This window comes from Pipra filicauda, unplaced genomic scaffold (assembly GCF_003945595.2).
Source record: "Pipra filicauda isolate LSUMZ 115617 unplaced genomic scaffold, ASM394559v2 scaffold176_size3548034_pilon, whole genome shotgun sequence".
NCBI lineage: Eukaryota > Metazoa > Chordata > Aves > Passeriformes > Pipridae > Pipra > Pipra filicauda.
This window is the reverse complement of record NW_024104283.1, coordinates 805,637-944,623: the sequence shown is the minus strand read 5'-3', so window position 1 is coordinate 944,623 and position 138,987 is coordinate 805,637. Positions and strand designations below refer to the sequence as shown.

Sequence of the window (138,987 nt, the reverse complement as noted above, 5' to 3'; positions counted from 1 at the left end):
TTGTTATATGGAAATAAATGACTACAGCACCAGACTGTGGCTGGGGACTGCAGTTTACAGGAAGGTCCCTTTCAGCATGAGATCCTAGAAGATTACATAGCCTTTCAGCAGCCTAATGTGCTCGCCTGCTCCCGCCTCTCCTGCACCCTTTGGGCCAGTGAGGAGCCCCCCCTGCAGGGCCCATGAGCCCAGCGGCACGCAGGAGGGTGAACCCCCAGCAGCACAGCCCGAGAGAGTGAGGAAAGGGCCAAATGAATGAGATGCAACCAAGACTTGTGAGGTTTGGCTGGTGCTGCATAAACTCATCCATTTATCTATTCATCAAAATCTTCATAAACCACACCCTGCAATTATAGCAAAGGAACTCGCCTAAAATGAGTCGATTTCATGAGCTAAATTAGCCCACTGTCTAGAACAAAGACAACCAACTAGTGTGGTACCAGCTCTTCTACATTTGCGTCAATTACACTGAGCCCAGTTGAAATTCAGACTTTTGGCAACAAGGCACTGACCCACCTTTTGCTCAGAAAATAACACAGTGGCTTATATACAAGGGAGATTTGTGATTACAAATTGCATTAATGTAAGTTTATTATGTCACTTCTGAATATCAACAGTCTAAATACCTAGGTAACCTACAGTTACAAACATGCTGCAGGAAAAAGCAAATACATTTTTTTAAAGGTGGTACTACAGAGATGGAAAACTGAATTAAAATAATATATTCAGTAACATGTATAACGCAGTTAGATAAGTCAGCTTACATAATACGAGATGTTTTGCTGTTTTCAGACTTAATAATGGACTTCATAATTTCAGGTTTCAAATAATTATAACTTTTTTGCAAAAAATGTATTTTCATTGTCTGAAAAATTGCATCGGCAGAGATTTTAATAAACATTTTACTATTTTGGTTTAACAGACCGCTAACTCCTTTCATTCAAATTCCCTGCATATTTCAATGTGGAGCATCTGAGTGAAGTTTGAATGATGTCTTAAAAGATGACAATACACAATGACAACTTATGAGAGTGTTTAATGGGCCAGGTCTATGACTGTCATGTCTTAGAGCAAACAATCTTCATCTTATAGGTATATTTACAGTTATATTTATGAAAACAATTTACAAATGCTTTAACACGGACATAGTTTTAGATACAACTTTTTAAAATCTACTCTTGTATTTCGTATGGCTGTTCAAGTCACAAGTCCAGCAGAACTTCCCTGAACTAAATCAGAGAAGTCTTGAAAATTATTACACCTTTCAACAGGACAACAACAGAGAAGGTGAAATCACAACTCAAAAACATGTATCAATTTCAGTCACAGATGCACCATAAAAAGCAATTTTGTCACAAACACTAGCACAGCACCAACGTAAGAAACTATTTAATAGTACATGCCATAGTCCTACAGATTATCATCAGCACCCTTCGTTCTCACATTCCTTTAAAAGCAACTAATATAGCTACTGAAATTGTCAAAAGTTACACATCAAAATAAATACATGGATGTGGATGGATTTTCTACATACCTCCACAGAGGTTAGGCTTTCTGCCAGCTCAAACAGACATCATAACGTGGATTTACACTATGAAGTGCTTCTTTGAAGTCACACTGGCTTCCTCAGAACGACTAGCTTAACAAGTAAGTAGCAGCAGAATTCAGGATTCCTTCTCGATACAAGTTCACTGAAGGCAGCCTACCTGCATCTCTGCATCTTTACAGAGCCAGAAGATCTCAGGCTTCGCTCTCAAAGTTTGTTTTGCTTCACCTTTTGAGGAATGAGAAGTTGTCTCCTGACAGTATTTTTGCCTCTTGTCAAACCAATTTATCACTCCCCTCTTTCACCTCCTTCTCTTTCCCACAGCTACCAAAAGTGATCTTGCAGGCAGTGAGAGAAGATAAAAGAAAGGATGTAAAAAACAGAAGAGAGGGGGAAATTAAAAATGAAAATGGGAGGCTCCTGGAAAAGGAGGTGCAGACAAACTAGAGAGAATATTTTTTAACTGGGACACTGACAGCCCAGTTAATTTTGTGTAAGGCTTTGTTATTTAAAATGACGAGCATTTTGTTACAATTCAGTACACTTACTTAATGCTGCTTCCACTCTGCTCATTAAGAGGTCTCTTCTGGATTACTAATCTACAAGGCCTTCAACTATTGGTTATGAACAGCTCATTTTCCAGCCTCAATGCTTGATCATCCTAGGATGCTTAAATACCTCCTGAGCAGGAAACACCTTCATGTTAATTATATTAAATGTCTGGGATGGAGCCTGACAAGCAGTCCTGAACACAGCGAAGCAGGCAGAGACTCTTTGTGACGAGTTATAACAACGTGCCCCAATAATGGGATCATTACGTGCAAAGAAAAATCTTAAGAAAAAAACTAAGGTTTTACCTTTGAGGAATCTGATTACAACAAACCACTTCTCTCTCTTGCACTGATCAGTGGTCACACCTCTATAAAAGAAATAAGTTTATCTTGTCTCTTAGATTTAACAAACAGCCAGAGCAGAGGTGGCTAATCTCAATGCACATGCTCTTCTGAGTGAAAACAAGTTTGATTTATCCACCATAAGCGTTAACGTTCAGCCACACCTACTCTTCCGATTGGATTAAGTCTACATGTGACAAGCAAATTTTGATATCGACCTCCTTATCTTTGATTAAATATGCCATGTATAAAATTATAAGATTACTATGGTTGTGTTTGAAGCTGATTTAGGACAAAAAACTTAAGGGACTGAACTTGCTCTTACTAGCCTACAGCTATAGCATTGCATATTCTGATGTCTACCTGACCTGGTCTGTACCCAGCAGGAGTAACCTCCATGGTGTTTGCTGAAGGAAGTAATTTTCATTGCAGTAAATGTCATGCTTCAGCTCTTTGTCATCAAGAAATTAATTATTTCGGTACAGCACTAAGTGACAAACTATATTGTTCAAGTGCGCGTGCACGCTATCTCAGTGATTCTGATGCTTTACGTGCTTTCGGTGCGTAAGCTGCTGAAGGCTTCAAGTCTGAAAATGTTCATGTGACCATTTAAAAACCAACGAAGAAGCAGAAACACCACATACGAAGTTTTCTGGTGTTCCTTCAGAGCCAAAGGTGTTTGTATCATCCCAGTGTCTCAGCAGGTTATGTAGCTCAGTCTGGCTCCGGGCCTTACGCAAGACGTCTAATTGACAGCTAAGTACAAAGAGTAATTAAGTAAACACCTCGAATCACACAAAATAATTCTACCACCATTTCAATCGCATTTTAATTTTAAAATAGTTCACACATTAAACTTTATCCTAAAGCATCATGTGGCACAAATGTATTATGAGTCTTGGACTTTATACATTAAACGCAAGTCGTTCTGGAGCCTGTTCAAAGACTGACTTAAGTCATCTAGGATGTCCTATTTACAATAGCTTACTACAAAGTCATCTGCCAGCAACTCTGTAGTTACCTCCTAAACCTTCTATTTTCATTTCTGCATTTGCCTACTTTCAACCCTCTAAGGGCTAGAACCAGTTTAACAAGGCATTTATCTCATCATTTGTGACCCAGATGGGGCAACTCGTTCATAAGGGACAAGAAATTAGAATCTCCCACAGATAAATCCTCAGGATCTGGGGGTAAAACATTTCTGGTACTCAGTTTTAGACAGCAGACTATTTTGTCTTGATGATTTTTCAATGTATAATATAAACCCCTTCTTTCTTAAAAAACCTTCTCCCAGCCAAAGGAGCCACAGATTCCTTTACAATCTCCAAAAGAGAGCAATAGTAAACAACTGAAGTAATCCACACTCTCTTACCAGAATCAGTTATGCAAGGGAAAAGAAAGCAAGCAGTCATGTTTTCATTGTATTACATACACATGAAACAAGTGACAATTTTAAAATCTTTGGACCCAGTCTCCAAACCCAGACCCTCGAGCATTCTAAAAGCCACCTCCAGGCTGCTGTGTGCAGTAAATGCACATTTGAAGACACAGTTAACCTGCAGCAGACCTTCTTCCTGCAAAGACACAGACTATGAAATCTCTGTCATAGGATATTGATTATCTATAACGCAGAACTGTATTTTTTTGTATCTTCATATGCCATAATACTCACTTCAAAGAAGTTAAGGATCAGGAAGAGGTAACTAACAATAACAAATCATCTCTAAATATTTGAAGTTTATTTCTGAAATAGATAATTCTATTAGTTTAAATGTTTTAAATTGCTAAATTATAGATACAAAAATAAAACGGCATGATTTCGCCGAAGCATCATAAAGCAATGGCCTTAAAATGAAACATACCATTTTCTATTAATATTTCCATTAATTAACAGGAAAAAAACCCAGGAGGTACAGAAACAAGAGGACACTGAAGTCTTGGCTTTCATAATGAAGTTCAAGATAAATTTAATAACTCAGGTCCCACTAATTAACACACATGCAATAACATTTTTAGGAACTTCAGAACAACAAGGCTTGACCTGTAAGCAAGACCCTATATCATTCCCAGGGAATGAACTCTGAGGTAAGTCCAGCTGTACAAAATAACTTACACAAGCATCTCCAATACTCCAATCTCCTCTCCCTTAAAGATGTGTCAGGAGACTAACGAAAATGGAGGCAATGAACAAAAATCAAACTTTGAAAATTTCAGCACAAAAATCTAGAATTAACAACTTGCATTTTACACACTCATCTCACTACGCGTGTGAACCAGCTTGTTCATTAAAAGTTTATTTTCTTACCATGTAAGTCTGTACAATATGTGTTACCCCTGCCAATATTGATCAGAAGTCACAAAATAGGCTAAAATGAATTGTCAGTCTCCTAACATAAAAGTTCCAGCCAAAGTATAGCTGGTATAGCCAAACATCTCCCTATGTTAATTAGCATAATACAAATTAATAAAAGCAGTTAGGGTCAGTGATGCAAAAGAAAATATGGAAATTTTCAACAAATACAAGAAGGGGCAAAACAAACTGATTTTTTTGCTGGATTCTATGTCCTTAGTCATTCTTTTTTAATGCTCTACTAGGCAAATATTCAAGGAGTTGGCTCAAAAAGCAGTTTTGCTATAGAAACTTTGGCACGTACTTAGAAAACTATTTCTGCTAAAAGGCTTTTCTCATTCCCAGTAAAAAGGCACACAGTTTTCATTAAAGAAAAGCTTCAGTTCCCCTTTGGTTTTGTAAGCCATACGCAGTGGTGTTTCTGTACCTCACTCTGTACAAAGGTGCAAGAAAACAAAGAAGTGCCCTGTAAAGCCTAGGCAGACTGAACTGTGGACCGCAATACCAAAAGATGCAAGATGACTGAAGGGTTTTGTTTTACAGCTAACTTTTTGAACTAGAACTGCCCCTCCTCCTCAACCCTCATCTTCATTATTAAATTGTAATTTGGGCTAGATTAAAGGACAGTGGAGCAGCATAAAAGGAAGGGTGCAAAACTAACCAAAATAAACACATTTATAAAGGGACAGATTATTGAGCAGATGAAAATAATGAGACTGTTTCAGCATATGAGACATAAAGAAATCAGTGGAAGAAGTAAAACACTTTTGAAAATATGATAGATGAAGGACTGTGAGGGTTTCCTCAAGCCATTTTTTTAACAATGTATTTCTTCCTCTTGGAGGAAATGGAAATGACTTTTAGGAAAAATGAATTTGCATAAACATTAAAAAATTGTCTGTACTGATTCAAACTTTTGCAATTTGTTATTTTCTGTTGCGTATGTTATGTGTAGGCGCCACATAAAAACTCAGACCCAAATATTAAGCAATACAGTGTAATCAACACATAAACTATATTAAAGCCAAAAAAAAAAAAAGGTGTAAGAGGGAAAATCTAGTACTATTTGTACTGCAGTTATGCTGAGAATCCTTTGAGTCTCACTGTGGTAGCTCCTGTCCCAAGAAGTGGGTATGTCCAGTAAGTGGGAAGGGAGGAGACACAATTATGCTGACGTATCTGCAATTATCCTAACAGTTTCAGACCAGCAGCTCCTTCATCAGATTTATTACCACCAAGACCCAACATCTGACAGAGAAGACTTGTGGCAGGAGGCATCAACACCAAGTAACAGCTGGTGTGAACATGAAAGCCATCCGATAGGATGTGAACAAGCTCCTGGGAGTCATCCAGGATATACACAACATAGGTACCTCTATGGTCTTTCAAATCAAGATCAGGGAAAAACAGTGACAGTCACACAAATTTGAGGGCGTTTCTAGTAACCTCCACGATAACAGATGTATCAATGATATCACTTCATTATTAGCTGACTACTGATGCAGGACAGAAGGGACACATCACAGTGAGATATGTTTAGTTCTTTGCTTGGACATGAATTTGTGTTCAAATTCATGCTCACCTGTTTGTATTTGTTAATCCATGCAAGTTCAACAACAAGTATTAAAAAAAAAAGTCTAGAGAGTCTACAAGGAAGAGAGAAAAATTACACAATAAAAAGTTAAAGAGAATGAAATAATGTTAGATATGCAAACTTGTATTTTATTAAAGCATTAAAAAGACCATATCTAATTTATTTTGTAAATAAAGCAGGGCAATTTTTTATCTAACTATGCAATAAAGCACACTATTGTCTCCCCTAGGCAATCTTATTAAGCTTCAAAGTCTAGGACTTATTTTTTCTTTCTCTAAGCTTACTAACTACAAATGTTTGAATTTGTAAAAATTATCAAGGACTGTTCTAAAACTAAGCTGCTCATGTGCATCCCAGGTAGTTCATCTCAAGAGCTTTCAAAATACAATGTAATTTTTTTTCTTCCTTTCAAAATACAAAAATCAGCCTTAAATCTCCTCTAATAACTTCTATATGTATTTTAAACATATATAAAACAATATTTTTATCACTCTAAGAAGATATTATTAAGTTTTCACCTTTTTTTCGGCAACCCGGGTTATTTCGTAGTGACTTTTCTGATCTTCCAAGTCACAACTGCCTTTTTTTTGCTCAGTCTTCCAAAGTATTTATGTACAGAAAACTCATTACCCATTTAACAATCAAGGTTCTTCCACCAATCTTTCAGACCACAAGCTAATATAATAAATACTTCAGTGGAAAACAAATCATTAACTGTGGATAAGCACCTAAGAGCGTGCACTGGGTCCAGCTGCAATGGAGTTCATTTTCTTCATAGCATCCCATGTGGTGCTGTATTTTAGATCTGCGACCAAAAACTGAAAACAGACCAAAGTTTCAGCCATTGCCTAGCAGTGCTTGTACAGCACCAAGGCTTTATCAATTTCTCATACTGCCTCTCCAGCAAGTAGGCTGTGAGGGAACAGCTGACCCAAACTCATCAAAGGGATGGATATCCACATCATGCTCAGCAATACAAACTCTGGTTTTGTGATGGGGGGTGTCTTTCCAAAGTAGTTGCTGCTCAGACACTCGTTGGACACAGGTCTGCTGGTAGGAGTTGGTGAGTGAGTGACTGTGCATCACTTCGGATTTTTTTTTCTTCTCCTTTTCTTATTAATCTATCCTTATCTTGACCCATGAATTTCTTCTTGCTTTTGCTCTTATGATTCTCTCCCCCATCCCACTGACGGGGAGGAGTGAGCAAGGGGTTGGTGGGTGCTTAATTGCTGGCCAGGGTCAACCCATCACAGAGTGAAATCCTTCTCATGGGGCTGGGATTAGGATTCCTTCACAATACACTGTCATGGGGAGACTACATATCTTTAGAGGCCTATTTATGAATTCCTACCATTTTTTTCGTTATGATACAAAAATGTACATTGATCTGTTTTTACTATACTATGCCATCACGTTGCACTATTTCTTTCAGTTAAAGTAAAAAGATTGTTTTAATTCAATCCTGTGCGACTGTTCTAAACAGAAGAAAAAAGGAGGCTACCAGAGTTAGATCAGTACTGCCATATGTATACTCCAACAGAAGTATACATACTTGATAAGTTTCTCGTATCACTACTTAGCAGTACCTCTGCATTTGATGTTTTTCATACATAGCTTAATGTTCTTCTTCCATTTGTGGTTGACCACAGGCGCACACATGAATAGTAACAAAGGAATAATCAGTTAACTCGGAAGTGGAAGGGAGACTTCAAGGAGTGTTTTGCTGAATATACCATCAAATTTGGATGCCCCCAGAAAGTGTGCAGTATTTTATGAATGTGAATCTGTGAAAGTGTCCTTTGGACCTCTTAAATAAGATAAATACAGTTTCTGACCATGCTGGAGGTGCTACTTCCCCAGCAGCCTTGGTCAGTTTAGCAAATCCATCACCCAGAGGACACTTTTTTATAGGCACAGACACTGTTTGCAAGGCTTTTTGCTGTACTACCAACAATACTGACAGGCTTTTTGATGTGGTTATATGTTGCCAGTCCACCACATCTTAGACCTTGACTCTCTGAAATCTTCTGTAGAGTGCTCATCTACAACCACTTCATCTTGAAAGTATGAGCTGGAAACAAGATCTCCAACCCCTGTGAACTCAATTACTGCCTTCCAAATACTTTCTTGCTGTGGGGACTGCTCCTGGGTAGATGTGGGGCTGAACAGTCTCTAATTGGGCCACCCTGTCCACCACAAATGCCTTGTATCCTAGACTGTCTCAGAAACCATCTTTTCTTTCCAGGACCCACTCATATTGTCAAAGACTGAGAATATTTACACACGTTGCATCCTGCAAATGGTGAGGAGTCATAGAGAAAGGCAACACCCTTCATCCACAGTGGTAACCTTAGTGCTGAATGCCATCAGCAACACCATTTCAAGTCCTGCAGCGTCGGTCAGCACTATCTGCTGCTCAGATGGTCTGACATACCCTGGGTGCTCTCTCAAATATAATCTGGCGTCCTGGTTTGTGCCAGCAATGGTACTGAACACCACACTGGTAACAAGGATCAGATAACAAGATACCATAGGGAGGATCAGCACCCAAATTGTTTCCTTATTGTCATTTGATTGGGATTTGACCGTAGGAGACATGCAGAAGGCACTGGCAGGAACACAGCACCTGTTCCTCACCCAAGCACTTTGAAAGCAGCTCATCAACATCAGAAGCTGCATGAGCACCAGTGGAAAATATTCATGCTCCCAGTTTTGGGAGGTGCTCACTACTCCTCCAGATGCCCCTGATCACTGCCTTGTTTGTTCATATGTCCTTCTTCAGCTCTGTGAACAAAGGACCTAAACCAGTGAACTCCAGCTTATAAAAAGTATTGGAAAATGAAGTTAAAAGCTCCCCAAGAATAAGAAACTTGCGCTCAGGCTAAGGAATTACTGAAACACATGAAGAAGTCTAGCCCTTTGTTCCTCTAACAGGAAGCACAAGTGGCAGCAACAAATCTACGGGTACCTGTGCATATTGCTATATTAGAAAGTCCTTATGTTTGAGCACAGTAACCACACACACAAGAACACCTGAACATGAATGGGGACCACTGCTCAAAAGCAAAACAGATTATTTAGAATACATGTGCAGAGAAAAAAGTTCTGCCAAAGCCTTTTTATGAGAAGCTGTTTACAGTAATCGTTTCTCTATTTTCAACCAATTTCTAACAACTGCAAAAACCTGACCCTGAAGTTTGGAAAACGGCATAATCAAAAAATTCTCCAAACTTTCAGTGTTCATAGGCTAAAATTACAAAGAAAGGAGAGGCAAGCAAGGGCAACCTATAGAAGACATAAGAAATGCTAAATCAAGTAAGTCTGTCCACATTTCAGTATTCATTTAGAGAGTATTTATTTTCATGACTTTAACTCTCAACATCCTTTATTTCACATCTGTTTTCCCTGACACTTTTAACATGATTGGAGAGGGAAAGGCAACTGCATGTGCTCTTCACACAAACTGAGTAAGAGGCCACTTGGAAGAGGGTTCAGAACTTCTTTCAAAAGTAGAAATGACTCAACCACTAGATGGAATATTACACACACACACAGAAAAAAAAAAGCACCAAAAAGCACCAAATAACAACAGCTACCCTTGGAGAAGCACCCTGATTGCTTTTGAAAGTAAAAAAAAAGGAAGCACGTGTATCTCACACACACCGTGGCCTGCTGCTGCCAACACCTGGCTGGGTCACACCTGCTTCATTAAATGAACAGCTAATTTGTCATCAGCAGCAAAATTTATTTATAATCATCTTCATGTCTAATGAATATCCTGCTAGTAAGAAAACTCAGTCAGTAAACCCAAATGGACACGTTAGAATGAAAACAATGTTATGTCTTGTATATAAAATTAATTTATATTTATTTAAATTTATATCAAATAAAACTACTCTACACACCTATGCTACAATACAGGCTGTAAATCATTACTCTGGAAGTAAATTAAAATATGTTACAGACTTATGAGAGAAACGGATCAGATGGTGGATAGCCTGAGGAATATTATGTCCAGGAAAAGAACTGAAGGAATTGCACGTTTGTTAAAAATATGCACTATTATTGATGAGAGAGAAATCCGCCCATCTTAGTTACAGAGAGTCAGGACCAGGAAATAATTGTTAAACTTTTATCAACTCTTACGTTATGTGAAACGAAGTCAGAACTGTGGGAAGAAATGAATACATAATAGCACATTGATTTGGCAGCTGTCCCAGGAATGACTGGAGAGTCCAGCTGCAACTGGAAAAGCCTATCCAGTCCATCACTGGGGGAAAAGGAACTCCATGGACCATAACAAGGAACAGTGAGAACAGAGAAATTTCTGGACTTTGATAAACCCTAGCCCCAAAGACACAAATTGTCAAAGTGTGGAATCTTCAGAGCATGAAAGACTTGCTTTAAGGAGGATGCAGAAGAAGCACTACTTCTGCAGAAAACAGCAGGGAGGGGGGAAACACTGCTTAGCAGAATTTTCACCAAGGAAATATGCCAAAGGTTGGCAAGGAACTCAGATAGAAGAGATTACACATGTCCAAACAAGTATACAGAGCCTTCTTTTCTTTTAAAACCAAACAAAATCAAGCAAAACTAAAGTGCAAAGTGTGGCAAGTTAGTCACAATTGTGGTGATATTAAGGAATTGCTCTGATCATATTTAGCAAAATCACCAAAAAAAAAAAAAATTAAAACAATTCCAAAGAAAACAACTGCTAAATAAACCTTTGTAGACAAACTAGATAAAGAAAACAGGCATCCAACAGAGAGAAGTGATTCAGATACCTTTCTGTCAGTAATAAAACACCTCTCATGGACTTATTTTATTTTGTGGTTTTGGAAGAAACTTGACAGACTATTAATACTCATCACAAAAATCTGATTACATTAGGCAACACCATAGTATCATCAAAAATACCATTGTGCTCAATATTTGAACTTGCTAAAGCATTTGTAGACTCAGAATTTGAGAATTTAAAGCTGTGAAGTTTTTGTTGGATACTTCCTGTTCAGTTCCTCCTCAGCGTCACAGCAAGCACCCCTGTAACATCTAATCCTCACTCGAATACCTCCAGGTAAGCCCTGAACTATTATTACTGCTTCCAATGCTGCCCCACTGGTTTAGCAGCTAGTGGGACATTCTTCCAGCTCCAGCAGCCCACTGGCTCCTGCCAGGCTCATGCACAGCTTCTGAGCACTGTACTCTACAGTGGTGAGAAAAGAGATATAGCCCACTAAAACTAGGTTAATTTAGAATGCAGACAATTCATAAAAATACTCAAGACTAAATTACTACACTGTTTCACAGCATTTATAATTGACGTCACTCCATGCTCATGTTTTCATATGCAAGTCTCACTACCACACTGTGTTTAGCATTTACAGGGGAAAATAGGACTTTTCACATAACAGAACAGACTAGTTTATCATCTGACTAGATTTCTGCCAAAAATTTATATTATGACGTATATGCTGATTTTCTGATTTTTTATGTATTTATAAGATATTCTTAGCTCACTGGCACACATGTAAAAGTTGTTTGGCATAAGACTCGTATTTATTTTGAACTTAAAAACATTTTCTAAACTATCCTTTGATCCAAACATAATATGTTTTCACTAACAAATAGTTGTTGAAAGTCAAGATGAGAAGTTTGGTCTCTTAACAGAAAAGGCTGCACTTAGGCTTCAGAATTTTTTTTTCATTTTAAATTTTTTCTTCATTTTATTAACTGTAATGAGCTAGTAGACAGTACTGTTGTATTTCTAGTCATTTTTGTCCTTTCATAGTGAATTTCAGTGAAAACATGAAATCTCTCAGACACAGTTTAGCTTACCCATAAATTTATCTCATATAGAGCACTGAAAATCCCGTGTTAAAATTATTAGCTCTACCTTACCTCAAAGGCTGTATATAGTGAAGTTTTCTATTTGTCCCAAGCAAGGAAGATATCATCTAGATCTTATTAAAGAACTGGTTAGTTCAATTACCAGTCGCTCCAAGCCACAGATCCGTGGCCAAAGATAGTACTAAGAATGAGAAAGACTCACATGAGTAATAGTACAGCTCTGGCTGCCTTTGGATTTCTACTCTATCAACAGAGAGGACAGAAACCTCCATAGTTCAGATTTCTTAGAACTTTAAAGGTGACCATTTTCCTGAAAGCACCAGCAAGTTCCAACCCAAATACAGAAGAGCCTCCCTGAAGCCCTGGCTACGTTGAATTTCTGACAAACGTGACAGGAATGGGCATTGAGCTGTTCATCAGGAACCAGGCAGCCAATTTCACGTGAATACACTTATCACCTGCAGGACTGTCACCTACATTCTATTTAAAATACACCCCTGTGGAATGTTTGTAGGCCTCTCAGCCTCTTTTTTAATTCTTCGCCTCATACACACCCTTTAAATTACACAAGGACTAAAAAGTGTGATGAGTTCCGCTCTGAAATTGCAAATGATATGTACTCATTCAGAGCCTTTGAAAGATGCCAACTTTTTTTTTGGTCTTTTGTGCTGTTATTTACTATTTGCATAGTCAAAAACAGACTCCATTATTCTAGACATTTGATAAACAAGCAATTCAAGCCACCACAGCCTGGGAGAGATTACTCAGTAAACTAACAACACAGACAAAAGGTGTGAGAAAAAAATTTTCTCTAAATTGAAAACAGACAAGGTTGCCTCCCATGAATCCAGACCCAAATCAGAAGAATCCCACAAAGTTAACACAGGATATGTCTACAAGGTGGGGTGAGGCAGACATCTGTGTTCAATGTGACCAAGCTGAAATTAGACAGGTAAAAAGCAGTTCTAGTTTGCAAGCCATGTCACTAAGTTAGCTAGGTGCTGTGTCAGCATATTTGTCCTTCCAGGCTGAATATGTGAGCTTATTCTCAGTGCTGCAAAAAAACAATCAATCAGCCCAATCACTCAATCTGCTCTCTACAGAATGTGATAGTGTTAAGCTATTTGTGTCTACGCTAGCAGTATGAGCCCATCTACATTGCTTCCAAACAACTTGTGTCCAGAAAACAGCAGTACCACAGCTGTGGCACCAGTGACAGTTCAAGATACTCAGGAGACAATACAGGAGTAGCTTACAAGGATGAAAGAGCAACTACAAAAACTTGGTTAAAGAATGCACTGGAGCCCCTCTTGTCTGCCTACAGTTCTTAGAGTACTTAAGAAGTGACTTTAAACAGTACGAGGAGCACTGTAATCAACATAAGGTATCCTTACTGAGGAAAACCAGATTTTTATATTTTCTTTTGTCAAAATGTTACAAGATGTGGAATATGTAAAAATTTTCTTAAGAAAGGATGTTCTTTGATGTTTGATCTTTGCACACTTTAAAGCCTAATCAACAAGCAGATTTAATCCATGAAACAGACATCAGCTAACAAGGAAGCCCTAAGTGATGTCCGGGTGTTAGAAAAACAAATTACTTATTGGTAGAATTGCCTTGTTAAGGTTTAGGGCTTGACATGTTTCAATGATCTCAGACTTGAGGGGAGTTACCAAAGCTTGGGAAGAAGGATGTACCACTGATAGCGAACACAGAGAACGCAGAATTTATGGGCCACAAGGACATTTGGCAGAACCCCCAAGTAAATCCAATTCATCAATTGTGCTGAAATCAACTCTGAATGGGTAAAAGGTAATTCCAGCAGGGGGAGATCATGACCACCGACTCACAGACCACTGATCCCAGAAACCCACTGACTCAAAAGAAAAGAAAGACTGAGCATGCAGCCTAATTAGCATCAGAAGCAAGAGAATCATTAACCAGGAAAAGATATATATATAAATAGTTAAAAGTTTTGGTAGTCACGCTGGCTTTGTGGATTTTTCAGCCAGCACCCCTTTCTGCGTGGAACTGCAAAAAAATCAAATACCTTGACTCTGCATGTGGATTGGCCTTTTGCACACTGGGTGAAAGAACCTGTTTTGGGACAACAAAAATAGCAGTTGTGCTTCTGGTGTTGGGTTCTACTTGAAACTTGGGATTTGGGGAATTCATCAAACATGTTTGTTTTAGAAATTTTCATAGTTCAGAACATTCTTTTAAATTTGGGGTTGGTTGATTTACAGTTTTGTAAATTCTAGACGAATAAAAGATTCATGTACCAAAAGGAAACATTTTGTCCAACTAATATTTTTTTAATTTTAATTTCAGAATTTTCAAGTACAGTTCTGGAATAATATAGAAGATTATATTTTTTTTCTTTAAATACTACATGGGAGTTTTTTGGGGTTGGGTTTTTTGGGGGGGTTGTTTTGGGGGGGTTTTATGTTTGTTTGTTTGTTGTTGTTGCTGTTTCTGCAGAGGAGACCATTAACCTCTTATCTCTTAGCCTCTTATCAGTCTTTGCCTATCTTTCCCTTCTTGTCTTGAGGGAGCACCAAATGATGAAATATTTGATGACAGATTGTGTTAGCTCACAGTATGTGGCCACATGAACAAACAGATGTGAGAAGATAAAAGTGTTCAGCAGAAAGTTTGCTGGGCTTAACAACTGACTAATATAATAGTATATACAAAGATACACTATCAGATACATTACACACAAGCAAACCATTGATGACTTTTCTGTCTGTTTTGAAAGCTGAAGAAGGGATTCTTTTTCCCTTGTGCAGGAACCTCTAATTACAGAACAGGTCTTCACGTTTTTATTCTATTTTAAAATGCAAACTGCTAAAGAAAGAACTGTCTAGTGTTAACAGTTCCCCATCCTTCATAAGATTCCATTCCCAGAAGCCTTTAACTTCCCTAAATATTACCATTTTGGCTAAACTTCTGCAAATCAGACCCTGGGTCTAGTAGCCTCCTCTTCTCTTTCTCCTGCTTCCCCTGTTCTCTTGTAAACACTCAGGAAAAATTTGTTTACCACAAGTTTCCCATGACTTGCCTAGTCTTCTCTAGGAAACACAGAAGAAGGGTTCAACCCCACTTCCCTAAAGAAAATTGAAAACTCTTAACCACAATCAAATGAATAACAGAATATACTGAATAACAGAAATTCTGTGGAAAATTAGTCTCTAAAAGCAGATTGCTCAGGAACAAGGAAGATGCCTTGAAGTTGCACATTAAAAGCCAGAACAGCTCATGACTGTTTGACTTTGTACTGCAGCATCTCCAACATGGAAGTATCAGCCTGTGGACTCCCTCATTATCAGGTAACACAGATTGAATTCAGATGTGCAAATTCAGATGCTGGAGATGTCACCTTCAGGCAGCTTTTGAAGTCAATGAGGAAAAACTGGCACTTCTAAGACACGATTCATTTAGCCTGGTTTAGACACTCAGAGTGAGATGCATTGCACACCAGATGTGCCTATTTGTCCTCCTTGATTATAAAGGAAATATCTATTTCAGATGTAGATATCTGAAATTAGAGAATATGGATCCCATCTTGTATACAAAGTAAGTAAAATTAATTATACTGACCATTTCAATAACACATATTAATTTTTATCTACAAATATTGTCCTGCCTATGCCCTGAGACCATCATAGGTACAATAAGGCATCACTCTTCTGTTTGTTCTATGCAAGCAGGAACCCACTAGAGTATGAAGGATTAACTGCTTGATGTAAATCTTGAGAGGACGTAAAGGGAGCGAAAGCTGGGACAGAGTTGTAGAAACAAGGAACATTACAAGGAGAAAAGGAAGAAACAAGAGACAGCATTGTTGAGGAAGAGTAGACAGTGAAAACAGCTGTTTTCTCTTTCAAATAAATGGTACTCACTGAATTGGTATGCATTCAGTATTTAATATTGTTTTTAACACTCCATGCATTACTAAGTGCCAACTGTATGTGCCTGCATTCAGTATGAACCTTTTGTTTGTGCACCTTCCTGGGTGGTTTCTAGAGTGGTGCTTTATAATAATAAATTCTCAAAACACCATTCTGTTTTTATCTGTCACTATTTCCAAGTGTGGATCTGACACACTAAAACTAGAGGTGTCAAGACCGGCAGCTACTTTGAGTAGGCTAGAACCTGTTTTTTCCCAACAGTCCTTTTTTCAATAGACATTTAACTATTCAATACAGAACTCCTATCACCTCAATGGTACTCAGCACTACTATGGATCAGATTCACCTGAATACAGTAGGGTATACCATCTCTCCAAAATAAACATCCAACAAAGGCAGAAGCACACAAAAAATAAAGGAAAAATTCCTTGACTGTTAATGGTGTGAGTCCATTAAGTCACTTTATTTTTTATGATTTTTTTTTCTAATTCCAGGGAAAAAACACAAATAAAGAAGGTCAGCAATGCCGGTGCACCACAGCAACAAGAAATGAGATGCCACTCTTCTCTACCAGGATCTACCCTTTCCCTGACATCCAAGCAGGCTTACCAGGAAGGTAACCAGCAGTCTTACTGGTTCAGATTTTTTAGACTGTCATTTGATTTTTAAAAGGACAAATTGAAAAGGAGAGTGTTCTTTCACAGCTATCAAATCTGCAAAATCAGAAACTCAGAAACAGCAGCTGATGTTTAAAGTCATGCAGGAGAGACAGACTACTACTTTCGTGGCACAGATGTCATCACGTTTTCACAGGATAGTATTTCTTAACCTCTTAAGAATGCAATCAAATTAAGTGAATGTTTTAGCATGTGATCCCTCTTACCTTAGTATCTTTCTAGAAACATATTTTTAATAAGCACTGATGTCCTCATTACATTACAGTATCAAAAAAATGAAAAAACCATTCTGCTTTCAATTATTTGATCATGACAGTTTAAGAGAACTTCTTTCCTGTATATAAAAAAATAATAAAATAATGTATCTTTATTCCTAAGGTGTTATGCTTTCATTACAGATTACCAAGAATTATATGTTGAACTTAATTACCCTTTTCCATTTCCCCCTCCCATTAAGTAAATGCAACCAATAACACTTGCAGAAATCCATATTTCCTGCAAAGAACACAGGTGAATGTTCTCATGTTTTCATTTTTGATGCACAAATGTAAAGTTACACACATGAAGTGTAACACATGAAGTTACATTGATTCATTGATTTGAGAGTTTGTATTTTATGACACGACACAGTTGACCGTAGGACAGTTTTCTACATTTTCTTCTTGTCAATCAATTAAGCTACTAATGTTCTTTGTTATTATAACCTCTTTTTCACAAGGTGAAACATTTGTTCTTCATCTTTTTACAAAATGCAATGTTACGTGTGGGCTCTTCTAACATGGAAGTCAAAGAACAGTAACTCAAGAACATGAAAGTAGGGATGAGATATCAAGTCTTGGTCTCACCACCACTTTCTCCTCTCACAACATAAGATTTCTTCACATTCAGCATATCTCCCGAATGTGCATGTTCCTCCACAAGATAAGGTATAATTATTCCACAATCTAACTTTCCTTGGATGTAGCTTTTCCTTAATTTTATGCTATTACCAAAAACTAAATAATTTTTGTTTCCTTGCCAAACGATTGTAGAACAACAGTCACATAGGTTTCTTTGCCTTCACATATTTAGTATGATGAAGGTGAGTTAATTTAATCAGGAGAGAGGAAGGTAATAAAAACAAGGGGTGCTGTTGATGGTAGCATTCCTAACACACTCAATACCAAATTAGCAGTATTTCTCGGAACTGAGGAAGTAATAAGCAGCAAAAATGTCCTCCTTTTTCATGCTGATTACATTGATACATTTGGGCATGAATCTACCTCCTGCCACTTAAATGTTAGCCAACTCATAACTGGACTGAAGTAACTTGTCTGGTCTTGACCATCAAATACCAAAAGCTCTGGATTCATAGAGTAGCATACATTGAGAGAAACACTGCTAAACAAACACACCCCAAAGATATACAGTTTTCTTTGTCCTCCTGTAGTCAACTTCCTGCTTAAATTTCAAATCCAAGTCATCATAATTTTTTAAGTTGCCCTTGGGTGGAGATCATTCAATGTCCAAGCCGTGACAACTCGCTAAGTCATGACCTGCAAAGGAGGTTATATTGCGGTTATCTGCAGCATGGTGACAACTATAATTCTTTTTCATTCTTTTTCACTGTATCTTATTCTGTATAGAGGCTCCAGTTTGTACCTATTTTCTATGGGAAAGAGATTCTACAAGTTTTCACTGGAAAAAGCAACCAGGATCTGCCTGCCCTGATTTAACCCCTTTCCCCATGAACAGAGGCAATACTACACAAACTTCATTGAAGCAGGAGACTGCACACTTTCAGCCTCAAGTCTAAAGGAGCTGGGCTGATTGTTTGGGTTTTATGGTAACATTTTTTTATGCCAAGATTTTTACATGCCATCTGCTCTTCTAGATAAGTCACTAACAGCATGGAAAAGTACTGGCTACCTGAAAAAATAACACAAAAATAGCAAAACAGCTCATCAGGTAATTTTTAAATTGGAGTGTCATATAACTTGGTGTCTTCAAACCGACAGCCATCATGCTCATTATGTGCTAAACCATGTCTCTCATAGCAAAAGCCATGGCTATTTATTAAGCATCTTATATTTTCAAAATCATCACTGTTAAACATATACTTTATTTGGCCTATACAGGATTTTTGGAACCGCATATTATGGCCCACCATTCACATAATACAAATAAAAGACTTCAAACAATGTCTTTTGAGTAATGTTTCCATAATCTTCAACATAATTTAAAAATGCATTGAGTGGTTTGGGCTGTATACTAAAGGCTTAATTTATTCAGGTTTTTTAAAAAACAAGAGTGGTAGAAGGCTACACAAAAAAGATACGTTTGTGCTCTCTGAAGACAACTGACTGCAGTTAATGATGGTGACATACACATGTATTACCACGTGCTGAAGCAAAAACCCAACATGTTATAAATAGTAGAAGGATTGGTTCTGTCCAAAATCAAAAAACCCCAGCATTTTGTAACAGGAGTTACAACCCTATTCTTTCAAAAGCCTTGTAGTTATTAGACTTTTCTCGTAATCTAGGCACAGAACTTGATAACAAATTTATACAGTAAAAACATCCTCCTTTTTTCTAAGGTGTAAGAACTGAACTTCAAATCCCATACAGCATTTCTGGTTTGGCTTGGCAGTGTAGACACAGCAAGGTATCTGGAAGAAAAAGGAATTCATACCAAGTATAAAGACTTAGGTCAGTTATGCCACCATTCATTTGCCCACATCTAGATACTCTGCTCAGTTTTGGGCCCCTTCAATACAATGCAGACATTGATAAACTGGGATGAGTTGATCACAGGGCCCCAAGATGCCGGGGCTCATGTTCTTGCCCTGAGGAACAGCTGGAGGAATGGGACTGGTTCAGCCCAGGGAAGAGGTGACCTCAGAGAGAACCCTTCATCTGTCTGCCAGCATCCATGAGAGGGTCATCAAGAGCCATGGGGTTCTTCAGTAATGCATGGCAGGCACAGCAGAGCCTATAAATTGGAAAATGTTCCAGCTTTCTACCGGGAGACGCACACGAGACAGTAACACATCTTGCCCAGAGTTGCTGTGCACCCTCTGTTCTTGCAAGATTTTGGAACTCAAGTGAACACAGTCCTGAGCAACTGGGATCTGAACACAGAGCGGACCTCACTTCCACTCTGAGCTACACTGTGATCCCCTTCTGTCCTTCTCTGCTTTTGCAAGGCAGAAGACAGAGCTGTTACTGGTTGAGGTCACCTGCAGCATGGCCACTAAACAGCATTGTGAAATACATAATTTCCTGGTTTAATAGTTCTGAAAAAGCAGACTTTATTTTCTTTCTCCTAAAAACATGTAAGCATAAGTACTTTTTTCCCTTGTGTAACAGATGCTAGTGTTTATTAAGTCTTCAGTAATACATCGATACCAAATATAAACATCATCAGACAATACTTTAGTCAAGTTCATACTTCTTCGTGATGTCTATTTTTTTGCAAGTAGTAACATTTTTTTAGAGAACCATCTTCTGGAACTGAGATTTCTCAATCTGAACCAATCACCTGAGAGACCAACACCTTCCAACTCTTAATCCAGATATCCAGGTAGCACTGACATCTCATCACGTGGGTCGTGCTGTTCAAATCTGAGCGGTATTAACCAAACCAACTCCTGACACAGCCCCAAGTTCACCATACGCTACTGTGAATTACCTTCACGTCAGAGGGCTCTACTGCTTGACAACCCCAGTCTCACTGAGGTTCCCCATGCTGCGGCCACAGACCCTAAAGCCCCGGAGTAATGCCTGTGTTTTCAAGAACTTACAAGTCAACATGCACTAGATGGCCATTACTCACGGGAGACTTGAAACCACACTGGGGAGCAACAGCTATGGGAAGTACTGCAGGAGAGTGGTGTCAAGCCCTTCCCTCTCATCTCCCTCCTTTACTACGTCCAGGAAAAGCGAGCACAGAGCAAGCCCACTGATACAAAAGAAAAAAGCCATTTACACACATTAGCCGCCCTTAGAAGGTTGGTTTGGGCCAGGAAGCCTCCCTCTGCTTCCCTGTGCTCCGGGCACAAGGGTGACTGTTACTTATTCACACGGGCGCTGCTGTTTGTCAACACGGCTCGGGCGCCGCTCTGCCAGCAGGATGGGGCAAACGCGGGACGGGACGGCGGCTGCGGGCCACGCGCTTTCCTCCTGGGGAGACAAACCCCTGCCCTCCAGCCGTGCGCCCCCGCCGCCCGCCATCCCGCCCCGTGCGGGAAGGGGGCCCGGGTATCACGCTTACCGCGGTGCCGAGGACTCGAGGGGCGAGGCGGGCGGCGGGGTCCGGGCACGCGCGGCATCGCCGCCCCTCCGAGGATGCTGCTCCTTCTTCTTCGGGCGCCAGTGGGGGAACGCGGGGCGCCGCTTGGGCGCGGCGGCGGCGGAGGGGCGGCGGCGGGGAGCGGCGGCCGCCCCCTCGGGCTCCGAGTCCTCCGACTCGCTGCGGCCGAAGAGGCGCTGGAAGCGGCCGCGCCGCGCCATGCCGGGCTGCGCGGGGCTGTGCGCGGCCCCCGGGTCCGCCCGCCGGCAGCCGGGACAGGAGCGGCAGCGGGGGGAGCGCGGCGCTGTCGGGCTCTCCGTGGACATGGACGGGGCGGCGGTGGCAGCCGCCCGCCCCGGTGTATGCGTTTAATAAGGCGATTCCCTCCCTCCCTCGCTCCCTGCCCACCGCCGGCCGCGTCGGTCCCTCCCCGCGGAGCGATCCGCGCCGCGGCAGGCGGGTTCCCCGCCGGTGCACAGGAAGGGAGCGGCTCGCCTGTGATCCGTGCCCAGGGTGCGCATTAGGGGCCATTATCTTGTTGTTGTTTTCTGCTAACCCTTAGGGTGTGCCCCGGACAGTTGTGCAAGGCGCGGAGAAAGGCTACGCGCCCGCCCGCACCGCGCGGGGGCAGCGCCGGGGGCTCCGCATCCCCCCCGGCCCCGCCACCGCTCCCCGGCCCCACTCAGTTTAAAGGGAAAAACATGAATAAAGAACGTCAGCTGTACAGCCGAGGGGGCTCCTCAGGAGAGAGCACACCCCAAACCTTGAAGCGCTGCTTTTTGTCTCGGTGCCCGCCACATTAATTAATTAGCTGCTTATCCCTCTCCCTGGGAATAAATTAGCTCCGACCGCCCTGCTGGCTCTTTATCCCGCTGAGGAGGACGAGGAAAGGATTCCGTAGAGTGGCAGAGCCGTTCCCGCGGGATGGGTCAGGCTGAGGCACCTTGCCGCGGAAGGATCGTGTCAGGTCGTATCGTGACCGACCCTTGCCAGGACGTGGCGGTCCCATGTGTTCCTCGGTGCTTTTAGGAATCTTCTCTTAAATGACCTTGAGTCTAGCTTTCCTTAGGAGACTTACTACTGTGCACTGACAGATACTGTCTGTCCTAAATTGCACCTAACAAGCATGCGTTTGTCTCGTATAAGGAGCTTTTAGGGTGATTGTGGTTTTGGTTCTGACTTTGCTTGCTACTGATGGGACGTGGATGTTGTAATTTTCTGCTAAAATGCTAAGCTGAGATAATAAAAATGTTGGAAGTCTGCATTGTGGAAAAACTTCAAATTCACTGGTATGCAATGATCATAATCAGCCAATAATTTACAAACACTACATAAATTGATGAAAGTAAATTAATGCTTCTTTTTATGGCAGGAGGACAAGGATGTGAGCAAGGCAGGGGAACACAAAATACAGAAGGGTTGGCTGAGCAACCAAATCCTACCTATAATGGTGTTTTACCCAAAGCAATATGTACACCTGTTTGGGGGGCAAATTCAGTTCTTTTCTGAGCTGTGAGTAATTTACTTGGTTAGTGATTAACTGAGTAGAATAACCTACAAAGAAAGTGATTTTTCCCAAAATTAAACGCATGTCATGCCAAAATTGGGCAGAACTGAAAACGAAGACAGTTATACCCTCAGGAATGGCATAAGGGATTAAGAAAAAAAGTCTGTTTCACTAAAGCAATTTATATAAGCATAAAAATTGTAGAATCACAGAACCCTTGAGGTGGGAAGGGACCTCTGAAGGTTGTCTAGTGCAGCCCCCTGCTCAACCACAGTCAGCCAGAGCAGGTTATTAAGGACCATGTCAGTTTGGATTTCAGGTATCTCCAAGGACAGAAACAGCAGAACTGATGGCAGGTAGCATGCTGTTCTTGATGGATGGCTAGGAACAAAGCAGGAAATCCTGTTTCCTGTATCTGGACAGGACTTTTGGACACTAGCTAGACACTGTAAAGATTCAAATAGCTACATCTCTTCCCTTATTCTAGCCTAAAATTATTCCTTTTTTTTTTTTTTTCTTGACCAGAGAACCACAATTCTCATAACCATGGCATTTTTCTGACATTCACCATTGAAAAAGGCAGATACATATATTACTGTATATGTATACTACATTTCCGTTCAGGTGTCAGTTGTAATCAGTCTTATGTTGTGCTGGCACAAAGGTGAATTAATCGATGTTGGTGAACCACTTCACCAAAACAGCACTGGGGAGAAAGGAGCCTGTACCACTGCAGTTGTGGTGTCTCTCCTCTCTTCCACTCTACTCCCTAGGTACTCTCAGTTTCTGGCAGACCAGGCAGATGAAGGTACATTCAGCAGACCCGTGCTACTTCATTCCACACCAGAAAAAGATACGTTTGGCCTGAAAACATGCTTCAAATGACAGAAGAGAAAAAAAAAGAGGAGAACTGCAAGGCATGCATCTTTTCAAACCCTCTTAAATTGTCTTGGCAGGGTTTGGATCAGCATTAGCACCATAAAATACGTAGAAAACGTGCAGAGTTACATATCTGTCTGGAGAGACACATGTAAGGAATATGCATTCTACATCAGCCTTGAGGTACCCAATATTATGGCAGTGTCAGAACAATGTGTGATCTCAGTCAGAAGAGATTTGTGGAGACCCAGTACTTTGGTTGTACCTGGCTTATTTAGAAGGTTTGGACCTCTTCTTTCAGGAAAGGCATTTTTAAGGCCATTAGTTAAGGCCATAAGATAGACATTAACTAGAATTAGCCAGTTATTTAGGAAACTTTAAATGATGGTCATGTTTGTGTCAGCAGTCAGTTTATGTCAGTTTAAGCCAGGCACATGCAACAGAACAAGTCAGTCTAGCTTTTATCTGAACCAACACAATTTTGCAACCGTTTGTAGTACTTCATACCATAGAAGGGTATTATGCAACAAATTATCCTTCTCCTGTTTGGTATCATTCCAACATGGTGAAAAAGAAGATGATTGAGTATCTAGATTAGACTTTATCATACTCAATATCCATCTAGCTTGACTACACATTGTACGTGAGATTTAAAAAAAAACCAAACCCTGAAACATGCTAATTTTGGAGTTACAATGAAAATGCAACAAATACAGACTCAAAATCTTTAAAGTTGTTACAGAAATTAACTAACACACAGGCTGAGATATCACTATTTATTCACAGAATTGATTCTCCCTTTTTATTGTTTCAAAACAGAAACGATCACTGTTCTGATATAAAACTGTTCCAGTATATGGCACAATATCTGTGGAAAAAACCGAAACAAACAAGCAAAACTCCCAATCTAAAGCCCATAAGCAAATTACAGAAAAATGGGAATGGATTATCATCAACTTTGTCACCAAATATTTTGTCTTCTTTTCCAATGTAATAGAGGTTTGAAATTTCCTCCAGAAACAGTACATGCATGCATGCAAACATTTGAGATTCTGATAATTCACTGTCAGAATATACGAAGATTGCTTTGGATTCCCACGCTTTGGAGTTGGCGATAAAAAAGCAATAAAGTGCACAGGGGCCAAAATCCTGCCTGTGTCCCACATAAAACACGTAAGTTCCAAACTATGGTCCTGACATTCCACATTCGTCACCTAAGCCTGTGGGCACCTAAATTCCAGGGTTGCCTCCCTGTTTGTCTTGAAAGTGCTCCAGGTACTTAGGGATTCACCTCCCCACATACTCAGAGTTGCCTCAGTCTTCACAGGACTGAGTGTTGGGTGCCTGCTTCTTGCCTAAGTCTGACAAAGAGCTAAAAACCAGGTATTGCTTGGCCTAAATCTATACTGGGACTCCCTGTGGTTGCATATTTGGATCTTGTTTAACTCATGCAGTAATAGCAGGCTCTGTACAAAATGCTGTACTGGCTTCCATTTTTTCCAAGAGTTCAGGTATGGGGTAGAAATAGTGATGGAAATGGTAGCCTTAATTCAGGAATATTCTGAATATCCTACCTACAAGATATGTTCTGTCTCACAGTCATATCACCATTAATGTTTTCTTTCTGGCTCAACAAGACCAGAGGCTCCCTGGCTACACCTGAAAAGAGGAGGGAGTCCAATTCAATGCCTTGAAAAAAACCCCGTAAATTAATGTCCTCAGTAAATTATCGGACATGGCGTGATGCAGGTGATCGCTCCTGGGGGTTAAAGACAGCCTGGAAAATGCAACTAAATATTGTGACCAGGAAAAGCCACAGCTAGGAACTCCATTAGTTCAGGAGTATTCCAAACAGAATTGCATCAACAGAAATATGTGGGAAACCAGGGAAGTGAAGAGACCCCTAAAACAAATAGCAGGGCAAACCCCATAAAGGTAAGCAAGTCTATGTCACAGGGAAGGACTTTGGAAAGACAGCAAGCAGAGATTGAATGAGAATAGGACTAAGGAATCTGGAAGCAAGAGATAGTGATTTCAGCTTCAACCAAGAAGTAAATTTGGAAGTCAAGAATTTCTGGGATTGCCTTAGGTACATGGTAGGTGGGGCAAAGCTCAAAGGGCAATCTTCTCTTAGTCAACATTATTGGCACACCGGTTGCCGTGAGTTACCCTGATCTGTCTGGTGGCCGTATGGCTGGATTGCCTGGAGAGACACACAGGTGAGCACACAGGCACTGGAGCTGAAGTAAAGGGAGGCACCTCAGGCTCTGAGGGACATTTTGGAGTGGGGATGAATTTACATAACCTCATGCTGTGAATTTCTTCTTGTACACACTGCATGATTACTTCAGGCAGTAATTCAGATTTGCACATTGGATTCTTTTGGTCTCATTTCAAGCTGTCTGGTTCCCATTTGGGATCCTTGGTATTCAGTTTCATCTGTGAGCTGGTAGCTCTCTTGAAAGCATGCAATGCTAGTACTCTTAGGTACTAGTTATTGATCAGATCAAGTCAAAATGCATGTGACCCTTATCAGGGTCAAGATTTCAACTTCATTCTTCTGACAGCTTTAACTTAATTTATAATCCAGTTCTTCCAAACCCATTGATGCTCTAAGATTTTTATTCCCTAGACTGAGTATTCCATAGCACATAGGTGTGGGTAGAATTTTTAATTGGAAATTAGCATATTCAGTTCATCATCATCAATTAATCAATTCAATACTAGCATGACTTCCTATTCTTATTTTTCTGTAGAATGCCAATGATTTATCTGAGCCTTTGAGTCGCATATATATTTGATGAAAAGTGTCATATAGACCTCCTTGCTACCCACATACCTCCTGTCAGCTACTCAAAGAAGAGTCCTATAACCCATCTTTGGGCTTTTAAAGAAGATTTTGCATTAGAATCCTATAGCTCAAGGGAAGAAAACAAAACAAGTCATGTGTATAATTCATGGAGTTGTATAACTTCAGTACTTACCCATTAGAAGTGTCCCACAATGTGGCCAAGGTGTAGCATGTGGTCTTTAACTTTAACATGGAATTGTATAGTGCTATCCACAGCCATTGTAGGGTTTTTTAATGTACAAGTGAACTAGTTCCGCATCAGTTTCTAGCTCCACATAATACTCCCATTGTGATGCTAACAGTGAGAGTGCCCTGTTTCATTTTATTGCCAACTAGGTGCAGCCCATAAGTCCAGGCAGATAGCCAAACAGATTTCAGTTATGAAATGTTCAGGAGTTCCCAATGTAGAACACCGCTTTTATTCTCGCTATTACATCTGTGGCGGTAATTTTCATTCCTTCTCCAAACAGTTCACAGGAAAAAAAATCCATCTCACAGAAGACATTTCTTTCTAGGGTTTCCTTCTCTGTTACCTGCCAAGTGCTTTTCTCATTCTGTTAATGACAATCCAATGTTACTTTTCTCTTAATGATAACTACCTTTTGTTCAGCACAAAGCCAAAACAACACCTACAACTCACTTCATTCTTGCTCTGAGTATCCAAGTATTGTGTTCTTCTGCCCCCCTGTAAAAGATGAATGTTTCCTCGGTACATTTTTCAAATTATAGTTTTTTCAAAGCTTTCAATCCTTGGACTTGCCAGTTTGCATAAATAGTTTACATAAAGATTCTGTGCCTAGTCTCAAGCTGAACACTAATATCTGTAAAACGCTATATATGTACTACGTCAGCATTGGTTCTCTATGGTACTTGTTTGGTGTCTGAGTTTTTTCAATAAGTAGGTTTTTTTCTCTCCGAAGCTGTAACAGCTATGAGAAAACAGACTATATAACTACTTTGAAACAAATGCTGTGGATGCTACATGGAAAGAATGTTCCATGTTGTGGCAACTCTCCCACCTTGGTGGTTTTGTAGACTGATAGAAACTGAGTGGGAGGTGGGATATGCTGCTTCTCGTGAGAGTTGGAAGCCATTGATTGGCAGCATTGTGCTACTCTGTGCATCAGGGGCTCTAGCCTCCTCTGGAGCTTGATTAAAAGAAAAAAAATAATGTGAATTCTAGCACTCCATTTTCCTCTAGTCACAATTAAAAGTGTACTGGTGAGACCATAAACCAATTCAATTAAAATCAATTCATTTAAGTTAACAAAATAATGAGGCATTAGAAATATAATACTGACAAATTGTTAATTTACTACTTAATATCAAGATGTGCTTATGTTTTCCTGAGTAGATATAGCTTTGCTGAAATATATATTTCTAGGCTAATATTTTATGGCTTTGTTTCTCTTGCTTTCCAGTTTTGCACTAACACTGGTTAGTGTGCATAGTACTACTGCACTTTTGTGGTTGCCCAAAAGCAAAGCTATAGCTTGTGTTCTTCTCTTGCATCCTGACCTAAATTTTTGATTATTCTCTAGGTTGAAATTAATTTGGAAACCTGTCACCTTAAAGAATAATTTTTAATTTGTTTGACTAAATCAGCAATGCCATTCTGTTATATTTTCATTATATATTTTCATTATATGCTCATGGAGATCTATCAGCATGGTTTAAGTTAGGATAAGATCTTTCTTTTTTAGCTCTTAAGAAAGAAGGCAGAAACTACCAGGAAATTTAAAATTAATTATTTTATAGGGATTCTAGATATATTACTTAATCAATAGCCCTGGAAATTAAATACCTATTTACCAGTTATTTGTTATTATTTATACTGACTAGCAGATGAGCTGGGAAATGGACAAGCATGCAGGAAGGCAACTCTCTCCCTATCGTCAGCAATTTACAATCTAAAGCCAACATGCTAGAGACTAAAACAGAAGCACAGCTGATTAAATTGCTATAGGATATGAGCGTCCTATGTCAAATCCAGGAGTTATCCAGTCTTCTGTAACCTAGTTAGGTGCTAAAGAATCTGCAAGTAAATATTAAGCTGACCAGATGTGATTAAAAGCATAACTGTTCCTATAAATCTGAAGATAATACAGGAGCATTACTAGGAAATTGAAACTGCCTGTTCATAGTTATGTTTACCAGTCACTCCTTCCTCCTGTATGTTACACAGGGTCTACAATATAGATCCTGTGAAAACCATCAGCCTGCACCTCTCTGCAGCCATCAGCCCTGTCCTCTTCTCAGGGGAATCTAAACCTTGCACTGTCCCACAAAAAGTTATCCAAAGAGGAGGTGTTGAAACAGCCCGATGAAGTAAATGAGTTATCAGGAGTCCCAGGGAGTAGAAGCATGAAGTGGCAGAGCTGTTTGTCAGCATTTGCTTTTCCCATGATAATCAGTTGTGATCACAGAGAATAAGGATGTAATATTTAAAACAAGCATGGAGAATGACTGTGAGAATGCAGGTCAATGAATTTCTAGCATCAATAAACAATAATTAGGGAGTTATCTACCAGCTGTTCCACAAAACAGTAGGCGAAGGAGAATGAGTAAGCTGAAATTTATTAAGTCTTTACAAACAATCCATTCCCAATAAGTTATCAAGGAAACTATATAATTACAGGTGAAGAGAAAAAAAGACAAACAGAAAGAGTAAGAATAATCAATATGAAATGAAACAAGGAATGGACTTCCTTAAACTTCTCTAATAAGATAGTTCTTATTTAAAATACTTCTTGATTGGCTATAATATGTAGCAAGACAGTAAAATTTATATGGGATAGAAAGTGTTGTGGGATAGCTAAAATTAGAGAAGTTCATGGGGAGTTCCAGGGGTATCCAATGAAAATCCCTAATAGCTGGAACCAAAGATGAAGTAATGGGTAACAGTGGCCAAGACTGGGTCACTCTAGGGACCACAGCACCCACCTGCAGGTCAGACCTGCTGTCAGGAAGCTAATTGCTTGTCCTGGGCCCTGGTGTGGGACACCATGGAAGGACCAATGGGGCCTTTGGATTATTACTGTCTATTACTGCCTTTTCCCTGTTACTATGTACTTCTTACCCATCTGGCCACAAGTACTGCTGGCAAAAGAGAGCTTGAGCAGATCAAAGATAACTGCTCTGCTCTAAGCTGTGCTAAAGGGCCAAGGTGATATTCCTTTTTGACCCTACCAATTAAGGAAATGGGCTCAATAGGAGAAGATGTGTTATGCAGATCAAAGCCTGGTGTCATGGACAGAGCCTTTGGCATCTATGCCCGTGGATCATCTTCTGGGAGCAAGGATTGGTGGGAAGTAATGGCATCAGAAGAAAGGCCAGAGCATCTTTCCCATCTTTCATAGTCTTGCTAATCTATTGAGAAAGGCTTCTGAGCAGGTTCATAAGAGTATAAAGATCAAAGCCTAAAAAGAAGTGGAGAAACAGGTTGAATTTAAGATGCTAAAGGAAGCAAAGACCTGGACTTCATGAGAGTGGACTTCAGATTGGCTAGGGAATGGGTAGGCAAGAATCCCTGGGGAGCCAAGAAGGAAAAAAAACCGAATTGATCTTCAAATAAAACCTCCTTGAAGCACTAGAACAGTCCATTGTGATTGCACAAAGAAGATGGGGAGATATGGCAGGAAGCAAGATTGGCTGAAGAGGGAGGTTCTAGCTGAGCTCAGATATAGAAAGGAAATATGCAGAAAAGTGGAAACAAGGTCAGGCTACCAGGAAATCTAAGCACGCAAGAGTTGAATTAGGAAAGTCACGCAGCTGGGATCGAAACCACCAAGAAACATAGAGGGCAACAAGAAGGGCTTCTATGGATAAGCAGCCTTGAAAAAAAGGTGAAGAAAAATGTAAGCTTGTGGCTAAATAGCGCAGGCAAGATAGAAAGGACGTAGTGACATATTTGTAGAAAAGACTGAAGTACTTAATGCCTTCTTTGCACTGGTTGCTTACTGCAAAAGTCAGGTCTCTGAGCCTAGTAATAAAATATGGGCCCTGAGGCACTACCCACCATACAGGAAGATAAAGTTAGGAAAAATTTAAGTATTTCAGGACATAGGACCAGACAAGATGCATCCACAGGAGTTGAGGCAGCTGATGTCTTTGTGAGGCTCCTCTTTGTCATCTTTGAAAGGCTGTAGCAACGGGGAGAATTTCCCAGTTTTTGGTATTACATCAATATTTTAGAAAGCCAATAAGGGAGATCTACAACATGGTCATCTCCTGGGAAGATGAAGGAGCAAGTCCTCCATGTTTCAGACACATGAAGGACTGGAATCAGGCAGCAGAGATTTATCAGGGTTAAATCATCCTTGGCCAACCTGATAGTCTTCTATGATGAAATGGTTAGCTTTGTGGATGAAAGGAGAGTTACAGATGTAGCTTATCTGAAGCAAGACTTTCAACACAGTCTTTCATAGTGTACTGGTAGCTAAACTGAGGAGATGTGGACTGGATGAGTAGAGTGCAAGATGAGTGAAAAACTGGCTGGACTGCTGAGATTAGAGAGTAGTGGTTAATAGTTCAACATGGTATTGGATTTGTGTGTCAAGGTTTTGGTAGTGGGAGTGCTACAGGGTTCTTCTATGAGAAGCTGTTAGAAGCTGCCCCTGTGTCTGAGAGAGCCAACGCCAGCTGGCTTTGAGGTGGACCTGCTGCTGGCCAAGCCCATCATGAATGGTGGTAGTGCTTCTGGGATAACAGATTTAAGAAGGGGGAAAAGTGCTGCAGAAACAGTGGTGGAGAAAGGAGTGTGAATATGTGATTTTTTCCTCCCCACTCAGCACTGGTGAGGTTACTGGTAATTATACTTCCTATGGAATAAAATGGACTTGAAGATTTTTACTTTTTTTTCACCATCAACTCTAACACCCATCTTGCTATTTTATGTGCATTATATGCTTACTTTTTTCCCTAAGAAATCAGAGCGATTTAACAACTAGCTCATATAACAAATGTACAAATACAGCCAAGAGAAAAGAAACCAGAAAAAACTCTCATCCAATATTGATTTTAAAGTCACTAAAAACTCTTTGTAAATTTAAATCTCCACAGTACACTTCATTGATGGAGAAACACAAGATATATCAGAATATATATATATATATTCAGAGCTGGAGTTACCAACACTTTAGTACTACAAAATAATCAAAGTGAATTTGGAATCACTGAGAAATATTATTTCCCTGGGTAAAAGTACTGAACATGGCCTAGTCCCACCAAAAAACCCAATTTTGTCTGGAATAGAGAAATCCTGTGTTTTATTACAAATCATTACTATTTCTTTCAGAAATCTAAGAAAGAAACTGTGCCCTATGTCAGATGTAACAGACACATAGGTTTACTGAGAATATAAAATTCCTTTTTGAAGCCATGGTGACTTGGATGGGCAGGGAATCTAGCCTGCTGTCCCTGCCTCACACTTGGCACCGTGTTTATCCATCAGCTCCTGTGATATTTGGTACTTTATTGCCATATTGTCAGGTTTCATAATTTAGCCAGTAGACCAAGTTGTAACGAGTAGCTGTGGATGACTATGTCTAACTCAGATGCTTGGACTTATGCAATGTAACACAGAAAAGGAATTAAATTCTTATTTGAAATTATTTCAATATAGAGTTGTACAGTAAGAAGTGTTCTTACCAAGGTATAAAAGATTACTTGTGGACAAACAGCAGTTAATTCTGGTTTCAGTTCTGGGAGTTCCCAAGTGCCAGGTGACACACAGGTGCTCAGTGTCTTCTTGTACTGAGGACTGGACTGCTCATGTCTCAGAGCTGACATTTCAATGGTATTAATAGCTCAGATTAATGGTGAACTATATTCTTGCCTAAAGATAAACAACCTCAGGGCTGTACCAATAGCCAAAGACCACAGGATTGTTGTATTATCTTCCTTCTGCTTTTGTTTTACTTTCTGGCTGCGCTATGATTCACCATTAAGTTAATGGTGATCCTTGGTCATAAATGGCTAAATTTGTATATCAAACATAGGTGGAGCCAGTACTGAGATAGTACTGACAAAGTCATTAACTTTTCTGTCAGTATTCTCAACAGAAAGAACAGAAACATCAGGAATCATCATCCTACTATCTTTTGAACTCCAGACACTCTTCTTGGATAATACCTGATGGAATAAGTATTACTTAGTATTAATATGCAGAGGAGTAAAAATGTACCTAAGTGAACCATCGGTTGTTGGCATTGTCAGTATATTAAAAAAGAAAGCTTACGGTCTGGTTTATGTTCTTAAGAAATTTCCATATGTACATGTGAAATTTTAAAAAATGGTATTTCCCCTCCTCCTCACTCAGACCAAGATGTCTTAATGAGTCTACAACAAAGTAGCAAAAACAAGAAATTTTGTTCAAGGAAGTAAGAAGCAGCAGATCTACAACTAGGATTTCTATGTCCAGTCACTTGTTATAGCAATAAAAGATTTTTTTTGATAGTCTGAAATATGACTTAGAAATTTTAAGTTAGAACTAAAATAGGAAATGAAGATTGGAACTAGATGATCTTCAAGGTCCCCTTCCAACCCAAACTGTGAGGGAAAACTAAGACAGCTGTCAGCACACCTCGCTTATTTAGACAAGAAAGAGTTTAAAAACAGCCTAGGATATTTCCAAATACATTTGCTGTTACAGAAGATAAATATCAATAGATGAAGAGAGCACAAAAGGAAAATTATATCCAGATAAGAGTGATTTTTTTTACTTCCACAAACTTATAAATTAGAAGTGCATCTGGAAAACATTAAGTGCCATCAGACATGGTACTTGAATCTTGTAATATTTACAGGAAGTTCTCAGATGAATGAATCAGCTTCTCGTGTAATTAATCAAATTAATTCTTCACTGGGAGTACGCAACACTGAACTATTTAGCTAGATATAAATAGCAGCCTTATGAGTTTCATTTGACTCTTACTCACTGTTGCATGTTAAAAGGTGTACATTAATGATTCTCACAATCTGGTTTTGTTTACACACTCAAAAGACAATAGCTAGGAAATTAAAACAAAATACATTTTGCCTTCTATTGAAAACTGTTAGGGAAGTGAAGGGAAAACATCAGTAGTGATTGCTGATCGGTTTCTAGTAAAACAAGGCTGGAACGAGTTAAGTTTCACATATCTGTGTGTTTTGCCAGTGATGTAGTGGAGTCAAGGTTTTACACAAAGAGGAGCCAGGGCTCTTTCTTATGTGTATGTATAACTTACATAAGTAAGTATATACATTATATACTTAAAAAGTATCCTTATTTTGTGGTATGTGTGGGTGACACATGTAGGTGGCTTTCTATGAAAGCAGCATTAAATTCATTCCATGCGATCAAAGCAATGAATATGTTATCCCAGTTCTAGCAAAATACAGAGGAAAACACTATGTCATATCTCAGGTAACTTTTCAGCAACCAAATGTTGGCATGATTTGCCTTTACCAACATGTTCTAACTTTGTAGCTACTCCTGCTTTGAGAAGGGGTGTTGGCCTAGGGTTCAGGAAAGGAGTCCAGGGGTCCCTTCCAACCTAAATTATACACTGATTCTGTTTACAAATCTTCATCTGCACTATCATTACACCAAAACATAACTGCCCACAAATATGTAAACCATCTGTTCCATTTCTCTGATTTCTGTTAGAATTAGTGCATCTTTAATTATAATCTTGTTCGTTACAAGCGTCTTTAGATTGCATATGTACTCAATAACAGGTGTTTTGATTCAGGTGCCATTAGGCAATGACTAACTGTTGTCTAATGATGACGTTTAAAATGGGGGAATACTGCTTGAGGATCTTTGGAATTGGAAATATGTTTGTTGAGCTCCCCTTCCAATTTAGACTGGTCCATTCTGCCAAGTGATGGTGCAACTTAAAGGATTAGATAACAATGTGGAAAACAATATGCCAAAGGAGGTAAATCCTTTTTTATTGTATCTATTTTGACATTACATCCTAGCAATTACTTTTAATGTTTGGATTTGGATTCATTATTTGTACTCATAATAATAGCTAAGTTGGCATTCACTAGGTTTACTTTACTTGTTCGGTAGTCACATTATATTTTGTGTGTTTACCTACAACCAGCTTTGTCTCAGTAGCAGAGCCTCATTTGCCTATTGAACTATTGTCTTTATAATCTCAAACGGATTTTTACAATGTATCTTGCTGCATCTGTGTCTAGTAACTACATCAGGAGTTTGCTAGGATGTTTAAATAGGAAGATACTCTACATAGCAAGTTATTTCACTTTATAACTTAACTGTGTTTTATTCTCTACTTGGTGTCCTGTATCTAGATCCAGCAAAAGACTTGAACACTCAATGGTGTTTAATTTTCAGCCTATGAAGTGGAATCCATACACCTGAGTCAGATGCTTATGTTCCTTATACTATACATGAGAGAATAACGCAAAAATATGTGTTTCATCTGTTTGGTAGTTGTCATTAGTAATCAGGAGAATGCTGATTGCACAGTCTAGCTAGCCAGTGCCATGCTTCAAGAGCTACAGACCTTAGGAAGTGAACACAGGCAGTGTCAAGAAGGGGTCACACACATTCTCAGTACAGTCACACTAACAGTACTACTGATAATAGCAGGGGTGGCAGACTCCTTCCTGCCTGTGAGAAAAAATGAGCTGGCATCATCTCTGTGATGCTGCTACAACGATCAGTCAAACCCTTCAGCCTACAAACCCTACCGAAACAACCCTTTTCTATAGAACTCTGAGGAGCTCATAGGAGGAAAGGCAAAGACTAAACCTGTGGTTCTCCTTTGTTTCCTGTAGGGAAATCCATACGTGCAAAGCTTTCTGAAAGTTTGTAAATCCTGTAACCGGGAAAAATCTTTGTAAAAATCTTGGGATTTGGTTTAGGTTTTTTGTTTTCTTCCAGTGGTGCTGGCATCCCACAGCAGCTCCTACCGGTCAGTGCATCCTCATGTGACAGGTTTCAGCAGAGCTGTGACAGCATCAGGGGATTCCTTGCAGAAACACACGGAGAAGTCTCTAGCAGTATGCAGTGCTTGTGGGCTGGATGCCTCTATAATTGTGGGATCAGCTCTGTGCAGGTCTCCTGCCATTCCAGTCGTTTCCACACCATCCACACTAGTTAAAACTGTGGTGAGTGCACAGGCAATACTTCTGGAGGAGCCTCTCCCCTTCCACTATCGTGCCCAATATGTGTACCCAAGGTGAGTGTCGGTTGCTTATATTTAGGAGCGTAAGGGAACTGGCCCCTTCAGAGCCTAAAGCCCTTGCAGTGTCACATGTGCTGTGTCTTCTTTCCCTGTGCTTTGGGTAGACCATACCTAATATTACATTTACTCCCTGTTTACAGCAGTTTATCTCCTTCTTTAATTAATGTTACAAAACCCTCGGAGAAAAGGTAAGGAAAGCTTCACTGTGTATGCCCCCAGGCACAAAATTGACACACCTTAACTTTTTGCTTATAGAGCACTAAAAAAAAGGATCATTTTATATTAGGGCTCATGTTCAGAATATTATGTTTTATAAAAAATAGGTCATCATGACAAACTTATTTAAACTGAGGGGAAAAAACCCCCAAGCTCTTCAGACTTTTCTAATCTTTCAGATGACTGAAAAAAAATACTAGAGTTACACAAGTCATACTGTTGGGTCAGCAACGCACAAATTTAATAAAATGCGAGTCTTTATGTGAACCCCACGAAAAGTCAGTAATAACTGCAGTCAGTTTCCGAATTCCTTAACACTCCTTCAGCAGCAGTGGCCGCTGCGTGACATCTGGTGGCCATAAGGCGGCATGGCCAGAACACGGCACTACTGAAACTGCAGCGTGTGCCACCCTACCAGGTAAACCCACAGCGTATCAGCTCTCCTCCAAGTGGGCCAAACGCCCGCTGTAATAACTGTTGCTGCGGTTGTGCGTTTTGCCACGGAACAGCCCAGCTTCGACTACTGCTAGTGTGTGGCACACTAGGATCCACATCTTCCTTGGATTTACGATGTTCCCTCCCACCTGAAAAGTTCTGTCCTTCCTGTGCACTCCTACAACTGTAGGACATGGAGATGGGGATTTGCTGAGTGACAGAATTGTGGGAGATATTCTTTAAAATGCAGAGGTGGAATTCACTGTGAACTTGGCCCTACTGTGGCAATAAAAACCATTCCAGAATGATGCTTTGGTATGTAACAGATGTCACTGGTGGCAGCAGGTACTCCTCATCCTCCAGTGACTGTGCTATAAAATCACAGAATCACAGAACATTAAGGGTTGGAAAGGACCTTTAAGATCACCTAGTCCCAACCTCCCTGCCACAGGCAGGGACACCTCCTACCGGACCAGGTTGCTCAAGGCCTTATCCAACCTGGCCTTGAACACCTCCAGGGTTAGGGCATCCACAAGCTCCCTGGGCAACCTGTTCCAATGTCTCACCATCCTCGCAGTAAAGCATTTCTTTCTAATATCTAACCTAAATTTCCCCTCTTCCAGTTTGTACCCATTACTCCTTGTTCTATCACTAAAGTTGCTGCTGAAGAGTCCCTCTCCGGCTTCCCTGCAGGCCCCCTTCAGATACTGGAAAGTTGCTATGGGGTCTCCACACAACCTTCTCCAGGCTGAACAGCCCCAACTTTCTCAACCTGTCTTCATAGGGTAGGTGCTCCAGTCCTCTCAACTTCATGGCCCTCCTCTGGACTTGCTCCATCTATCAGGGTGGATAAGATCTATTACACAAAGAATAACACAATATCCCGAGTTGGAAGGGACCCACAAGGATCGTGGAGTCCAGCTCCTGGCCCTGCACAGCACAGCTTCAAGGATCACAACCTGCGCCTGAGGGCCTTGTCCAAACGCTTCATAAACTCTGTCAGGCTTGGTGCTGTGACCACTTCCCTGGAGAAACAGGAGAAGATAACAATTGGGTAAGAGAGAGCAGAGAGATCAAGTGCTCAAAATCCTCAAGTGCTCAAAATCCTCAGACGCGCGGCTTATCGACTGAGCGACCCCGTCGCCGCCGCCTCAGGACCGGGACCGGCACAGCTGCAGCCCGGAGACCTCCCGTCTTCGGCGCTGCCGCTGCAGCATCACCAGCACACTGGGGGCGGCGGGAGACCGACTCCCAGACCGACTCCAGGATGGACTCCGGGACGTACCTTCCCGCCGGGCCCTCCCTCCCCACCCCGCCGCTTCCGGCTTCTGGCGCTGGCGGGGGCGGGGCCGCGAGCCGGGCGGAAGCCGCGCGGCGGACGGCGCGTGCGCGTGGGGGCGTGGCCGCGGCGGGGGCGTGGCAGCAGATCGGTTCCTGCCCCGCGCGCGGGCGAGCGGGTGTCGCCGGTCGCGACAGAGGTAACGGCCGCGCCCACGCCCACGCACGGCGCCCCCCGGCCTCGCCCGCGACCGCCCCTGGGCCCTGCCGCTGCCCGGGGACAGCACGCCCGGCGCTGTCGCCGCGGCGCTCCCGCACGGCGGGAGCACCGCTGATTCACCTCGGGCGGCCGCCGGCAGGGAGGGAGGGAGGCAGGCGGACAGACAGACCGACAGACCCTGCGGGGCCCGGCCGGACCGTCCCCCGAGTTGCTGTCGGGGCGGCCCCGGGGCTTGGGCGGCGCTGGGCGATGCTGGGGCCCGTCTTGCGGCCTCGGTGACCCCCGGGCCGGTCCCGGTCCCGGCCCCGGCGGCGGGAGGCCGGGCTCGTGTCGGTGTTCCCGCCCTGTCTGCGGATACGGGCTCTGCCGGCTGCCGGGGCACCGGGGCCTCGGCGGGTGCGGGAGCTGCGGGGTCACTACGGGGCGGTGACGGGAAAGGTCCCTTTGGCTCTGCGGCTGGCGTGTGATGCAGCCTTAGGAAGTGCTAATTTACTCCTTATCCACCATGTGTTTGTAGTTGGGAACTTAATTCATCCCGTTCTTTTTACCAAGTGATGCGTTTAATGCCCCGGTGACAGCGTTGATCACGTCTGCAGGAGCGTAGTTATGGAGGAGCCTTAAATAAGATTGCTTTTTATTCACAGTCGTGCTGACTTGTTTTTTTTTGGGGGGGGAAATGGGTTACAGTTTTAGCTGAAGAAACAAACTGGTCTACATGTGCTTCACTGTCCATTGGAAGAATGACAGATGACAAAGATGTACTTAGAGATGTGTGGTTTGGGCGAATACCGACCTGTTTCACTTTGTATCAGGATGAGATAACTGAGAGGGAAGCTGAACCTTACTATGTGAGTATGACAAAGGTAGTCACAAATAGTCCAATGCCATGGTTATGTTTGTTTCCTTCATTCTCATTGTGTGTTATGAAAAAACACAATTTTTTTTTCCTATTCCTGGTACCTTCTGAAAGTAAACATATAACCATGCTGTGTGATTTGTTTCTCTTCACAGCAGATTGAAAACTTCAATCTTGTTTCACTAGTGAGGGAAACTTACCACAGGTCATTAAGATCTTTTAAAAAAATTATGTAAAAGTCAAATATTAAGGTAAAAGGAGGCTCTACATGAGTTTGTGTGTTCTTGGATAGTGACCAGAAGGGAGAGAACTTTTATGTTATCTTAATATGAAAATACTCAGTCAGAGCGTTATGAAATCCTAAACACTAAGATTGGTCACCTGTGTAACACAAACTCAAAATGACCACTGGCTCCAGTATTTCTGCTCATGGATGACTTCTGCTTATTTTCTTTTATTTAAATGCCAGCAGCCATGAGAGATCTACCTCAACAGTAAGAAAAGCAAGTAGAATGATTTAACAGAACAGTGCCTGAACTGGATTGCTAGCTGATGATAAAAATGAGGATGATGGATATATTTGAGTTGTAAGCTGGAAGTGCCTTCTATAGTCACGTGGTATTTATTTATACTGTACTCATCAGTTTTCATTCTTTCAGCACCTAATAGACATTTGATTCATAGAGAATGTTAGCTGATTCAGTGAAACTTAAATTTGAAATGTAACAAGTGCATGGAAGGAATATCCTGAATTACAAGTTTTTATGTGATTCTGAATTTCTTAAGTCTTATAATATCCCATTATACACTGAGTAGAACTTTTTTTCTGTGTTCAATAGCATCTTTGTGTCATCAGTTTCTGATTTACTGAGTCAGAAATGTGTATTTATTTGTGTTTTGAAATGTAATAAACCATAATTGCTTTTTGTTCCGTGATAATAGTGCTCATCTTTCTATATTTTAGTTTTACCGCTGGTAAAAGATAAACACTTTTACATCATAACTAGCTACTTTACTTCTGAGCTACCTCGAAGTCTCCCACTTTAAATTATATATATGTGAGTTAAAGTATATGTGCCTGCATTGTGTAGGAGCTACTTGAAAGGTATGAGTTTAAATATAGAGATGCACAATCTCAATCTGTTTAACATCAGCATGGAAACTCTGAAACCATGTTATCTTCATGGTGTGGCCATGAAGATAGGCCAAGGAGATAGTTTTAAGCTGGTAGGGTTTCTTTTATTTACTCCGCTTAAACTGTGCACAAAAATTCTCAATGCTTAATTCTTTATTTCTGCAAAATATGATTATTCTCACATAACGATTCTAGAATTTTAGTTTCTTCATTTTTCAGGTCATGTTGGAGCTAATAGTATAGCTTTGCTTCTTGAAAGGACCAAGGAGTGATGCATATATGCATCACCTTATGACACTGCATGGGGGTTGGAGAAGTAATTTAAAAATAACTTGTCTATCTTTTGGAAAGAGTAATCACATAAAGACTAGGCAGCTCTGGTAAAACACTGTCCTGTTGCTATAGTCAAATCAGGTAGGTTTCTGCAGAGTTACACTGGAAATGGATATTTTGATTTTCTTTGGAGTGTTTCCTACAGATGCTTGTTTTGAGTGGAAGTGTATTTAGGAATAGTTAGGTTGAACTACTTTTTACTGCTGATCTATCTGATTTTTCCCTTGTCCTAAAGTTGTTATGAATTTTATTTTAAAATTATATACTATTTGCCTCTTTGTGCAAACAACAAGAAGAAAGAAAATGTATACAGGAAGCATAGCATTTATTGGCTGAGAATTGTCCAGTGTATAAGGAACAAAATTACAGCAGAAGACAGTCTTAAAATGATGTTCTGCTGAAGGGTCTAGTCTTTAACAGGGCCACTCTTTTAGCTTCCTCGATGTCAAAAGTGTTGTTTTGTTAAGGTGTCTGTAAGAGTGAGCAACGTGAAGCCATTCTGTGTTAGAATGCTTTGTTTCATCTTCCTGGACACTTCGCTGATCAGACCAGTCCAGTTCCTGTTAAGTCTGTGATTTTTCTGTTTTACAGGGTTTTGCACGTAAAATACTGTTTTGCTTTACAATAAAACCTGTGGAGATATCTGGAGAGGTGCTCTTTTTACACAATGATATACTGCAAACATTTACTTAGGCATTAGGAGTTCTTTGTATGTCATTTATCCTCCCGGTTCATAAGAAAACATTTCTGGTTATTGTGACTAAATACTGTAGCAATATACAATATGCAAAAGGAAGGTGGTGTTGCCGTTTGTGGAATTCTAGGGATGGCATGTTCTAGCCTACTAGGATTTATTATGCCTGCTAATGTATTTGGAGATTTACTTTTGGTTTTTTAATTTAATAAGGAGAACTTCTAATCTTATTTGTTATCTTTCTGCTGGTGGAGAAGGGATATTAAAAGGTAACAAAATGAACATGTTTTTAAACTATGCTTTTAAAGATCTCAACGGATTTAGTATACTTGTAAATCTCTAAGATAATTAAAGCTAGAAAAGTGATAGAATTGGATCCTTCCATTTTTCCCATGGAAGGGGAAGACTGTAAGAAGGTAAAAGAGGTGGGAAGACCAAAAAAAGAGTTCAGTGGGTTCTGCAAATGCTCAGTCCCTGTTAATCTGATCAACTCTTGGGTTTTGTACTTCAGAGAGGCCTTTGAGGAGTGCTGGCCACATTCTAAGTTCAGCTAAATGCTGAATGGGTTGTCTGTGATCTCTAATTGTGTTGAAATCAAAACTGCATTGTTCTTTCACACTACAAACTAAAGTAAACTATTTTACAGAGGAAGTTACACAGTTTAGATGGTTATGTCAAACACTGTTGCAATAAATAATGCTTTAATATATTTATCTATTCCAGCATGGCTGTGCCACATGCAGCATGCTGAAAATTGGCTTTTGTAACAGTCCAAATAAGTCTCATCAGAATACACCAGCATTGATTTAATTGTAAATATCACACAGAAATAATACAAAATGGCTACCAAAAATATGATTGGGATAACCTGGACTTTATTCTCTCAGGAACAATCAGTGGATATGTGGAATAGGTTAATAAAGGATAAGATTATATTGTTGTTCAAGTCATTGAAGTACCAAACAATTCTCACTTGAGTGTGTACATGACTCTGTTGAATTTATTGAGTTTATTTACCTTTTAAAAATGAAGTCTGTGTTTTGATTACCTTGCTGAATTAGACTCCTATGAAACAAGGGAGAAACAATACGATGATGGTATTAAAAGCGAAGCTGGATAAAGAAAACCTTCTACTACGTAGAAGATTGAGTGTTAACTGACATGATGACTGTGATGGTGGTGAGGCTTGATCTTATGTAGTTTTATATAATCGTAAAATTTAGGTGTATCACAGATGTAACCTAATGTAGCATTATGTAAAAAAACCAATCAGTTCTCTTCTTATAAGAACTTGATTGACTCTCCATACTTCTTTACGAATCTGATATTTATAAATTATAATATCATGGCCAAAATATTATCTAATTTATATATTAAAGTGTGGTCTAACTTGGAGAAATTCTGGAAGAATGTTGCAGCAGAGATCAAATTTTCCATCAGGCAAATATATCCTTATATGGTTTGGGATGTGTGTACCACAGACGTTCACTTAGGTCTAGCATTATTCATATACTATAAAGAAAATACTTTAGGAAGCAACACTGGTTATGAGGAACACTGGAAAACAAATGTTTCTCTAAATATGCAAGATATAATTTACGTGTTCCTTAGGTCTATCTATTTTTATTAATAATTATGAAGCAAAACTTTACAGGATGAATACTGTTAATTTAAAATGTCTGTTCTACAGCTAATGGTGATTTTACAGGGAGGTTAATCTTTTCTCATTGGGACACTGAAATGCATTGTTTGTTAGTGCTTACAGACTGAATTATCTGAAGTAAATGTGCCACACAGTTGTCAGTTAGAGCACTGATTGATGCAGTCTGCTTAACCACTCTTATTAGGCACGAGATTTTTAAAAAACAGAGAGGGGAGGAGGTTGCAAATAAAATAGCACAGCATTCTGATTTGAATAGTGTATAATGGTACACTTGAGAAAAAAAGGTAGTATATGAGAATGCTGTAAGAAGGTATCTTGTTTCAACCGATAAAATATTTACAGTTATCTTTCTGATTTTAGTTGCAGGGCGAAGGTTAAATAGTGGAAGAGTCATAGTAGCCTTGACTAATATGTCAAATTGGCAAACCCAGTGCAAAGAAAATGGAAATTGCCAGCTATTGAAGTATAAAACACTGGAAAATCAAACCCTTAAGCAGCTAGTTTTCAATCTTTTTTTTCTTCCTTGTATTTGAATTTCCATTTTGAAGTAATAGCAGATACACAGTTGCTCATTGTATACAGTATAACTTCTATATTCTAAGAAGTTAGAATCTCTTCTTATGTGTTCATATGAAAAAGGTTTAAGACTTCATTATTTAGCCTGCTTAAATACAGAAAAGTGGAAATGGAATTCCACTGTTCTCCCTCCCACTCCATTGAAAGAATCAAGAACCTAATTTTATACTATTTTTTGCTATTAATTTTTTTTACAATTTTTTGTGTTAGTGTGTTGGATACTGATATTCTTCATCTTCTGAGTACATAATTTTATAGCCTTTCATTACCATTAATAAGTAAACTAAAGATGTTTAAATGTCTAAAAGACATTTTACCTTGAAAAAGGGAAAAAGAGAATGCTGACTGAATTTTTGTTATGAAAATGCGTACTTGTTACAGATTTTTATTAATTTAGTATATTTTATATATACTCAAAGCCTCTATAATTTTTTTTCAGTTGCTTTTGCCAAGGATAAGCTACTTGACATTGGTAACAGACAAAGTGAAGAAACACTTTCAGAAAGTTATGAGACAAGAGGAAGTTAGTGAAATATGGTTTGAATATGAAGGTACACCACTGAAATGGTGAGTTTATTTAACTTTGTACCTTTATGCAGTTTGTCATGTCATGAGTTCCCAGGTTCAGCACAGTATCAGTACTTCTCCTGAACTAATCACTCCCTTGGGTTTCAAAGATGGCAAAAGAGGAGGAGGGTAAGAAAAGCATGTTGTTTGGGAAAAAAACAAAAGAAGATTTAATTTTATACATATAGTAAAATACGGGCAGAATAAAAACCAGTATGTTCAAGGCAGAGGTTGTTCTGTGCTTACCATTTTTGTTCTAGTTGTTAGTGTGACATGAAATGCCTGTGGTTTTGGCTTTGCTGTTTCTTGCAGGAGAATCACCAAATAAGTCTTGCTTTAACTTGTTCCACCTTCTTAAAATATGCCTAATGACACAGATAGGAAGTAGTTTATTTCTGGAATCTGAGTGCAAATAGGTTACATGCTTAAAGATAATAAAACATGTAACAGTTTTCACTGGTGTGATATGTGTTTGCGCTGTAAAACAGTCTAATACTGATCTGCAAGCTTTTGTTGAATTCAATTAGTTCAACTTTATTTTTGTTCTGTCATATAGTCTATTCAAACTGTCTTCTGTTGGGGTTTTGGGATTATGGGGGTTTTTTTGTGAGAGGTTAGGGAATCAGACTGACATTGTTTCATTTAATTAATTTGGTAAACACTGTTCATCAGATATTGTTTCTTCCTCTGTTGGGAAAGAGTTTTAAAGAAAATACTTTAAGAGCTGCAGTGTTTGCTAACTCTATATAGATAGCATCAGCTCTCCAGAAGGTATTTAGTATTTTGAATGCTGAAGAGATTTTTATCTCTTTTTATTTCCTGTATCATAACAGGAAAGAAAACTACCAGTGATGTTTTTTATCTTCTTGAACCTAGAGTGTCTTATGACAAGCATTACATTGTGGAGTCCCTGTAGACTTGGTGATATAGTAGATCTTTTCTAGTCTCTTTTTTCTTTGAGAGCAACCTTAGTGCCTTAAAAATATGTAAATAGAAAAAAGTATAAAAACTGCCTTTTTTACCTTTTTCATAACTGTCTGGCAAAACCAGTTTTAGACATCTATTTAAATTTTATAGGATTTAACAAGAATTTCTTGTGTGCCACAGTGACTTTGAGTTGTGGATACTGTCTAAATAAACAGCAAGGTACCAAGTTTTCCCTGGTTTGTTCATAATCTCAGATAGAAAATGGGAGGAAACTGTAAGCTTTCACTGAAATTGTAAAAAGAAATGAAAGAGAGGCTTTTTATATCAGTCAAAAATACAACTGTATTTTCTATAAGTTTTCAAATACCATGATGATTAAACTAGAATTAAAAAAATAATTGTAGAATAAAGAGTAAAATATAAATTATAATTCTAAAATTAAGTGATGAGTTAGTCAATTCATTGAACATTGAGATGGAAACGAATAGTGTAATGATGATCTGCTAATTAAGGCTCTGATCTTTGAGAAAAGCTCAGCGTATTCTGCATTTCTAAGGAAAATGCTACCTGTAAACCATTATTTTAGGAGAATGGTAATTCCATATATAACCAAAGCTTCTTCCAGGGAAGACCCAAATACCAGAACTGAGAATTAGATTGAGCTAGTAGTTTGTAGAGAAGGAATAGTGAGCATTAATGTTTAATATTTTTAGCTATGACTTCTGCATTCAGAATCAAATAGAACTTGTTAATAATCTTGCTTATTTTAATTATTTGCTTTTTATTGTGAGGTCATGTTGCTTACAGTCAGTGCAGTTTCACACCTGGTTGGGATGAAGTGTATCTCTGTTCAGCTGCAGCTCTTCTCTTTTCCAGTGAGATTTTTGGTGGAAGTCTGAAACATAGTTTCAACTTCATGGGCTGCAGCACATGGGCCAAGTTCCTGAAGGAGGAGGAAGCTCTCCAGGTCTGGAGTTACAGGGGCCTGGGGCTTCCCACTGAGATTGTTGGGACAGGGAAGATGGTCTCTTTGCCTGCAGAAGGTGTGTGTACTGGGGGGGAGGCTCTGTGTCACCAGGGTAAAGGGCTGCAGGGAGAGGTTACCAGACTGCAGCATTAGTGACTACAAAAGGAAATAGATCAAATCTCAGAGACCCTGCACCTACAGGAGCCTAAACCTACAATTACACTGAAAGAAATACAGGCAAAATCTGTGGTTATTGGATTAAAAGCGGTCTCCGAAGACATGGAAGAGCAGGAAGCTTATGAGTTCTGGCAACAGGAGGAAGGTTCCAGCGTAGATTCAGTTCTGGCTGCAGGTGAAGGACTGAAAGCCTTGTCCAGTGATGCATCTGATGTTGCTGAGCCTGAACTGTGGAGGGGCACCAGGAGGAAATGACAAAAATAAGTCCAAAGCCTGTATTCTGCTTATTGTCATTTCTCCAGGATTTTTAACTCTGCCATTTCATGGTCACTACAGCTAAAGCTGCCACTGATTATCATATCCAAAACTCTTTTGTCTTGTTAATAAGTAACAGATTCAGCTGTGGGTCATGTCTGGTCCATCCATCTTGACTACTTGTGTCTCACTGTCTAGATGTCGGAGATTAACATGAAAACAGTGTCTGTGATGCAGAACTTCTTGAGTTTTTTAAAGAAGACTTCTATCTATTTCCTTACCTGGATTGCATGATCTGTTGCCCTGACTAGTACCTCCTCTGATCCTGAACCACAAGAACTCAACCAACCTGTTGTCTGTCCCATTAAGTTTCATCCATCTAAGCTGCTCCCTCACATGGATGACAGCCCTCTGTCCTCATCTGCCCTGCATGTCTTTACTGAGCAGTTTACGTCAGTCCTTTCACAACAGTATTCCAGTTGTGCAAGCTGTCTCACTCCATCTCAGGCAGACCAGCACTATCACAGTTATGTTGCTGCATGTGGAACTCTAGTTTCTCCTGCTTGTTTCCCAAGCTGTGTGCACTTATGTAGACACAATTGTGGTAGGCTCTCTTCTACCTGCTTTTATCGCTTTGACATCTCCCTCGTAGCTGTCACTTTTCGTCACTTACTTTCAACACATGTCCATTAATTTCTGTTTATCTGTGGGGTTTTATTCACATTCCTGTTTTTTATGATCTAAAACTCTCCTTACCAGGCTGCCCAACCTGAAGGCAAAGATACTTGTGTCCCACTTAGGTGGATTCCATCTCTCCCCAGCATTCCTTTATCCCCAAAGAATGTCCTGTGTATGTAAAAGCCAAGTCCAGTTACTCACACCTCTGAGCCAGTGTCCTTTTATGGCAGAATTGTGGAGATGCCACCTAGCCTCTAGAGCTGTATAGTCACTTTTGATACACTCAGGAGTTCCCTTGCAGCACTTAAGATTTGTGCCCATGTGGGTGAACAGCAAGGACTAATAATCCAAACACAGGACAAACTTTGCTAGTCTGCAACTTCTTAACAAGCGACAGACCTCTGCAGGTTAACAAGTGAGGTTGGCAGATGGGGGAGAGCTCCCTCCTGTGTAGGATAGTCTCCTAGTACTATCACTGCTTCCTCTTGCTGTGGATGTGCTGTTCAGACAGCTTCCTCAGAACTTCCAGCTGCTTGTCTGCCATTGAGGCACTGATAGCAGATAGAGAAGGAGCCTGCCCTCTTGCCAGAGGTTAAGGAAACTTTTCTGTCTGACCATCCAGGATGGTGTGGCAGTCACATACTCGCACCACCTGAGCTGGGACCGAGGTCCCTTTGCAGCTGGCGTCTCCAGGGACCTGATGGGTGTCCTGTGTGACACACCCCACGTGCTCGCAGTCAGACGAGGTTTCCTTACTGGCTTGACCCTTGGCTTCCCAAAGCAGTCCCAGACGTCTGGATCCTGAAAATAGTTTCATCGTGGTGCCAACAACAGAATAACAGTTTGAGCTGGGTGCCTCTGAAAAGGTACCCCAAACAAAGGAAACCCTGGGCTTTTATACCCTCTTGGTGTATGTGTGCGATAGTCTGGGGTTTTCCTGCTGGGTCGTTGATTCCCGCTGCATCTCCAAGTGTCTGGTCCCCTGGCCACAGCCACAGGTCCCCGTGCCCTTTGCCATGCAAGGGCTTGGTGCCAGTTCCCGGCCTTTTGCTTTGGGCTCCCTTCACCCAGAGCTCAACCTGCAGCTGGCACTGCAGCTGTGCACCAAACTACCTGCACCAAATGTATTCCTCAATACTAGAGGTCACAAGACTCTGGTCTTCCCCATCTTTTGAGTCTCCGTTGACCACTCCAGTGACTGCCAACTCTCCTCCTCACCAAGTTCTCACCTCTGCAAGGTCTCAGTGAAGATGCCATCCATCTCTTTATTTTTCCTGGTGGTGTGCAGCCCACTGACCTCCTGCAGCTCTGTAATTTGGTGACATAGCTCCTTCACTAACAAGCACCTCCTCTAGGCAATGACATTTCCTCTGCTTACCTCAGCCCTCAGGAAAGGTCCCAAGCTCTTGTGGCAGCTTGAGACCTGGAGAGCTGCATCCTTTCTCAGGAGCTGTGCCTGAGCCACATGCTATTCTGATGTGCTGGAGTGGTTGCTTCAGCAGATGCTAGAGGTTGACACCCTACAGCTTGTTTCCATCCTATTTGAGCACTTGGACATGGCCTTCAGTGGAGCTTTTGTCCCCTTTCTGTGGATTGTATTCTAGCCCTGGATGCATAGGTGTCTCTCTTGTACCAACTGGGTGGATGACTGACCCTTCCTATTCTTGAATCAGTGGAAGACAGAAGGTCAAAGCACCATTTGATCAGGCATCTATCAGCTGTGCAAAGCACAGGGATTTTACTGAAAACATCTTGATTACATGAACTTCATTATGTAATCTATACTGGGTAGAAGATACAGAGGTAGACCAAGACCTGATGCAGGCATTTTTGTGTGGGCGTGGGGTTTTATTTTGTTTTTGTAGTTATCTATTCTATTGTATAGATGGAAAGTAACTGGAAGTAATTGTTCATGTTTGTGAAAGTTTGTGTTCATCTTATTATCAAAAGAAATCTGACTTTTGTTAGTTAACTTGTCTGAAAAACACTCTTTCATGGAACTCTTGCTGAATCCCTATTAAGGGACATGATTAGCAGTTAGTAGTAAAAAGTCTTGTGGTAAGAACTTGAACGTTAACAGTGAATCAGGATAAATCTGGATATGTGCTCTATTGTTTGTTCTCGTGTAAGTTCAGGAATTGTAGTAGTTTTTTGGGTTTTATTTTGCTGTTGTGGTGAATTTGTCTTAGCTTTAGGGTAGCTCACCTGCAGAGGGTGCTAAAGCACTGCTGTGTAAGAATTTAACTGGTCAGGAAGCTGGCTTGGCACAGGTGCTTTTAGAGCAACACTCTTGGTTATTACTCTCCAGAGTTTAAAACTTATGTATGTGCTTGGTTCTGCGCCCTGTGCTCAGTCCCATTCAATTCAGTGAAGCTACTGAGTTTACACTTAAGCGTGTGTTTATCTCTTTGTGGGATGAAAAGCTAGTAAGGCTCTTTTAGTTATGATTTTTGAAAGATAACAGAATGGAACTTGATGTGCTAAAAGAAAAAAAAATTATCAAAAATCTTGCCCTTGTCTGCATGTGAGAAAACTGAAGGAAGAGCTTTTTAACCAGTGCCTGTAGAAGTTTTGTGTGTGTGAGATTTATTCCTTATACCTCTGGGGGCTGTATCTTCCAATGAATTTAAAGGAGAGAAAGCTATAAACCAGAAGTGAATACTTGGAGGAAGCAAGCTTCTTTATGTAGCTCCTTTAATCTAGAATACCACTGAAATACAAAATTCCAATTTATTTTTTTTCTTCCCCTTTCATTCTTTTTAATTTGATAATAAAGATATAGAGTTCATATTGATCTAACCTCTTTCAGCCCTTTACAGATATGTCATTTTTTCACTTTGTTGCTTATTCTCTACAATGACATCAGGCATGTGAGAGGGGGAGAGGATGTTAAGGGACTGTGTGGTGTAAACCCAGGGCACTGAAATATCTGAAAGCATGTAGGCTTTTCTGTCAGACCAACTATTCCTGCCACTGTTACACTTTTTAACTAGAAGTTCTGTTTTGAAGGGTTCCACAGAGCAGCTGTAGGCCATGTAATGCTGTTGCAAAAGTAGCAGTGTTTTGTGTCTACAGCTTGGAGACCATGGGTTTAGATATTGAACATGTAAATTCCAGGCTCAATTCTGCCAGAAACTGTTGGTCATTTATACTTGCCTGTATAATTTTTCTGAATAAGCAATAAGTAATGCTAAGTGTGGGATTCAAACGGCTAGTTTTTTTTTGTGTAAATGCAAGTATGTTAACTGTTATATGTAGAATTAAATTCACAGTGTCTATATTAAATTAATATCTCGTCATTTTTAGGCATTATCCAATTGGTTTGCTGTTTGATCTTCATGCATCAAATACAGCCCTTCCTTGGAGCATCACAGTACATTTCAAGGTAAAACTGAAATACACTCTTAGTTAAGAATAAGTGAGCATAAGATTGCATGAAGTTTGGAAGCTAGGAAAAGGTTTCATAATTATTTTATAAAATAAGTGAATGTTCATTCTTCAGGAAGTGCATAAAGCTTTCTGTAAATCTGCAGTTGTTTTCCATGAGACTGTGTGTGCTTTCATGACTTTCCTTACAAAATTATCCCGTTTTTTGAAAATCCAAAAGTGTTTTTCACGATAAGTTATGAGACAATGTCAGTGCAATTAAGTAGATAAAAGAGAACTTTCCATAATGTTTTTTATTCTATCATCTGGAGTTGACTGAAGATTGGGAAGATTGAGAAGTGCTCATCCTTTTAGGCATATATGAGCATGGATATGAGATACTGTAGAAAACCTTAAAGTCAGGGAATGCTGCTGTACTTCATGTTGGTCCCTTTTAGAGAACTGAGTGAAATTACTTTCTTCTTGTGGCAGCTTAGTCACAAGAGAGACAGTATTTTGATTGTACATTGTAAAACCATTAGGTATGACTTAATTGCACTACTGATCTTTGTTCCGAAAGGTACTTGAGCAGGGCGAGCTTTGGTGCAGGATTCTTGCATACCCTGAAATGCATTGAGACAATAATTCTAGGTATGTTTTGAATTCAAAAGCACAACTAAAAGTCATGGATATTTAATTTTGAAATGTTAATTTCTCCCTTGTAAAAGAAACAATACAGTAGGAAAACTGATCTGAAGGAAAGTGCTAGGTTAATAGGCTTGACTTCAATGTGTGAGAGATTTGAGTGAAATTAAAAATGTACTGGGAAGTAGTTGTTTTGAACGTTTTCGTTCAAACAATTATTCTCTTCAAGGTGTGTTAGAAAAGTTTTTTTTAGCTGTAGTCGTATTCTTTTTGGAAGTGTACACTAAAATCATACATTCTTATTATATGTATTTCTACATGTTGAAATTTTTAAACTGACTAAATAAATCTGAAGTTAGGGGTGTTTTTGAAACCACTGTAATTGCTGCACTTCTGTGTGGTAAATGTCAGAAACCTGGGATGAAGTAACTTCCAGAGTGTTCTGAAGAAAATGTAGGGCATCTAGTTTCATAAATCATGATTTATTGTTATGTTCTGAGAGCTCTGGCCTATTAACAGTGGCATTGTGTGGATGTTGCCATTGCAAAGTAGAGGCATCTAGAGAATTAAGTTGCAGCACCACAGCTTCTCAATTTCATCCAGTAATGTAAATTGATTTTAATGTCCTTATATTGCTGCTTACCAAAAGATCAGCTACTTTAAGTTTTTCTCAAAGGTGTACATTAAAGATCAACAGAAATAATTTACTGCTAAGGCAGTGTTATTTTAAAAGCTGATGTATTTTAGTGATATAATACCTTGAAGTTAGCACCTGCATAATTGCTCTTCCCATTTTGATGTAATCTGAAAGTTTATTTAAATAACCCCCTCTTAATCCCTAAAGTCAAAACATAACTGAAATATATCAAAATATGTCAAAATATTGACAAGGTTTACATGTGTTACAATTTCTTACAGCTGAATAGTTTAGCTGTGGGATTTCTACCTAGATTATTCTTTTAATTTCTGTGTAGTTGTTCTTCAAAGAGTCATAATTTTCATTTGGCTTAATTGAACAGTGTTAAATTTTTCTGAAGTTTGCTTTTGTTGTCATGGTTGTCTCCTTTCTTCTACCAAAGCATGCAGTCAACAACAGATAACTCAAACATCTGTAAAGAGTGTTTTTCAGCTTTAAAAAAAAAGTCAAACTCCCCCTATCAGGTTTCTTTGTTTAAAGTTCAAAACATGAAAAAGGTTTATTTCTATTCAGCAGAAGTTTGGAAGTTGACGGATGCTTGTAATTGTCCTCCTGTGTTATGTATGCAGACCAAATAATAAACACACTTAGTCTTTGCATTGAAGAATCAGTTTATTATTTTGTTCTTCAAGTATGCAATAAAATAACATGCATTTATATCTTGTAAAGTTGAAAAACAGTTGCATTAAGTAGTTGCATAAGGATGAGCTTGAACAGCATACAGTCTGAGAATCATGAGAGGCTATAGACTGGGAAGTTGCTTTTTTTACCCAGGTGTGGCTTTAGGGGAGGAGGGAAACTCTGTCCCTTCCTGTTAAAATCATCTCATGTTACTCTGCAGCATGCTGAGCACTATTCATGTTCTCAGTGTGGCAATCAACTCTCCAGATTTTGGGCAGTAGATAAGAAGTGGTGAACTGTTCTGGAAATAGTAGTACTACTGGAGAAGAGGAAACTGGGTGTGCCAGGGGAAAGGCTGATGTTCTCCTGCTGCTGAAGCCCTTATCTGCTGGTGCCTGTCTCTCCACCCATGACCTGATGTAGAGGAGGAGAGACTGCATCTGTCCTTACATAACAGCTATCATCTTGGTTTTTTTAGGTGAAAATTGGGTTGGGTGGAGTGAAGAGGAAGTACTTTTCCATGTAGCATATGGATAAATTGTGGAGCTGCTAGGAGATATTGCGGAAGCTAGAAGTATAAATGTATAAATTTTGAAAGAAAAGACCACAGATGGTAACTAAACACAGATACATGGATGCTCTCCCTGCCACTGGATACATTCCTTGTGGTTTTTCATGCCCTGTTTTCTGTAAATGTAGTCTAATGCAACTAGACTGTCACAGTATAAACAGATGTTTTGTTAACTAGAACTGATAGATAAATATGGGTGGAATGGAGTTGTGAAACCAGACTGTTGAAATTGCCTGTGAGGTTGTTCAACCATTTTATATGAGAGGTCATTTAGTGCTCCTGTCTGTACAAATGATACCTATTTCTTTACGACCAGTTCATGCTGCAAGTGTCTGCTTGTATGTGAAAATAAAAACCCGTGCTCATTGAGATTTTGAAGAAAATTGAAGTCAACCCTTGGTAACTTTTCTTTCAAAGATACAGAACGTGGAGGGAGTAAGACATAACCAATAAGAGTACTTGAATTAAAGCTGCTTATGTCATCTCTTAAAACTTTTTGCAAATCTCCTAGTTGTAGAGCCAGGGGTGGCTATCAGCTTGTTTACGATTGACCCTTTCTTCAGGGAACAATTGATCACTGTTTCCTCAAGTAGAAAGAAGGCAAGGAGAATTTAGAAAAAAATAAAATACAAGCACACGTGATCTGTATATAAGTATAAAACTTATTATTCTATGCCCTGAATTATAAATCAGTGGGGATGCTGTATTTTCTGTTGATAGTCTCACGTAGATGAAACTGTTTCATATGCTTCTTGTAGACGCAGCAGGGTTTTTTTTCTAAGTTATCACTTTCATATTTAGGTTTTTCAGCTTCTGCTTACAGTACTGCACAGAAATGTGTCACTGCTTTCCTACTAAAGAAAAGAGTAGACAGCACTGAGATTCTTTCTAGGAGTGTTTTTGAGCCTTTCACAGTGTTACTCCTTAGAAACTAGGAAAATTAATCATGCCACACCTAGTTTTACGCCTGTGGCTAGATTCTTTACACTAGCTTAGCTAGCTCTGACCAGTTTTAAATATATCCTTGTTATTCTGCAGACTACACTGTGTATGATTTCTGGAACCCACCCCCAGAGACTGAGATTTCCTGCAATTTGAAATTCATTGGAAGAAAGTCACCAGGAAGATATCTACTTGTAGAAAGAGAGAAATGTCCAAAATAAGACCCTGCAGTTCAATATTTAGACATCTGTGCAGCAAAACAGTCCTTGTAACAAAACTGTTGTTTTCATAAACTTAGCTTAACTGTCAGCTTTTAACTATGAAAGTAATTTTCTAGGTTCCTACATTTCTTGGCATTAGGTATATTAGATTTCTTCCATTTTTTTTGAAAGATGCCAGTGTCTCATTTTGAATTCTTGCATGTAAAGAACTTTTTTGATCTTTTAAGTATGCTATTTCTGTCTGTTCGTTTCTTGTAGATTGGTTACCAGACATTACATTTTTTATTTGAGCAAGTAAAGTGAACTTCTGAAAGTATTTTACAGGCCTATGCAGATGTCAATTGGAAAATAACAATCCCAGTAATGTTTTTCTAGTAATCTTGGGCCCAATTATGCTGAGACATTCAGCTTTATAGGATAAAATGGGAGTGAGGTCTGCCCTAGAAGAACTTTCCTTATTGTTCTGTCCTGTTTAATGTCTTTATACTTGGCCATTCTCATATGAGAAACCAGATTTACCTCTGTCCTTAGATTTCTAGTCAGCTTAACATACATTGGTCCTAAGTAACAACAGCGCTCCCTTTGCTACTTCAACACCAGACCACATAAACTTTAGTGGAAAAGAGACTAACAGTCTTCTCTTTGCTTTATGGCCCTGTTTTTGGAGAATAACCTTTTGATCCGCAGTTTCCCGAGTTTGGGTTCATAAGGAGAAATCCCTATGTAAAATTCAATTATTTAATTTCCAACTCTTTTCAATAACCTAATCAGGAGGGAACTATCACTGTTGTCCTCAGAACTTCCTTCAGGAAAGGCAGTCCTCAGCTCCCTTTCACATTGCCTACTGGTAGTGAGTTTTTCATATTTCGGGTTCCTCTATTTTGAAGCATTTTTCACTATTTTTTCCTGGGTTTATGTGGAGGAGTGAAGGTATGGGGTTTTTTGCAGTGTTACATTGCTCCTACTGCAATGTGTTAAATATGTTGTAAAGGCTTTTGAAAAATATCCCATTATATGTACTTATATTCCAAAATGGTTTTGACAGTCCCTCACAAAAGCTTTTTGAAGTGCTAATTTGTAGTGGATTAAGAGGAAAGGGCCTCTGGTGGAATAGGATGAGAATTAAAGTATAAAAATGTGGCAAGCCCTTGTTATGGAAGGGAGTACTGATGATGCCACCGCTCTGTTTTGGCTCTGAGGTTTGCTCAGTTCAGTATGATCATAAGCAACTGTGAAAATAAGATGAATAAGAAGGGAATAAAATAGACTGGGTTTTAAAACTTGTAATAACTAAAGGTAATGGATTTGTGGTAATGAGTATTTATGTTATTATAAAAACGCAAGTGATAGTAAGTGATGATAAAAGAAAAGTTAGAGGAAGAACAACCACAACTGTATGCCTTTACAGTGCAGGACTTCTGATCAGTTAATTTCCAAAGAAATATTTTTAGTACCTGAACAAGATTTACTACTATAATTCCTTAATAAATTAATTAGGAGAGGTAGTTGTCATTTACTGAGGGGATAAGAGTTACGTGAGGAATGGTAGCTGTGCATTTGTGATGCTGAATGCAGTGTACCAGCCCTAACTAAATAAAAGGGGTATAGAATCAAGTCACAAGAGCTAGCAATAGTCACATGGATTAGGTAAAGTTGGAGCTGACAAGGATTTCCAGTATCTCTCAGGAAAAATGTTTGTAAGTGGAAATATGCTGTAGTTCATATATGTGGATGATACTACTTGGAGGAAACATTTTTCAAGGGCCTACATAGAAAGGGGTGATAAACTACCACTGAGAGTCAGTATGAATTAGATGCTTGTCATTTACTTCCCCCCATTTTCTCCTGTTTGTTGCCTGAGAATTGAACATCTGCTTGAAAATATGTTAAAATTCTGTTTTTACAGAAAATTGTTCAGCTTTTATTTTTCCTGAAACATTTTCACTGCGAACTGTTTCTTTTCAGCAGAGTGGATGGTTGTTACATTCTTCCAATAAAGTAGAAGATTCCAGTATGCTTCTTTTGCATAAATATATGCCTGTTTTAAATTATCATTTATTCTTCATCATCCAAGATATGTGATGCAGTTATTTCTCTTGATCTATCATTTCTCTTTGTAGAATTTTCCAGAAAAGGATCTTCTACACTGCCATTCTAAGGATGTGATTGAAGCTCATTTTATGGCTTGTATAAAAGAAGCAGATGCTTTAAAGCACAAAAGTCAAGTCATCAATGAGATGCAAAAAAAGGATCATAAGCAACTGTGGATGGGGTTACAGAATGGTAAATACAACACATCAAGTATTAATTATATTTAAGTCTAGCAAGCTAATAAATATTTTTTCAAATTGGAGTTGTGCTGGGGGATATAAAATGTCATTGTTCTGCAGAATTTTTATCTAATGTCATGGAAAGCATTGATAGTTTTGGTGGTTTTTGTTTGTTTGTTTGTGTTTGTTTGTTTTTTGTTTGTTTGTTTTTTTAACTAAAGTCGTCATTTTGGTGATAATTCAAATGTGGCTTGAGTTATTCGAGGAACTAGATTGGGTTGTGACTGTTTTAACAAACCAGAATTAGGAAAAATCAAAATAGATAAATGTTGTTTAACATACTTTTTGGGAGACACTTGGTGTGTTACGTGCTCAGTATTAGCGATCTTGGACCATAAAGAAGAGATTGTCTCCTAGAGGATTTTATAAAAGTGTTCTTATTTTGCACAGATGGCATGAATCTGTATTGCAGTGCAAAATAAAACTTCTTTTGTTTGTAGTGTCTTCCCTTGTTATGATTCTTAGAGTCCTTTAAATTGAAAAGCTTTTGTAAGTATTTCAGAAACTGCTCTGTAGAATGGGTGCTAATGCCACTTTCATTGCATTTTTCTCATCCCCTGAAGCTGTCATTTGTTATCACTAGTAAATTTATTTAATGGTAACATTTTACTGTAAACATGAAGGTGTTTATTCTGTGTTCTGATACAAAATACTAAATGCTTAGAATTAACATATTCCCATGTGTGTATAAGAAAGATTAAATGAAACAGAAGAACCTTTGAATGCAAGAAGACTTGAATCATGCATTTGCTTTAGACAAGGAGACTCTAAGGTAGTTTGGGTTTAATGTGTGTATTTAGTGAGTGGGGGGGTTTCTTTTTTTTTTTTATTGTTGTTTAGTGGCATTGCCTTTCATATGGAAGTTGAAATTATCACTTCTGTGATAATTTTGGAGATGAATGCTTATTAGAAACTCTGATTTCTATTTTCTTATTTAATTGAGTAAGAGTTAGAAATTGTGGGATTATCTTAATTTGCCATTTGAGTGGTAAGATCTTGAGGGAGGCCATACATACCTGCAAAAACTTAGCAAGTAAGAAATTACACTTTATCTAGTTCAATTCCAAGTACTTCTTGAGAGATTCTGTATTGTATAAGTACTAGTCAGCAAACTGACTGATAATATGTTCACTTTTGTGAATTAACAGTAAATAAGAGTTTTGGTCCAATGAAAGGCAGAATCAGTATAAAAATAGATATTTCCCTAAAGCTTATGTCATTACAAGTCAATTTAAAATGCAATTTTAATAATGCTGTAGAAAAGAAGTATTTTGTTATAATAGTATTTGTCTTGCAAGCAGTTTAGTTTGAGGTGCAAAATGCTATGTAAGCATAATTTTGTTTTCTATTTAAAAAATTATTAGCTTTATTGCAAAAAGAAATTCTGTCACTTTGTCCCAGTACTCAGGTGTTCCAGGCAGTGCGTTTTATGTGCTCTTTTTATTAATACTTTTTAAAATGAAGGCTAAAAGACCTCTAACATGAGTTACACTGTGAGTATAATGAGTTACAAGATGAGTATAATAATGACTGACATGATGAAACAGTACGAGTTAAGATTCTTTTCTTAACCAGAAGTTATAGAACCTTGATACTCTCAATATGTAAGGTAAAATGACAGATACACAGCATGGTTTTTTCCATGCTCATCTTAGGCTATATCTTTTAGTTGATTATTTGTCTAAGAATATCTTCAGTTGTACGGAAACCAGAATTTTTCTGTTTTGCTCTATCACGTTAGGAACAGAGGTTGCCCAGCAAGGTTAATTTCAAGAAGGTTTCACTGTACTTAGTAAGAAATTGCACCTGTGGAATCTGACACGTAAATGAGAAGTTTAAGCAATGTTTTGAATACTTTCAAATGCTAATTTTAATTTCTCAACTCTTCATAAAAGAGAAACAAGAAAAGCTTGTGAAACCAAGAAAACTCTTTTTAAGTATGTTGTATCTTTCAATATGTTCTTATAGGCTTTTGTTTGAGATGTTATAATTTTAAACTCCTTTGTGAAACAGAATGAATGACCACAAAAAAGAAAAGAAAGTAGCATTTGTGATACCTGCTTTGTAAGTAAAGATACATCTGCAGGTTGTTTTTTCTGTGAAACTTCAAACAATTTTCTTCAGTTCTTAAATATAGGAACTGTTATTTGTTTAACAAGTGATAGCAATACTTACAGCATCTGTTAAACTTAAATTTTTGGGGAAAAAAATCCAATTTTGCTTATTTGGAGAAATGTAACTATCAATTAATGTATAATTTGGTATAAATGTTTCTGCTGAGAAGCAAGTACTTGAACAGGGTAGCATGTGAAACTTAACAGTTTGCCTCTAGATGGCTTTTAAGGGAAGAGCTGTAGTAGTGAATTTGTGGGAAAATCTTGTGCTGGTAACAGCTGGTAGTTATTCATAACAACCTTTACATCCCTCCTGCTGCCATTTCTGGTTTTGTGTTATCTGCTACCAAATTAGAAAAGTAAACATACTCTTCTATCTTGTGCTGTGTTTTTTCTTGTTCTTCAGACTTCAGTTAGCCTATTTTTGTCCATAAACCTGATATTTCTTCACTGCAACAATTCTTTGGGACAGGTACTTTTTGACCAGTGTCATGGATGTGTGACTGTGGTAGGGAAGTGATAAAAGCAGACTATATATCTGTACTGACCTTTGTTCCTGTGTAAGAATTGTTAAAATTCTTTGGTCAGAATTCATGGAAAATGTTTCTGCTGTTTTTTCTTTAATAGAGTTATGGCCATTTTTATCGTGGATAAAGAGGATTTTCAAGTGAGTGTTTTCTTTTCTTCTTGCCTTTTGAGTGGAAAAATAAAGGCTTTCAGCTTTGAAACAGTAAGACTCTGTGGGTCTACTGATGACTCAGGATCAAACAACTGAATTCTCCACTGTTTTTAGGGGGAGAACTGTATTATTTTGCACAGTTCAAAGAATTAGTATCTGTAACTTCAGTATATAATGGTTCTGATAAATGAGGGAATTTAGATTGAACACATCTGCTTTTTATCAGTTGTGGAGCGACATAAGCAACCATAGTCTGAAATTTTCACAGGCATCCTTTATGACCAGTGAAGACTAGACTTGGTATTTCTGATACATGAGTGGGGGAAATAGTAAAAATTCATAACAACTTTAAGTCTTCTTTTATATATTATAAAATATAATTGAGTCATTACTGAAAATACTATGGAAAAAGAATGTAATGCTCATTCATGCTGTAGGGCTTACCAAAAGTTAAGTGGCCATATTGAATTGTTCTTGCTAAAGAAGAAAAATCCTGCAAGCATTCAGAATGTAGAGTATTTTATCTTTTAATGCATGAGATCTCTTTCTTGTCAGGCAGAATCAGTCCTGTGTCTTGATTTTAGTTCTAAATTTTATCTAAACTATTCTTGGGTTTTTGAGAGGCAGAAATCGTCTTTCTTCTGGATTGTCACGTTCCTGTTTAGAAATGTTTGAACTGAGAAAAAGGAAGTGTCTTACAATACCAGCATCTCTAGTGCTATGTACACATGGCTCACTCAAGTTTGAACTCGCTGTTCTTTACCTCATGATAAACATGCTTTGGTAGCTGAACAATCTCAACTGATCATTTGAAAATTGATTTAAGCACTATATGCTTAGAAAATCCTCAGAAGTTTATCAGAAGAATGAACGAACAAGCCATTAGTTTTTAAATCACAAAGCCATCTTTTTTTCTTCTTCCTGTATTGCTACCAAAATGAGAATTTCTTTCTGTGTTCCATCTGTGGAGGTTTGGTTAACTGTGAAGAAAGATTAAACAATTCTTTTGAGCTTTGAAAATGGTTGTATTGATTAAAAGAGGTTTTTAAAAAAGATCATTGCCTTCTTGGGCTGGTAGTTAAAAATTTCTCAAAATGCATCATATCACCTTATAATTAGCCTCAGTGCCTGCTTTTCCTGGAGTTAAAATATTATGGCATACACACAGCATCGGTTTGCTGATGTTATGGAACTGAGGAGGTGCAATGTAGACACATTCAGATAGCTCTGCACAAAGTCAGCCTGGTGCTGATTTGGTGCTGAAGAGGGGCTGGATTTGGGCAGGCTGGACCTGCAGAATGAACAGCTGTGTCAGAACAGGCCTTCACATGGATGTTTTTGTTTTTTTCTTTTCCATGGCAGTGGGTTTTGTTTAGGGTTTGGTTGGTTGTGGTGGTTTTTCTGGTAATGGATTGTGACCTAAACTTAACTGTTAGTTCATCAGTGTTTACTGGCTTGTTATCCTTTCTGCACAAATGACTAAGCCAGTGCTCCACCGGTATGGGTGCAGTATCAAGAGTCTGAACTACCATCCCCCCAAAACTGATTTTTGTCTTATTACCCTGCTGTGCTGGCTTGGTGCCTACTTGCATAGCTGCCCTTTGTTGCAGTGCAAAGGTGGGGAATTGATGTCAGCCTGCATTCCCCCCTCAGCTTTCTCTTCTCTGCTCTCAAGCGAGGGCAGAGCAGGGCTGCTCTCTTCGAGGGTATTGAGAAGCAGTAGGTGTCAAAGGAGGACGAGAAGTGCATGAAGGCAGAGAAGGGAGGAAAGCAAAAGATAACACAGCATTCACAATCCTCCTTTATACTGAAGTCTCTAACATGAGCAGGTTGCCTAGACATAGGTAGACAGAGCTAGATGCTTTCTAGTGTTTTCACCATCTTACGTTAGATGTCCATGCGTCTAATGAAAACCATTACACTCGGAGGGAGCAAACTTGGAGGTTTCTTTTTATTGCCTCCTGTTTTCTTTCCTCCTCTTAGCCTCAAAATAAGTCATTTCCTGCAAGATATGTTAAGGTCTAACTAAAATTCAAAGTTAAATATCTGTAAAAAACAGACTTTACTTTTAAAATTGACATTCTTTAGTTATTGAGGGGCTTTTGTTTTGCAGTTTAAAATGCTTCTAAGTTACTTTCTACTAGTACACTCCTGAATTTGACAGATACATTAATGTAAAGGTTCCTGTCAAGAAAAGCTTTATTTTAGAAAAAGCATAGTACAGAGTAAGTAAAGTAGGTTAGCAAGTCATATGGTGTTGTGCTGCTCTGTTTTCTTGTATATAAAGAGAGCATAATTAGGAGACGAAGAAATCAAAATATTAAGGCTGTCTAGACTTGGAGTAGAGAGCTGGAGGATGAGTAAAATTGTCAGAAGTCCTTTTCCTTTTGACTTACTCAGGGAAGTCTGTAACAAGCCCTGCTGCTTTATTCCTACACAACCTGTGGGTTATGTGTTTCAAAAATGGATTACACTTGTTTGTCATCAGAGCTTTCTTTTTAGAGTGACAATACTTACTGAGATCACCTGCTTTTTGAGTACACAGAAAGCTTAGATTTTGTAGGATATATACATTTTCATATTTGAATAAAGGAAGTAGTTCAGCTTGATGATTTTTTTCTCCCCTAAACCTTTTTCAGGTAAACTGGTAACCTAGAAATGAAGGGAGGTGGTGTTAAGGAAACAATGTATTTAAAGTAAAACTTCTGTTTTGTAAGTACCTGTAGGAAGTGAAAAGAATGTTGTTAAGATATAGATCCCTTGTGTATGTTAGAAGAAAGCAGGGGGAAAAGGCATTTCTGGATCTGATAAATAATCTGAAGAGTGGTTTCTCATACAATTTTCAAGATGTCCTTTTAACCTGCAAAACTTAAGCAATGTGCTCTTATTTCTTTATCTTCAGAACACTACTTTGCTATAAAAACTACTGGATAAATTACAGCATAAATGTATTAAATATACTGATCTCAAACCTAGTCATATAGTATTAGGAGGGGGATACCCCCTTTTTTTCTCAGGTTGCATCTGTAACTCAATTTATAGTGCAGCTTATAAATTAATATTTTTTTAAACTATAGTTTACAGCTAACTAGACATAAAGAAGTTTGTCCTAATTGTTCTCTGGTTGTAGACGCTGCCGTTGGAAGTTATAGCGCGTATAGGCAAGCAGAGTTGAATTGACTTGATTTATTTACGTGATAATAGTACTAAAAAGGGAGTGGCAGACTTAGGTAGCCAACCTTGAAGCCCATACCACTGTACTTGACAATTACTATACCTGAGGTCGTTATCACGACATTTACTTTTGCGGAGAATCCGTGTCTGATTTAGCATGGATGCGTCAAAGAAAGCCTATTTGTTTTTTACGTTCAAATTTTGCAACTGCTGCTGCTTTCCTGCCAGCTGAACATGAATTTGGAGTGTATGTGAGATTAATGGGCACATGGTGTGGTGCAGATATTTCCCATAATGACTGTTACATAATTGCAAGGCAAGATTATGACTACCTCAGATATGTACATTCATGTTGAATTTTGTAACTTTACTATCTGCAATGTGAAGAATATTTTCACATATTTCTGTAGCTTCTGCCACATAAAGTCAAAACAGTTCTAAGGTCCTGTCTCTGCATATCTGATAGTTACTCATGTGTGAAGATAGTCTAAAAAGTTTAGTAAACTTGCGTTTCCTCTTCGGTGGTGGATTTGTGTTACATACTGTGATTTTTCAAAATACCCAAGTAACCTAAGTGTTTAATATCAAGAATGTTTTAACTGTGCCAATGTGTAAAATGGAAAATAAAAAAAAAATCTTAGTGATGCCATATCAGTATTTCAAACTGTGTTCTTATAAAGGCTGTCACTGAACTGTAGTAGTCAGCAAGAGTCAAATACGTATGTGAGTCTTCATGAAGTCCTTGATAGTTCTAATTATCCGTGTTTTTATTGTACAAGAAGAAGAACGGTGAGTTTAGGTGGACTTAGTAATTTAGAGACAGGTCTTTAAATAGCTAAGAAATTATAGCAATCAGCTGTAAGTAGTGTTTCTGAATAGCACAGTAATTACTTTAAAGTGTTTAAAATATTTATCTTTCATGAACAAAGCTCCTTCATGCTTGAGGCATACCACACAAAATTTACTTTTTATAAAATTTGTTACAAATACTCACCAGTGAGAACAATTACATATGTGTGCAGAGTCTGAGTCTTCTTGGAAACAATGTGGAAGTAGAATTTATACTGCATTTTGAGAAGATTCTTTTTTGGCTGTACCAGTTAAAAGCAATGCTTGTTAGAGCATGAGTTGGTAGAAAATATACTTGTTTTAACGTTAAGGAAATACACTTTGTATCCCTGACTTGCAGCTGTAGCTCTCTGTACTCTACACTTTATTGGGTAATGTGTGTGATGGGTTAAACCATTAGTGAGTTTGTCAGTGACTGAAAGAAAATGTTCGTGGGAACACTTGGTAGACTGGAGAGCAGATCTGCCGTTTAGAGGGACTGTGATGAGCTGGAGCAGTAGGCCAGCTGGAGCCTCCTGGAGCTGACAGACAAGTCCTGCACCAGAGACAGGAAAAATCCCCTTAGTCGGGGCAGGCTAGGGACTGACTGGGAAGCGGCTTTGTGGAAGTGGGTAATGGTGAACAAGAAGCTGAATGGAAAGTCTGTTGTGTGGTGTTGCATAAATGAAGATTAACTATAGAGTTGCTCTAGTGCTTGTGTCCCGCCCTTGGCTCAGGACTTCTAAAGCTGCCCTGGGAGTGTCATGTCCTCTTTGGGACCCCAGGACAAAAGAAATGTGGGCAAACAGAAAAGAATTCAGCAGAGTGCTGGTAGGATTATTATGAGCTGGAGAATATGCTCTATTAGAGACTGGGGGGAACTGCCCTGTTCAGACTGAAGATGAAGAGGCTGAAGGTAGATCTAATAGCTGCTTTCCACTACTTGAAAGAAAGGCTTGTAGAGCAGATGAAGGCAGACACATCTCAGACATGTCTCTGTTGGCATTGGAGGCAGTTACTAAGAACAAACAGTTAAAAGGTGCAACAGGAGGAAGTCTGATGAGACACTGGGGAAGGGGGCCAGGGGTGAGCCAGGCAGGGGAATGAAAGTGCTTGAGTGGAAGCCCATGAGAACAGTCAAAACTTGACTGGGCAAGGCCTTAATTAAATTCATTTAACTTTGTGGAAGCAGGTCTTTTGGGGCAGTGGGAGGAGCTATTATTCCAAAGCTTGACCTCCAAAGGCACTTCCAAACTAAAGTTTTTCTGTGGTTCTTATACATCAGTTAGAGAGTCTTTGGTCTCTTAGTTAATGCTATGGTTGGTTCTTCCCAAGTACTTCAGTGGTTGTTAGACGTGGTGAACCACTGAAAACAGACAAGTGTTGTGATTTTTTAACTTAAGGATTGGACACATTTTTATGCAAGCTGCAGATTGGTATTGCTTGTATAGAGCTAGAGATACAATTTAATTCCAAGCAGCTTTTTTTTTTTTTAATTTATATCACTAAATTGTTTTAAGAAGAAACCTTGAATAGTCCAGACAAAATTGTGCATATGTGCTATCCTGAGAGCTACACCATTTTGTTCACTTTTTTGGCTTTTTAAAAAGATACTGGAATATAAAAACCATGAATTACAATTTCCTTTCTAAATTTAAGCACTCTTTACCTTGTTTTTACATTAATTCTTTCTGTTATTTAAACCCTCTCAACAGCCTTCTTGAAGTATATCCAATTCTAGAGTGAGTACTCTGATAGCAGTTGCATCTCTGTCAAATATAGAAACAAAGTAATTCCTTACTATTAAGGTATTTCTGTTGATAAGTTTAAAGTGGGGGGGGAATTTCTTTTGCCCAATATATTGCAGTAGGATCTCGATTTTAACTGTCTGTATGCTGTTACCAGAGTGTCTCATTGCAAATTGTTTGTAGATGTAATTTTCCATGCTGTCCATACACATAATTGTGTATGCAGATTTAAAGCTATGCTGCAGTGCAATGCATATGTTGATGGCAAGCACTTGAGCAGTGCCCTTTACCCTCTCAGTGATCCATCCTGTTGTGGAGTCAGACGGGTGAAAGAGATGTGTCTAATATCAAGATCCACATGAAATTTCAAGTTGTTTGAAGCACAACAGCACTCAAGTTTCAGAAAATGACTGTAAGAGGTTAGCATGAGTGAAATTAATTTTTCTGGTTTTCTGAAGAATGTTTCAGGTGGAGACTCAGGGGCAAAAGAGACCCAGCTTTCAGCCTATACTAATCCTTTGTTAACGCTGCTCAATAGTAAAAGGTTCAGCAGTTACTCTCTATTAACACTAAACTATGATGGAACTACCAAGAACTTTTTAATGTAACTGGTATAAATTTGGATTAATTTCAGTGACTGCTAAAGGATCTCCAGTCTTGCCTAATGGAGGAAACAGCAATTCTCAAAATGTTTTCCTGTAACAGTAATTTTTTTAACTGCTTTACTGGGCACTTTAAAGACATGAATCATGTCACTGATAGGTCTCTGAACCCTACATGCATAATGTGGCATACTGTATTTGTAAATTTATATTTGAGGTTTAATTTGTTGCTTAATGAATTTGTGTGCTGAATGAATGAATCTATTTTCATGGATTAGACATTGTAGTTTTGCCAACTCATACTTGTTCTAAATATGTAAATATTGTTTTCAAAGCTTTCAGATTCTGTGCATCTCTGTACTAATGAAAGCTAATGTCTGTCTGGCATTTGGACATTCAGTGCCTGCATTTCTCATAATGAATATTTATAAATATAAGTTACTTGGTTAATACATTTTTCAACTGCATCTCTCCTCAGTTATTTGATTATTAACTTTCTGATCTTTGACATAAAATACAGAGAGAAAATTTTTATATTTCATTTTAGGCAAAGTTATATAGCAGCCATCATCTCTTGTTTAAGAAATATTAGTGGAGTCATATGAAACTTTTATACTGTCACTAATCTCACTTTTGTTTGAATCTTATTGTTGTTACTTTAAATATTGTAGTCCAAGACTCAGCTATTCGGTCCATCACACAACAACCGGTGAAGTATGAATTGGATACTGCCCCCACTTTAGGAGAAACCCTCAAGGCCATACAGCAGGTGAAAATTGGCAAGGCAGCCGGGGTTGATGAAATTCCACCTGAAGTCTGGAAACATGGGGGCCTTGCACTCCATGCTAAATGTCACGAGTTTGTGGTGCGCTGTTGGGAACTCGGCAAACTACCATCAGACCTTTGAGATGTAGTCATCATCACTTATCACTTTATATAAGAAGAAAGGAGTTAAAGCAGACTGTTCAAATTACCGTGGCATTACTCTGCTCTCCATTGCCGGCAAAATCCTGGCTAGAATACTCTTGAACAGACTAATACTTGCTATAGCAGAAGAAATTCTACCTGAAAGCCAATGTGGTTTCAGAGCCAACAGGAGTACCACAGACGTGGTATTTGTTCTCAGACAACTGCAAGAGAAGTGTAGGGAACAGAATAAAGATCTCTATGTAACCTTTGTTGATCTCACCAAGGCTTCTGATACTGTGAGCAGAAAAGGTCTATGGCAGATTTTGGAATGTTTAGGATGTCCCCCCAAGTTCCTTAAAATGATCATCTCACTCCATGAGGATCAGCATGGCCAAGTCAGTTATGGCAATGCACTTTCTGAGCCCTTTCTAATAACTATAATGGTGTGAAACAAGGCTGCGTTCTCGCACCAATCCTATTCACAATCTTTTTCAGCATGATGCTCCAAAGGGCCACGGCAGACCTCGATGATCAGGACGGTATCTACATTCGATATCGTACTGATGGAAGCCTTTTCAACCTAAGGCGACTGAAGGCCCATGCTAAGACTTTAAACCATTTTGTCCGGGAGCTGGTTTGTGCTGATGATGCCGCCCTCGTCGCTCACACAGAAGCAGCTCTGCAGCGTTTAACATCCTGCTTTGCAGACGCTGCTGAGCTCTTTGGGCTGGAAGTCAGCTTAAAGAAGACAGAAGTTCTCTATCAACCTGCACCTCAGGAAGTCTTCCATCATCCCCATGTCACCATTGGCGAATCAGAGCTCAAATCAGTCCAGCAGTTTAATTACCTAGGTAACCTCATCTCCTCAGATGGTAAGATTGATGGAGAGATAGACAACAGGTTAGCAAAGGCATATAGTGCCTTCGGAAAACTTCATAAAAGAATTTGGCGAAATAAACACTTGAAGAAAAGTACCAAGATCAGTGTTTACAGAGCCATTGTGCTGTCTACTCTCTTATATGGATCTGAATCATGGGTCATCTACCGCCACCACCTGCGACTCCTAGAACGCTTCCATCAACGCTGCCTCTGTACAATCCTAAACATCCACTGGTCAGATAATGCGACTGATATGTCTGTTCTAGAACAAGCAGCAGTCACAAGTATTGAGGCTGTGCTGCTGAGAACACAGCTGCGTTGGGAAGGGCACGTCTCCAGGATGAAGGACCACCGCCTCCCTAAGATCTTGCTTTATGGTGAACTTGCCACTGGCTACCACATGAGAGGAGCCCCGAAGAGAAGATACAAGGACTCCCTGAAACAACATCTCAGCCTTGGCCACATTGATCAACATAAATGGTCTACTCTGGCCTCCAGTCGGGAGGTCTGGAGACACACCATCTATAATGCTGCTGTCTCCTTTGAGAACGCACGCAGGATCACTCTCGAGGAGAAAAGAACGCAGAAAGAACCGTGTCTTGCAGAATTTACTACCTAAGGAGTCTTTCTGCTGTGCCTTTTGCAACCAGACGTGCCTATCTTGTATTGGCCTTTTTAGCCACCAACGCGCTTGCAACAAACGTGGGTAGAGCCCTTCCCAAATCTTCGTTCGCGAAACCTAGCCACGAAATATTGTTATTCAGATATGAACATCTGTCTTTTGCAAGTACTGTTTTTTGCTAATATAGAAACTCACTAATGCTTCAATCAAACACTTTCTTAAAAACAGATGGATTGTGGCAAACAAAAAGTAATTGGTTTTGACTGTTATGGTAGTTTAAATATCATGCAGACTGCATAAGCTTGTCAGGAGCGAGCAGGAGGGAGGGAGACAAGTGTGTAAAATGCTTTTGCTGATAGTTTGAGAACTCTTCCTTGTTTACTGGCTTGATGAAAACTCAGTTTTGTTTTGATTGTCAAAGTTCCGGCCAGCACGTTCTGTCTTTGTCGTTTCTAGCCAATGAACTGATTAGTTCTTGTAGCTCATCATAGCATTAATAGCTTCCTGAAGTCTGTTTTGCGTAAACAGGGGGTACTGTGACATGAAAATTGGAGAATGATGACTCCTTTCACTTATATTTTCAAGGGGGGTTGGGGGATTTTATGTGTTTGTGTTAGGGCAGATTTATTGCTGTTATATTTGGAAACTACAGAAACTATTAGAAATTTAAACAATACATTGTCGTAAACATTGTCTGAGCGTTCAGAGAATAATCTGAGAAATACAACTTTGTAAATTTACCTACCTTAAATAAAATTACCTGCATACTTTCTGGGAGGTAAGGAAGCTGGAATGAGGAACAGAAGTGAGTTAACTGCACATTACCATTGTTTAACGTTTTTTGTCTTTCAGAGGCTCACTTGTTTACCGTATATGCCACAAGGGTCAATATACTTTGTCTTATAAGTCTGTTATTTATTCAGAATTTCTAGTTCTGATCCATAAGATGTGTCGCTTATCTCTGTTGAATTTTGAGGACAGTAAGCTGTTCACCCAACTTTCCTAATTACTGTAATATGAGTGTTAAACAAGTAAATGTAGTTAATGTTTATTTTTTTAAAGTAGGATATATCCAAATATGTAGATTCCTTATTTAGGTTTGCTGAAGCTCACGAGCTTAAGTAGGTCTCAGTTGTTTTGTTTTGTGTATCACGATAACAGTTTTATCAACTGAGTTATAGTCAGAAGTAGTAATTGAAGTATAAATCGATTGATGCCTACTGTAGGATGCCTATCCATACATTTATAGTGAAAGCTGTAAGCTGTTCTCAGTGCTGTCTCCATGGATGAAGGAATTATGCTAAATCTTCACTTTCCCACTGACAGAGTTCCTGAGGAGGAGACAGTCATTCTTTGTGCCAGACATTGTAAAGCTAAACCTCTGACTGTGTAGGCTGGGGTTCCTAAATGCAGGATTGCTTGAGTACATTCTGCTCCAGGGTTGTCACTGTCACTGCCACTTCCTAAACTTCCCAGCCCAGTGAGCTATGGGGTAACACCCTGTGTCCAGGCAGCTTGTCATCTAGGGCAGGTGTCTGCATGGTGGTGCTGACTGCAGCTCAGGTAAGTGCCTGTCAAGAGGCACTTGCTGCTAATGAGGAAACAAGGGTGTGGAAGTACTTTCTGAGATAAGTATTGGGAAATGCTCCTACAGAATACCTGGCAGGAGTTTGTTTACAGTTTCTTGGAAATTCTTGCCTTGTGTTACATTCAGTCAGGAAAAGCAATGTGTTAAACCCCGCAATATATATTAAACTATGCCTTTTAGTGCACTGACAGGCATCTGTGCAGTATGCTGGAGTGAAGCAAATCTCAAACTCCTTTTGTTTTGTCCAGTTGCTTCAATTTTTATCAGCAGTTTCGGAAGCAGGCAGAACCTTTGTCCAGTGAATAGATTTCTGAATTTCACCTTGCTTCAGGGGGGCTGAATTCTCTCATGGGTATATGACCCAGCTTCTTGAGACTTGTGCCAAAGAGGGAAAATTGGAGACTCTGTGTTTCTTCTGAAGAAGCACCCACTTTGGTGTCTTGGAGAGTTAGGGCCTATAAGGAAATTGATCTTTTGCTTTTCCCCATTTATAAAGCTGCCTTCTCCAGTAAGACTAGCAACAGCTCTATTCATCTTAGCTCTTTGTGTTCCTTTCTATCATTTCTGATATTAGTTGTTTGCTTGATTTGAATAATTGATTTGCATGTATAAAAGCCTTTATTAGTCTTAGACCTATGCTGTTCTCAATACATTTGAAACATAATAAACTATTCAGTTCTTGTAATATCTGAACAGGATGAAATGGTGTGCTGCCTCAGGCTATTTTACTAAAACTAGTTACTTGGATAATGACAAAATTGTGTTTCAAGCATAAACTTTTACTTTTGGGTTGTGTCATGAATCTGGCAGTATATTTTCTGATTATATCATACATTGTTGCAGATTATTTTAAGATTTACATATCCAAATGTAAATGCCTCAAAGTTTTTCTCTTGCTTTGGTTTCTCTATACTTTACACCTATTGTTTATCTGTAGTTAAAAACAATTAGATATTTTTAGCAAATTGTGAGAGAGTGTAGACCAGTAGCAGCAGGAAGTGGAGAAGCAGGCACTTAATTGAGGTAATGAAATCCATAATTTATGGCCCAATATTTCCTTAACAGTGGGAGATAAGATATGAATTCAGGTTGCTTTCTCTTTCAGTTTGATAAGTTGCCACATCACTGTTTTCATAGGAGAATGCAGATGACCTACCTTTGGCTTAAGGCAAAATAGGGAAGAGAAATGTGGGGAAAATAAATTCAAAGATAGGTCAAACTTCTGTAAGAAAAGTTTTCATGTTGTTCCAATCATGTGTCATTTACCTTTTTTAGCTGAAAAAGAATATATTAATATTTTTTTTGTTACTAATATTAACAAAGTCTAATTTTACTTTCACAGATAAATTTGAGCAGTTTTGGGCAATAAATCGAAAACTCATGGAGTATCCTCCAGAAGATAATGGATTTCGATACATCCCCTTTAGAATTTATCAGGTAGGAGACAATGAAATAAAGACACTTTTTCAAAATGCTTCCACTGAGGTGTCATATATCATAATTTGTTTGTAGAATTACGTGTTCTCTTTTCTAACGTTATGGTAAAACTTTGTATGTTCATATTTGCTGGACCCTTATGTTGCATGAATTAACAAACAAAGTAGACTATGTTTATTGTAATAGGTAATAACCATTCATCATGTTGTCATGTGTAATATTTGAGAATGTGCTAAGGCTGGTATAGATGATGTTTGTCTGTTTTAAAAAAAAAATAAAATACCCCAAAAATCTAATTCTGTTATTAAAAATAACTGCTAACTGTGAAGACTGCTTTAGATGCAAAATGCCATCTGAAAGGTCACAGTCAAACACTTCAGGAGCAACACTTTTCCCTCAACCACTATATAGGCCTCTTTTCTTGTTGGCATTTTAAGGTGAAAGTAATGGCATAGGTCTGGCATCTAGTTCTTACCTTTGTCTTCTAATTGTATACCTTACAATCCAATCCATAGCTTCGAATGTTGGTTTTTTTCTGTTTTAATACACCAGCACCCAATTTTTCTCAGCAGTTTATTTGGAGATGTTCCTTGGAATCCTTACAATTTTTTTTCCATCCTCTTAGTTTTTATAACATTAAAGTCACAATAAAGTTCAGAATTATGTGTGGTTAAAAGCTTATACAGAACTCATGTAGCCTCTCTAAATTAAACAGTTGTGCTCTGTTGGAATGTTTTAATCTATTTCTCCTTAGGTTTTACACCTGTAGCTATCAAAAGAAGGTCCTTTATTCAGGGTACTGAATAGTCTGATACTACTTTATAACAGGTTATAATGACCATAGATACCTATACAGTCTTGCAGTGGGATAGAAGTAACTTTTAACGTTACATGTAAGACATTTACTGTCATAATGAAACTTCAGATTGAGAACGGAAGTCAGTTATTTTGTCAGAGATCATAGCAGATGGCAAGGTTTGTATAAGTATCAAAAAGTATGTATCAAGAAAAGTAGTACAGCATTTTGTTTGGCTGATGACTAAGTTGTTTGCTTGTTCTCTGATAGGTGTGGGGTTTTTGTACATCTTTTCATAGAAATCACATAAATGGGTTTGCAAAATGGAGGTTTTGCTGTCAATGGGTTGCAGACCTTTAAGGCATGAGGGAGGCTTTCATTGATATCAAATGATTTCATGCTAGTAAAGCTTTAAAAAAAAAGAAGAAAAAAAATCTAATTTGGTAAAATCTGTCCCTTTATCCAGTAATACTTGTCTTGATTCTCATTATCTTTTCGACTGGAAACTCTTAGTTGCTGTAGTTCAAACCCAAAATATCTAAGAATAGAACACCAAAGACAAATAAAAATGATGCTGAGACAGTTTTTGGGAAGGTTGGTTTATATTATTTTCAGTAATGCTGCTCTTAGTATTTGTAAATATTTTTAGTCATGTTCCTCTTTTTAAAAAAGTGGATGCAGGTGTTTCTAGCTTTTTTTGTTTGGTTTGTTGGTTTGTGTACTGGTTACTGCTTTATGTATTTAAAGGAATTTTCAAAAAGTCTTAGAAAGGGTGAGATTATAATTTAATTCCAAACAGGGAGTTAATTCCTATAGTTTTAATGGAATTTTACAGTACTTAGTGACAGACTTTCATATGTAGAAGTAACTGATTCTAAAATGTTCTTAAGATGTATTTAACCCCTACCCCGAATGCATTTAATTTCCAATAGTGCTGGTAGAAGTCAGCTTTGCATTCTAATCAGTTGCTTTTATATCCCTACATAAATACCTGATTTAACCTGGGTTTCTATTGCAGTGGATGTTTATTCCCTGTGTGTTGTCACATGGTATTCTTGTAGATACTTAAGAATATACAGGTGGATGGCAGGAAATGACTAGGCATTGCCTTCAGTAGGGAGACTTCCTCCTCTTAGTCTCCATACCTTCCATTACTCCAAATTATTAGAAGAAAATTCTGTGAAGGGAGCTGTCTAGATTGTTTTTTGTCAGCATGAGATGGATGAACTTGTTTTCCTCCAAAGAAATGTATTAAATTATGACATCAACTAGGAAAATTAGTCTTAGTAGCAGTTAAATGTGACAGCAAAGTTGCTGCAGAAAAAAATGCATTCAGTAAAGTGATCTGATGTGTTTTTCAGTGGATTGATTATTTTAAAAACTCAAAAGCTCTTTCAATTGTAAAGCTTGTCTATTAAAATACATTTCTAAAGAGTAATATGAATCATGCCTCCTGTGGTGACCAAATCTGATGGTGTGTGTGGGAGAAAGAGATGGCAAAAATACGAGCATCGTACTTGGGTAAGTCAAAACTAAACTAACCACAGGTAATTTTAAAAACCCTTGTCCAGCACCTGTTCTAAGTATAGCAGCTTAGATTGGACCAGAATCCTGGTATCTACTGTAGATGGTGAAGAAAAAGGCTGAGTATCACTAAGGATCAAATAGTTTGCAATTTTAAGTTAACTTAGATATCTTGGAAATTGTATTGCCAGCTGTCAAATTCTGTTAACTGTGTAATATGGAACTTGCACCAGAAGAAACTTTGACTTAAGTGGAAACTTCTTCTACCAGAGACAGTTTAAAAATAGTGATTATATTTATGTGACACTTACTTTGTGTAAAAAAAAAAAAGTTCCCCGCTTCATCCCTTCAGAGGTGTAAGCTGCTTTGTTTTCACTTGACAGGTGCACAAAATCTTTTTTGCCTTTTTGTCTGATAGTACTGTTGAATGCTTTTTACGCTTGTTCTTTAATAGCAAGAGAGAAGATAATAGTAATGTTTTGAGTATATTCTGAATTTAAGTGTTGTTTTTCATGTCCAGTACTAGAGCTATTTTGACTTGTAGAATTTTCTCCCATGTTTTTAAGACCAGCTGATGTTGTACAGTCTAATTGAACAAACTATATGACTGATAGATGGCAGGAAGTTTACATCAGTCTTTGTCTCCGGGCACTGTGATAGGGCATATTAGTCAGGCACTGGAAAGGAGTCTCTACGTGCTGATAGTGACTGCTCTGATGAACCTCTGCCTGCTGTCCGACGCTGCAGATGAGAGCACCCTGAGTCTCAGTTATTGTACACTTAGTTTGCACTCATCCCCCAGTTTTGGTGTCTTGCTCTCTGCCCATGTCATGCTCGCCCTCTCCCTGTCAATCTTCCACCTTTCCTCTGGAGTCTGCCCTACGAGTATATCAGATTTAAAGTTGTATATAGCATTTCATTCTTGGGAATAAAATGACAAAAGTATGTGCAAGAAAATGCGTGAAAACTCTTGATGACAAGTTCTGAGTTCAGATTTCTAGAGTTGCAATTGGCCTGGGGCAGGTTGGCTGTTGTATGTTTGCCAGCCCAAAGGGGGATGATCTGGGATTGTTTTTTCACTTGTTCCTTTATTTGGGTACTGGGAAATGCCATGGTACTGGAATGAGCATTTCCTTTGCTTCTATTTTTGGAGGATTTTGAGTAGTTTCTTAATTTTATTGCCTAATTACATAGTAGGCCTGAATTTTCAACAGTTTTTCCTATCCTGAGTCCCTTAAGATGTTATGATTAAGTCGTACAGTCACAAATTCTTATGATGTTTGTCTTCCTGAGTAACATGAGTGAAATTCTCCATACTTATATATCTATCAGTTGAATGCAACACTTAGCTCTTTCTGTCAAAGCTGCAATATGGAGATGTCTAAACAGACTTAATTGTTTACTATTACCTAAAAATACCTAAAAATTACCTCTAAAAAGAGCAAAGTGGGAGTGGGAAATGAAATATTTTAAGACATTGTTAATATCTGTCTCAATAAATGAATCAGAATCTCAAGCACGGCCATTTCCAAGCAATTGAAGGTTGTTTCATTCATATTCCCACATTAATTGGCAGAGCTCGGGTAATCAATTGCAAAACCCATTAGAAGTATGCAAATCAGCAGCACAGTTTGGCCCATGTTATGACAACTATTCAAAAACTGATCAGAACAGATTGCATTGGAAAGATATTGGGTCCACCTATAAAGTTTTCAAGTAATAGTGAATCTCCCCTTTTATGTTAGTAGGTTGTTAAATTTTTCTTTTGTTAAAAGTCTCCATTGCATTTCAAGTCTGAATTTGTCTCACTTGAATTTCTAGATTCTGTTTTGACTTACACGAGTTAAAAGTCACCTGACTTTCTGACCTCCCAAGTTCACTTACAGAATGATTTCAGGAGCTTCAGTTTTCTTTGCTAAGCGGAGTCAACTGAGCTCTTTAAGCCTCTTGCTTACCACTGCTGAAGTTGGATTTTTAGTCATCTTTTCAAACTCTAGCTAATATTTTGATAATTCTCAAGATTAGTATTGAAGTTAGGGAGACATAGAGGCAAAAAGTATAGTTTATAGGATATTAGACCAAAAATATTTCAAGCACTGGTGGAATACAGGTGAAGTTAGCTGCTACTTGAAACTTCAAATCTGAAAACTTTTATGAAAGAAGTTGAAATGTAATGACTATTCAAGCAAAAGAACTAGAAAATCTAGTTGACCTGTCAGCCTGAAGAGGGCAACACAACACAGCAAGTTTCAGCTTTTTGTTGTCTAGCGTAAAATGCTCTTGAACAGACCTGTGTGCAATACCTTATTTGACTTTTTTCTTATTTATTCAAAATTATTTTTTATAAAGGACCTGCTGAAAATAGATCAATTTATTTATTAAAAATTTCCTTTTACAAGGAGGAAGTTTGAGCAAATAGGAGAATTGCGTGAAATGGTGATTGATTTTGTGTAACAGCTGGGCTCAGATGAATTTCTGTGCTGAAGAGAAACAAATGGACTCTGGTTCATCATCATTTGAGTACACAGAATGATTTATTCTAATAACTGATGGTTCAGCACTAAAGAAACAGTAACACACTTTCACCAGTTTTAAATTACTTCAAAACTCTATGAATGAGAAAGTTTAAAAGCTTTGTTAGGTAAATCTATTTTCCTAGTGCCTAATAATTGGGGGAAAAAAAAAAAAACAGAAACCCGTCTATCAGATATTGCATGATCTGTAAATTCTTGTTTTCTGAACTAGATTGTTTTGTTCTGTGTTGAAAGTAATAGCAATTTGACTAGTTGTCACCTTCAGTTGAAGGTCACTGTGACCACAGTTGAGGTTCCAGAATTGCATAAGCTTTTCTTATCCATCTAAGTGCACAGTGAAATGGCTAGCTCAAACCAGCTCTGTTAAAGATGACTTTTTTTACATGTTCTAGGTTAAGGAATGCCCATGCTGATCTCTTAAGAGACTTAAGGAACCTGTGTGGAAGATCAGCCTTGTGCCTTTAACTATCTTGGTATAGGATGGGAGCTGGAGCCGTCAGAGTTTAAAAGAAAAATTCTGAGGTTATAAACTGTATTTGGTGTCAGCAATGTGACTAAAGTTTCCATAAATATGCTCAAGTTGTCTGTAAAACTGTCAATCTGCCTAGTTCAAAGCTATAGTACAAGTTGCACAGTGCTCGGGGAGGGAGATGCAGAAGAGATGGGACTGTAAAACCTCGATTTGGGTCACTTCTCTGAGCCGTGGTTGAGCTGTTACCAAGCTGGATAGTTTTAAGCTAACTCGGGCTTGTCAATAGGAGCTGCAGTGAGCCTTCGGAGTCCAGTGTAGGTGGAGCTTGTATACAATGAATAAAGTAGTTTTGCTTGTGTGAAAAATAGTCTGTTGAGGTTCTGAATTACATTGTAACTACTTTAAAGCAATTTAGGGGTATACTGTATTCTGCACATTGGGAAAAGCTGAGTAGTATTTTTTTTAAAATCCTTTTTTATCTTACCATACATAGCATACTCTTAAGTCTCAGAAGAACCTAGCTGTGTAAAAAAACAAGTAGAATCCTAGTAGTTACTAAATTAATTTGTGTAAACACTTTTATAGATTTTTATTTTTAAGTCAAAGTGCATTTTGACTTGCAATGAAATAATGAACACTTCTGGTGAAAAAAAAATTGTCTGTTCCTAATTTGCAAATGCCTTAATCTTACCAAATGTCATATGCACTCCCTAATTGCACATTGGTAGTTACTTTTTTAGCAAATTGGTTTTGTATAAAACTCTTCATTAGTTGTCTTTTCTTTGAACTGTCTTATGATAATGAAGTTTGATATAAATAAGTTTATGTAAAGTTTGAATTTAAACTGTGAGATTTGAATTCTTGTGGCTGTATTTCCTGAACCTGTTTTATTAAGATAGTAGTCTTGTAGATTTATATATCATCCTAAATTTGTTAGGGAAAAAAAAATTGCACTTTTTTTTACCTCAGCTTTGAATGTTAATTCTTAAGAGTATGAAAAAATTGCGAGGCTGTGATGAAAACAATGAATGAAGCAGTAATTCAGTTGAGTTAGGACTGTGTATAATTACTATTAGATCTTGTAATTTAAAAGCAGTGCTCTTTATTATATTGCTACCTTTCTTCTGATCATTAAAGCTGATCATTTGACTTCTCCATTTCACTTGGTATAGTCAACACAAACTGCTTTGCCACTTTCACCACATGCTTCGTAATGTGGTCAGGTTCTTATTTTGTAGCAAAAGGACTTTGCCTACCTTACAACTACAACCTGGAACTGTATTTCTCTGAGACTGGCTCTCTGTTATAATAGCAAAATCAAAAAAAAAAAAACCAAAACACTAACACCCAAGTTGGTGAACTGCTTTGCTTGCAGAAAAAGGGGAAAAGCAGATATGGAATTTTTTTCTTCAGAGAGATGAGGATTGTCATCTCTTAAAGGTTATTTCTGTGGCTGTACAGCATAAGCAGTGCCAATTGCTTAGTAATAAAGGTAGAACAAAGCCTGGCCTATGATGATGATGCAAAACTCTGCACAGATGAAAGTCACAGAAGTATCTGATTTGTCAATAACAGTATTCCATCTTGTTTATCCTTTGCTTATTTTTAATTAAAATAGGTAAATAAAGCAGGTTAAATTGAGGGTTGCACAAAATTGAGGGTTAGAAAATACAGGAAGTGTTCAGGATTTTGGAAAGTGCCAAGACTTCTATTTGCACTTTTTAGAAGACTGAAAGCGAATTCTATACAGGTAAGTGTGGAATGGAACCAACCTATAAGGAATTGGGATATGACACCATGTTCTAGGAATACAATACAAATTAACAAAGAAATATTGGAAATTTAGCTGTCCTTGAATATAGGAGTTCCTTCTAGTTAATCATTACTGTTGAAAACTAAGGATAATTATTGAATTTAGTAGTTTGAAGTAGATTGAAAGTGGTGTATGAAGTATTGTACTCTTCACTGCTCCTAAGCAAGCAATATAGTGTTTGCTTATGTGGATGTAAATCCATTTCTAAAGTTGTTTGCTTCATAAGTAGTCAGTACTCCATTTCTTACTTTTATGTGAGGTTTAAGTTTGCATGTGCACATAAGACATTGCAGCTGTGAAGAGCACTATTGATTTGTTGTCCCTGACACTTCAGATACCTTGATATTTTACCAATTGCAAATATGAATCCTTTTTTGGGAAGGAAATGTAATACTTTAAGGCCATGCTTTCATTGTCGCTGTCTTTGTCTTTTCAGTGCTCAAAACTGCCTCTGGAAGCTGTTTCTTCTGTTTAGTGTCTGTTATTTCTTGCTGTATGACAGTTGCCTTCAGTCTGCTCTGTGTGTCTAGAGTGTTGACTTTCTTCTGTCTCTAGGATCTGTACAATTCACCTGAGATTAAATATTGCAAATTCAGTTGTTCCGAGAATATAGTGCTACTTCACCTGCACAAGAAAATTTAATTGATTTAATGTCACCAGGTGACAGCCAGACTGTGGTTCAGCCATGCCTGTTAGATATTTTGAGTGTTATTTCTGCAACTTTTTGTATGGAATTGGTAACAGAACTTTTGGCAATACATACTCTTGCTAAAAATGACCCACCAGGTATAACAAGACATTTACAGTGAGACCTATGATAAGGAAAGCAAGGTGATATCCTGGGCTGCTGTAGGATGAGAGTTGCTGGCATGCTGAGGGAACTGATCCTTCCAGTCTACTCAGTGCTGGTGAGGTCACACCAGAAGTCCAGTTTTGGGCTCCCCAGCGCAAGAGAGACATGGAACTACAGGAAGAGAGTCCAACAAAGGGCCTCTAGGGTGATTAAGGGACTGGTGCATCTAATAAGAGAGAACAAAAAGGCTGAGAGACTTGGGACTGTTCAGCTTAGAGAAGAAAAGGTTCAGGGGGATTTCATCAATGTCTATAAATATCTGTCTGAACATCAGGACAGATATTTAACACAGAATTGGTGTGGACAGCGTCTTTAGAAACAGTTACAGAAACTGAAGCAGTGTCTTCTGAAGTGTTGCAATGTACTCATCCCATTAAATTTTAAATCACGAATGTGTTAATGGTTGCTTTTTAACTAGACATATTTTTTCAGGTTAGTAGAACATGTAGGACTTCAACTTTCAAAACTTTTACATGGTTCTGATTATTCATTGCTCTTACATAAAGGTTTTTCTAAAGGATTGTAAGAAAGCATTCTCTGCCAGTTTACATAATATGGAAAAGGTGATATTTTGAATGGTTCTTTAATATTTTTAAAGATGAGCAAGTAATGGCCCTCAACAATGTATGGGAGAATTAACTGAAATAGTTGCTGTGTTTCTCTGTAGGTTTATAATAACACTAAACTATTCTTAGTTGTGTAGAAAGTTAGGATAGAACTGCAGTTGCTTTATACAGTGTGCTCTGTTCTAAGAAAGGCTTCAAGGAAGACATGATCAAAAATGGTTCAGTATTATTGTCTAGACTTGACTGTAATAAGCTCTACAATGTAAAATTTTAACCTTATTCCAGATGTGTTTATAATTCTAGTTGTGTCTTTCATTTGACTGCAGTCTTGCCTAAGATACTAGATAATTTTGGCATTATTACTTGCATCAGTTCTTGTCATGATATTTGCCACATGTTATGGTGGCTGTTGTTATGGACTGTTAAAGTTTTCACTGAGAGAACACATCATGTAATTGTCCTTGCTTTTAGAACAGTAATCAATGTTCAAAACCCAAAGAATTTCCAGTTCGTGTAATACTGTTAGGAGGGCTTTCAAGAATAACATAATTTTCACTTGATAGTGTGATTCCTTGATATCTGTGATTGATATGATGATTGCCTCCTCATCTAAGAAGTTTTAAAGATGTATCCAAGTACACATTTGTCATGACCATTCATATGCATATGTGCATGTATTTGTAGAATTATCTTAAGCTTCCATATACTTCTGCACTACTAATTTAGGTGACTGCTGTTAGTGTAATTAAATGTATAAAGTGTAGCCTGTTTGTTTAATCTTCTTTTGCTGTTGTTGTGTCAAGCCTCTTAAAAATACTAGAGAGTACAAAGTTCCTGTCCATCACCATAAACACTTTTAATTTCATGAGGAAATCAAAACTTCCTTCTTATAACATAAATGCAGAAATTCTAAAATTAATTTTAGTATGAACTCAAAAAGTGAAAGAATTCATTTTTTTCCATAGGTTACAATCAAGTATCTATTGTAATTTTTGCAACCACTGAACTAGATAATTTATTAGAGGAATTTAATAATATGGGAAAACCAAGTAATTTGATTTATTATATATGTTGATTTTACAACTTGTTCTGCAACCCAGAGCACATGCTGTCAGTGATTTGATTTTGTGGTAATTCTAGATAGATGTGTTGGGCGTGTTTATACTCCTTTTTGTCTTACGATTTTTAGTTACATGTTGGACATATAAAACATTACTTAGTTCTTTTATTAAAAAAAATTAATTGATTTTATTTTATTATGAAATGTACTTTTTTCTCTGAAGAGTGATATTGCAGACAAGCAGTTCAAAATTTTGGATGATGGCAAAAGCAGTGCTTATTCAAAGCACACAAAATTATAACTAGAGCATCTACTTGGAGGTTGCAGAGGCTAATTAAAGAAATACTAGAAACAGTCTTTTTTTTTTTTTTTTTTTTGGAATGTTGTTCCAGTCCTAACATTTTGAAGAGTAAAGTGAAATAGAAAATTTATCAAAGGTATAGAAAAAAGCAGTGGAGTGTCTGGGAGAAGTCCTCTATTGCTTGGAAGATTTGAAGAAGAGGAGAAGAGCCAATGATTACAGGATAAAGGAATACCACATTGTTATGTTTTATGCCTCTTGTAATAGAAGCTCAAAAAATACTGATAAAATTTGAAAGGTGACATTTCAAATAGATAAAACGAGATCATTTTTATGTGTGTACTTGTTGGAATCCGAAACTCGGCTATCAGCAGAAAAGGATCAGATAGGATTATGCAGCAGGCCATGGACAGCAGGAGCTGGGAGAAACTCCTTACTCTGAGGAGCTTCATCACAAGACCCATTAATATTTAGCTATGTTTGATTGTCCTGTCTCTTTCAGCAAGATATGGAAAGACTTTGTGATGATGATGTCAGATGATGTAGAAGCCCTTTTGTTCTCTTCCCCCCATGTGGTCCTCGCTATGGGAAAATATTAACCACTTGCATAACTGTAGCAGAGAATCGTGTAATCATCTAGTTAGCATAATCCATACCCTGATTAGCATAACCTGTCCTCTTCATTAACATGTCCTGCCTCCAAGACTTTATATTGTGAAGCGTGTATTCAATAAATATTCCAGTTTCTACCCCCGACCTGGGATTGCATAGTTTTATTGACCACTTACATGTACTTTAGCTCGTTCAGCTGAAAATCACCGTTATGGAAGAGACAGAGTTTATTTAAAAAAAACCCATAACCCAAAACCAACCAACCAAAACAACAACAACAAAAACCAAGAACAGCTCCCACCCAGAAACATTGCTTGTGCCTTCTCTACAATTAAGTACTTGGTGATTCTGGTCCAATATTAAGCAAAAAGGAGTCAAAGGTACCCACCCAGAAACGCCAGCAGAAAAACAGCATTTCAGCACCAGTGGAAGAGCAGTATTTCAGATGGGGATTTGCAGTATCTTGTTTTTGGACAGGCATGGTATTCCGATGGTTCTGTGACTACAGCAATTCATCGTCTTTTCAGCTAGTCGCTTTTACATTGTGCATTGAGATTTTTAATTGAAAACATTTCTACAAAGTAGAAGGCATCTTCTAAAAATATGAAAATATGTTTTTGAGCAAATATTTAATAAAAATGTATTTTCAAGGAGTAGTTAATTGTCCTGTTTTTTCTTTTTTTTTTTTTATGAAATAACTTGCATCGTTATGCAAACTTTTATTATTACTTCTAAAGCTTCTTGGTTGAGTTTAAATTGGTTTAAACAAAATGGTTCTATGAAATTAAGAGGGCTTTTTTTAGTGTAAAGTGGTTCATTACAAAATGGCACAGACTATGAACTTGACAAGTTACTGAAAATATGATGGAGTATGTAGGGAAGTCTCAAGTTTTACAGTTTTAGGCTGCCAGCTTATGCACATGTGGGAATTGTAAGAAATTATTTTTTTACTTTGTGTGTTCAATATGTATGTTGACTTTTATTTGTTTGAATACTGAATAGCAGCTGAGTGTTTAGGCAGAAAATGCAAATCCCTTCCTCTAGAAGAAAATACTGGTAACTGTGATTTTTCCAGATTAAAACCTAGCTGTTCATGAGTTATGTTTTTCATTTTAAGATGCATCCTGTATAAAATATCTGACTAATTAAATTGTGGATTTCATGCAGTGTTTGATGTTCTTTTGATTCTGAAAAGGACCAGGCAGACTGACAACTTTTTTTTTTTTTTCTTCCCCCTTCTCTTGTCAGGATGATAGGGAGAAAAAAAGTTAAAATTGTTAGCACAGTATGTAACTGGGTAGCTTGTCTCTAAGACACTTAAAGGGTGTCTTAAAACTTGCCCTCACCTATATCTCTTGTCAATGCTGCTATACCTATGCTGAATAGGTAATTTTAGCCTGTTTTTTTCTCACTGTGGTGTAATTTGTTTTCACTGTCACTTTCCTATCACTGTTATGGTTTAAACTTGGTAAAAAAAGAGTGAAGTTTTCATTTGTTCTGCAAAGCATGTGATTTGTGGTGCTATGTAATAATGTAGAAAAATGAGAAATTGCAGTTAAGTCCAAGTTTCTAGAAAATATGTTAATTTAGAGATGAATATTTGCTTTCATATAAATTTAATGAATTGATACTAAATTGTGGATATGATCAGTGTAAAATGCACTGCAATTTTTGGGTCAGGTGATTGTCTTCATATGCTCATATATTTGAAGCCATTTCCTTTGTAGATGTCAGCAGTTACTGATTGACTTTCACCTGTTGTGTCCTGCAGATGTGTCCACAATCTTTTGAACAGCTCACAGTTACGTGGAGGCTGGATTGTAAAATAAAATCATTTAAAAAGTGCTATGTTCTGTTGAAGCTATGATAATTTTAGTAGGAAAAACTATGGATACTGTATGAATACATGCTTTAGGTCTGATGCAATTATCAGCAGTTATGCAGTAACGTCTTTGTGGGTTAGATTATAGGTAGTACTTTTTTGCATGATTGGTTAAGCAAATATTGTACAAAACACAACACTATGTAAGCAGTTATTCATGGTGGCATTCCTTCATGTGTTGTAGTAAATAGAATCATAGGCAGTTTGAGTTGGGAGGGACCTTTCAAAGGTCATCTAGTTAAATCCCCCTGCCGTGGTCAGGAACATCTTCCACGAAACCAGGTTGCTCAAAACCGTACCCAGGCTGGCCAGGAACACTTCCAGGGATAGGAATACTAGAGTAGAAAGCTGTAGTCCAGTTAGGCTTATATTCCTACACTTGAAAATGGGTGATGGTAAGATTTTTCTGAAATTTTTTATGCTCCTGTATGACTAAGCTACTTTGGAAAGTTATCCTATAAATATTGTGGATTGTAGGATTGGACTTTTCTTTTGACTCTTTTAATACAGAAGACATCTGCTGCATGTGAGGGAAGAAGTGTAAGAATGTTGGGGTAATACTGTGCCTGTAGGATTAGATTTGTGAACCACAGTCTTTGTATAAACAACATCTAGTTACTTTTATCATTTTAACATTGATGAAGACCAGTGATTTTTATTTACATTACCACATCTGTGTTACTTAACACTTAAAATACAAAATTGAATTCATTTTCTGTAATGTTTCATGATAGCAGCTAAGGATATTGTTTTGCAGCAGTCAGCAACTATGTGGGAGACCTGAGAAAATACATCTTTGGCTTTTTTTGGCTTTTCCCTCATATTTTTTCCCTCCCTACTATAACTAGGGAAAAAACTGATCATAATTTATTAATAAGAAATGAGAAACTGCAGTACACACTTGGGAAATTTTTATCTTAAAAGTCTGATGACGATAACAACCTTTGCCTGCATACTTCTGGTGTTTATTTCCACTTCTGCTTCTTCAGATGATAGGCACTTGGGAGCTATGACTAGACTTCTGTGAATACCTCATTATTTTTAAAAATTAAACTTGATACCAAATTGTTTTGGCTATAACAGTGTTTTAAGGGAGTTGCCTTTTTTCGTTTGGTTGGTTTGGGGGTGTTTGATTTTTGATTTTGGGGGGTTTTTTTTAATGTTTTGGAAGTACATTTCTTCAGTATAATGTGCTAGAGTTCACTTCTCAAGTGTGGATCTGTCTGAGGTGGATCCTGCTTGGCTATGTGCATGCCATCATTTTTCAAATCTTCAGACATTTCATTAGCACTGTTTGTATCCAGATTTTGCTACCCTGAGGACACAGAGAAGCATCATCCCAATTTTAAAAAGGGAAACAAGGACGACCCAGGGAACTGCAGCGCCCAGCAAGATCATGGAGCAGATCCTTCTGGAAACTATGCTAAAGCATATGAGGAATAAAGCATTCAGGTTGTTTAGCCTGGAGAAGGCTCTGGAGAGACCTCACAGCAGCCTTCTAGTACCTAAAGGGACCTACAAGAGAGCTGGAGAATGACCTTTTACAAGGACATGTGGTGACTGGACAAGGGGGAATGGCTTTAAACTGAAGGATCCATAGGTGAAATCATTCTGAATTCCTTTGCATATCTGCAGCAGAAGTGGGGCATATATGTTCTATACATATGACTAGTTCTTTAAATAGGCAGGTTGTCTGTCAAAGCACAATACTTTTTTTCTTTTGTTTCTTAAATTGTCCTATTTCTTGCAGCTGAAATAGTTTGAAATTTTTGACATAAAATCTTCTGGAAAAAAGTTCACCTGTCTTGTTGTCTTAAGGGTACTTGTTTGCCATTGAAAATGCCTAATGTTCTTCTAAAAGGAGGAAGATAGACTGTTGCAGAAGATATTGGATACCTGTTACAGTATTGCTTTGACTTAGCAAAACATAGATGTATGTTGAATTCCTAAGTTTGTGCTTACTGCTTGTTTTAATTAAATAAAGAATTTATTAAAATGTTTTGTTCAAACAGATCATATTTCCATAACAGAAGGTTTGGTGGTTTTCTAATGTAAAAAAATAATAATTAACACTTTTATCTCTGACAATGTCTATAAATCATCTTCACACTTTTTTCTGAGGTGACAGCTTACTTGCAATTGTTAATAAACAAAAGCTCCCCTGCATTTCATGATATGAATGAAATGCAAGGTGGGGGGGCGGAATGGGGAAATTCCAGATGTTTATTTTCCTGCAGTCTTTCGTTCTGTCCTATCTTCTACCTGTCTCAAATGGTAATACTACATATTTGCACGGTCCTTAAATTGTTGTTTTTGTTAATTTCGTTATTAAAACAGGCAACAACAGAGAGACCTTTTATACAGAAGCTGTTTCGACCAATTGCTTCAGGAGGGCAGTTGCATACTTTGGGAGACCTGCTAAAAGATGTGTGTCCTAGTGCTGTCACCCCTGAAGGTACTGCAGAAATAACTTTTGTCCACTAAGATATTTTTGTGTGTTGATTTATTGTTTCTTTTGGTGTGGTTTTATTTTTTAATAGGGGTATTTTGAAGGTAGAACTAATCCTCAGTACTAGAGTTTCAGATTTCACTCCTTCCTGGCTCTTTATTGTACCCTGCATCACCTGCACTGTTTTGACTGAGTCCTTAGCCACTCCTGAAAAATTAATCTCTAGGAGTTTCATTTTAAAATTCATCTACTTCTTTGCCCTCATGCTGTTTTTAATAAAAGCACTCATATGTTATTTTCTGCACTTTAAAAAAAATTTCTTAAGCATCAGCAGAAATTTTGTTACCTTTAATTTTATATTGCAAAAACTTTTCATATGTAAAACTCCAAAATTGATAGAAATTGAAGATGTTTTCAGAATGCCTTTTTCCCTGTTGAAGTCCAGCCTTCTAAAATGTACCAGAAAGAAATTGTTACAAGTATATAATACTGTATGTATGATTACTAAGTAGTATTGTGTGACAAGATAACAATTAGTTCATGTAGCATTATATAATTTCATACAGTAGGATTTGTTGATCAGCACTTATTCAGAAAACAAGCATTTCTGAATGTTATTTTAGCCTCAAGGATTACAACTACTGGAACTCTGATACAATTTTTAGGTGGGATAAATGTAAAAGTAATGTAGTCTGCAAATTAAGATCAAAGTTTTTTAATGTGAAAGGTTTTTCATCTGGTTCTTGCTATTGTCTTACAAGTACCTGTAAATTAGTACCTTCTTTTTTCTTTCAGTCAATAAATCACAGTTTCTTTTGAGAAATGTATGAAATTCTTGGCACAGAATTTACTGTTGTAGTATCAGTGTCTTTTGAGTGAAACACTGAATTTGAAACCAGAGTAAAAATCTGCAAGATTTTGTTGCACAGAGAAGTCGTGTAATTCAAAATCAAACAGTTGTCATGGATTTCTCTAAGTATCCCAATCTTAGAAAGTGACTGAAATCTCAAACTGTGATTTTACCCTGTTTAATACTTGTTAACACGTGGGAATAATTTCCAAAAATAACAAGTTAAGAAAAATATGAAATGTTGCTAACCATGTGTCCATTTTTCATAAAGCTACTATAAATTTTGGTGCATCGTTTTAGATAGTGCTTTTAGCTAACTGTCCAAAAGGTAAAGGAAGATACAAATAGATACTTGAATATTAGCACAGTCAAGTTTAACCATCTTCAAGTACTTAACTGTCAGTGTCCTACAGACAGTAATGAAAAGGTACAGAGTGAGTTTAAAAAAAAATGAATGAGAAGGATGGATGCATTTTAACTTGGAAAGCAGTAAAAAGAACAAATTAAATGAAAGAAACTCAAAAAGCATTTATACAAAAGTTATTCCAGTATATAGTGGTTGATAATTTTTACAAAAAGGATTTACCAAAGCTGCAGGTGTCAAATGTGCTAGGTACTGCCTTTATTAAAAGTCTGAATGTAATGCAGTTCTATCTGAGTAGCAGTGATTGTGCTTCCCATCAGCAGGCCTTCTCTTCAGAAGTTGACAAAACTGCCAACCTTTAATAGCAGAACAGAAATATGCTGTGCTAATTGCTTGTTTCATCTTTGTTAAAGACTAGAAAAACTTAGAAGGAGCGATTAGAAATTTGGAGGGTTTCCTTGTATGGAAATATGCTTGTCTGCTCCTGTATGCATCTGCCCAGTTTCTACTGAAAAACTTACAAACTTAAGAATTTAATAAATTTGATCCCTCACATGGGTGTGAGCTATCTAGAATTCCACAGATTTTCTCCTGTAATACAGCTTTGTATTGTAGCATTGTTCGGTTGTTCCTCTTGTACTCTGAGTGTTCTCCTCTTCTGGTATGTAACAGAAGGAAATCTAGCTGAGCTAAATACAGAAACCCTTGAGGAGTTATGGGGGTAGACTGATACGTAGAGGCAGCGGATCGGTGGAGCAAACTGACTGAACAAGTAATTTGGAAGAAAATGACAGATCTGGGAGTCATTAAATGTGGTGGGGAGAGCGACTATAAACAATGTGACAGGATGAAAGAGATTGGGGCAAAAGCCAAAACCTGACGTAATAAATGCAAACACCTGGACAGAGTAAGGGGGATAGGAGATGATAAAAGGATGAGGGAGAAACAGAAACAATGCTTGTGGAACATAACATAGATTGTGCAAGGCATCTGTGAAAGAACAGGGAGTAGAAATCCTGCTGGACAAGTGATTTGGAGAAGGGATTTGGAGGAACAAGTTGAATCAGAAGTTAAAAAGAAAGACAGTTTGTGCTGGCAGAACGACAAACTGCAGGTGAATGGGTGGTCAGGTGGAGCTGGAGATGGTAAGATAAAGGACTGAGCAAAACCTGTTCAGGATTTCTGTATTCCTGTACCCCAGACAGGAATACAAAGTAGAAAGTTAGGCATGGCAACATGGAAAAAAAACAAACATGAAAAGCAAAAAGAGAAGCAGAACTAGAACAAAATGATGGGGATGATGTGGAAAGGTTCAGACTTAGTGGAAAGTGACCTGAAAAGATAGATGTCCATGACAGCAGTGATTCTTACTGCTGAGGACCATGCACACAAAGACAGTCCAAAGAGGTGTGAAGGGCAGTGCTGGTTTAGACTTGACTGCTTGAATTCATCATACTCTGTTCACTGATTATTCAGCTTAGCCAGTAAGTGAATTTGATTATTCTCTTGCTTGGCTTAATCCACTCATTCATTATTCAGATGTAATATGTACCATATTAAGTGTTCATGCTCTAATATAGCTTTGAGCTATTAAAAAACCAACTAACCCACCAGACTACATAGTGCCACTTTTGAGTTTTGCCTGTAGAAACGTTAGCAGCCATAATGAGGGCATTCGTCTCCCTTTTCCAGCAAGTAAACTAAACTGGGACTACTGAACCACAGCATGTCTGTGCTACTTAAGTCTCCATTCAATCAACTCATTTTCTCTCTGATGCTGAATCACAGAGTTTAACAACCTTCATCTGTCAATAGATGTTCCATCAGTTCAAAATACAGAGGAGATATGGCTGTAGGAGGGTTTAATTTGCAAGCACTTTTTCAAACCTAAGATACTATGCATAAATGTTTTTTTTCTAAAGTAGTTGTCTACATTTGAAGTTGAATACTTGAAATTTAGAAGGTGTTAGAGCTATAGACTTCCTGGACAGTCTTAATTTCTTTACACATGCACACTGATCATTATTCAGCTTATAATCACTCTCTACCTCTCATCTCCCTTTGTCTTCTGTGAGACTTTTGTCTTCCTGTCCAGGCTGGGCATGTTTTAATGTCAGGTCTGTGTAGTAAAAAATCACAGTCTTGATGCTTGAAAGGATGAATGGAGAATAAATGTGCTTCAGGAAGTATTGTAGTTTCGGCAACTGAATACTACACCTTTGGGAGTTGAATTCAGTTCTTTTTGCCACGGGGAATTAATTAATATGTGATATTAGGCAAGCTGAGTGTTACAAAATCACCCATTTTATAGAGCAGCATCAGAAAAATCCAGTGATGAACATGAGTGTTCTGTCCCAACCTATAAAAAATTAATACATCTCACTATAATATCTCTTTGACTTGAATGTGTGATCTATGATAATACAGTCTCTTTCTACAGAAAACTTGTTAAAATGGTTTCAGAAAGAAAAATAGTTTGTGTTCAGACATTAAAAATAGTCCTCTTGGGACCTTTTTTGCTGTCTTCTAATTTTTGTTCTTGTAAACTTCAATGTTTTATCTTAATCTTCACTTTATTCTGACCAAGGCATTAAAATACTGTAACAAAACAGAATACATTATGAAAAGTATATTAGAAAATTATGGAAAACTTTTTTACATCTGAATTTTCAGACTTGATTCAGTGTTATCAAAGTTTAGAACTACTCAATTTTTCTGAACAAAGGGGAAGAAAAGTAGTCTCTTATCAAAGATATGCTTAAAGACATAATAGGTACTGGAAAAGCAAGTTGTTTTCTGTCTTTCTACTCTTCAAAGTAATTTAGATTTTTTTTCAAACTGTTTATAACCTTCCTCTTTAGTGAATTAAATAATGATGACATCAGCTGCATCTTTTTGTCAGTGCAATGCAATCAGTATGAGCTTCTTTCTTTCTGTTTTTCTCCATCTGTTGAATTATTTTTTTTCCTTTTTCCTCTATGGTTTTCTCTTTTCCGATGACTTTTCATTCAACTGGAAGCTTCATGGTAATTGTGGTGGTCGCTTGTCTATGGTGACATCCGTAACTGAGCTTTGTGCCGTGGGAACACAGAGGATATATGGTTTTCAGACTCAGCATTTGTAGCCATATATGTAAGCTGTTCCTGCTGCCAGATTCTTAAGGACCACCACAAGAAGAGGGAGGAAAGGGTTTCAAGAACCACCCACAGTGTCTATATGCCTTTGCTTTAGGAAACATGGATATAATTAAGTCTCCCTTTTAGCTGTGCTGAGAAAAATATTTCAATGAAAAAAATGTATTTATATATATGTGGATTGAATATATGCATTGATTACCAACTATTGAAAACACGGTATGAAGAGCATTTTCAGAAGGAGAACAGGTGGAATAGTGACACTAAAAGATTGATCATGAAAATGGTCTTTGTAAAATACTGTGTCAATATTATTTTGGACTGTTACACACTGTGGGTAACTGTTTAGAGTACTGTGTTTTATTTAAATTAGCTTATGAAACTATTTATTCAAGTCTTTTATTGTTTGTTGAAGTGCTGTAAAAAATAAAAACTTGAGCATCCCGTGCTTCCCTGTCTCTCCCCAAAATGATCCTTTATTCGGTTTTTTTTTTTTTTTCTGGTTAACTCATGCTGTACAGTGTTCACCATTCTGGGTTGCTAAATAGTTTCATCTTCTTAAGCTGTTAATCAGAGCAACATTGATGGATAGAAGTTTAAGGCTTTTTGTCATGGGCATTGTTATACCAAAGGAAAGAGTGGCTTCTACTTAGAGTAGACTGGAAGGAGTGTTAGCTTTACCTTCTCTTGTCCTTAATCACTGCAGTGGAGTTGGAGCAGAGAGTATAGCAGTTTGGAACCCAGTTGTCAAAATGTGTATCAAGCATTTTATACGTTAGTAGTAGTGCTCAGAAAGTGTGAAGAAAAGCAGTACTTGGAATAGAACAAGCACTGAGAGGCCAGTATAGTTCTTACAACTTTTGTCAGTTACGTTAATTAACTGTAAAGGATACTCTGTTTTTTCTAAAGCCGCAAGGAGAATGTGTCTACCTTTGTTAGTAGCAAACACAGAGAAATGGCTTGGGTTGGAAGGGACCTTAGAGATCATCTAGTTCAACCTCCCTGTGTTGGGCAGCGACACCTTCCATTAGACCAGGTTGTTCAAGGCCCCATCCAACCTGGCTTTGAACACTTCCAGGAATGGGGCATCCACAGCTTCTCTGGGCAACCTGTGCCGCTGTCTCACCACCTACTGAGTAAAGAATTTACTCCTAATATTGGATCTAAACCTGCCCTCTTTCAGTTTAAAGTGACTCCCCTTTGTCCTATCACTTGACATGCCCTTGTATAAAGTCCCTCTTCAGCTCTCCTGTAGGCCTGCTTTAGGTACTGGAAACATCTTTAAGAATAATACAATGTTCAGAGAACCTTCAGAGAAGATGCTATTTTTTTCACCTTACAGTACTACTACTGCAGTACTGTACAGTACTTCCCCCTGGAAGACTAGGTTACAGCTGATCTAATATAACACTCTAATTTTCTGTCTAAGTGAGTATTTAGACAGCAAATGTGTTAAATCAGATGTTTTCTCTTTAGCTGAATAGTTTTTCTTTGGTACCTGTGGTACCAAATGGTATCTATTTAGCTGCTTCACAGGCGACACGATTATGTGCCAACACAAATAGTAAGACCAGGTCATCACAGAAAGGATATCACCTTGCATTTAATATTGATACATTGCTTCAGTTTTTTTCTTTGTTCTTATCCTCCTGTGTTGACATGAAGTTTGGGAAGCAGTAAAGTCCTTTTTGTCGTGTTCAATAAATACTAAAATAATTTTGAAACACATACTAATCTAGTAATCACTGTCTCTATATTGTAGCCTGCTGTAATCAATCTTTAAGGCATGTTTTTTTTTGTTTTAGTTACTGCATTAATAAATTGTATTTTATCAGTTACACAGCAGTTCATAAATTAAAGACCCCTCAGCCCAAAATATTACTATAGGTAAACCTATGCTGTATATTAGTACATTTTTTATTTACTGTATTTCCATAATTATTGTTTACTTCAGTTCGTCTAAAGGCTGCATAAAATTGAAATGAAATTTGGGAGTTCTGTGGTTGTATAGATATACTTAGCTTGCTATTCATGGACTATTATTCCTGACCTAGAGTTGCAGGAAACTCTTACTGGAAGATGTGCGATTTCATTTCAGTTTTCAGTCTTTTAAGGTAAAACTTTGCAAGTTCTGTACTTTGAACATAGTAAACTGTGTTTACTTCTTAGATGTGATGATATTCTCTTGAGGGAGTGGGAGAGTGCTGTGTACTTGTTTTTTATGCTTGCTTTTGCCTAGTTGTTCATACTTAAATCCCTGGCAAAGTGGTCATTTAGGTTCCGGGCAATGTTTCATTATTTCTGATCCTGATCACAGTATTAGGGAAGAGGGGCACGTATTTTTTAGTTCTCTTTTCAACTTGTGTTGACCCATCTTGTTTTCTTTCATGTCAGTGTCTCTTTTCCTGCTCATGTTCGTTCAATATGTATTCTAGGAATAGCTAACTCTTACTGTCCTTTGTCACTCTTTTAGTATCTGCTTTTACATCCTTTAAAATTGGCTATTCTCCTTCTTTGACTGAGCTCACCCTAATTTATATAACTAATTTTGTAGTTTTTGAGACCTTAGCTGATTTCCTAACAGGAATAGATCTAGTTCTTCGGGGAAGTAATGAGTCGTTGTCATTTCTGCTTTAGTTTTTTCTTCTTGTTTTCCAGCTTTTTGTCCTGTGGTGTTGTATTATCTATACTTCTACTTCAGTTTCCTTGAGTTTTCCAACATTGTTTTGTACCACTGGATATGAAAATCTAAAATATGTCAACACCTAGAGATTTTCCATTTCTCAATTTCTTTTGGTATTCAGTTGTCCTCCAAGATGCCCAGTGTCCTGGTTACTCAGGGAAGTCCAAAATAAAATTGTCCAGTGTCCCCCTTTTCATTCACCATTTTACACTCTTGAAATTGTACAGAGATCCTTTCCAGCCAACAGTCCAAAGTCCTATAGTTTTACTTCTCATAGACTGTGCATCATGTAGTTTTGAATCTAAGCTCATGACAAATGTCTTTTTTTATTTTAATATGAAACACCCATTCATGAGGACTCCAGGGTTAGAATCAGATTATTCTGATTATTCATGCTACAGCTTGTCAACTCATTGTCTGATCTTTTTTCCTATGCTTGTGGATGCCACTTGCACAGACAAAAGTTGGTTCTTTAATTGGACAGTTCTTGTGTGGTAAAGTGGAATTGTCTGCAGTAGTTCTAGTTCCAGAAAATTAGGCAGTCGTTTAAATAACTTCAGAGCTATTGCTATTTGTGGGAAGATTTAGTGCATTATGCAGGAATAGGCTAAGATGAAGCTTGATCTTGCCCATGGTTTCTTAGACTGCCTAGTTATAGTTTCTATGCAGTTAAGGAAGAAAAGATATTAAGACTATGTTGTTGCCTGTAAGTATAGCATAAGGCTACATACCTGATATTGCAGAACATGTTAATTATGGGTATTCTTCCCAAAACTGCTAAATAATAAAATTATCTGTACCTGAAGGAGATAGCACCTATTTTCCCCTACTGTCTTCGGTAGATTAGGCCACCTGCTTACTGCAAGACTGTCATTTATGGCAGATAATAAAATTGTTATCTATCTGTTGCTTCAGGGAAGTCGTGCTGCATTTCCCCATGGTTTTCTGCATCTGATGATAGTGTTCCTGTTGCCAATTAAGGGACCTTTGTTTCCAGAAGTAACACCAGTTCCGAAGTTCAGGGTTTCTCAAATTTGAAAAAAAAAGTGAATAATTCACAACAATTGAAAAAAAAATGTTTAGCAGACATTTATGAAGTTCTTGTAAAAGAACATCCTAATATGTAAACTGTTCATTTAGAAATAGTGACTCATCTTACTAGGAGAAGGGGAGAAATACAGTATGATCTTGTATAACTATAGAATAACAGCTGCAAGAGGAAACAGTGTTGAGTTCAACAGGATGCTTTTGAGATACAAAGGGTTAAAATGATAGAAAACAGAATTGTTCTGGGGGAGGGAAAGACCTCTTTCCTCTTCCACACCAGAAATGTAAGAAAGACATTGGGCATAATGCAAAGATAAAAAACTGTACAGTGCAGAAGGAAGCAGTTTTCTTCCACTGCTATCATGTCTAAACAATTCTGGATACAATTTTAATTTGCTAGTGTTGTTGAAGTCTTCGCAAAACTTGTTTTGATTTTTGTCTCATGCTTCCTTGAAGACTCAAATGGTAAACATTTGGACATAATGACGCAAACAGTAGGCTATCAATCAATCCCAGTTTTCACAGCATTGTTGTTCATTCAGAAAAGCTGTGTGAACTGACCTCTTTCTACAGCAGTGTCATTAGTTCTTTCAGAAATAAAACAAGGATCAAAAAGACTTCCAGGATTTTTCTCTTAAGACTTGCTGTACTGAATGATTTTGTAAAATTAGGATCAACTGTTTTCAATTAGCTCTCAGCTTTTTTTAATGTATATTGTAAGAGAGACTACATATTAATTGTGTTTGTTCTTCCTTAGTTTTCTAAGCACTGACTTCCAGTAAATTAGTCAAACAGAAAATTGAATTTAGATTAGATTTGCCGTGTAGGCACCTAATTTTGATGCAAATGACAAATAGAGCAACAGAAAGAGGTAAATGTATGCAGTGTGAATGTCTCTGGATAGACATGAAATATGATAGGGCTTGCTCTGCGTGAGGCTAGAATTAACTTGATGTAGGGCTTACTGTGGGAGCTGGAGCAACACAGCACCATCCCAATCCTTGCTGCTCCCATGGCGAGCAAACTTAGGGAGCCTTTGCTCCCCATGTCTAGCTAGTAAGTCTGACTGCTTGTGCTCTCTGCTTTTCAGTGCTGTGGAGGTACAGTATTGAAATACTTTCCTAGGCCACCTAAATTTAGAAATAGAACAAGCCTTGGTCAGTTCAAGACAGTTTATTAGCCACACTTTCATCCTACATGGGTACGAGAGTATTGTGAAGGCTTAAAGGTCTTGTAGAGTGTAAGTGTACTAAAAGATGTTTAAAAGCTCACCAGTGATATGAATTCTAGTCTGCTGTCTCCTCTACTGTGAGAGTCATCTTGCAGGCCACAACTGAACTTCAGACCACTACTTAAGCTATTCCACCCTTCGTGTGTCCTTGACTCAGTGGTGCTTTCCGCCTTGGAGGAGGTCATCATGTACGTCTCCTTTCTGGTATGAGTCATTATTTGTGCCTGTTATCCTTTTTCTAACTAGGCCATCTGCTTGGGTTATCCTTCTGCATCTGACTTTCATCTGACTGATTGCTGACTTTGATTTCTTTTTTTTTTTTTATACCCACAAACACCTGCTTGCCTCAGTTGCCTTTTTTTTTTTAAGTTGGAGTAGAAAGGGGGTTTTTTTCTGTGTTAAAATTGCATACCTTTTGATTTAGTAGTTCTTTTTGATCAAAAGGGGTGCAAGTCCAGAGGTTGGCTTGAGATTATAGAATTAATAGTCATTACTACAGAATTAATTACTATAGAATTCATTTGTCATGACCACATGGAAAGGTGCAAATAATCTGAGAGTTAATGCCAATTAACAGCTGTGATGTTTATATGGCTTCTTGTTAGCCATCTTGATTTCTAAACAAGTTCTTTGCAAAGTCAGAGAGGGCTTCTGTGTGTGCAGAATTTTCTGACTCGCTTGCTCTTGAAAGAAAAGAGAAAACATAATGGGGATCTGGGGCTGGTTGTGATCTTTCTGCTTAGAATTTCTCAGGAAACAGCAAACATAGCTTGGTTTTAAGGATTTCTCCAACATTACCTCAGGGGACTCTACAAGGATTATCCATTTGTTAGTTTATGAGACCTTTGCCCCTTTCCTAGTGGCAAATGGGGTGAAATTTAGTAAGTCCAAATGCCAGACTCTGCACCTAGGACAGAGTAATGCAGAGCACAGGTATAAACTGAGAGAGGAGCAGCCTGAGACCAGCCCTGCAGAAAGGTGCCTGGGGGTGCTGGCTGGCAGCAGGCCTGGCAATGTGTCCTGGCAAGCCACATCCTGGGGTGCATCAAACACAGCACAGCCAGACAGTCAGAAGAGGTGATTATCTCACTGTATTCAGTATTGGTGCAGCCTCATCTGGAGTGCTCTGTGTAGTTCTGGGCCCCACAATTTAAGGATGTTAAGGTAGTCAAGTGCATCCAGAGGAGAGCAACAAAACTGGTGACAGGGCTGGAAGGTGTGTGCTATGAAGAGCAGCTGAGGACTGGGGTCTGTCTTATTTGGAGAAAAGGAGACTGGGGAGTTGACCTTATTGCTCTCTACAGCTTTGTGAGGAGGGAAGTACAACAGGAGGTACTGAACTCTTCCCCCTGGTATCCAGTGATAGGACATCTAGGAGTGGCTCAAAGCTGCCCCAAGGAGGTTTAAACTGGACCTTAGGAAGTATTTCTTTACTGAGAAGATGGTCAAACACTGGAACAGGTTTCCTAGAGGGTTGGTCAATTCCCAAGCCTGTCAGTGTTTGAGGCGTTTGTACAATGCCCTTAATAACATGCTTTAACTTTTGGTCAGCCCTGGATTGCTCAGGCAGTTGGATGAGATTATTATTATAGGTCCCTTCCAATAGTCTGCAATAGTCTATTTTAGTCTAGTCTTTCCTCTTGTATCCAACAACTTTCCTAACATCATAAGAGTAATGTGCTTTTTCTTTGTAACTTAGAAGTGGTTTCTGGGAGTGCACAAGCATGCACATTCAAAAGGATAGACTGTAGGAAGAGGTACAGCAAATAGGGAAATAATCCTGTTTTCTTGAACAAGCCTTTGGAAATGTGTTCAGCTTCAGCTACAGTTGTTCTGCCGGCCACCCAATAAGTTTTATTAGTATCAGACACCAGACTATTCTCTTTAAATTTTTCAAAAGGCCAATGAATTTATTCAGGCACAACAAAGTTTTTTAAGTCTATCATTAGCTGTAGTAGTATGAAATAGAGAAAGTAAAATCCTCCACAGAGCAAAATAGCTTTTTTGAAATTTAACTTACTCTGTTTGAAAATTGCAAGCCAGCTCTTCTAAAATTCTCTGGAGAAGAGAGGTGGGTTTTTCATCCTAGAGTAGTCTTCTCTTCCTGGGAACATCAGCGTCCTACCACCAATTTCCTGATGGAATGCTATAGATCTGAAAATCTAGGCAGTTAACAAAAGATTGTGGAAAATTACTGACAGAAACCCTGCTCGATTTCTAGTAATCTACCATGTATGCGAGTTCTAGAACTGTTGGGATCAAAGCATCTTGACAAAATATTTTGCTTGTGTTGAATTTTCAGTTTTAAAATGAGTATTTTTTGTTTTAGCAGGAGACCTCAGGTTCTTTATGCACTGTACACGTTGCAATGTGTTCCCACAGAATTTATCACTTAGACAAAGGACAAGTGAAGAGAGTCAAAAAGGAAGGAGAAATTAAGAGCCACAGAGGGGTGATGTGGCTTGTACCTGGTCACACTGAGGTCAGTAGCAGAGTTAAGAGTTGGATTTTTTTGAATCATGATCTAAATCAGTCTGTCTTACTACAAAGGGGCCACAGAGGTCATTCAGTGTGACTGACCCATCAAAAACTTCACAGAAAAGAAATGCAAAACAAACCTTTCTTCTAGTTTCTCATATATCCTTGTTGACAGCAACAAGCATGTCAGCAACAACTAAAGTACACAAAATAGACTTACAGGATATTTTTTATGGTTAGTTTCGTAGAAAATGTGACAATGCCTTTAGTGTTGTAATTGGTGGAAGAAGTAACTGGAGATATGGGTCTACCAAAACTTTCAGGAGACAGTAATAACCTTCTGAAGACCCACAATGTGAAGTTCTCAACCAGGACACTGCAGCACACAACCAGATTTGGATGCTGTGGTCTTAGTGTTTTTATTTACACTAGTAAACGGAAGAGGGCTAGAACATATGTGATTTGTGCTATATGACTGTTAGCAGTTCTCTGGCATAATTTTGGTCACGGGCAATTAATACTCTCCCAGAAAACTTGAGCAGTGTTCATGGATTAACAGTCTGGGGACTATTCTCAATATGCAGTAATGGAGAGGGAGATAGTTTGGCTGAATAGGCATGAGTTATTTTCTGACACTTGCCCTGAGGTTCAGAGAGTGAGTTCTGATCCATTTTATGAGTTGCATCTATACCTTTAAATTAGGTATGTTTTGTGTGTCTTTGGTGGTTGGCTGAGTAAAATCATTCCCATCTTCCTTGCACCTCTCTTGCAGTCTGGTTCTATTCTGCCTTGATGCATATAGGTATAACCTGATTTTTCCAGGAGATAAACCTCTTACAGGGCTGGAAATAACAACCTGCAAAACTAAAGGACTTATAGAAAATAATTAGGAGAAAAGTAGTCGTCTTATCAATAATGTATAGCAGAGTAATCCACTAATAATACTATGTACTATGTCCTACTCTCTTCTCTAAGGATTCAGCAGCACTTGCTAATAGTAGTTGTGCCCTGTTCGAATACCTCATTTTAATCAGAGATTTTGGTAACTTCACATTCAGTGGATAAACAGTGGATAACTTTATATCTTATTTTGCACCTGTAGCCATTTGGAGAATATCTGTAAGAAAACTGAGGTTAAACTTATGTCAAAGCCAAAGTCTTACGCACTGGCTTGACATGTGCACAGAGATGCTACAGTTAGTGAAGATTTGAAGGCTCTTGTGCTCCTCGTCCTTTTTCCTGATGGTACCATCACCACATTTACAATGACAAAATGCAGGGGGTGTCTGCACTTTGGGAAACTTCCCTAAGTCTAGTATCTTTGTGCAAGCTGTTACTAAAAATTAAAGCCAAGAAACCAGATGTATGGACCAGATACACAAACAGATGCCATTCTGCCACTTGTGATGTTTGGCATCAGTATCCTCAGATGAAAGGGGGGTTGCAAAGCAAATTCTCTTTAATGAACTAATGCAGCCAAATTAGGTGTAACTCATTTCAGAGCTATGTACACACAGTGTTTTGTCCACATAGCTAATGATTTCTAGTAATGTTGCTAACTAATTAGTGATACTAACTTAGCAAACTTTGTTTGCAAATGCTGTATGTCTGTGTCCTTTTATGGATCTGTTTTTTTACTATAAAATGGAAAAATATGTTCTGAACTCCAATATAAAAATACTTAAGTAATGAGTCAAATTCTCATTAAAAATAGAGATTATATGATTATGAGTTTTGCAGCTAACTTTCTTGATATTTTGGAATGGAAAAACTAAGATGAACTTCTGATGAAAATTCACTTCCAGTTTTAACTCTGGCCAGGTAGCTGTTTTGGGGAGGGTTGGTTAGTTTGTTGGTTTGTTTTAAACTTCACGTTCAGTGTAAAGAGCCCTGCAGGTATTCCTTTATTCCTTTAGCCACTCTTTCCTGAATCTTTCAATACTAAATTTTTTAATTTTACTGTGATAGAGATCTCTAAATACTTTAGTCTGATAGCTGTTCAAAAGAACTTAAAGTACATGTATAGAAAAAAAGATATTTCATGTGTGCAAACTCTACTGCCTACTCATTACAGAATTTATTTTTCAATGAGTAAGGGCCCGGAAGAAGCTAATGTAAGTATTTTAGCAAGGGTTTGTATTTCTCTGATAAACAGCACTCCCCTTCTGTTTGTGATCACAGGATGAAAGCTCTCTAAGCTTGTATATGTACATTTTTACTGCTACATCATGTAGTGTGCTCTTAAGATTGAGATCTCATTCCCCAGGAAGCATTTCTGTCTAAGATTAATTGCCCTTTTAAAATCAGTGTTTGATGTATTCCTTTGGCTATATCCTGACTTGCTTTAACCCTCTTTGACCTGACCCCACTCACTATTACCGCCATGGCTGAAGCAGAAATCCTTCAGCTTGATGTATGCAGTACAGACTTGAGCCTGTGGTTTTTCACATCGATGGATTCAATTAGTTGAGTTTTTACTGATCAGCTTAGCAGAGGTCGAAGAATTTGTCAGACATGGAACAAAACTGTCCATAGTTTGGACATAATTAAATAGCTCATCTCCATTTTCACAGCAATTGTTTGCTTGTGAAGTTGTTTACTTTGTTAAATAACATAATAATATTCCTGGAAGTAGCATTTTTTAAAAGGAAAAACCCAGTTTATTTTTCTCTAGTTAAATGGGAGAAGGCACAAAACATGAAATAAGAGCAATTAAGCTTTCGATCTGTATACGTTGCTTATCACTCTTCTGCCAAATGTTTTTAAACTGTAATTATGTCCAAATGTCAACTTTTGAATTTGATTTATTAAACTGAGCAGATAAACTAACAATTAGCATTATGGCTTGAAAAAAGCAAATATGCTGCTCTCTTCTGTATTGACAGTGATTTTTCAGAAACAGTAATCCTTCTTTGCCTTGCTAGGAGTAGGTCATCATTTGGTTAGCTGAAAAGTTCTTTATAAGAGATGGACAGCTGTTAGAATCACAGAATATTTGCAGGCATGATGTGAATTATAGTAACTTGAAAATGAAATAAACTAGAGGTTGAAAGTTCAAGAATGCCATTAAAACCCTCAAAAGTGTATGAATGTGCATATGCTTAGGGAATGTATAGTATGATTGCATAGAGAATTTATTTAATTGATTGGCATAATAGTATTTTGAAAACAATGACATTATAAAAGTTCTCACAAGCTGTTAGCAGCAAGGTCTTTTAAAGTAAATTGATTTGCTTTAGGCCAAACTTCATAGACAAAAATATTTATCAAATGGGGTTTGTTTTTGTTTTGTTTTGTTTTCTAGAACAACATTGATCACATTTAGCTCCCTAGCTGTATACAGAGATAGCCCTAATTTCTGAAGGTCAGCTCTACACAGTTTAGAGAGAAGGGCAACCTCAAGTCTAATTAAGGGCATAGTGCATGAAAGGGTTAACTTATTTTAAGTCAAGATGCCTGCTGTTCAGAAAAGCTACAAAACTCCTAAAAGTGATTTATCTCTCCCTCAGCAATGGAAAACATATCATGGATGAGTTGGCCTCAGTTTGTCACACATTCAACTGTTTATCTTTTAATGCACACCCTGCCTGTTCCTCGTAGGTATAAATGTATTGTGTGCTTGCTTGTTACATGGGGCAGCAGGACGATTTGCACTGAACTTTGTCACTTTGTCCACATGTGCATGGCCAAACTTAACGCATTGCAGAAAATTGTTTTATAAACCTCAGTCGCTAACCCCAGTCTTTTCTAAATTAGCATAGGTTTATTGCCAGTTCAAGGCTGAGGCTAAGGCACCGATGCTAAGGAAGAAGGGTTATAAGAATATTTCCTGGGAGTTTAATCTTTGGGGTTTTTTTTATTCTGCTTGAAGCTAGATGTTTGATGGGAAGCATCTTGGGCTCAGTCTTGTAAGGTCTTCTAAAACCTTTTAAATACTATAATGTCAGATGTTTAAGAAAAGTATTTTAGTGTTCTGTCATCAAGCCCATTAAAAAACTTCTATGAAATATACAAGAATCAAAATGATAATAAAAAAGCAACAACAGCAATGTTTAGTTAAGTGAAGCTTTCATTTCCATCCTCTATCTGCTTTTCTATTGAGCTGCATGAACTCTTTTATGGACAGAAAAATTCCCTCGGTTGTCTTAGACAGCATTACTGTCAGTAACTGTTTTGGGGAACTGTTAAAAATAGTCTGCTCGAGCTTAGTCTGCTTAGCAGTGTTTGAGGCCAAATTCTCTTTCTCTAAAAACTTTTTCAATTGACTTTTTCAATAGAAAAAGTTTTCTAGTTCATTTACATGCTTTCTGGCTCCTATGAGATTAGAAGTGTAAGCCAAGTTCTCGTGAGCTGCTCCAAAGTGTAATAAACTTGGTAATAAACTTGCCTGTGGTGACTATTTTAATCCACTTTTTTTTGTTATGTTTCAGAAATGTGGCTATCTAACCTGAGGATAGACTTGAGGTAGAAGATGACAGGAAATGACAAGAGAGGAAAAATTGGATGGAGAAGAAAATTGTGAATCAAATATTTGATTCCATCTCAGTATTTAATTATATTTGATGTCAATGATAATATTGCATATTCATCTACTTCCATTTTGGGGATAGAGAAGGCTAGGCATTTGCTGGAATATAATCCACAGGATATAATCATACTAAGAACTTTATAATCATGACAAAGAAGCTTTTTTCCTCTCCTTTAAGTTACAGGTTGAGATGTTTATGCCACAAGAAGGTCATGTAGAGATCAGCCAACTGGCCTGTGTCAAAACCATGCAAAGAAATAGAGCAGTAATTAAAGCTAAATCAGTGAATATGGACTTAATGGCAGTCCATATTCGTATCTTGCCTGGAGTTGGGCTTTTGTAGTCCAGTACTCTGCAAAAACAGAGTTCACTGAGGTTGATACAGGTCTAGTTCTATCGCAGCGTTTTGGACAAGAAGCAGTAGTTCTTGTGAGGGGCTCTGGTACAATGACATCAAGATGCTGAAAGGGTTATATTGAGATATGTAATATGAATGACAAAACACTCCAGGATGGAGAGACTGATATGTCTAACTGTTTATTTTGGAGAAGAATTTAAAAAAAAAAGAAGAAATTATTTGGAAAAGATAGCTTAAGCACTTTTGCTCTGTTTTCTGTGAGTTGTTCAGTAAACGTATTAAAAATTAACATTCCTTTTAAAAGAAATTTTTAAACAAAATATAAAGTTGTAGATTTTATTTGTCATTAGTTGTCTTTGAGGACGGGAACTTGCCATAGTTGACAGCTCTCTGGGATATCTGAGCAAATATCAAGAATATCCTGAGCTGAAAACATCCATTTAGGAAAACGGTGACCTTCAGCTTGAGCAATTGAACTCACATTACTACCAATGATTAAAATAAGTGATATTGTCTTGTTGCTGATAGTTAACCAGGTCTGTGTGATTGTTTATTTGTATTGATGTTGGGCAGTTAGATTATATCCAGGAACTGAAATTCTTACTCTCCAAACTTTGTCTTGTGTTTGGAGCAATGTTTATTCCAGATACAGAATCATTTTAAGAAGGAGACTTGTTCTGAACAATGCGTTGACCATATATTTCTGTGTTTGAGTTCTTCACCTGAAATCAGCTTCAGTGGCTTTTACCAGGGCTGTTGAGATATATAGGCAGGAAGGAAAAGTCAGTCCTGTGCTTTTATGTCACATATTCTAAAATTTTTGAGGTCAGAGGAACCTTTTGTTGTGGCTAGGCTATTTTAGAGTTGGCTTTGCAGAATTTTTTGTGTGTTCTTGCTCTTGGTCAGAGGATACTGAACAGTGTATCTGCTGATTCGATCCAAGGTATCATCTCTATGTCTCTTTAAACTGATAGTTACTCAAAATTAGAGGAGAGGAAGGAAATAAGGATTTTGGTAGTTTATGTGTGGTCAAAGTGAGGTTAAAAGTATGTTAAGATTGCTAAGGAAAATGAGTCACTTCTAGCAATAAAGCCTACTACCGCGACAAGCAGGGTCATTTTTTCATAGGATGGAATTCACAAAAAAGTAAGGAAAGCCTGGGGGCTACTGCGAAGCTTCTGAAAACTCCTACTGAGATTTTATTCCAATTTAAAGAATTTTAACTAAAAGGACCGCTGCTCAGTAGAATCTGTAGTGAACTTAGACCTTGAAGCTATCACTTCTTAAATGTGAAATATATCAGTAAAGAGAGTGTAAGTGTTCTCTGTCTGAAGTACTTGTACTGAGTTCATTCAAAGAGCAGGTGATCATTTTGCTATGAAATTTAACCAAAATCAATTTTTTTATGCAGTTCCCATGCGTAGATATTGAGCTCCTCTTAGTACTCAGCTAAATGCGTAAGATTTGTTCAGAATACAGGTTTGTTTTGCTATTTGAGACCTTTATATTGAGGTTGTCATTACTGTGGAGTCAGAACATCTCACCATATTTCTGTACTTTGGTCACTTTTACACCTACACATGCCAGAAACAGATTGGAGATATTCCAGTTAGATTAGAGTTTATGAATGAAAAAGACTGAAATAATAGGTTTTAACTTCTAATATTTTTTAAAGATACTGAAGAAAAGCAAAGCTTTAGTACTTGATTTATAGATAGTTTAATTCATTCAAGCTTGCTTACTAAGGAAAGAAATATTTTGCCATAAATTAAAAAATATGTGGTATCTGGCTATAGTAAATATTACAAAAGTGATGTGGAAATGTTCACAAATACCCCTTAGCCTGGGGGGGGGGGTTGTATTTTATGAGCACATGAGATTTTTTTGTAGCACACACACAATCAAAATAATCATGAAGCTTGTTTTGTTGTAAATGGTACCCACTCATTGTCAATTTTAATATTGGACATTAAAGCTGCTTTCAGTTTTGGATAGGTTATTATTAAAGAGGTGGATGGTATTCATCAGTTTTAGGGCTAGCAGGTGAAAGATCCCTGTATCAAATGGAACCATTGCTGACAATACTGAGGTTTGAGGGTTTTTAGAGATGCTACGTACTTAAAATTGCAAAAAATGAAGTATGTTTATCAAGTGCTTGTTTGTTTCTCTTCTACTACCAGTGCAGAAGTCACTGGAGGAGTACTTCTTTAGACTATGAGGCTTGTTTGGGACTGTCTCCTCTCTGTATGTCCTAGAATATCCAACCTGAGGTGCCCACAGAGGGGAAAGATAACTCCAGCTGCTGTTCAGTGCTTTCTTACCACCTGTGGTTACAGGTTAGAACACAGTCTTTGAATTTACTTGCTAATATAGAGTAGTCTTTTGTAAAGAATTGCACATATGTATGTATGTGTCACATATGTGATCCTCTGTGCTAGACCAGAAGCCTTGCTTCCAAGAAGAAGATTTTCACTTTTGCTTGCCAGAGACTTATCTCTGCCCAGCTTTGGCTTTAGGCTTTTAAAATTGGGTCAGCCATATCTGTCAGTAACAGACTTAGTGGTTGCACATTACGTTACTCACACGAAGCACATTACTGAAAGCTATGTGTCTGTAAGTAATTTCCTAGGAGATCCTAAAGAGCTAGATTAAAATCTTCCCAGTGAAGATGTTGGTGTGTGTCTTCAGATTCAGAGATGTCCCAGGCACCAGGTGCTGAGCATATGCTGTCAAGGAGTGCTCTGGCGTTTCAAGATACTTATGCCTAAGGGCCTGTTCTGCCTGGTAATCTGAGGAGCAGGAGAAGTGGGAAGGAAAGCAGCCACACCACAGGCACAAAAGGAGAACTCTGCTTCTTATAATGCTGACCCAAAAGGAGTTTTCCTACAGTATCATATAGCTATTGCTATATGTAATACGTTTAGTATCATCTAATCCAGAAAATACGATGTATTCTGAAGATAAGCAAGCAAGTATCTCTGGCTCACTTCACAACTGAGAAGGCTGGAATCTAGTTATGTTACATTATTAAAATGCTGCTACTGCATGACGCTTGGTTGTATTTACTCCTTACACATTTAAGTATCCTTGTCCAATATAGTTCCATGGCCTTGTATCATGCAAGAAGTTTGCTTGTAGTTTGAAGCACAGAGTTCTACTTCCCTATTTAGGGCTGTAAAGTGGTGCTGCCCCTGACTAGGGGTAGGTTCTGGGACTTGCTATGCAGAACACTTGCATACAGAGGATTCCAACTGAGTACTCCAGGGACACTTTTGCTAAATCCTGAATATCTTGTATTGTCTATCAGTGAAGGGATTTAAACCTGCTAGATTGTCCTGACAGGTGATTGCTTGAGGCCACAAATTGGAAGGGAGGTATTTCATCCCACTAAAGAATTTTGTGGTACGTCACAGATGTAGTCTCTCTGGAGGAGCTGATCTTGTGTAAGTGAAAGGGAGAATGTCGCTGCGGCATTGGTGAGCATTGAGGTGCTAATCTGTGTGAAAAACTGCTGAAATAAGTACCTTTGGCAGAAGTAGTACCTTCTCACTATGCTGCTCTTAGGCACTTGACTGTGTCTCAGAACTAAACTAACCTTTTCCCTCTATCTTCAATTCTTTCTTTTTAAATAATAAGTTAATTAATAATAAGGTGTAAAAAATGTATTTAAAATGCAGTAATCTGAATTGATGCTGAATAAGCTCATTTTCCTAATATTGAGTGGTGTACTTTGCAAACCATAACTTATATAGCTAAAGGAAATGGAAAAACTTACTGTGTGATACCGTGACATTGCACATCTTCCCACCTTCTCTGAAGACTACAGATTTTCTTTTTTGTTCTTTTGCCGTATCTCACTGATCCCTGAACATTGAGGGTTTTTTAAGGAAGCTGAGGATTCACAACAGCAAATATTGTAGTAGTTAGGGCATTCCCCTTAAAGAAGGGAGAGTGGACTCAAGCTGCCTCAGGTTGAGGAGGGCTTTGAGCCACTGCCTCAAGGACTCTGTTGAGATGCAACAGGCCACTCTCTCTTGTTTCCTTCCAGCGGATGCCTATCTGCAAAAGAGACACCTTTGCCAGTACTTTCTTCGGGTTTGCCAGTACTTTCTTCGGCTGGATCAGGGTGGTTTCCTGATCAGGAACACTGAGACACCTTTTAGATGACTGAGAAGCAGATCTCTTCTTAAGCCCTTTGCTTTAGAGGTGCCTGTTTCTCTCCATTTTCTGTACAGAGCTGGAAAACTCTTCTGACTTTACATGGTATGATCCATTAGCCTGGGTCAGGTACCTACTTAAAGTGTTGCAGCCTTGACTTAATGTCTAAATTAAGTGGTCTGAAATGTCTCAAAAATGTCTTAGTACATAATGTGTAAGCATAATTACCTGCGTTCTGGAGATGGAATATTTTTAGATTTTACCAAAAAGCTTTGCCATCTGTGCTTCTCGCTTGCCACTAGTGACTTTTGGGGGCTATACTAGCTTCTTTTATTGATGGAGTTCCACAAGGAAAGAAAAGAAAAATCATTTAATCCCGGGACAACAACTCTGATATTATGACTTAATTGATTTTCAGCCTTTTTTTTTTTTTTGCAAATGCCAAAACAGTGTTTGTTATTTGTCCATCACTTCAGTAATGGAGTGATTCTGCTTTTAAATAAATAGTCATTATGTACATAAGCAATAAAAACTTCTTACAAAACATATATTGCTATGCTTTTATTTTTCTTGTATTTCCACTTCATCTTATTTCTGATATTAATTTGCAACAAAGTAAAAGAAACCATCTTAGGTCATGTGATACGTAACACGTAACTCAATTCTGACATGATTCTAAGAGGAAATAAAAAGTCAATGATATTACTGGAAAACTTGAACGTATTAGTTTTGAGGAAATCATGGGGATTTTAAACTACATTACTGAATATTGTAAAATGGGTATTGACAGCAATGATATCATCAGGTCTGGACCCTGTGTACTATGATGAGCAGAGCTATTTGCCCTAATTTTCATGGGCCTGGTCCAATGACACAGAGTGGCATTAATCTTTGTAATCAGGTCATTTAAATCTTGCACCACTCATTTAAATACATGTTGTGTTTAGCAACTTGTACGCTTTGTAGATGCATTTTGTCAGTTTAAAAAGACTTTTTGTTATCAAAAAGAATAGAATGTGGGGTGGGGAAGAAGAGGACAGCAGTTGGTGTGTGTTTTGTAATTCTATTATATCTGTAAAATGGGTGGATGAAGCTTTCATGATAGCTAGCAAATCATCCAGAACCCAGATGACAGTGGAAATGGATAAGAATTAGACAGCTGTTGAGAAAACAAGCATACTTATCAGTAACATTATTAGTGTATTTGCTGTTGACAACTTTTTGCTACAAAAAGTCTAGAAGATACCTGTAGGAGAGAGACTCTGTATATGATTTAAAATCGGGTGTGTGACTGAAAGCATGAACGTTGAGGAAAGTTTGGGTAAATGTGACTTAAGTGAGAGTTTATGGCCCCTAGTAACAAAAGGAGGGAAGAATGTTAAAGTAAAAACAATGGATTTTTTGAAAGAAGGCTATAGTAAATACAGAATTGGTAGATAAGATCTTTTTAGTCAAGCCTCAAGGGGAAAAGGAATTAAGGAGAAGTGATGCTTTGTCAGAGATAATACTACAGCACAAACAATGCTAATGCAGAGATTTAGACTTTAATTAAACTGTAAATTCTTCATTGACCTCTGAGACTTTCTCAGTTTGCTGAGGAACAGAATAAAAGACTTGTATGAGAAAGGGATAAAGCTGGGTAAGGAGCGGGGAATGGGACACCCCGATTAACTGTATTTCATTTCTAAGCAAGAGGCATCGAGTACGCGCACATAAAAAAACACTGTGTCATGCGGTAAAAGAAGAGCCAAAGAAAATATTTATCACATATAAGCCTTTCCTCCAATGACAAGAAGGTGATACTGAGGTTCTAAAGCATTTAATCTATTTTTTACAAGTTCTTGCTAAGAAGAGTCAGATATTCATAGGGTGCTAGCACAGTGCTAATGCCAAACCAGCGTTTTGTCATCTATTTTTATGAAAATTAGTTTTTTCTGAAAATTAAATAATACTATAAAATGTAAAAAAAAAAAGGTCACTAACTCTGACCAATTTAAGGAATACCATAGGTAGGTTTTCATTTGGAAGTGTTAAGTACATATATTTGGAGGTTACTTAGATATTAGGAATATTTAGGTATTCCCCAACTTCTGAATGGGAAAACTGGGTTTCCAAGATCTTTTCTTTTGGAGTTATACTCTTGACAATCTGAGTGGTAGTGTTTCAGCCCAATAAATACCTGTTTTGGCTGGAAATACCAGAAGTTTGTTTTTAAATTACATGCTTCATTCTTCAGATTTGTCTGCAACAAAACCAGAAACCAGCAATTGTTTATGCTTAATTTAGTGCGATAATGCATATGTTATGCCATTCAGGGAATCAAGAATTTGTACAGAATATACTGTATGTAAGTAACAAGTAACAGAAGTATAATGCTTCAATTTAAGCAAACTTAACTGTCTGCTCTCACAGGAAGAATTATTACTAGCATGAAGTCAACTGCATGTTTAAGGATGATTCTTCCCAGTGTAATTTAGTGCACTGGCATAGGTACCTGATTATACTACAAACTTCTTCAGACAGCTGTCAAATCATTTTGATTACCAAACAAATAGGATTTTGTCTAGTTATAAAATAGAAATTATGCTGCAACTGGGGTGGTTGAATGAAAGAGCAGTAATGGTACCTTCACTTCTAGATTCTGCTCTCTTCCATGCAGCTCTGGGGGAGGATGGTGATTTGTTCTGTAATATAGACAGTGAAGGGGGGCATAAAATGCCAATTACAAAAGGCAGTGATATTTTTGACCACCGAATGTAGATTTCACTGTGGTAGGTCCATGTGAGAATGCCGTAGTATAGTATAAAATCAGTAAAAGGTCACTGCCTACTTTCTCCCCCTCAACCATTATTTGGAGCATATTTCGTATGCTCTTCTCATCTCAAGATTCTGAAATAAATTTTCATTTTTTGTTGTTTTAGTTCACGTCATGACAGTTATGTCAGTTGCTTTAGCTGGTTCCCATAATTTGAATCAAAGGATCAAAGTACTTGCATCCTCCGGGACAAGTATAAATAAAAAGAATTGAAATATTCTTAGAAAATATTCTTGTCATACTGGGAATCATTTGCTAATTTAGCTTTTCCAAGAGATGAAACTAAGTGAGAAAGAGCTGGTACCATTTCAGCCCTTGGAGTAACTTTGAAATTTTGCTAGTGATCTACATAAATTATTCTTAGCAAAACAAAATTACTTCAGGAATATTACAGGTATTATATTCTTATGCCTTACAGCCAGGTGAGGTGGATATGCCTTAACTGGATTGGCACCAATCTGTGATCACTGTAGGGAAAGAAAAAAAACAACCTTACAACTAGTAAGGAAGAATGGCATTTTCATTAAGTTTCATTTTAAACCAGTTTTTTCTTGGAATTAATTTTAACTCAAAGTTTCTGGTTTAGATGATAGAAATCTCAGCTTTCTCCACATTGATAGTTCCTACTTTTTGTTCTGTTAAATGTTAAATTCTGTTAACACCAGTTAAATTTACCATAAATGAAGTTTGAGTAAATGTTTTAATCTTTCTCTGAACTTTGAGTGATATACTAGTAGTTTCTCTTTTTTTTTTTTTTTAATTAGATGGAGAGCAGAAGACTCAAGTGATGATTCATGGAATTGAGCCAATGCTGGAAACACCCATTCAATGGCTAAGCGAACATATGAGCTATCCAGATAATTTTCTCCACATTAGTATCATTCCCCGACCTACTGATTGAAACTCAGCTATATTCGTATAAGGATCGTTCTCAAGCTGGAATTAAAAGGGCATGTCAACTTCTTGCTTCTGTTAGTCTTGACAGAGGCAGCCTGACCAGAAAAAAAGAAACCAACAAAAAGCCGAAACAAAACAAGAAGTCCTCACTGCTGTAAGCCAAACAGGAAGAGAGATCCTGTCATCAGATAAGGGCAATTGGGCTGATCTTATTTTGCATCACTGCTGCGTTTGTTCACTGCTATAATTAAATCAGTTGCGATATGAAAGAATTTACAGGACTTCTGCAAGTCTGCTGTTTTCTTGTAAAATATAATGAAGCTGAAAACTGTCAACCGAAAAGCAAATGGAAATATGTCACTTGATTGTATTTCTGATTAACAAATAAACAGGGCTGTTTCGTAAAGTGGTAGTGTTTCAGCTTTGAGGGTGGAAACACTGGTTCGATTTTCTAGAAAGTTAGACAGTGAGAGATTCGGTTACCAGTAGCTTTTTGTAAAAGATCAAATTACTGTAAATCCATCTTTCCTTAATGAGAAGTTCATGTTTACAGTATATATATTGGTATGCAAATGATCTTTTAACTTTGATAACAAGCAGTGAGAGATTTTAAAGTAAGCCCATGAGCATGTTTTGTCAGTTAAAAACATGCGCAACTTAATAATTTACAAATACTTTTGATTTGTATGCTGTCACTGAATACTCTAGTGTGTTTATTATTCAAACCGGTTTTCATGAACTAGCAATGATGTAGGATAATCTGTCTCAGGATCCGTCATGGCGTTTCTTTGAGTTCATCTATTTTTTTTTCCTCCAAGAATATTTTATTAATTTACTTTAAAAAGTTTTTTTTAAAAAAAAAAAAAAAAAGAAAACTGAATGGATGTTGCAAACAGGATTGTATCCTGCTGTTTATTTCCATAGACTAGGAAACAGTTAAATCATAGAATGATGAACAGATTTCTTTTTAATGATTTTGAATTTTGGAAAGCTGAGACTTTTCCAAGCTAATACTTCCTCACATCTGTGGTCCCTGAGCAATCAGTCCGAAATGTGGAAGCTTCTAATCTCATTGCACAGATTTTTCCTTAGTTTAGCAGATGTATTTTTAGGTTATTGGATCATTTTGGTTTCTAAATGTTTGTTACCATTGCAGATGCTACTAGAACTCTACCAATTTTTTTGTTACAGTGAATTCATCAAACTGTGCTCTATTGCTTTGTCTGCAGTTTGTGGCTGTTTGTGGCACAAAACAATGTTTATAGTAGACATATTATCAAATATGTCAAATATTACCAAATATAAAGAAAGCATGACATTCTTCTTTCAAAAATAGTGGCTGTTGAAGTTCCTCCTCACAGTCCTGGCTTGTAAATGTCCTGGTAACTCCCAGTGCTGTTCCCATTCGTTTCCATGCTCCCTTTATGGTAGGATACTTACCTGTATCTGAAAAAGGAAGAAAATGAAAAATCAATCAAATGAATAACAACCTCTTTATGAAGCAAGAGGGGAAGGATCTCCATGGGTGAGGATAGAGTTGAAGCTAAGAAGAGCCCTAAGGGCAGAAAAAGTCAGTAGACAGGTTAGATAGTGTTTTAAATGTTAACAAGGAAATAGCTTGAAGGGAGTGGAATAGGTCCTAATGAAACAAACCTATGCTATATTCTGCAGGACATGAAGAATTTTTAAAATAAAACAAACCATGCTGATCTCTGTTTATGCAGAATTGAAATATAATATTCTTACAGAGGGATGATTTGGTTGAGTTATTCTAATTTCCAGTTCTGTTTGGAATTTTTGTTATGTTGTTGAATTGGCATTTTTAAACTTCCTTAGGCAGACATATCTAAATATTTTGGGCAATTTCAAAGTCCTGCCAGTCGATAAAGCAACTATTTTGTAGAGTCTTCATATTTAACAAAAGTGTCTTTTGTAGGCATAATTTTTCCATTAATCAGGATAAGAGGCAATACATTTAAAAAACTGTAGAGATTATGTTTCCTTTGTTTTAAGGTAAACTGGAGGGAGTCACTGGCTATTTTAATATGTTCTACACCAGCACTTTAAGTATACAACTCTTCTCGTGGCCCATATTTGCCAGTAAATCCAACTTTAAGGCCTAGCATGGAACAAAAAAAATATTGGCTTTAAAACATATTCTTTCCTCTTACTTTAACTATTTAAACTTTATTAAAAAATAAAACAAAGTTTGAGTCTGTCTTTATTTCCAACTAAATAAAGATCTTTCTCATGGAGTGACAAGAATATTTAATAATACTTAATAAGTAGAAACTTCTTAAAGAGCTGGTTGGGTGAGGTATCTAAACAAAAGCACGTCATCACAAAAATGAAGTGGCATCTTTGCTTTACCTGAGTTAAATCACATTTTTGTAGTTTCTTTTACTTAGTGTGCCAATAACAATAAAAGGTGTGTGTACTTCACTTTGAAATTCTGTAACTTCTGGGAAAAGATCTGGTCTGAACTGGTCAGAATCTAAAATAGTGCTCACTAAATTAATTTCACTAATAAGGAAAAGTGCCAAATACATCCATGCACACTCCTCAATATTTAGAATTTAAGTGTAACTGGTGAGCAAGTTAAATCATAGTGTAAAATGCACCAAAATACAGAGCTTGTTGCCGTCTTCATTGTATTTCATGTTTGGCAGTGGCTACTTTTGATTTTTGAATGTTCAGTGAAGAAAGAGTGAATTTTCTAATTATTTTTTTGATACCACTGGTTGTCAGTCAGCATACATGGTGATACCTTTTCTTCAAGTGGTTACTTAGTTTTAGATTAATTTCCATTAATTTTTGTGTGGGGCTGGGGGAGAAGAGTGGAATGTAGTGAAGGAGCATCCTCAATAAAACAAATTTGTACTGGTAAAAAGTCAGATAACATTACTACTACTAGGAAGAATGTGAACATGACATCTGATGGCCTAGTAACCCTGAAAAATGGAGAATAGGAAGACTGTTGAAATTAATTTAAAGAGGAGCTTAGAAAGATTTCTGCTGGGAAATGAGTAGAGCTTGTGCAATGGTGCGTTATTCTGCTAGAACACTTGTAATCCTGGGTTCCCATTAGGTACAGAAAATTCAGAAAAGGAGGGGGCGAGGGGTTGTTTGTCTGCAGGGACAGTAGTTCTCACGTGGAATTTTGAGGGGGAGGGGTCTGAACATCCAGGGAAAGGAGAGATTCGAGCTGGTGTAGGGACTGTGCTGCTTTAGTGGTAGAAATGCCGGATATGTGTATTGCTGTGAACCAGAACTCTTGCAGGAATGTGAAGAAATATTAAATCTCAGGACAGATCAAGCACAGGAACATGCAGTATGAACTACCATTAAACTGTTGAGCTATTTCAAACCTGGTTACTTCTCCACTAAAAGTTTTGGGAGATGTGGAGCAGGTCAAGACAAAGGTTAAGTTATAAAAAGCGTAAGAGTTGTTTGCCTAAAATTGCAGTCGTTGGAATCAGTGACTGGGAAAGTCGTTTCAGTTCTGTATTCCTTTATGTTTTGCTCTGACAGCCAGATACCTATCAGCTGATGAAGACTTGATCATCACTTCCAGTATTATTTATATCCTGCATAATAATTACGACTTTTTTTTTAATTACATTGTATGATGAATGAAGTCTGAGTGACAGCCTTGTGTTTGTGGTACTGAAAATAGCTGGAGTTTTTTCAGTTTTGATATTTAGAAAAGTCTGCATCCTGGCTGTACAAGTGTATTAGCACACTCTTAGAAAATTACTAGGGCTGAAAAAATGATGACTGACTTGAGAGAATGCTTTAAGCAAGTTTCATAGCTTGCCAGTGATAATTTATCAAATTGAGGGACTGGACAAGAAAAGGATAGGTTAATCCCTTTCATGGATACTTTCCAAAATTAACATTTTTATGTGTAGTGATTTTAAACTCTCTGAAGAACCTAGATTTTAGTTTGCTTGCAAATTAAGCAGTAATTTACAGAATTTATTCATATGCTACCATATGTAGATATTAAAACTGATTACATACTTTATTAGTCTAATATTAATATTGATGATTATCAAAGTGTGTCAGGAAGAGAACCGTGGTAGTAATCATGAGGGCTCCTGTAGGTGGCATGGTTCTGGTGCTGCAGTTGATGAAATGTAAAGATTGAGTGCATCTCTGGCAAGTACTACCACTTTTTCCAACTTCAGCCTTCCAGCAAAACCGAATGTCTTTACTGAGAAAATAACGTTATTTTCCTGACATAGTGAAAGTGTATTTCAGCAGAAAAAATATTTTCCATTCAACATTTGTGGCTGTATCAGAATAATAAGGCTTTTGTAAAGTGATTCCAGCCATTGATTTTAGCAGTCGCTGTTTATTTGGACAGGAAGGAGATTCCTGAAGTGATTTTTTTTTCTCTCCTTAGAATGAGAAAGGTTATGCACAGAGGTTCTTAGAATGTCACCACATGTAGAATGGGTTCTGAATTAAAGCAGGTAGGTATCTGTTCTGTGTTAAAACTTCTGATTTTGAGACAGGGCTTGGTGACATTTCAAAATGTCACACTTAACCTGAGTAATATCTCTTGAGAGAGATGTTAAGTTTCAAATGCTCAGAAACTAGATTTCAGATTTCTGTACTTCCAAGTTACACTATCAAATTAGCTGGTGGAAGATGATTTAGAGTGAGAGAGATATTTTCTTTCCTTCCCTTGCCTTTCATGTCTCTACGATTCAAGTAATTAAATTCTTTTAAGTGTGAAATGAAACACCAGTTTTTCTAAACAATAAATTGAAGAACACAAAGGAATACAAAACAGCTATGCAAACAGCTACATGAAGAAGAGTTTGGTGTATGTCAAGTTTTTATACGTATAACTAGCATTATATGGAGTTTAAAGGTGTGGATTTCATAGTGTTTATATGTATAAAAACCACTTAAGGTAGAAAGAGAGGCAGTCAAACACTGTGTTAGGATTGGAGGATCTCGACTGCACTTGAAACTGCCAAAATGTGTCTCATTTTAAAATAGCACTTTCCACTGAAGATGTTTAAAGTCTTAATACTTGCATCATTTCACTAATCTAGGTCAACAGATAAAATGAATATGTTGTGGAAACAAATCTGTGGTCTAGTTACTGATACACATTACATTCTCAGCACTTGCAGTAATTGTGAGTATAACATGGTGAAAAGGGTGAAGCCAGTGTGTGGAGTTTGTCTGCATCTGCCAGAATTTGGAGGATCATTTGCTAGACTTTTGTCAAGTGTGTTTTGCAAGTTCACATGCACATCTTAAAAACCTCTAGAAGTTAGGTTCTCTTTCAAAGCAAATTGGGCTTTAGTGGGGCAGGGCGGGGGCTGGAAATCAGTAGAGTTGCTCATTAAACCTGTCCCTTCAGTCACTGCCTTACAGTGAAAGGCATGTGGAGAGAGTCACGAGAGAAGGCTGGTTATGTCTTATTTTGCAAATAAGACATACGTATATAATTCCCCCTTGTCTATATTGTTGCTTAGTGTCCCAACTAACATAAAACCCAGGCACTTTGTAATTCTTTCAGCTAGACAGGGACACTCAAGTATTTTTACTACTACAGAATTAAAGATCGGAATGGAAACGATCTAGCTGGAACTTGTACCTTACATGCTTTTATGGCTATAATTAAAATAATCTGCACTTCAGAGGTTTGATTTCCATCAGTCATATGTATGCACGCCCTCACTGTAGTTTTTCCACACTTCAAAATTAGCAAAATAGGCTGGTCTTCCTTCATTTTAAAGTTTATCCAAATCTGTACAAGGAAAACATTATCAGGAGATCAGGCTGTGGGGGTGACCCTGAAGTGCTGGCATGACCCTGGAAGTCATACGTCTTTTTCACTATTTCCGTGGCAACCATTTTATCATAAGAATCCTGGCCCCTACTAGCAGGTTCTTTAATTTGCAGCTTCTCTTAAGCTGATTCTTGACCTCAGCTGACTAGCACTGAGGCTGTGCCTGCCCCTTGCTCCACAGCTCCCTTGCAGGATTGCTATCGGTCACTGTGCCCTGCATGGGACTAAAACCCCTGTGTCTGGAGCCCTCCCTGGCACTGCTTGCACAGCTCCTCCTTTACCACTGGAGGTATGAGTTCATTTCTGCTGGTGGTTACCACGAACTGGGTGGCCCTGTAGGAAAACGGTGAGAGAAGGGTGCAGAGGAGGAGAGAGGGAAATGAGAGGAATTAAAAAACAGTGAAGGTGGGGCTTGAGAGAAAATACTTTGTGGGGAGTGAAATGACAGAGCCAGATTCTTGATCTCAACCAGGTTTCTCATTCAGTCATCATCTTACAGCTCCCACCACGCGCTTTCCTCTCCATCCTCTCATGAATACAGTGCAATGGCCTTCACCTGCAGAGCGAAGTGTCTGGCACCTCTGGTGTCACCACCTGCTACAGCTGCTCCTCCTTGGAGCAAGCAGTGCACTGCGAGGGTGTATTGAACTTTGATGTTTCAGCACATTGCTGAAGGTGGCCTTTATTTACAAGAATTGTTTCAGAGGTTTCTCCTCTGCAGCAGGTCCTGGGCCTCCTTCAGCTGTGAGGAGTCGGAACTGGGAGGTCCCAGTGCACAAAATGGTGACCCAGCTCGCACAGCACTGTGGGTTACTGTTCTAATACACTGTGTTCTGGGAAACTGAATCATTGCCATTAGTTTTTTATTCAGGGGCTGGCTGGCTGGCTGGATGGCTGGCTGGATGGATGGATGGATGGTGGAGTTGCTCAAGGACCTTTGTGTACAAAAATCAGTTTCATGGCTCTGAAGTTTTACTTTGTGCAGTTCCGAATATTTCATACTGAACAGCAGAATACATTTTCAACATGTGTAATAAATACCAAAAACCAGTTTTGGTCACAAGCCTTTTCTGTTTCATTTTCCAGTCAGAATAAAATTGCATTATATGGGGTTCAGTTGTACAACGATGTCAATATCCATAACAGGGCTATATAGGCAGAATAAAGAGGACGCGTCATTTTTAATCATTAGCATTTCTCCTGTACATCTCAACACCTTTCAATATGAAGACACACAAGGACTTCTGCCTTTCTGCTGAGGCGTGGTTTTGCTGAACCACACAGGCAATTTCTCTGCCAATTTAGGGGGTCTGCTCCCCTACAGAAGCTATCCAGTTTATTGTATATAAATTTATACTTGATGGCTGTTGAGGAAATAACTGGAAGAATAGCCATAATGGCAATTAAAAAATAAAAAAAAAAGCTTAATTTATTGCTCGAGTGTCCTTCACTAAGAAATCATAATGTGAGTTTTCAGTGAAATTAGTGATGTCCTGCTTCTGAGTGTGCACTCAATTATTTCAGTGGCAAGAGGGCACAGTCCTCATGGGTCAGCTTCCAAATGCCTTGAAATATATTGTATATTATTAGTTAATATGTCAATAACAGGAACTACATGATCTTTATTTTACTCTTACTGAAATTTGAATGCATCAAGGGTTCTGCTGCAATTGGCTTCCTCGGGGAGATGCAGCAGGAGTTGTGTGCCCTCTGGCCTCCCTAAATCCCACTGGGTTCAGTGTATGTTGTGGGTACGAGGGAAAGTATTTCAGTTCTCTGCAGCCTACCTGCTTGCACTCTTCCCTCCCTCCTTCCTCTAACTAGATGCCACAATTTTCCATAATGCAGCCCTTCACGTTTTTTTTTGTTCCATGCTTTGAACAACAAAGCAGGCGAACTGTAGCTACTGAACATAACAATTAATTCTCCAGCAATCATTTTAGAGAACTCTGAAATTTAGGTCTTTCAAGTTTCTGAGCCGCACCTCTAACAGAGACTTGTTCTTGGGTAACCACACAAGCTTCCAACAAGACAACAGAAGGTGGAAATTAAATTCTCTTTAAATATTGGCACTCAAGTAAATGGAAGTATCCACAACCTTCGTTCACGCTTGTTTTGCTGTCTTTATGTAATCAGCTTTCTGTGTACTTTCAAAAAACAAACCTAACAGAGATCGTGCAAAGGCAAATGGAAGATGCCTATTGCAAAGCTCCCCTCCCCCTGCCTGCACCCAGGTCAGCCTTTGTTTATGTCACTGCAGGCAATTAACAGTGCTCAAAACCACATGCGGCTCCTATTCCAAAATGCCATTTGATGCTATCGGGAGGCTTGAGTGTTCAAGAAAAAAAAAGTTTATTTTTTAAAGGGAGTTTATTCTTCAGCATTAGAAAATGCTGAAGTAATAAAAGGCATTGAGTGTGCAGCATCAACAAGTAGATCTTTGCTGCAAGTTATGATCTGGATGGGATAAAAATGCTTCATCTTTAGTATAATATATGCTTGAAATGAACTGCAATATACTTATGTGTTCTACTTTGATCCTAATGTGTTGTGAGGCACTATGCTGAAATGAAGGTGGATACCATCAGTAGAGGAGAAGATCCTTAACACGTTAATATATGGGCATGTGCCACCATCGCCACATAATAAACAAGGGCGTAAGCTTTTCAGAGCTGCCCCAAGAGAGGGAACTTCTACCTCCTGTTGTTCCAGGGTAAGTGTCTCTGAGAGCAGTAGAGTGCTTTCTCTGGCATTGGCCAGGGAGGGAGAACATGTGGATGAATAATTATGGTGGATTTACCAGATGCGCTGTAACCACACGTGTGCATCTTGACCTGATAGTAATGAATATGAGTGTTCATCTTTACCTTCAGAATTTCTTCTGAGTGATTTTGTTATTTATATCAAAGAGGGTTTCAGAGATTTGAAGTAACCTTAGGACAGGGACAATTTCATTGACGGGCCTTGGTGCTAATTATTTGAAGCCAATCAGTCACTGACATTTTTATTAAATTTCACTGTGGAGTGAGGTGAGATAAGATTAAGTGTGAATGGTGTGACTGGAAATTTCTTGAGCAATATTTGAGTTTATTTTGCAGTGGCAAATACGATCACAGGAACAAGAGAAGACTCCTGCTATTACTGTCTTTCTGCTGAATGTTTTGGTGGATCACTGTTTGCCTGGAGCTGAAGTATCCCTCTGCCATTCAGATCATGTAGTAAGGGTGCTGTCCTGGTGGAAAAACCTCCCTCCTCAAGATAAGGGCTGACCTGAACCTGATTCTGGTTCTTCTGAATTCTGATACTAATACACTCACTATGCACAAGCCACATTGATGCCTGCTTAGCACAGTCTGCAGCTTTTTCTGGATTTATTGCCTTGCAAAGATCAAGTGTGCTATTTAGTCTTAAAAAATCCTACCTCAACAAATGAAGAACATCTTAAAAGTTTTTGAAACTAGAGGGAGAAGCCAAGAGCTAGGAGGAGCTAGCAGCAACTCCCATGATGTACCAGAAAGAGAGAAAACCTCAAATGTGGCACTTTTCATCACTTCACAAGCTTGATGCAGCACAAGAGAAAGATTTCTAAAGAAGTTGTCTGATGTTCAGATAGGGAAGATAAATGGGATGTTACTGCTGCTTATGTTGATGTGAGTACCTTCTACCTTCCAAGCAGAGTTTATCAGCTTGTGCCATGAATTTGTTGTCCTTTCTCTCCACGGATGGGGAAATTCATCTTCCAGGATCACTGTCATTTCAATTTTACTGGGGGAATGAATTGGTAGAAGTTTGGAAATATAAGACGATGTCAAAAAGGTTGCTTATGGCAGAAGATCCTTCTCAAAGCCATGTTTAATCCTACTATAGAGCAGGCACTGGTCACAGCTGGGGTTATGTTGAAGCATCTGCCAGTATGTCAAGCAAGCCTGTCAATAATATCTGGGTGATGGTTTGGAACTCAGAAGGGACAGATGTTATAATGCTTTGCAGTGCAAAGTTTAAAGAGTGTGTGATACTGAATTCATGAGATGGTACAGTTTGGTAAATGTTGCACAGCCTGTATAGTTTCGTTATGGAATGACTTTTTCATGGCATGGCACTCTATTAATATGAGAAGCATTGTTTTAATTATCTCAGCTGTTGTTCCTCTGAAACTGCTTTGTGGGTAATTTTAACGGATGCATGTCATGGTTTAGGAGTGGTATTCTCCAATTTAATGTTCCCACTGAAACCACTCCAAACCACACTCTGCTCACTCACTTCCCCCTCCCACTCCCCCTCTCCTTGCAGTGGGCTGGAGAGGAGAATTGGAGGCACAAAAGGTAAAGATCACGGCTTGAGGAAAGAACAATTTGCTGGAAAAAACGAGATAAGAAAACGAAAAGTAACAGCAACAATACTAATAACAGAGGGTGCAAGAAAGAGGTGAATGATTCATGCACAGAAACCCCCCCCCCCCCCCCCCCCCCCCCAACAATACCTGACCACTCCCTTTGCCACACTACACTGTCCCGGAAGGGAGCCCTTCCTCCGTCCCCCGGAAAATGACATGAGATGGTGTAGAATAACCTTTGGGTCCTGGCCATGCTTCCTCCTGGCTACTGCAAAAATTAACTCTGTCTTGGCCAGAACCAGGGCAATGGGGAATGGAAATCACTGCACTGGCAGGTACAATAGCCAGTCATCTTATTTGCTTACAAATGTTCCAAGCAATCATGTATGACACCTTCCTGCAAATGAGGCAAATCCTGCTTGGCGCTCAAGCCTCTGAGGAAGAAAACTTTTATATTGTAACATTAAAGGCAGACAGTTTGTTTTAATCACTTGCCAAAACAGCTGAAAACAATTATTAATTAATAGGAAACATTGACTTTTAACTTTGTAAGCTCTCCAAAGAAGTGACTGTGACAACTTGCATCTGGATTTATGGATAATTTGGATATAGTGAAAATGGGCATCGTACTGCAAAGGTTGACTGCTTTAAATTCATTTTAAGTGTACACATAGTGCTCTTAAAATTAATGTGTTTATAAATCTAAATTGATTCAGTTGGATGCCTTTTGTTCTCTTTGTGGATTCATTTGAAGCAACAACAAAAAGCTGTGCTTGTTTGTGTGTTTAACCAAAATGTTAAATGCAATTAATCCACCAAAAGCATACAAATATTTTTTGAATAATAGAGGCGCCCCTTTCACAGTGTCTGTGGTATTTAGCACTATGGTTTGGAGAGTCGAAGGCAACTTTTTCACATCTCATAAATAAAATTTAAAAAATCTTTTGCTTGGCTTGTTTAATTTGAACCAACACAATGCAGCACCCTCAGTTTTTCTTGTCTGCTTTGATAAGGCTGAGGTTAGTACGTATAGTTAGGGGGAGGTGGTATTCTTAGTATTTTAGATTCTAGATCTTACTTTCCCTTCTGAAAAAATACTGCATCTGACAAATACAGCTCCCAGTAAATAAGAAGGAGGTGATGAATATTGCAGTCTGAGACAGAGCTCCTGTTTGATCTGACTAGGGTGGTGATTATTGGGGGTTTCATCATGCAGATCAGCGTGCCTGTAATAAATGTAATAAATGTGGATAGAGCCTTCCTTAATCTTCGTTTGCGAAGCCTAGCCATGATTCATGCAGATCTGTTACTTTTGCCTCTTTTGTCCAAAAAAAGAAAAAATTCCTTGGATTTGGTCAGAAACAGAGAATATCTAAAATACTTCAACAAGATCAGACCACAAGAGTTTGTTATCTTAACTGAGAATCTTGAGACATCCCAATTATTTTAACAATGGGAGAGTGGCTCCTTAGCCTGTCTGCTTCCAGCCTGTCCACTTCTCAGTTATTGAGAAATTCATGAGGAATCCTGTGACAACTTTAGTAACTGCAGACTCAGTTAAAATCTCTTTTCTAGCAAACATGAGAACTTTGCTTTATGCTTTTTTTCCTAAAACTCTTCTCTTAAAAAAGGTGTGTGTTCTCATCTTTTATTTAAAATTCTACTAGTTCTGCTAAACCAGCAACTCGTTCTTTGCCAGGTAACTCAATCTGAACTCATCTTGTATGCATGGGACTGAGTCTTGACTGTTGAGGGCTGTCTGGTCATACTGTGTACCTTGGATGACTGACAGTTGTGTGTGTCCAGGGTCTAAACCTGGGTATAGGGAACCAGGTACCAGAATTCATCCATGTCATTTGAAGAAATGTCATCTATTTCCCTCTTCAGCATGATTACTTCTCAATAGTTTATAATGACTGGGAATATGCTTAGTTGTCCTGTCCTTTTGATCAAGGCACAACATACCTAGCTATTCACCAATCTGTGGAAGGCAGATGGGTCTGGTCTATGTAGTTCTATATTTATGGTTAAGAAGAAAACTGTTATGCTGTTCAAAGGTTGTGTCTGCAGATAATAATGCTTTGCTTCTCCTGGAATGTTTTGCACAAGTTTCATGAAGAAATTGAACTTATCCTTGTTTTATCAAATCATTCAGACTTAAATGGCTACTGAAATGACGACTTCAGCTAGTTTCCCTTTTTCTCCTCCTCCCCGCCCACCACAGTGCTCCTGTTGGGAAGGGAGAGTTGGAATGTGGAGACACATGGATGCTGCAGCTTAAAAGTGAGATGTATAGGAATGAAGGACAGTGCTGGTGCATTGATGGAGTGACACCTCTGCTCTCATTGATAGGGGTCAATAATTTCAATAACAATGATCATATAAATATCTGGGGATTTTATGGGCTGAGCTATGGTAACTGCTCTACTTCAATTTATATTTGTAACTACTGAAGTCTTACACATTTATCCTGAAATTGCTTTTTATTACAAACAGTGGCTCTTTGCACAAAGAACTTCATAATCTCAAAGCAGTTATCTTTCTGCAAGTAGATGATTGGGTCATTACCAGCTTTTTCTCAAAAGAAGGGGAAAACTTAATTAGTCTAATACTTTTCAAATGCAGACTGAAAGTTAAAATAATGTAATTTCTGCAATGGGTTGGGCATTTTCTGCACTTTTGTTCTCTACCATTTTGTTGCTTGATGGTCAGTCAGGAGACCTTGACTAGACATTCTTCCTACCAGGCATTGCAGAACAGTGAACTGCATTTATGGCATCTCCAGAGCATTGTGACACATCACAAAAGAAAGCAGTAGGTTGCTTCTGGTTACTCATTGGTGCATTAGATTTCTACTAGCAGAATCATTTTCAGGTTTCCAGATTGTATGTGGCAGATGGAAATAATTACTTTCAATAGGCCCTGGGGTATTGCTCCCTGAACAAGAAAGACAGCATGGCTTCCCTCTCCCACCACCCAGGGTTTAGGATATGCCTAGTTGGAGTGCAAAGAGGATCTCGATTGATTCCTGAGCTTCATTTTGGTGTTCTTTATTATTTCCACAGAAGCAGTTGAGGGATAAATGAAAATTTCAAATGTCAACCTCCGGGGAAGGTGCGAATCTGATCTGCGACGGCACTTGTTGACAATGAATTCAGAGTAGTCTTGCTTTTAATGCTTGGTTTTCACATGGCTTGTGATGATTTGGGGTTTGTTGAGACCAGTGAGGCTCCTTTATGCATTTGTGCCTTTTAAGCAGTGTCCTTTCTGAAGGCATCAGTGCCTAATCTCAGACACAACTCCTGTGCAGCAGAAACCTTCCCTGTCTCTTGAATTTCCTAAACACAATCTGGGATTGCAGCATCCTCTGATGCTTCTGCACGTAAAACATTTTTCGAATTTGGTCTGTTCCTCTCCAGCTCTTTGGATCTGCCACCTGTGTGAAAATAATGGGATGTTAAAATTTTAAAATCAAAAAATAAAATATGATTCCATACACCAACTTCAGAGGACAGCTGCTGATTACAGTACATTTTCTGTGCTATCTTCTTTTTGACTGCTGTTTTCTGTTACTGTAGTAGAAAGCAATTTGTGTTATCCTATGCTTACGGGACATAGGAACCAGCAGATACCTAGGTATAGAAATTCAGCATTAAACAAGTGATTTGTTAATTTTCTGAAGTTGTCCAAAAAGTAAAATGCATTGTGCTACCACAGAGCAGTCCTCAGAGTGCTCCTTTAAATAACAAGCTACTTCTTTTGACTTGACCGTCTTGCTTAAGATACAAAGTGCTCGCCAAGTCTCTCTCACAGCTTTCATCTGTATTTGTGGAGCATTTTGCAAATGAAAGTTGGGAGGTTTGCTGTCCTTGTAAACAATATTGCAAACCCCAATTCCAGAACTGGGAAATGCCTTCCTGTCTAAACAGGCAAAATTCAACAGATGCTGAATTTTGCAGTTGTTTTATGTCTCACAGCATAAAAGCCACGGTATGAACATTGAGGAAAGGCCTTTTTCCCACCAAAACTCTCAAGCAATCGTACCAGTGAAGCAAAGCTACTTCACTTGTCCTGAAGAGAACATCAGTTGGAGGAAGGGATGTGCAGCAATGGATGAGAAGGTTTAGTCTAACTGGTCTTTTTCCTCACATGAGATCAGCAGAATACTATTTGTCACAGTGTGTTGTTGAAGTACCAACATTTGGGGGGGTTTTTTAAAGATAAAAAGATTGATTTGATGAAAATCAATAGAAAAGTGCAGGAAGCTGCTGATGTGGAAAATTTTCACATCATGCCAAAACAACATTTTTTATCAAACTTTTTTTCTTTAAGGTGTCACTTTGCAAGGTTGCATGCTGATGATAATGTTTTGCTGCTAAAGCTGAAGGAAATGAGACTGATGAAAATTTTCTGTGTGAAAACCTGTAGAAGTTGACTTCAAACAATGAAATATTCATAAAACAGGAATGCGGCAGAGATGTTCCACAGGAATGTTTCAGCTATCAGGAATATGAACTGTTATGAGCATTTCCCCTCGCAGATTTGCATAGATGGAGATACATTGATTCAAAACAGAAGGATTTTGATAAACAGATATTAGCTTCAGTCATAGCTGAGTAAAGAGGAAAAAAGGTAGGTCACATTCAAAACAACGGAAACTCAACAGCTTAATTATACACTATGAATGGTCCTACCTCTTCAGTCAGTAAAGATGGAAAAGTCCTTCGTTAAATGTTATTGGTACATGTGAAACTGTGGTCTTTAAGCCTATGCCAGCTGCTTCTGAAATCACAACAGCGTATGCTGCAAGCTGTGCTGCAATTTCTTTTCCCAAAGTCATGTGATTTAGCCTACAAGTGAAACTTAATTGGGTCAAATGGAAAGGTTTGGATTTGATAAATGAATTGGTATATGTTTTGTGAACTTCTGTTGCTGAAGTATTTTCAGCTGAGAAATACTAAAAACTTTGGACAAGATGAGTTAGTGAAAGTAATGCAACAGCTTAGATAATGTAACTTTCATGATGGCTGGAGGATGGCTCAACATCAATTACGCATGATCAGCAATAAGAGTAAGCTAAAATTATAGCTTGACAGCGCTTAGGAGGGGACTTGGAGGATGTGTGTAATACGTTTGCTTCCTTCCAAAACTTGTTGGACTAGCAACCTGACTACAGGAAAATCACTGTAATTTGGCTTTTGCTGGCAGTATCAGCACTGGAATCTAGGGCATATATACATTGCTTTGTATATATCTTAGCCCAGATCTAACAGGGGAGCAAGTGAAAATGGGAAAGTTTGCCCTGTTGTTGCTTCTCCTATTTTTAAACAGGAATAGGGACAGCTCAGGTTTGGTCATGCTGGAAAGCAGACATGCACTTAAAAACATTAACTTTATTTCATCCCAAATATCTTATTGAATGGAGATACAAGCTCATATTTTATCCAGTCTAACACAATGGCGCTCAGGCAGGCAGTGGGGCTGCTCTCAGGCTGCCACAGAGGAGGCAGATGTGGAAGCTCATGGTTCAAATCTTCAGGCAATGGGAAGGCAACTCCCATTGCACTCAGTCCCCATGTGAGATAAAAGCAGTAATCACTGCAAATCTGGACTGTCCTCATGCCTCACATGTGAGGGAAACATTCATAGTTCCTTTAGTCCAGTTGCTCAGATGCATCTGACACAGCTCATGAGCTTTGATTTGTAGTGTGTCTGGGGCAGAATTTGTTTCTTATGATAGGTGGAGACTAAAGACAAAGAGAACTGTGGGTCTTGGTTTTAAACGTCGGAGAAGTACGGTAGCCAAGCTTTATACTGGATGCATTCAGTTCCTGTTCCTGTGAGCTAAAGAAGCACTAGTGGTGACATGTTTTGCCAAATAAATTAGGATAAGCAGAATGAGCCATCCCCAAATGTGTCACTGGCCACTTTGGTGACTCCTTTTGCCACACTTGTGAGAAACCTGGAAATTGCTGCAATCTGGAGAGACAAACTTTTGGGTTTGTGCCAGCATGCACCTGTCAGCAGGGCTTCGTTGAGGTCTCTGACCTCCAAACATAGATAAGCTGCTCTTGTGGGTTAGGAGATTTGAGGCTGCTGGGCTGAAATCCAGCACATTACAACCCAAGCTCTTTACCTTTTCCTTGGTTAATAGGTGCTTGAACTATTTGGCAGGGAGCCAATGAGGTCTGCTAGGTCTGCAATGGGGCAAGGACTTATGTTTAAAGACCCAGTTTCTAATTAATCCAGGGCCTTTGTAACTCTCTGAGTGGCTTGCTCAAAGTAACATTGGTGCAGGGTCACCCTTGTCTTCTGAGTGTGAGACAGAGTAGATGAGGCCTCCAGTTCTGCTAAGCACTGAACTACAGTATAGATCATTAACATTTTTAAATTATCCTTAGAAAAGTGCTAGAAAATTATCTGTGATTATATCTTGAGGTGCAGAAGGTAGAACAAAGTTAATTGACTGATGTTTCTCTCTTGGGCTGGAGTTCAGCGTTGCCCCATGCTCTCTGCTGAGGCTGTTTTTTGAATAAAATAGAACTCTACATGGAGCTGTTCTTGGTGTGGCTTCTGTTTAGAGAAGATAAGAATGAGGGAGAACCCATAACCAAAGATCAGCCTAATTTTTTTCTTCTTTCTGCATTTCTGATGGTAAGTACTGGTTGTGGGGAAATTGCATTGCTGCACCAGTCTGGAAGCGTCACTGTAGCTTTGAGCAAGGTTGTAGGAGATGGTCCTTGCTGCAGATGTGCCTTGGCTTTACTAACCCACATGATTGTTTTTGATATGCTCTTAGTTCATAGCAAGTATCTCTCAAAGGTAATCTGTACTCTCTGTCACTGAAGTACATCACGTGAAAATATGATGATGTGGTAATCCTATGACAGAGCTTCTTGGTGTACTAGTGTCATGGTGAATATCCCTTTTCAGTAACTGATAGCAAAAGGCCTGATTAACATGATACTTCTATGGTCAACTGATCAAAACTATGATTAAAAGCACAGTGCTGGCAGTGCCAATTCCTCTGTCACTGGTTGCAACTGAAACGGAGATCATCTGTAATAAATGGCGATTCAGTCCAGATCCTGGATATACCTGCCCATTGCTTTAACAATTTGCCCTCACAGGGGATTTCAGATCCCTCAAATTTTACTTGCTCAAAGAGAATTCAATTGAAAAATCAGGCCAACAACAAGACTCAAACAGGAAGTTTATTCTGTTCATTAATATAGTCTCTGTAAATATAGCGTGTTTGTTAATATGGTATAAATTTAGTTGAGACAAAAGATCTAAGAAACAGAACTTGGGTTGCCTGAGTTCTGTGTGGTGTGTATTTAATGAATTTTCACTTAATCATCCATTAATATGTATTAATAAAATATACATGGCAATTGAACAACACAGTACTAAATACTGTTCTGAAAGAAAAACACACTGAATAAACTAAAATAACTGCATTTCTTACTGATCTACACAATGCATTTCATTTAAAAGGAGAAATTATAGTATTTGAAATCTCCTACCACATACTGAAACTTTTAGTGTAAACTGCCACTTTCTGACTATCACATATTGAAATACTTGTGGCGCATAGTGAAATTTATGTTACATTGTGTAAAATATATAGTGAAACTGAACTGATGTATAATGAGACACACATGTGCCTGCAATGACTTATCAGTTCCATTATTTTCTAACTAACATTACTTTTGCGATCAAGTTTTTCTGGGTCAGAGGAAGATGATGGTGAAGACCAGGACTAGTACTACAATGGAAAGTGTAGACCCAAACTTGCACAAAAACCCAATCAAGCTGAGTTATCCTTTGTCCTTTTCTGATATAAATTCTAAATGTGAAGTCTGCTGATGGCTACAACATGTCTCTCTTTCTCTGCCAAAGCTTCATGACGAACATCAACATGACCCCAGCCAGGGAAATACCACCAACCGCAAGTGGAGAGGCTGAGTGCCCAATTCTCAGCAGTTTTCACCAGAACAGGGCTACCGCATGAGAGACTCTGGTGAGGTATGTGGGGCCTCGCAGGAGCACCCAAGCACAGGTTTGGTCACTGAGACCCATTCAGGTCTTATGGGACACGGACATCTCAGACCTGACTTCCTTCGTCCGCCAATGCTCTGGACCTCCGGTGAAGACCCAGAGTGGATAGACACCAATGGTGATGGCTGTGACCTGCAAAACATCCTTCTCTGCTACTTAGATTTGGGTTTTTTCTTACTTAAGTTAGGTCCTGACTCTGCATCCAAGCATTCCTGCTGGGCAGGGCAGGCAGGCTGGCCGCTAGCTGTGCCCTGCTGCTGGCGGAGGGGGACTGTGGTAGCTGGTCCAGCAGTTCCTGGCCTCCTGGTGACCTGGGGTGCTCCTCTGCAGGGCAGTTGTTTGCAATTCACATTTGCTTTCCAACCTCAGCAGTGGTTTGAGCTGAGGATGTCAGCTCCTGGGCTGGCTGGCATGGGAGGTAGTTTTATCCCTGTCCTGGTTGACTGTGATCTTTGCAGGTCCCACCTGGCATAAGGCTGCAAGATTTCTCCAGCCCTGTCCACTCCTGCCCAGAGCTTACTGCTTGGACCACAGAGTGCTGTCTCTGAGAACTGGCCAAAAAAGAAACTGAGGTCTCAATGCTGCTCAACCAAAAGAGTGGGAAATAAACCACAAATCTCACACCTCCTTGATCAGTTCTATTCCAAGCTCCATCAGAGGGGTTTCTTTTATAGGTTATCTTTTATCTGGTTTTGCACCCATGCCAGTATGACCAAAGCATTTAACACTCAGAAAGTGATGACTGCAATGAAGTTCCCTCCTTCTGATCTGCCTCAATAACACTCAAGTCAAGGTGTGTTTATGCAATCCTTGTGTTGGACTATTGGCCTTTTGCTAAACCAAAATAATCTAGGCCATACTGAAATTGAAAGAAGACCTTCCTACTTCATGTCTGTTGTGCAATCAATGCTCATCAAGAATGGTTTTAACACACCCTGCATTTGAGGGTAAGGTATATTAACCTTTCCACTTGGAATGCCTAATTGCTCAAATATTGCCAACGTTGTTCAAACTGCCAGATATGTTAGAGAACAGGCAGAACTGGAGGAACAACTCTATATAAGGGGTATGACAAATTTATTGGGTAAATTGTATGTGAGTGCTTAACCCTTCTCTCTGTTCTGTTTTTTGTAAGGATAGCTGCCAAGTAGAGTTGATCATGACTAATTCATGTGAGGAAACAGCACAGAGAAGTTAAACAGCAACAACCAGTTTAATTTCACTTGTCACCAATAAGGCCTAACTTAAGTTTCAAAAGGAGATGAAAGGTAAATTTACCATTTGCTCTCTATGTTTGAAATGCTGCAAGAGAGCTTGAAGAACAATATGCTCTGCATTATTAATGCTACCTCTGTCCTCAGAGCAGGAGGAGGACACAGACACAATTTAATTTCTGTGTATACCAGGACAAAAAATTCTCTGAAGCACCAAATTTGTGTTGTACCCCATGGCTTTTAAAAATCATTCTAGAGGTACATTATTCATCCCTGAAGCAGGGCAGAGCATACACAGGCTCCTACATATGTCAGTGCTAGAACTGACCAAGATGATATAGAAACATTAAAGAAGAAATTGTCATGAGAGAGAAGTAGTAAGCAGGAAACATATCCAAAGTATCTGAGCATCAGCTCTAGTAAACAACCTATTCATCAGGCATGAATATTTCACCCATTACCTCTTTTTTGACCTGTCTTCTTATATGCCCTGAATCAAAGGGTGCAACAATGGTAATAGCGAGTGGATGTATTTAGACAACATCATGGAAGATGATTTGTCAACAGGGAAACAGAAACATTTCATAATGCTTGGAGGGAAATTCATAGACTAATCCCAGAATAATAGATTTTTAATCCTTGATTGTTTCCTTGTATGATATAAGCTACTGAGTATCACCCACTTCTTTGAACCCTTCTGCAACTTCATTGAGGTAGACCATTTCCTTTTGAAAGATATTCTGTCCAGACCAGAACATTTACCAATTCTTCATCTCTGTGGCTAGAGAATAAAACAGAATAGAACAAAACAAGAATCTTTTCAAAGTATATAGAATTATTATCCCTTTGGGCTAACTTCAGGAAGAAGGCACACGGCTGAGCTTTTGTAAGATCAGGCTTAAACTCGGTTCTCTTCATCTAAAATGCTTCTGCAGAAGCCAGTCTTGATTTAAACGTCCACTACATGAACTGTAGATGAAGACCATTCAAAATCAGGCTGCCAAGCTGAATCTGCCCTCTACTGAGCTGGGTGAATCTCTGTGAAGAGTCTGAAGGCAAATGGCTCTTGCATACGTTAGCATCTTAGCAATTTTCTCAGCGTCTACAGAAAAGCTGGAGGTGATCACTTGCCAGTAAAGGGGCAACTTTGCTAATGTGGGCCCAGTTATTTTCTTCCCTGGCTGCCCATATCCAATCATGGAGATGTCAGTGTGCTAAGAAGAGCAGCATCTCCCTGTCACTGGATTTTCAGCTCTAGGGAGAAGTATTAGCAAAGTAATATGTGTCAAAATAGGTAAAATCCCCCCAAAATTGAGTAATTTGGTAATATCAACCCAGCAAAATAATGAAGGTGAGCTTTGGCAGGGTGGCAGCAGGCTTCTGAGGAGCCACAAAGCCTTGTGGATGTTATAGTTTGCCAAGTCATGGGTGAAATTTCATGCCTCAGAATAAAGTTAGAGATGAGAAACTCTGGGCCTTTCACTTTGCATCTGCAGACTGTGAAAAGATGTTCTTCCTTTTTTTTTTTTTTTGTCTCTCTCTTAGTATTTCCTCTCACCGTTGCCCTTAGTTGTGTGAGTCCCCTCACTCAGGAGGCACCATGTTTTCCAAAGAAAGGTGGTGTTTCACCACTTCCCTCCACCAGAAATTCTCCTTCTGGGGAGACTGAAGAAGCTGGTGGCCACGTACCCCTGTGACTGGTGTGCTTGCAGATCCAGCAGCACCAGCAGGGATCCAGGAACCCCAGGAATGCTCACAGAGGAGGCAAAAGGACAGGACTGGGCACAGGGAAGGGGAGGATGAGAAAGGTAACAGGGATGGAGAGAAAGAGTGCAAGGTCCACCACCCTTTCATGCTGATCTGCATAATGGGTGACAAGCTTCTCCTGGCAGCAGTACCATTGCTTGATTCATGGAAAACACCAATCCTGCTGTGTTGTGCTGACATACCGTAGGACAGCCACAGAGTGGGACAAATCCTGCTAGTGCATGTGCTTTCCAAACCCTGAGAGCTCGCCCAGGCAGCCAGTGAGAACAGCACCAAAGCAACAAGTTTGGGCACTCAGAGGTTGAGAAAAGCCAGAATAAAGGCTCAGTCAGGCCCATATGGATGTATGTAATGACTTGGTCTTTACAGGATGCATGTTACCTTTCCCCTTGGCTTGTGGAATCAGGAACCAAACAAGGCTCTAATGTGTAAACCCCACACCTTGGAGGTGGTCTCTGTTGAGAGGGGAAGGGTAGATGGAGAGGCTGTCTTGGCCAGAGAGTGGAGTGCTGCCTAGGGGAAATGTTTTCCACTGGCTGTTACCCAAGGAGTTGTGCATGGCAATGGAGCAAGTCACTCCACCTGAGTTTTCACAGGCTGTGTTGTATAGTAATCTCTGGTTATGTCCTTGGTTTGAAGGTGTTGAGGATTCCCAGTGACCCCTGAAGGTAGGACAAACTATACTGCAGTCAAATAACACTTGGAATAAATTGTCCTGGAAAGTCTGGGCACCCAGAGAGAATATTTGACTTGAAACTCACGTATTTTGTTTCTTTTTCAGTTGTGTATACGGATACCACCTTCCTCTCCCATATGGACACTGACTGACACAGGTGAAACCTTCAGCATCTTCCCAGTGGGTCCACTGAAAGCACTGAGGAGCAACTGGCCCCAGATGGAAGCAGGGCAGGAGGACAAAGGCCAGAGCTGTGTGGCAGTGACCAAGATAGGATGAGAAGGAGGGTATCCCTGCCCTGTCCTATGCAAGACAGGCATTTCCCACCTTGTGTGCTGAGCAAGGTGTAAGTCCTGTGGGAAAACCAGTGTGTGATCCTGTGAGCAAGGGCTGTTCCTGAAGCTGTATGCAGACAAACTTAGTTAATTCTGTCTCTTTATAACTTTTTTTGGTGCTTGACATTTCAACCTTGCTTGCAAGGAGAGAGGTGTATGTATGCAACTGAGTGAAAGTAGCATCAGCATTTTGATTAGAACAAGGCTTCCATTAGATACAGACACATGTCCAACCTGATACCTGTTTGTTTCCAGGCGATGCAAAGTGAAGGCCCACTCAGTTCAGCACACTTCTGGGGGCCCAGGCTTTTAAAAGCATGTAATATTAATTTCTGGCAACAGATGAGAGTTAATACATTGTGTTTAAATCTGGGATGAGTTGTTGACCAGCTGTGGTCTATGTGCAGAGATACCAAATGCTTTTCTTTAGATAATGTCAGTTCCAGCCTGCAAACCACATGTGGGTCAGAGGCAGGACCAAAGACCAGCAAAAATAACCCATTTAATCTCACGAAGCCATGTCTCTCCTGTGAGCATTTGGTGCAGTTCTCCTCTAATGATTTAAGCATTTCAGAAAGTTCTGGGTGAGCTGGCTCCTTTTCAGTGCAGCATGTCAGTCAGCGCTGGTGGGAGGTTTCTGCCCTTCTGTCTGCACCGGAGAGGTAGATTAGTTAAGCAGAGGCATGAATTATTTGCATGCAGCTGAGGTGGTAAATGTGTTATCTCAACAGCAGAAAAGGAAATGGTTCTCTATAGATTATTAATTACTGAAAAAGCAAAGGCATGTCTTTTGTTGCCACCACACCACTGGTCTGACTGTTGAGCAGATACGGATCAATATCCCCCCTTCCTCCTCACCCCCCTTGCTCTTCACGTTTTCACTTAGGCCGAGGTGAAGAGGTTTCACTTTAATTTATGTCATTCCTGTATTGCCAAATGGCATGCCAGAGCAACCGAACCGGGCGTGATCTGACTCTCTGTTGTGTGCTCTCCCATGCGATCCCCTCGTGGGAAAATGCTGAGAGAAAATGGAAATTTAAGCTGTGCACCTAGTCACTGTGGTTTCTTGGTTTTTTTAATAGTGCTTCGTTTGTAAGGTCCTTGGGGCAGAGAGAGTTTGTGTTGAGTTCAGGGTAGTCATAACCTGTGAGGGTTTCTAAATATTACAATATTGTAGATAGTACTGTAAGCAACCTGTTCTCTCCACGAACAACAAAATACATGCTGTTACAGATCAGAGGAGCTCAAAACAAGGTACAAATATTGCACAAGTCTTGTACCTATTCTACAAATGAGTCGGGCCCTGTATGGGAAGGTCAACTGACTTGTTCCAGACCTCACTACTAGTTAGTGCAGGTACCAAAACCAGAACCCAGCCATCTTGGCTCCAGGGTCCTTGTCTTTACTGCAAAACTTAGCTCTGGCCTTGAGGTATTGAAGTTTTTAGGTTAAAAATAAAAAGTTTGTATTTAAATCTCTATTGTTAGATAAGTTTAATAATGGATATATCCCCCTGTGTAGATACTCATCACTGCTTTAGCGTTTATTTTTGATCTAAATAATTACACTGAAAATTAATTTTAAAAAAAATAGTATGAATGGCATCAACTGGTATTCCCAGACTTAAGTATCTCAAATCTGGGAGAAATGAGAACTTGTAGCTGAACTCTGTGCCTGGGTCCATCCCTGTATGTGTTTTTGGAGTCAGATTCACATGGGGTTGAGGTGTTCCTTTGTGGCTAATGGGTGCAGAGGGAGATGACTGGCAGGAGACCAGTAGCAAAGAACTGAGATTTAGCATTTTCATGTCTAACAAGACACTTAAAATGTTTTGCAGGGATTTCTGCTGCTTCAGTAAATGAGTTTGATGGTCAGGGAGGGGCCCTTGTTTTCTGGCCTCCTCAATTTGGATGAGTAGCTGAGAGTTTGAAGGAAGTTGGAGAGCACTGTGCCTCTATTAAGGTCTGCACCCTTCACTTCTCAGCCCACCTCTCTGTCAGGTGCTCACTAGCACGATGAGGATAATCGTGCCCTAGACAGCAGAAAGGCCTGTGCTGCATTGCCTCTGCTCCAGAGGAGCTTGAACCACTTGCACCTACAGCCATCTCCTGGGCTCCTTTTTGAGGTCAAGCAAGACAAGTGACAGTGCAGCAAACAACACAGTCATTCCTAAATGTTGTATCTGGAGAGTATTACAAGCTCAAGCAGATATGAGGGAGGAAGGAAATCTGCACATCCTTCTTAGCTGCTATGTAGGTCAGAACTTCATCTGAGTATTTTATGAACGAGGGTCCCAGTGATTTGTGGCATGTGGCACCCAAAAAGGATGAGAGGAACCAAGGTATCCCAGGGGAGCTGCACTGAACTCCTGAATGGCTCCAGATTTATGGTGCCATTTTCCTTCATATTTCAGCAGCAACTGCTGAGGCTGCTGTGGGATCCCTCTCTGCAGGGAACAGGCTTTTCTCAAGGGTGATGTAATACGGGGCCATGGGACTGGTGGTAACACAGGACCCCCAGGCTGCAGAAGCAAGGATGGAGGATGTGAGGCACCTCTCAGTCACAACCCATGTGAGGACAGTGGGACAGTCAGTATGGACCTTGGTGTGCAGTCTAAAAGATAGGCATTTTTAGCAAACAGATGTAAAGATAAAAATGCTCATCTGGAAATCAACTGCATGACTGGGCACAGGGATTACTTTTGAGACCACAAGCCTCTGTAGCCAAACTAGAGCCATGCTTCCCAAGGGCCATGGGCGTACCTGCCCTGCCCTTCCCTTGCTGCAAATGACCAAAATGGGCACAATTTTGGTCAGTGGCTTGCAGCCGGACTTGCTCAGGGCCAGCCCAGGGAGGGATGGAGATGGGCAAGCACTTCCTGAAGCTGCCCAGTTTGCAGTGGCCAGGCTGGGCCCCCAGTGGTGTGGCATCAATGCAAGAGGATGGAGGTGGTGCAGGGTTTTAGGGAGGTGGGGATGTAGGAAAAGAATCCCAGCCCTGGGATCCTGGTTTTGCTCCCTGGGGTCCCAGCCAGGGCCTCTCAGGGTGGCACCAAGGTTGTGGCTTTCGAGGTGGTTTATTGCCCTTCTGATCGTGTTGTGAGGGTTTTGGCAGATTGGGATGCTCTGCTGAGAAAAAGCCCTATGGTTGTCACCTCTCTTGCTTCTCTGTGCTTAAAGCATATTTTCTCAGTTTGCAGTGTCAGGGGGCTGGTTGCACCATAACACAATTTGGATTCTGTGTTGATAAGGCAAGTGCAAACTGTCCCCACAGCTCTCGAGAGCAGAATCAAACTGAAACTTACCACTCAGAGTAGAAAGCACGTAACACCCACAGCTACAGACATGCACAAATTGCTGCAATATAGGTTAGAAAAAGAGCCCCATTCTGCACCCTCTGGTCTCATTAAAAACACGCACACAGAATCTTCACTGAATGACTATAAGCACCAGCGCATGTTCCCTCTTAAACACCTAACTAACTTGTAACGGCTTATTAAAAAGGCAAATTTTCACTTTTTATGTATCCTTGCTCCCTTTTGCACCTGGTTGCAGTTTCTACAACATTTTTAACTTCTGTTTTTTTCACGACTGGTTGCGAGTCAAGTGAGACCTCTCCAGAACACCACTCAGCCTAGTTAACTTTGTCCCCATGTAGGGACATGGCTCCAGCTTGACCAGAAGAAACCAAACTTTCCCCTCTTAGTAAAGAATTTCTGCATGGGGCTGTGAGGCTGACAAGAAGAGCAGATCTTGTCTGTAAAGATGCACGGAACCTGTCCTTTAAAAACAAAAGGCCATCTGAATGCACAGGGTAGACTAAGGAAAGTGGCAGGGAAAAAAATGTCTCCTGTGGTTCACAGAGGGACAGTCCTCACACAGAAAGTTTTGCCATAGGAAAGCTGTAGGGAAGCTGGGCACTATAATATCCAAGAAATCATGTATATAATTATGTCTGCCACACTCCTCTTCCTGCACAAAAGCTGCTCTCCACTTTGCTCGTCGAAGCTAGGATTTACTGTGTAAAACTCAACTGGTAAAGCCAGGAACACTGGGATCTCCCTAACCTGAAGACCAGTTATCACATTGTGACGCCCAAGTCCTCAGCACAGGTGAACTGGGGAAGAGGTTTTCAGCTTCTGATTTTGCTGTGCGTGGTTTCAATATTGCAGGAATCACTTCTCTTCCCAGTACAGTGTGGCCACACTGGGACAGGAATGCTGTAAGGAATCTCACTTAGTCCTTGGATAAGGAAATGATCAAGGACTTGCTTATTCACAATTAATGGAGAAAAAGAGCTGAAAGCCTTTATTAATCATTGCACAATAAGGAAGTCATACTGGTTTTGCTCCCTTCAATAAGGCTATTTGGTCACACCTACCTGAGTGGTTTGGCATCCCAACCATCTCTCTGCGTGCAGCTGGGGAGGAGGAAGGAAGGGCCACTGTGCCTGAATGTCACCAAGGTGCCTGGCTGCTAGCTCATGGGGCAGAGAGAGCCCTGAGTGACCATCTCCCTTTTCTGGAGGGCTGGGAATCTCTTTTCAGAGATGTCTGACCAATGCCCACACCAGTGGTGCCTGATCCCATGCTTCAGGCACAGGTGTCTGCCCCAAAGCCCTGGTGTCAAAAAGGAGCAGAACTCTGTGCCAGTTGCAGAGGTCCCTGCCAGGGAGGGTCAGGTCCCAGGGGTGTGTGTCACCCGCCCAGTGACTGCAGCTCCTTGCCAGGGCTTCTACTCCCTGGTTTACCTATTGTGACAGCCAGTCTGCTTGGCCCCCAGCTCCAGAAAGCAGTTTTTGGCTAAATCTGATGGCTGGCAGGTGCTTCTAAAGTGCTCCAGACGTTCAGGCTCCAGACTTTGTCTGGCACAGGGGGCTGCATTGCCCTGCTCTAGAAGAGGGTACTGAAGGTAATTTTATATTGAGTGGTGGGGCGACATTAGCATAGGATAAGACATTTCAGGAGCCCAGGCTGTGTCTCAGGGGCCTTTCCTAGGTGAGCTTGTGCGGGCTGAAGTTTGCAAAACTGAATGGCCTGAGCCGGTAGAGCTTATGCTGCCTGGAGGTGGAAAAGCATCTCATCTTTCCTTGGCTAGGTTTTCCTGCACAGAGCACCATTCGACTCATGCCAAGTTGCAAGCTGTCACGGTGGAGGTAAGGAGACTTTGGCTTTGAAGCAGAAGGCAGTGTCTGCTTGTATGCATCTTCAAGCAGACATCTGACCCCTCTATCATGGGACAAGAATACCACTTTGCATCAGAAGTAGGTACCAAGGCAGCAGGGGCTTGGCAAGGCCAAGGCTTAGTAGCTCCTCTCCCCTTTGGCCACCACTATGAATGGCTGGGAAAAGTTCCCCAGCCTCTTAAAAATGATCGAAAGTTCATGCAGGGTGTTGAAAACTCTCGAGCCTTCTGTCATTGATGACAGCGCAAAGGTGGTCTCGATCGGCGTGCCAGTGTGCTCTTTACCAGCTCTTCCATGTGCTGCTCATGAGAACGGGAAGGGCAGCAACCGTACTGGTTGCAGGATGGGCATGTTTTAGCATCTAATGAAAAATTAAATCCTTTTGGTTTTGGGAAGTGTCACATCTTTGACAAGAAGTCTTGTTTTTCTGCTGTTCCAGCAGGCCTGGTCTGTGCTGAACTTGCCAAAATGTCAATCTGTGCCCTCCACTTCCCAGGCTAGGCAGATGCCCTTTCTCTGCTGGTCTACTCCCACACCATGCAGAGGATGGAGAGACCTCCATCTCAGTGCCAGGGTGGCTACTATGGTGTTGTCAGTGAGTTTTCCTTAAGCCACCATGTCAGCCAGTGTTTTGCAGATACCTGCCCCATGACAGGCACATTCCTTAGCTGTACAGCATCCACTCAGCTCCAGCTCATGCAGTAATTAGCCAAGTGTTTCCTGGCTGCCTTTAATTACAGCCACAACTATTTCCCTCAGTCAAACATAACACCTCTGAATGACAGCAAAGCTTTTGGGCCGCATCCCACGCGCACGTGTTGAGACGCAGCCGTGCACTGGCAGCCACTGACTTGAACCCAAAGGGTCATACCCCCTCAGTGAGTCACGTTTTTCATTTTCGACCTCAAGGCCATAATTGCCCGCACTGGGAATTTGCGGTGTCTCTCCCAATACCCAACTGAGAGACACTGGGCTTTATAAACCAGCCAGAAGGACAAGATCCTCCTTACCTCTGTGTTTTAGTCTGTCTCAGCTGTAATTCATCCTATCCTGTGGCAAAGCAGCTCAGCTGGCAAGGCCACATTGCCCAACATGCTTGATCCCCCAACATTTTCACACTGATGGCAGCAGGATGGGCTTCAATCCTGCCTGCCCACAGGCTGCCAATGCCTCTGTTCTGGGGGCACATGGTCTCCCAGGACTGCATTTTGTAGCAGCACCCAAGTCAATGAGCTTTTCCCCCCTGCACCTTGCTAACGCTGTTGCGGTTCGCCGACCTGGTGGTGGTGGTGTTGCCGTGGCTGAAACCCGCTGTATTGCTGGTTGGAGCACACGCCTTCAGCAGCTTCCAAGCAGCTTGGGGGCTGCCAGAAACCAAGACAGCAGCTGCCGGGCTCGGCCTTGCGAGGCTGTGATCTATAACGTGCATTGTCTTTTTATGTAATGTGTTTTATTAAACATCTTCTAAAGCTTACAAGTGTCCCCAGGACATAACTCTCCAGTGCAACGTAATTCTTTGCCAAGTAATGAAGTATGATTTATGGCGGTAATGGTTATCCTATGGTTTTTTTTTTTTTAAATTATTACAGCAATAGCTCTGTTGAATATGGGAATATAACATGCTGCATTTGGCACGTTTATGACAATAGTGCTCTGGTTTTCTTAACTCCACAGTTCAGTGCTGGCAGTATTTCAAATTCTTGAGACAGATGTT

At 38.9% G+C, this 138,987-nt stretch overlaps 1 protein-coding gene across 4 annotated transcripts; it reads left to right on the top strand.

Annotated features, from left to right (window-relative positions):
- The first annotated feature begins 37,744 nt into the window (after positions 1-37,744).
- On the top strand, positions 37,745-112,330 carry ATG5 (autophagy related 5). 4 transcript variants are annotated; one of them, XR_005562971.1, is made up of 9 exons: positions 37,745-38,530; positions 43,379-43,506; positions 49,817-49,895; positions 55,694-55,856; positions 70,389-70,483; positions 85,234-85,351; positions 101,563-101,596; positions 104,199-104,354; positions 109,756-109,809. XR_005562971.1 is itself a non-coding variant. In XM_027731708.2 (8 exons), exons 1-8 carry the CDS (start codon positions 38,423-38,425, stop codon positions 109,793-109,795), a joined length of 765 nt encoding a protein of 254 aa, XP_027587509.1. In that variant the 5' UTR covers positions 37,745-38,422; the 3' UTR covers positions 109,796-112,330. The 4 variants fall into 4 exon arrangements, 3 of the variants coding, with proteins under 3 accessions (XP_027587509.1, XP_027587499.2, XP_027587473.1); XM_027731708.2 differs by lacking the exon at positions 104,199-104,354 and having other exon boundaries at positions 109,756-112,330; XM_027731698.2 differs by lacking the exons at positions 101,563-101,596; positions 104,199-104,354 and adding an exon at positions 96,987-97,136 and having other exon boundaries at positions 109,756-109,839.
- The last annotated feature ends 26,657 nt before the right edge of the window (positions 112,331-138,987 follow it).

Excerpts from the sequence above, each read along its gene's own strand:
- ATG5 (XM_027731672.2), top strand. The coding sequence starts at position 38,423 with ATGACAGATGACAAAGATGTACTTAGAGATGTGTGGTTTGGGCGAATA. Across the intron at positions 49,896-55,693 it reads GCATCACAGTACATTTCAAG|AATTTTCCAGAAAAGGATCT; the intron begins GTAAAACTGAAA and ends TTCTCTTTGTAG. Across the intron at positions 55,857-70,388 it reads GTGGATGGGGTTACAGAATG|ATAAATTTGAGCAGTTTTGG; the intron begins GTAAATACAACA and ends TTACTTTCACAG.